At 47.3% G+C, this 117,367-nt stretch overlaps 2 protein-coding genes, 1 non-coding gene and 1 pseudogene across 21 annotated transcripts in view; 3 read left to right on the top strand and 1 right to left on the bottom strand.

Moving 5' to 3' along the window:
• The first annotated feature begins 20,090 nt into the window (after window positions 1–20,090).
• On the top strand, window positions 20,091–113,935 carry LOC139055842 (F-box/LRR-repeat protein 20-like). Of its 3 annotated transcripts, none has more exons than XM_070533389.1 (6): window positions 20,091–21,309; window positions 28,836–29,007; window positions 44,689–44,849; window positions 70,716–70,799; window positions 73,969–74,083; window positions 79,581–80,060. In XM_070533389.1, the coding sequence occupies exons 1-6, from the start codon at window positions 20,681–20,683 to the stop codon at window positions 80,058–80,060; spliced, it is 1,641 nt and encodes a 546-aa protein (XP_070389490.1). In that variant the 5' UTR covers window positions 20,091–20,680. The 3 variants fall into 3 exon arrangements, with proteins under 3 accessions (XP_070389490.1, XP_070389489.1, XP_070389491.1); XM_070533388.1 differs by having other exon boundaries at window positions 20,092–21,309; window positions 79,578–80,060; XM_070533390.1 differs by lacking the exon at window positions 79,581–80,060 and adding an exon at window positions 112,808–113,935 and having other exon boundaries at window positions 20,099–21,309.
• Window positions 74,847–74,921, top strand: TRNAS-AGA (transfer RNA serine (anticodon AGA)). The gene has a single exon. It is a non-coding gene; the product is annotated as a tRNA-Ser (tRNA).
• On the top strand, window positions 75,541–78,842 carry LOC139056431 (uncharacterized; annotated as a pseudogene).
• An 838-nt stretch (window positions 113,936–114,773) lies between the features above and the next one.
• Window positions 114,774–117,367, bottom strand: part of LOC135919500 (uncharacterized) — a 25,542-nt gene continuing 22,948 nt past the window's right edge. For 7 of the 17 annotated variants that reach the window (XM_070533393.1, XM_070533391.1, XM_070533399.1 and 4 more), the window contains 2 exons: window positions 115,824–115,989; window positions 114,774–115,358 (listed from right to left, as the gene is read on the bottom strand). In XM_070533393.1, the coding sequence (XP_070389494.1) occupies window positions 115,313–115,358; window positions 115,824–115,989 (212 nt within the window). In that variant the 3' untranslated portion in view covers window positions 114,774–115,312. The other 10 variants (XR_011511924.1, XR_011511927.1, XR_011511928.1 and 7 more) reach the window with 4 other exon arrangements.

Genomic DNA, 117,367 nt, shown 5'->3' with positions numbered 1-117,367 from the left:
AAGGGGGAAGGCAGCTGGGGAGGATCAGGTAACAGCAGATTTGTTGAAGGATGGTGGACAGATTCTTCTAGACAGGCACGTACCCAGGATTTTTTTTCGGGGGGGGCCCACCACCTCCATCATAATCATCATCATCATCAGCCTGTTTTTGTCCCCTGCAGGACGAAGGCCTCTCCCTGCGATCTCCAATTACCCCTGTCCTGCGCCAACCGATTCCAACTAGCGCCCGCGAATTTCCTAATTTCATCGCTCCACCTAGTGTTTTGTCGTCCTCGATTGCGTTTCCCTTCTCTTGGTACCCATTCTGTAACCCTAATGGTCCAACGGTTATCTAACCGGTGCATTACATGACCTGCCCAGCTACATTTTTTCCTCTTGATGTCAATTGGAATATCGTCTATACCCGTTCGCTCTCTGATCCAAACCACTCTCTTTCTCTCTTAACGTTATGCCTAGAAATCTTCGTTCGATCGCTCTTTCCGTGGTCCTTAACCTGCTTTCAAGTCTCTGCCCCATATGCACTGGCAAAATGACTGGGAAATGCACTGCCAAATGCATTGTCACTGGACATATTGCACTGGCAAAATGCACTGATTGCACACCTTACTTTTCAATAATAATGGTAAGCTTCCAGTCAGGAGCTGACAATGTCTGCCGTCAATGTCTGCCGTATGCGATCCAACCTATAGTTTTATTCTTCTGGGAATTTCCTTCTCACGATCAGGGATCCCTGTGATTAATTGACCTAGGTAAACGTACTCCTTCACAGTCTCTAGTCGCCGACTGGCGATCCTGACCTCTTGTTACTTTGCCCGGCTATTTATCATTCTTCCGGTTCGGATGCGAGCGCACGTCTTTCCTGGCGCTCCGTTTCTTTTCGACAGTTACGCGCGCTGTTCGCGTCTGACCATCTTCTGTTGCACATGCTCTTCATCGGTGTCACTTCGGCCACACGTCGAGACAAGCCTCGGAAAGGTGCGTTGCTTTCTGGCCGTTTTACGGCCGCTTTTACGCGCCAGCGGGCGGCCTTGCTAAGCCTAATGCATGGCTACGACTGCGTTGATGACCGAGCCCGGGTCATCGAAGCTACCTCCATCTGACGACCATGAACAACGCCAGGGACAATCAGCTTTGATGCCGCCTACCCAAGACTGGGGCCAGGAAGCGGCTACGCCACGTCCCGAAGGCGTTCCGGAAGCGTCTACCACAGAACGCTCTGCTGGGATGCATGAAGAACGGCATGCTACCGCTGACCAACAACATAGACGCGAACGCCAAAAACGAAAGAACAATAGGGAACCGAACGAACGCAGCCGCAGCCGCCACCGTCGTGATAGAGACCGCTCTGCAAGTCTGTCAACGACGGCCAGTGCGGTATCGAAACGAACGCGGCACGACTCTCTCACGTCATCGACCTACGAAGACGCGTCCGCCCCTTCCAGTGACGAAGACGACATGCAAACACAAGCACCACCGACATCCTCAAGCCTACAGTCTGATGGGACAACGCCACGTCAAGCAGAGACTGCATTGCACGCGTCTCAAGAACTGTTTTCTTACGCAAACTCAACTGAGAAGCTAGAGACAATTCGAGACGCCGGAGCCCTCTCCCAGGACGCGTTTGAAGATTACGGTGACGAAGGAGTGTGGAAAGTGCAACGCCGTAAGCACAACCAAACGCGGCCCGAGAAGGAAACACCGCCAGAAACTTTTGTGCTAGTCGTGAAACCACGGATAAACGTGGCGCTCACGACTGTACCAGGCAAGGACCTCCACCGCAACTTCGTGATGGCCGCACCCGCTGCCGCCAACACCAAGCCTTTGACGTACACGTTGCAACCAGCATCTAACACCATAAGATTGCTCGTTCATGACAAGAGGCAAGCAGACGGGCTTCTCAAGCTTTCACACCTAGACGTGAACCACGGACAGATACCAGTACAAGTGTATCAGGCACCCGGCCGAGACATGTGCCGAGGTGTTATATACAACGTTGACTGCAATGAAACAAAGGCTGAACTCCGGGCAGCCTTGACCTGTGAGCACCGACGTATCCTTGACGCGCGCCCAATGGGAAAGCGTGGGGCATGTCTACTGACTTTTGAAGGACGCCACCCCCCTAACAGAGTCGTGTATTACGGCCGCATCACCCGAGTTTCAATTTACGAACCTAAAAGCATCGTGTGTAATCGTTGCCATCGCTTTGGTCACAAAAAGGATGTCTGCCCGCACGAAGCGGTATGTCCTACATGCGGCAAGACACACGGAAGGTAGTACTACTGGCAATGAATGCAAACAGACGAAGCCCAGATGCCGCAACTGTGAAGAAGAAGGTCACACGGCGACTGACCCCAAGTGTCCAGCTAAACTGAAGTCCGACGCACAAATTGCTAAGAAACTCCGCTCAAGGCCCCGCTCTCGTCGTAGAAGGCACGGCGCACACCGATCGAGAAGCCGCACTAGAACTGTCCAGTGCCATGACGTCAAATTGACGCAGCAGCTACTTGAAAGTGAAAACATCTCAACGCAGCCACGTACCATAAAGGAAGCAGTGAACGAGATTGTTTCAAAGAACTATGCACAACCAACAACGGGAGGAAACGGCTGCAACCTCACCTACGCAGCAGCGCTCAAGCGAACTCAACCAAGTGGAGACAAACCGGCACACTCTTTACGCTATCCCACACCTATGCTGCCTTCACCATCGCAGCTGGTTGATACACCGAAAGACAGTGTAGAAGCTGAGATTGCAGAACTCGCACGACAGAACGTCGAACTGCGGCGGCAACTAGAAGAGAACGAAAAAAGGCATGCAGCACTGCTCGCACGTGTTCGTGCCAAGCGACAGCAGCAGCCATGCAATCCGCAGGAGCTCACTAAAACGCAAGAAACAACATCTACTACCACACAGCAGACAGACCTGGCTCTGCTGGTACAACAACTTTTGCACCCTCTCCTCCAAGCGCAGGAGAAGCACTTCCAACGACAATATGGCTGGCTCCAACAGCTCTTCGCCTCGCGTCAATAGCCACCCGGCTCCGCGTACAGCCCTCGACAGTCCCACTCCACACGTTTTACAGTGGAACTGCCGAGGGCTCGGCACTTGTGCGACAGAACTGAACCTCTTGTTTGACTGTGTCGGACGCCCCCTTGCGCTGTTACTTCAAGAAACTAATGGCACAGATCGGACACTACGACAGTTCAATGGTTATTACCAACCGTCAATAGAGCATAGAAACAGGAAACGACACCGAAACCCGCAGCACAATGGTATCGCCAGTGCAGCCGAAGAATTTGTAATACGGGGACAAGCGGCTGTCTTTGTCCGCACAGACATTCCGCAAACGCAGATTGACACTTCTCAGTACTCGACTGCCGTACAGGAGGTGGTGGCTGTCCGTTGCAAGATTGCAAAGCGAAATGCAGTGCTGGTATCGGTATACATGCGCCCTGAAGTTAGCTCCCGTACACGCGGTTCATTCACGTGGATTCACGCTTTGCGGAGACGTTACCCAAACGACGACTTCCTGATAGGCGGCGATTTCAACGCCAAGCATCCGCAGTGGGGCTATGACTATCACACGCCCCGCGGAATGGCACTCGCAGATGCCACGGAGTCAGCTGACTTAGTGCTCGCAAATGACACCGACTACCCCACCCGCGCCGCCCTGCATAGTGGACAACGTAACACGACCCCAGACCTGACGTTATCCACACCAGCCTACGTGAAAGACTGGCGATGCGATCCGGACGCCTGGGGCAGCGACCACTATCCACTGTGGATTACTTTGAACGTGGGACGAAAGCGTGTGGCCGGGCGCACTGTGCGCACGATCAGATGGGATGCCTACAGAAGAGCATTTGCGGAGCAGCCCAAGACTTCATCCGTACGGGAGCGGGCGTCACGCGCCCTGCGCAAGGCCACTACTGAGACTGAGGTGAGAGCTGATGCTCCGGCGCCGGACATACATATGCTAAACCTTTGGGATGCGCGCAAGCGAGCACAGTTGACGTACGAAGCCAATGGCCGACGACATCGCGACCGTGTGCGACTTCGACGTCGCACTGCCATCGCTAGAAGATACGCCAAGCGCCTGTATCGGGAACGTTGGAGCCAGCACTGCTCTTCATTCAACGAAAGAACTGGCCTCCACAAGGTGTGGCACACGTTCAAGGCTATGACAGGTCAACGTAAAACACGCAGCGCTATTTCCAACGTCTTGCTCAAAACTAGCCAGTCAATCAGCCAACTCCAAGATGATGCCGCGAACACGTTTTTTCCCCAACCATCGACGCCCCCGAACGTTGACATTTACCGGAAAACGCCGCCAGTGACCGATCAGGGCATCCAGGCCCCATTCTCTCTCTTCGAGCTCGAACAGGCACTTTCTTCCATCAACACGCGCAGCGCGCCAGGCTATGACGGCGTGACGTGGGCGGCTCTGAGGAATCTGGAAGAATACGCAAAAAAGCAACTTCTCGAGGAGATTAACGAAGTGTGGATCAACAGTGAAATCCCAGCAGGATGGAAGCATTCGATAGTTACACCCATACCGAAACCAAACAAACAGCCAGATGTACTGTCGAACATGCGCCCTGTATCCCTCACGCTTACTACGTGTAAGCTGGCGGAGCGAATGGCCTTGACACGCATATCTCACTTTCTAGAAACAGAGGGTCGCTTTCATCCAGCACAGACAGGGTTTAGACCAAACCTTGGCACTCATGACAGCCTCCTACTTGTGAGGGAGGGTGCACTGCGTCGAAAGACAGTCGGTCGCGCAAAGCGACACCCGAGCGTCCTGGTGGCGGTGGACCTCCGTAAAGCTTTTGACACTGTGACGCATGAGGCAATCATCGAGGCAGCAGAGAGGCACGGAATCACGGGCCGCCCCCTCAACTTTGTGCGTTCCTTCCTTCAAGATCGCACTTTTTCCATACGGGTAGACGGAGACGCCGGGAAGGTTTACCCAAACATAGTGGGAGTCCCACAAGGCTCCATACTATCACCCCTCCTCTTTAATTTGACTATGATAGGCCTGGCTGAGCGACTGGAGGCTATTTCCGAACTGGGCTTCACAATTTACGCAGATGACATCACGTTATGGACTGCATCACGACCAATTGATGAGCAGCAGGAGACCCTACAGGCGGCACTTGACGTTATTGACCACTACCTGCCACAAACTGGCATGCGGCCATCTCCAGAGAAGACAACCTATGTGGTGATCCGAGGTTCAACGCAGGACGAAGCAGCCCTCACGCTCACTCTCGCAGGCAAAACGCTGCAGCGAGCAGAAAAATCAGTGCGCGTTCTCGGTATACCTATTGACCGCAAAGGCACAGCGGATGCGTGGCTCGCAGACCTTCGTCGGACGTGGCATAACACTCTGCACCTCATAAAACGAATCTGTTTCCGCATGGGCGGTGCTGGTACCGACGTATGCCGAAAGCTTGTTAGTGCTTTGCTGACATCCCGAGCGATATATGGAGCGCGCTGTTATGACCTGCTTGCTCGGCATTGGACACAGCTAGAGGTACTCCACAGATCAGCTCTCCGTGTTATCACTGGGCTCCCAAAACACACACGTGTCGAGGAGCTACATCGCTATGCGAAGTTGCCTACCCTCCGTGCAACCATCGAAGCATCGAAGGCAGGACACGAGGAACGCCTGAAGCACACCAGACAAGGCAGGACTCTACTGGCCTACATGGGAAAGGATATATCAACTTTGCCACAACTGCCATCCGTCATCTCACCGTGGGATGACATTGCTGTCGTCGACACTACACCAACGCCCCGAAACATGGGTGCCCAACATGTGCACCGCCGAGCAGCATTTGCTGCGCGTCATGTGCAGACAGTCGCAGACGCACCGCCAAGTCATGAACAAGTGCACACTGACGCAGCTTTCGACCCACGCACCAGCGAAGGAGCAGTCGCCTACCACGTAGTGGGTTCTTGTGAGACACATTCTACCTTTACAACTGCTGATGCTGACGACCCAACGGACCTTGAACTCCGCGCAATAGTCTGGGCATTAGATAGAGTTTCAAGCACCACGCAAGCAAAACACATCGATATATACACCGACTCTCAGTATGCGCTGCACGCTTGCAAGTCGCGCCACACATCATCATCGGTAGTACTCCTCGTCAAGCAGGCCTTCAGGCGTGCGGAGGCCCACGGGGTCACTGCAACACTTCATTGGATCCCTGGTCACCAGGGCATCGAGGGAAATGAGAGAGCCCACGAGGCGGCGCGCGCCCTTCTTTCCAACCGCGTCGTCTCCCGGGATCCTTCAGAAGCCCTCACAACCAGCACAAGCAACACGACAAATGGAGCCCCGTATGACCCAGACAGAGCTCTGAGAGCGGCAGCCAACCGACGCAAGAGGGAACTCCGTGCGAGTGTGCCCTCAGACCCAGACCCCCTTCCAGCGGGTCTTCCCAGGTCGGGGCAGGTGCTGCTGCATAGGCTCCGTTCCGGCTTCGTCCTCACACCGGATGTGCTGCAGCGGTGGCGACAGTACCGGCCACGCCGGGAAAGACGCCCTCCATCTCCGTCTCCCAACTCCCTTCCATCGCAGGAACCCGGCCATCCCACAGCCTCCGCGGACCAAGAAGCGCTCCAGACGCCACACAGGTGCCCTGACTGCGACATGGCTACACGGCCATCCGCAGCCCATCTGTTTTGGGAGTGCCAGCGACACGCTCAACAGCGGGACCACCACCTGAGGGCGGTGCGAGTGTCGTCCTACGAGGAGTGGATTAGACCGGCAACTGGCTCGATGGATTCCGATAGGGCCATTCTGGACTCACTCTTGGCTTTCGCCAAGGACGCGAAGCTCCTAGGACGGCTCTGAGTACGCCTCCCCCCTCCCCTTCCTATTCCCCATTATAGGCCTTCGCGCCATCCCTTAATAAATACATTTTGTCATCATCTTCATCTTCTGCATAATAATATTCAACCCCACTGTTACACTCTCTCTGTTAAGGTCTCCAATCATTTGTTGTAACTCGTCTGCATTGTTGTTGAATAGAACAATGTTAACGGCAAACCGAAGGTTGCTGAGATATTTGCCCTCGATCTTTACTCCTAAGCCTTCCCAGTTTAATAGCTTGAATTCTTCTAGGCACGCAGAAAATAGCTTTGGAGAAATTGTGTCTCCCTGTATGACCCCTTTCTCTATAGGTATCTCCTTGCTTTTCTTGTCTAGAATTAAGGTAGCTGTAGAACCTCCGTAGATATTCTAATGCGAAGGACGAGTCAGTAAGACGAGAAACTATTTAGAGATTATATTTACAGCAACGGCTGCAGCGCTGACCGGTTAGATTGACAGCGCGAGCCCAGTTTGTTCTTCCTCCTATTTTCTGGAGTGATGGCGCCTACGCGCCTCGTTCAAACAAACAAATACTTCACGCATGTAGCAATATTTTCCAAGCTTTTTTTACGTAAGCGTTCTGTACTCCTTGATTACGTAGTGCCTCTACGATTGCTGGTATCTCTACTGAATCAAATGCCTTTTCGTAATCTATATAAGCCACATAGAGAGGCTTATTGTACTCTGCAGATTTCGCGATAACCTGATTGATGACATGGATGTGATCCATCGTAAAGTATCTCTTCCTGAAGCATCTCTCCCTGAAGCCAGCCTGTTCCCTTGGTTGACAGAATCCAGTATTAACCTTATTCTATTGGAGATTATTTTGGTAAATATTTTTATATACTGGGAGCAAGCTAATGGTCCCATAATTGTTCAATTCTTTAACGTCTCCTTTTTGTGTGGATTAGTATAATGTCTGCATTCTTCCAGTTTTCTGGGGCCCTTGCAGTCGATAGACACTTCGTATAAAGAGCCGCCAGTTTACCTAGCATTATGTCTCCTCCATATTTGATTAAATCGACTGTTATTCCACCTTATCCTCCGGCTCTTCATCGTTTCATGTCTTGCAGGGCCCTTCTGACCTCATCGCTAGTTATAGGAGAGTTTCTGTATCCTGTTCGATCATTACTGTTTCTAAGTGAACTATCGTGACTCCTCTGGGTACTGTATACAGGTCAGCTTAGAATTTTTCCGCTGCTTTTACTATATCTTCGAGATTGCTGATGATATTATCCTTATCTTTTAGTGCATACATCATGGTTTGTCCTATGCCAGGTTGCTTCTTTACTGATTTCAGGCAGCGTTCATTTTTTACGGCTTCTTCAGTCTTTCTCATGTTATAGTTTCGAATATCAGTTATTTTCGCCTTGTTGATCAGTTTTGACAGTTCCGCGAATTGCGTAACGCTGTGCGGCCGCCAGTCCCATACAACCGCGTAGAGCGCAGGACTCTGCGATTCTAGACGTACTGCGCTCACTGCGAAAGGTTAGAAAAACACCCACATAAGCACAGCAGAGAAGTGGCTACGTAAGGCGGTTCGACCGATAACTGTAGAAGCGTCATTCAAAACAAGTAATTGTTCTCCACTTCCGGCGGCGTTTTCTCTACTTCCTTCTTAAATAAAAAGATGTTGATCCATAAATATTCTCATAAACAATGGTTAACTATTTTATTATTCGCTTTTGCTTGGAGTTAGGTTGTTGCCTTGGCTCTCTCCCTTAGTAGATCGCTTAATTTCTCAACTCCTTGCGATTTTTGTTTCCAGTTGCCAATTTTGCACGAGAAGTGCTATACAGTTAGGGAAAAACAGACGAGGTAACGGGCGACAGTCATCTTGCTTATGGGTTTAAAGGTTATCGCAGGGTTTCATGATGGACGCTCTTTCACATTATTTTATTTCTCACCTTATCTAACCAATATCACGTGTATATGGTTCAGGGCATCTGCCAGCGTCGCGGCGAGCCGTAACTCAAGGAAACAATGAAACAAATGGATAAGTTAAACGAAATTTGCGTTTTCTCTGGCCGCAACTAGTTCCATGAGAGTACAGACCAGCTGAGTAACAGCCGCATCCCTCTCCTGGTCCCAGGATCAGCCTAAACAAAGAAGGTTGAACTAACAAAAGCAACAGCTATGTGCGTGACGGTTGAATAGATGGTGACAACTGAACGCATCTCGAGTTAATCGCGCGGGTGCGGAATCTATGAGAAAACTCCTTCACATTACAAGAGATGCCGATAACTACCGCCATCTAAAAGGAGGGAAAAAGGCAGCATAATGCTGACCGATGAACAGCTGCGAAGTCTCAACATTGATCTGGCGGCGCTTTAGGAAGTTGTGAGGAGTAGTGGGGAGGGGGGGGGGGGGTATGCCACTTGATCTCGGGGGGGGGGGGGGCGGGCCCCCCCGGCCCCCCCCCCCCCTGGGTACGTGCCTGCTTCTAGAGAAACTGGCCACCCTGTATACGCAATGCCTCATGACCTCGAGCGTACCGGAATCTTGGAAGAACGCTAACATAATCCTAATCCATAAGAAAGGGGACGCCAAAGACTTGAAAAATTATAGACCGATCAGCTTACTGTCCGTTGCCTACAAACTATTTACTAAGGTAATCGCAAATAGAATCAGGAACATCTTAGACTTCTGTCAAGCAAAGGACCAGGCAGGATTCCGTAAAGGCTACTCAACAATAGATCATATTCACACTATCAATCAGGTGATAGAGAAATGTGCGGAATATAACCAACCCTTATATATAGCCTATTACGAGAAAGCGTTTGATTCTGTCGAAACCTCAGCAGTCATGGAGGCATTACGGAATCAGGGTGTAGATGAGCCATATGTAAAATTACTGGAATATATCTATAGCGGCTCCACAGCCACCGTAGTCCTCCACAAAGAAAGCAACAAAATCACAATAAAGAAAGGCGTCAGGCAGGGAGATACGATCTCTCCAATGCTATTCACAGCATGTTTACAGGAGGTATTCAGAGACCTGGAGTGGGAAAATTACTGGAATATATCTATAGCGGCTCCACAGCCACTGTAGCCTCCACAAAGAAAGCAACAAAATCACAATAAAGGAAGGCGTCAGGCAGGGAGATACGATCTCTCCAATGCTATTCACAGCATGTTTACAGGAGGTATTCAGAGACCTGGAGTGGGAAGAATTGGGGATAAAAGTTGATGGAGAATACCTTAGCAACTTGCGATTCGCTGATGATGTCGCCTTGCTTAGTAACTCAGGGGACCAATTGCAATGCATGCTCACTGACCTTGAGAGGCAAAGCAGAAGAGTGGGTCTAAAAATTAATCTGCAGAAAACTAAAGTAATGTTTAACAGCCTCGGAAGAGAGCAGCAATTTACAATAGGCAGCGAGGCACTGGAAGTCGTAAGGGAATACATCTACTTAGGGCAGGTAGTGACGGCGGATCCGGATCATGAGACGGAAATAATCAGAAGAATAAGAATGGGCTGGGGTGCGTTTGGCAGGCATTCTCAGATCATGAACAGCAGGTTGCCATTATCCCTCAAGAGAAAAGTATATAATAGCTGTGTCTTACCAGTACTCACCTACGGGGCAGAAACCTGGAGGCTTACGAGAAGGTTTCTACTCAAATTGAGGACGACGCAACGAGCTATGGAAAGAAGAATGATAGGTGTAACGTTAAGAGATAAGAAAAGAGCAGATTGGGTGAGGGAACAAACGCGAGTTAATGACATCTTAGTTTATTTATTTATTTATTTATTTATTTATTTATTTATCATACCCTCAAGGTACGGTTGTACATTGCAGAGGGGAGGGGCAAAGTAAGTAAATACAGAGGCAAATCACAAAATAAGAAAGGAAGGCAAACAACATGGCAAAAAGAAACATCGTATACAAAATAATAATGGTAAAAAGAAACTTGTGAGCGTGGCAAAAATACATGGCATAACAAAATAAAGAAAGGAAAGAACATACGATATAAATATACAAGCCAAAATGTAAAAACAATGACATAAAAGCAGTTATTATAAAAACAAGTAAACGCAACAATAATTTATAACATGAAGCTTTGAAGTGTGCTTTTAAAGTTATTGGTGTCAATAATGCTTGTAAGTAATGCGGGTAAGTTATTCCAATCTTTGCTCGTTTGGGGAAGAAATGAATATGAAAAGCCGACGGTGTTGTAGTGCGGAATGTTTACCTTTTGGCGGTGGTCTAAGCGAGATGAAATGTATGGTGGGGGTTGGACAAAGATAGAACGTAAATATGTGTTATGGTAGTAGATTTTGTGGAAAAGACATAAGCGAGATATTTTTCTACGGGTTGATAACAGCGGGAGGTGAAGGAGAGCTTTCATGTTAGTGACACTCGCAGTTCTTTGGTAGTTGGTGAGAATGAAACGGGCTGATCGATTCTGTATTGCCTCTAGAGATTGTATGAAGGTGTCATGACCGGGGTCCCATACTGATGACGCGTACTCTAGTTGTGGGCGAATGTAAGTTGTGTACAGTAAGAGTTTTAGTGATGATGGTGCTTGAGAAAATTTTCGACGAAAGTATCCTAGTGTGCGAGTGGCCTTAGATGTTATGTGATCAATGTGAGTTTTCCAGGATAGATTGCTGGCAATGTGAACCCCCAAGTATCGATATGACGTTACACATTCTAGTGGGATGTTATTTAGCGTATAGGTGGGGCAGATGACGTTAGTACGAGAAATCCTCATTGACTTACACTTTCTAATGTTTAATTCCATGCGCCACGTACGACACCACTCATTTATGTTATTGAGATCCTCCTGAATTAGTAGAATATCTGAAGAATTAGTTATTTCACGATACAAGACGCAGTCATCCGCAAAAAGACAAATGTTCGAGGAAACGTGAGTGGGCAAGTCGTTAATATAAATTAGGAATAATAAAGGACCGAGCACAGACCCTTGCGGGACGCCGGAGTCAACAGGGGCTAAAGGTGAGTTAGCGTCATTAGTGGTTACAAATTGAACACGTGATGTCAGAAACGCGCGAATCCAATTAATTATGGAGGGGTCTATGTTTAGAACGCCTAATTTATGAAGAAGCAATGCATGGTTCACTTTGTCAAATGCTTTAGAGAAGTCGAGAAATATACAATCTGTTAAAAAACCAGAATCTAAATTGGCATGTAGGGCATTAGTGAAGAGGATAAGCTGAGTGTCACAAGAGAAGTTCTTACGGAATCCATGCTGCATAACTGTGAAGAAGTTGTTATTTTCAAGAAAATTAACCAGATGCGTGTATATTATATGCTCCATAACTTTGCATGGTACAGATGTAAGTGAAATAGGTCTATAGTTGAGTGGATCATGGGTTGGTCCGGTTTTGTGAATGGGGATTACTTTGCCAATTTTCCAATCGTACGGTAAGGTGCCAGAGTTGTAAGATTGTGAGTAAATGCATTCTAGTAGGATTGAACAGTATTCCGCTGTGTTTTGTAAGAATATAGTGTTAATTTCATCTACCCCACATGATGCTTTAGGTTTTAAGTTTTGTATTATGGCTTTGATACCAGTTGCATCGAAAACGATGGGATCCATGAAATGGTAGTTAGTTGATTTTATCTCAGGCATCGGATCAGGGGTCTGAGGTGATGAGAATAACTGAGTGAAGGTATCGTTAAGTACAGTAGAACACAATAGGTCAGGTACTGGGTCCCCAGAAGTTGTTAGCAATGATATTCCAGTTTTATGGTTGTTTCCTCGTATGGCTTCCCAGAAGCGTTTTGGATTAGTCTTCAATAAATTTGGAAGTGTACAATTAAGGAATGAAAATTTGGATGACCTTAGGGCTTTAATATATGAAATTGCTGCGTGTTTATATGCTAGCCAATGTGTCTGTTTTGAGGAATGTTTCGCTGTACGGAATAAACGTTTTTTCCTGTTTGATAAACGATTAAGATATGTGCTGTACCATGGTGCTTTATTGTTGGCATAGACGGATCGAAGGGGTACGTGTTTGGTGATAAGCTCACTTATTTTATTTTTGAAGATAGACCAGTTAGTTTCTACGGAGCGTTGCAGATAAAGTGGGAGGAATGTGTCTAGAAATATGCATAGTTCTCTGTTGATGGCTTGATAGTTAGCTTTTTTATAATCTCGGAACTTTTTCCGCTGTCGGTATGTTTTTTGTTGTGTTGTTGTAAGTGTAAAATGCAAGATGTCATGATCGCTCAGTCCGGGCATGTGTGTCACCGCAGAAAAGTTATCGGGCGATGACGTTAGAATGAGGTCCAGAAGTGAAGATGTGTTTTGTGCTACACGTGTTGGAAGTGTGACGATCTGCGATAAGCCGAAGTCAGAGCAAATGGAAATGAACCGATTGGCCTCGGCCGACGAAGGATTAGAAAAGGGATTGACATGTGACCAGACAATGTTAGGAAAATTAAAATCGCCTAAGAGTATGATTTTAGTTCCGGGGAAACGCATGGTAATCTTATTTAAACAATCATATAAGTCATCGCAAAAGGATGAGTCGCTTGATGCGGATCGGATCGGATCGGATCGGTTGAAATCAAGAAAAAGAAATGGGCATGGGCAGGACATGTAATGAGGAGGGAAGATAACCGATGGTCATTAAGGGTTACGGAGTGGATCCCAAGGGAAGGGAAGCGTAGCAGGGGGCGGCAGAAAGTTAGGTGGGCGGATGAGATTAAGAAGTTTGCAGGGGCGGCATGGCCACAATCAGTACATGATCGGGGTTGTTGGAGAAGTATGAGAGAGGCCTTTGACCTGCAGTGGGCGTAACCAGGCTGATGATGATGATGATGAGATTCAACTGCAGGGTGAAGTTGTTTACAAGCAAGTATCAGGTGTTCCGCCGTTTCCTCCTCCTCTCTACACGCCTCGCATACCAAATCTATCTCCTGGTATCTGGCTCGGTACGTTTTAGTCCTCAGTACACCTGTCCTGGCTTCGAACAACAATGAGCTTCCCTTAGAGTTATCGTAAATATTTTCTTTGGCTATTTCTTGCTTAAACGTCCTGTATGTCTCCAATGCCGATTTGGTTTGCATATCTGTACTCCACACACCCCTCTCTCCCTCCTTAACCTTTTTCTTGACAGATGATTCCTTACTTGAATTCCCCCGCTACTGCCCAAGTATTTGCTTGTCAATTTTCTAGTTCGCTTCCTCCACCTCGTGTCAACATTCCTCGTGTATAAGTAAATGAAAACCTTCCTAGCCCACCGAATTTCCCCCATTTTTCTCAATCGCTCCTCAAATGCTATCTTGCTACTAGCCTCTCTGCCCTCGAAAGAAGACCATGCCAGATCCCCCTGCACTCCAAGATTTGGTGTCTTGCCATGTGCTCCCAGAGCGAGCCTACGCACACCACGTTGCCTAATTTCCAACTGTTGCCGGGTCTCTGTTCTAATACATAGAACTGCATTGGCAAAAGTCAGGCCTGGTACCATTACCCCCTTCCATATCCCTCGCACTACCTCGTACCTATTGTAGTTCCACAGTGCCCTACTCTTCATAATCGCTGCACTTCTGTTACCTTTAGTCGTTAGATATTTTTCGTACTCTGTCAGATACTCAATGCCATTATTTATCCACACCTCAAGGTACTTGTATTTATCGACTATCTCCAGCGTGGCCTCCTGTATCTTATGCTCGCCGCAACTGTTATCATTAAAAATCATGACTGCTGATTTTTCTTTGCTAAACTTCAAGCCTAATCTGTCTCCTTTTGTACCACACATGTCCATTAATTCCTGCAGATCTTCTGCATTGTCAGCCATTAATACAATATCATCCGCGTACATCAGTCCTGGTAATGACTGTTCAATCAATTTTCCTTGCTTGAGAAATGATAGGTTGAAGCCGAGTCCGCTTTGCTGTATTTTGTCCTCTGAACCTTGAAGGCACAGCATAAACACCAGAGGTGACAATGGGCCCCCCTGCCTAAGCCCCCGCCGAATCATCACAGGCTCCGAAACCTGCTTTTCCCATTGTATAATCACCCGGTTACCTTTATAGATATCTTTTAAGAAATTGGTTACTCCATCTTGCACTCCTAAAGTTTCCAGAATGCCCCACAAGCCCTCTTGAAGTACACTGTCATAGGCTCCCTTGATGTCCAAAAAAGCCAGCCATAGGGGTCTGTGTTCCTTTTCAGCTATTTCAATGCACTGTGTTAGCGAGAACAGATTGTCTTCTAGCCTCCTATGCTTCCGGAACCCATTTTGTAGCTCTCCAAGTACCCCCTCGTTCTCTACCCATGCCTGCAGTCTGTCCTTTATAATCTGCATAACCACCCTGTAAACCACTGACGTCACTGTTATAGGCCGGTAGTTATTTATGTCAGCTTTGTCCCCCTTTCCCTTATATATCATTCTCATCCTACTTAGCCTCCATTCGTCAAGTACTTTACCATCCACTATAGCATTTTGCTCACCACCTCCCTCAATGCTTTCTTAGATTTCGGGCCCAATTTCTTTATTAACATAATTGGAATACCATCGGGGCCTGCCGATGTGCTACTTGGTACCCTCTTCTCCGCCCTTTCCCACTCTTTTTGTCCAAGCGAAAGCAGTGGGTTGACCGGGCTATCCCTCTCCGACGTACTGCATGTACCATTTGTCTGTTTTGTAAATTTTTCCCTCATCATGGTTCCTATATGCTCCATTGCCTCCTCTCCTTCTAACCGAGTACCTTGAGCTGTTACTATATACCTCTGCTCTAGGCTTGTCCTATTACCCAAGGAGTTCAGGTGTTGCCAGAATTTTCTAGCTGCCTGTTTAACTTTTTTATTGCTTATTTTTGACAGCCATTGGGACCCTTTTGTCTTGATTTTCTCGTTGATCAAATAAGATGCTTCCCTTTTGCATTTTATGTAGTTTACCCATTTCCTCTCTACTTCTGCTTCAGGTTCTCCCTTACTTTTGGAATACCTGTGTTCCCTGGAGGCTTCCTGACGTTTCTTTATGGCCTTCTTAACCTCTTCATCCCACCAGCTCTTCAGTTTTCGTATCCCTTGCCTTGTTTTCCTGACTCGCGCCTTACCTAGCTCACGCTCAAATAGTCTCATTAACTTTGGGTAAGTCCAATCAGTTTCAGTACACTCTGATATTTCCTCTTCAATTTGTTTGGCCGCTATTTCCACTTCGTCTTCTGAGTAAAAAATCACATCTGGCGTTTCCTCGCGCGTCGTTCGTGCTTTAGTTTCCCTCTTAAAACTCAACTTGATACGTTTGTGGTCGCTACCTATACTTCTGGAGCCCTGTTCATCTATAATCATGGCTCCTAATCTACGCACATCCTATGTGACATTAACGCATAATCTATTGTCGATTGTCGACCCCCTACCTCCCATGTTATGATCCCGTCACACTTTTCAGTCGAGTTACACACAACTAAGTTAAGCCTCTCACACATATCCAGCAGTATGTTACCTGTGGAGTCTGTGTGGCCATCCATATCTTCAACATGCGCATTCATGTCTCCTAATACAATTACTTCACATCCTTTTCCTAGCTCATTGATGTCCGCTGCTATACAGTCCAACATTTTTTTGTTTTCCTCTTTAGCATTTGATCCTGTCCAAAGGTATACAAAGCCTAGAAGTGTTTTCGCCCCTGCTACTTTTTCCTTCTAGCCATAAATGCTCCTTGCATTCCTGTTTGACCCTTTGGCAATTTGTATTTTTTATGAATGAATGCTCCAATTCCCCCACCCTTTCTGCTACCCTGCACTCTGTTGCAGTATTCCCATGCATAATCATGGTTACAAGGCGGTTGTTCCATGTCCCTAAGATGTGTCTCTACAAACCCATAAACCATTAAGTTCTCCTGCCTTAGTTGTTCTTCGATTTCCTCCCATTTTAGCCTATTTCTGCCACCTTGCATGTTAATGAACCCTATGTCTGACTTAATTTGGCTCTTGCGCTTATTCCTGTCACCTCTCCTACAGTACCGATGTTCGCGTGTTTGTGGCTCCTGCCTCGAATCGTCCACGCCTACACTGCTTCTTTCAGGGCGCTGGGTCCCCCTAAAAAAGCTGTTGCCTGGCGACCCATCCTGCCCCCTATCCTTTTGCCAGTGGCACAACTGTAGTGCATACCATCCTGCACAAAAGGCCGGAAGCCGGTTCCGTACACGTCCCTGTTGACCTCCATCACGCTGTACTCGAGTCGTCCGCTCAGACTCCTAATGACCCGATTGGCCTCAACCACCCTCCTTTCTACCTGGTAAGCCTGGCCCTGGACCTCTGGGATAGTGCATATGGGCAGGTTGCAAGTGCATAGGCGGCGCCCTGTCTTTCCGACCCCTAGCGCCATCTGACGAATAGTTGCGCGAATGTGGTAGGATAACTCACGGCGTCAGCAGCCCGCGCTGCGTGTTTGGCGTCCTGCCAAACGGTAGCGATGGCGCTAAACAGCGTGCCGATATTAATTTTAACCGGGTTTCGGGAATTACAAGATCTTCATAGCTTTTTTCGTGAAAAGAATTTAGAGAAAGCAAGTCGTCTATTTGAAGTGGGGCACGTCTACGACGTGAGGGAAGTGTTGAACTCGCACTAATCGGAAGTGACTGCTAGGTTTATTCCGCAAACGAAAAATAATGCACCAGCGAGATGCGTGAAGCTCAGCGTAAGTTACTTCGTTATCTACGGTGTGGACGCATGAAATTATAGGCGAAATTGATTCTTGAAGATCGGCGACAGCAGACAAATCCTAGCTGGGAGCTGCGATTGCCGTGCTGGCATCGCAGGGAAGTGCAAGGACGCCGCGGTAGTTTCCCTGTACATACAGGACGGCAAATATGAATCCAGAGGTATTCCAGAGGTACCAGAGGTATTCTAACGTTGCTCACCCCAAACACAGAAAAAAGGGGATGAACTTACCAGTTGTGTTAGACTACGCTGGGAAAATATTTTCGCCCAAGTTACTGGAAGTGCGATACTCTTATGTTGCGATTTTTTCAGTGCGTGCGAAGGAGGTTCCAATAAACCACGTTGTCAAAAATTTTCGTGATCTCATCTGCACCTTCGTTGATATGCTGGGCGCAGAGGGGCGTATGCCAGCTCAGCCGGCTTCAACCCCTCCTCAAATCTCTCAGCAAGCCCTAGCGCTGTTTGAATGGGAGAGGATTGGGAAAGAGTTCCACAGCTTTACTGCAGTACAGTGTGGGAACAAACCTCTTTGTTTGCTGCATATCCTAGTACGCACTGCAGGCAGTGGCGTAGCAACGGGGTGGGGGAGGGGGGGGGGGGTCCGAGGGGCCTGTGTGGGGGTGTCATATACGTCTGGAGACACACGGAAATTGTTGATAACCTCACCTTCCTCGAATAAACCCAGGGGAGGGGGGGAGGGGACAGAAGACCTACGGGCACCGGGTGCCAGACGACCTAGCTACGCCACTGACTGCAGGTGTCCCGTTGCTGCCATCATTGCTGTAAAAGCAAAGAATTCAGCGTTATAACGCACTTGACATAACGCCGGAACATAAAACAGCTTATGCCGTCTGACGAGCGCTATCCAGTGTTGACGCCGTTCTGCTTCATACGGTCGGCTTGGAAACCTGTAAAACTTTGTTCCTCGTGAGTTGGTGTACGTGCTGTTGCAGCCCACTGCTCAACAGCTCGGGTTGCACTTCGGCATTGCTCAGAAAAGGCAACAGCTACGCGCGAAACAGTCCACATACAGGCTTTCCGAACGCAAGCGGGCCGGTCGTATCCTGCCGGTTCCGCGCTCGCCGCCGCGAGGGGCGCCCTAGTAGGCGCGGGAACTACGTTCGCAACCTGCCTATGGTCACATGCACCCTCCCGGATGCCTCTCTAAGCTTACTCAGCCCAGTCTCAATGTGCCTCTCAAGGTCCTGGCTTCTCCCCTTAAGCACGTCATTGAGCCCAGAATGCATAATGACCAAGCTGTCGCTCTCCGTGCTGACCCCAACTACTTCCCGCGCCTTGGTCATTGCTTCCGCCATACCCTTGCCCGCTTGCACCTCCACCTGTACTCGCCCGTCCGCCTTCACTTTCGCCATCACGCCCTGTTCGACCCTCCCCACATTGGAGTCCCCTATCACCAGGACCCTTCTACGTGCAAACCGTTCGACTGCAGCCTGTGCCTGCTGCCCCTCCCTTTGCGCCCGCTGGCGCCCCTGTGGCTGCAGCGTCGCCTCACTCGGGGCGCGTTGTGCAGCTTCACTATAACTACGCCGTTTCACCGGCGGCGAGCTGACGACGGCTTGCTTTGGCTCCCTGCCTCCCACTTCACCTGTAGGGTCTACCCTACTTTCCGAGTTTTTGCCAACACCTTGTTGTCCTGACCCGACCTTCTCCGCTGCCCGCGTCTCCAGCGCGTCGAGCCGCCTTTCCAGTTCGGCGCTCCTTTCTTTTTCTGCCTCAAGCTCGGCCACGGTCCTTACTAACTGCGCGGCCTAGCTGGGCCGCCTCCACCTTGACAAAATTGTCAACTTTCGCCTGCAGTGCTACCTGCTTCTCCTGTTCCTCCCCCAGTTCTGCCTTAAGCTCGTCGAACTTAGCCGCCCAATTCCCTTCGAGTTTTTGGACGGCTTCCCTGACGCCCTCGCACGACCTGCTCGTGAAGCTAGACCCCTCCGCGTCTGCTAAATTCTGGAACTTAGTTTCGTCGAGGAAGCACCATCGTAGGCACTCGTCGCACTGCACTTGCTCCCCGTCCCCCGCGGCCTTCGCGTTCTTCGATTTCATCGCTAGGCCTACGTCCCGAGGCCCAACGAGGAAGTTCGCCAAATCACTCAAGCAAAGCCGACCTCGACCGCTATCCCAAACTAAAATAAAGAATTATCACTCCCTACCCCATGCAAGAACCTGAGGAGCTAGCTGAAAGAATTAACGAAGCCTATAGGTCCCTCCTACCAACTAGGTCCAACGGGGGGGCCGCCAGACCTAGACAAAGCCGGTGCGTTTGCTACTCTTACCAAGAATTCAAAATTTGCGCCCCTACTCTATGCAACAGAAAATACTTCAAAACACTAGCTAATAAAGATAAAAAGGTACTTAGCTACGAACGAAGTCGCTGAAGCCTCGACCACAGGAGCGTCCGTACCGCCGTCCGCACCGTCCGAACATAGAGGTCCGAACGCTGCATACCACTAAAGACCTTACATACCACAGCGCAGCAGCGCCAGATTTCCCTCTAGGTAATGTAGTGAGAAACTCTGTGGCGGTAGCAATACAAGCACCGGTGTAACGAGAGGAGGTGCAATCGGAAACCGAATATATGCGCAGAGTTCTTTATCATTTCTTTCTCTGTTTCGTTATTCTATGGTGCACGTCTGAAGTTCCAGTAGCTCGTGCTTCGATCTATGCCGGGAAACGCCTTTTGGAAAATTTGTAAGAATGCCGCCGTCCAAAATATCGCCGGATGCAGCATAAATCCTCAAAACCCCAGCGTAGCCTCAGAGAGGTGCGACGTCTCTTCCATAGGCTCTACTCCATGGCTGTGCACTGCACCAACGGAGCGCGCGCGCCCGCCCCGTGCCAAGTTACGCCAGAAAGCACGTGACAATTTATTTATGTCGCAGTTCTTTGATCTTTGGCGGTATTGCAACATTGTCAGTTCTTATTTAGACCCAGGGAACGACACATCTGTGCCACTGCGCGCCCGTCGTCGACCAGCAGAGTCGTGGAGTCGTCGATCAGCTGTAGCATGGCTGCAGGAAGTGACGGTCCGACGTACTGAGGGTGGCTTACCGTCGTCATGCATGTCCCTTTGGTATACGCCTCGTAAATTCTTGCCGCGATTTTCGGGAGTGATGACTAAAAGGCATTGCTGACGCAATGAACGCAGAAGTGCACAGCAGTGGTGTCAGCGGCAGTGATGTCGAATCGAAAAAATCGCCGGGCAGCTCCACCCACTTCGGCATCGAGTTCGAGGACTTGCCGTTGGAGCTTCAGCTACTGGTGTTCTCATACTTGACTCACTGCGAGCTCACTGTCGTCGCACGCGTGTCTAATTCGTTCCGCCGGCTCGCGTACGATCCATCGCTGTGGAAGCGCGTCGAAGTCGACGGTGACTGCGACGCGTCAAGCTTCGGGTCGCTCCTGGATCGAGCGCCGCTGCTCGAAGACATGACCATGCGTGCATCGCCGCACGTGCTCGAACTGGCGGCGCGCTCGTTTGCGGTACGCAGGCTGCGGCTCCTCGACGTTGGTTTCTCGGTGGGCGTGAACTGCGCTGCTGTGTCGGCGCTCGTCGATGCGTGCACGGAGCTTTCGCACCTCAACGCCGAAGGCTGCAAGGCCATGGACGACGCGGCCGTGACGGCGTTGTGCCGGCTACCCTACTTCGTGAGCCTCAACATTTCGCACTGCGGCTTGGTCACTGACGAGGCTATCGTGGCTTTGGCGCGCGGCTGCCCGCACCTGAGGTTCCTCAATGCCGACGGCATTCCCAGGATAACGGACAGGTATGCGCGGCTGCCGTTGCAAGACGACGTGCGCGCGGTCTAGCCTTACCTGCGCTGACGCACGTGATGAAAAAAGGAAAGGCATTTGGGTGCGTGCTGACGTGTTGTGCTCGGTCATAGATTCTGCATGTCACTGAGCAGTGGTAGTGCGTATGTGGGCGAAGACCATCGCATACACCAGCAGTAACTTCCTCGCACCACTAAACGTATTCTACGGCGGTCACGTCCGGCGATACTTTCTTACCCCGCCAACTTTGCACTTATTCTTTCCCGTCACACACCCGACACCCAATTGTCGCATTTGCCCTGTCCCGATAGCAGATCTCTCCCATATCATGTGGCAGTGCCCCATCAAAACTCCGCCCCCCCCCCCCCCCCCCGCACGCTCAAACCATTAATTAGTAACGAGGAGCCGTGGGAGACTGCCCTGCTCAGCTCCAATCGCACCCTACAGGACCAAGTCCTGGGGTGGGCTGAGAAGGTAGCGGAGGCCTACCCCGACTGGTAAACGGACGTCTAGTCACATAATGTGGTGTAGCCTGCTGTGACTGGAGTACATAGACCTACCTCTCTTCCCCCCGGCCCCTACCCTCTCTTAAAAGGGCAATAAAGTTCATTCATTCATCGCCTTTGCGTAACGAGTGTTCAACCAGCCAATCAGCGCATGCCTGACGGCAGCTGAAGCGATAGCACTGCCGAAAGTGATTACCATGACCTACTGGAACTCCAGACCTGCACAGATATCCAGCTTCTGTGGGAGCCGCTTGCGCCCATTCTTGTTCAACCGTTGGCCGTTGGTGTTGCTTTTATGACCTGTTTGTCTGTTACTCTACTTTTGACTTGGGCCAAGTTGCAATTAGAACGGCGGCTATTCTGTTGTAACGAATCGCTTGCATAGTTGATAATTTTTGCGAACACAGTGACAGCGATGTTACAAAGCTTTGATCAGTCATTTCGGTGCAAAAGTTAACTGCCCGAACATGAAAAATGTTAGTCCATCTAGTCCGCTGCTCCCTAAAACAGCGTAAAACAGCCGCTCCTAGTGCTTTTTCACGCAGTAACAAACCGCACAGATCTTTCACATTAAGTCACATTGTTTGTAGAGCTTGTAAAGTTCACAACAGTTTCGTTGTTTACATAATAAAGTTTGCTTCTGTGCTTTTTAGAAACTGGCAACCACCGTAACATTCGACGACAGAACGATTATCACTCCTATTAACTCCTAAACGTTGCCCATGAATATGTCGCAAGTTCAAAAAGAGAATTAGGCGTACAGTTTCACTGCATAGGTATCTTTCACACCACCGTTATGCAGGCGCCTTACCATGCAGGAAAGCTAGCTTTTGAAGTTCGGAAAGAGTTCCGTGACACAATAAAGCCTGCAGTGCAGCACTATTTAAAGCATTGCGATTGTTCTTGCGAGCTTTCAAATCGCCTAAATGTCGAGCAATATATTAAAAAATCTATGCTCACTTTTCCTTCAAACAGACTATCAATTTGTTGTACAAACCGGGCGCAGGAATTGTGAAAACGTTTACCCAATTCTCTGCCTTTCATTACGGCACATAGCAGTAAATCCTTATGTCATCTCAGACATTAGGCCATCTGCAGCCAACTCAGAAAGCTGGTTTATCGTATGAATCTTTTATGAATTTTTTTTCAGTCTCTTACTTACGGAGGCTAGGAAAGGGAGAGTTATGCCATCTAGCATGGCAGCTGCATGTGTGGCCGTTGTTTATCTTTCTTGCACCGCTCCTCCTCCTCCTCCTCTTACCTCATTATTCAAACACAAAACATTTGCAGATTGTGTTTTCTTTTTATATTTGTGATTTTCATTCATCACCAATACAAATGCTATGTGCTTCACAATATGGCTGCACGAGCGTTGTGACAGATTGCGGAAGCAGACGACAGTGAACAGGTTATAACTAGCACCACTCTATCCGTACATTCTGTCCATAGTGGCAAAATAGACCGGTGAACTAGACCAGGCGTGCTGGGCAAAGGACATCTTTGCAGGTCTGGAGTTCAGTGGGTCGTGGTGATCACTATCGCCTTAGCATGACGTAATGCTCAACCAGCCAATCAGCGCGCGCCTAACAGCGGAGGGAATAGTATTGCCAAAAGTGATTGTCGCAGAATACAAAAGGTGCTGCATATTTAGCAGTGTACGTTCGAAGAAAGATCTTGCACTCACCGCTGCACTGTTCTTGCTGAAGTTTAGCAGAAGATCGAGTGTTAGAGTCTACGTCGTTCAACGTGACACTTGCCACAGTTGGTTGCTTGGTTTTTCAGAAAAGGTGCTAACTTGCCTGCACTTATGAGGACTAGCTGCTGCTGTAATGGCACAAGCATAAGCTTGTGTTGCCACCTGCCGGCAGCTGCAGAAAGCAGCAATTTAGGGAGGGCAGTCACATGTTCCAGTAGTGGGCAACACGCAGCAAACCTCCCTGACTGGCTACAGATGCAACTTATGCTTGTGCTTATGCTTGTGCCGTCGCGGCAGCAGCTCGCATCCCCATAAGTGCAGCAAATTTGCACCTTTTTCTTAAAAACAAATCAAATCTTTGTTTCCACCATGTACGTTACAGATGGAGGACAGTGGGGAAAAAAGCTGCCAGTAGGTGGCGTGACGAGTCCGCAGCCCAAACCAGGCAATTAACTGTAGCAGCTGTTACTGAGCTTGGTGGCAAGTGTTACACTGAATAACGTGTACTCAAGCATGCAATCATTTTGCAAAATTTCAGTGCAGCTGTGCTGCTGTGCTGTGCTGCTGTGCTGTGCTGCTGTGCACTGTGCTGCAGTGCAACAGTGCAGCAGTGAGTGCAAAACCCTGCACATCAGTGCGTGCCTGACGGCCGAGGCGGTAGTATAGCTGAAAGTGATCATCGCAGAATATGTGGGACATATTCTGTGATACTATCGCCTCGGCTGTCAGGTACACACTGGTACACAGAGTAATATGGTAATAATTATATGGAATGGTAATACAGCGAAATATGCAGCACCCTGTGTATTGGCACTTAGTGATTGGCTGGTTGAGCAATACATGACACAAAGGTGATAGTATTGCAGAAAGTGATCATCACAAAATACATATGTCTCTTCAGCTGTTTTCAGCAGTCCCCATAGTGCGCAATTTCCTCGTTGTTTGATAACTCGCATTCTGGTTGACACTTCCCGAGATAATGTCATCCCCTGCACCATTTGGCCATCTTCCGGCCTCGGCAGAATGTAAAAGTGAACTGTAACTATTAGCTCTTTGTTTGTGGTGTTAACTTGCTGGCTTGCTGAATTGAAAGCAGTTTTTCACTGTGCATGTGCATATTTTGTGAGAGCAAGATTTACTCTGCTTTTGTTATTGTAGCATTGCATCTTGTTGGTGACTGATTATCTTTCCTGTGTAATGCAAAACATTACAATCGACTGCATGAAGAGCTTTTTTTCCCAAACAGTGTTGCATATAAAAATCTAATGTCAACTGAATGGCACTGCAGCAAAAATTGTTGGTTCTCATATGTTATGCTGCATAGTTCCTTACCATTCATTCATGGGCAAACTGTCTGACTGCATAGCTGTGACTTTTAATTAGTTTAAATTGTTCATTCTCTTTCTACTTTTGATCATCAAATGATTGCCCAGTAGTTAAGTAGTTGTGCAGCAATGCACAAAACTGTAGCATTGATTTCTAGTCAAAGTGACTGCAATGTAATTGGAGTGTGATGAAAAGACCCCAGCAGGACGCACCTCGCGATGACTGTCAGTGTTTATGCAATTAGCATTCACGCAATGTAGTGGCACATTGTAACCATTTCGTTGAAGATGCCTTTATCTAGAGTCTGTAGTGGTCATTCAGAGATTTGCATTACTTTTGCTGTTTCAGTTCTTTCCCTTAATACTGCCCATTGATCCTTGATGTCTCCTTAGCTTCTATATGGGCATTGCACAAACTTACACTGCGCACATTGCAGGGATGCGATTCTGTAGCAATGCCTTTTTCGATGCTATTCCTTTTCATGTTTCGTGAGAGTTGAGAGCCACACTCAGCCAGCATTGTCTATGGGATCAGCCGGCCGTGTACGGTGGATGCTTAGAATGGAATAGAATTGAGTGGAAGGCATCACTACAAAAACGCGACCGAGCTGTAGCCATAATGTATACAATTTATTAGCAAAAGTCTGAGGTGTTGATTGCCAAAATGCATGTTTAATGCACAGCCAATTAGCTAAAATATATAGTTGCACGCAGGAAGGGGAGACAACGAACACAAGTGCTTGCCCGTGTCTCCATTTCCTGTGTGTGCATATGATGTATTCTTCTCCGAGTGCTGCTGTGTTTTTGCGGCCAGGCAGGGTATCTTGCCACTTTTGTGGGCCAGTGACAGTGCAACCTATCTTGCTGTTTTCATCAGTTAATCCTGGCGATAATGCAGGCCAAAATTATGTGCCTCAGGGGCAACGAGGTATGCACCACTGGGTGGGTGCCACTGGGTTTGCTTTCCCTCTGCTGTCTTGCCCTTGTAAACATTCTGTTTTACTTATAGTAAATGTAAACACCACAGCATATAATCTCTACATAACTGTTTGTTACACAACAGTTACATTATTCATACAACAGTTCTGTACAAATCATGAATGCTTCGCATTATGTACATGTCATCTACAGTTGAGGCTACAGTTCTTGTTGTTGTTGCTAATTTCCTTCATCAGCTATGCAAGATCAAATGGCCCTACAGTTAGTCCCCCTTAAAGGGGCCCTGAAACACTTTGTGGATATAGTAAGAAATTATTGCCGATGTGTTAATGAGGTTCCTGTGTACATGCGAGCCAAATATTGTGCTGCATGCAGCAGGGAAATCACAATCCCCTGTCGAAAGCTGTAAAAATTGCTTGTTCCCTCCTTTGAACCGTTGTCATGCAGCGTAATCGCAAGCGGCTAAACCCACAACAGTTATTTACTGGTTTCGTTATTGCGAGGACATTCTCGTTAATACAGTTATCGCTCATTTTAGTTTTATTACAAATATGTTTGCGGCCTGAAAAAGACCGAAAAACCATGTCCTCTTTGCACTGCCAGTCTAGCCACAACAGTTCCTGTGCATTCTGCACGTGGCCTTCAAGATGAAAAGCGGAGCGAACATGCCGCTGTCACCACGCGGTGCCACCACAAGCCATTTTGCATTTAACCCTCGGACGGGGCTAGCAAGGCATTGCTCCCCTGAACCCCCTGTGTAGCTCCCCTGTCTAGCTTCCAGCGCGCTAGTGAAAGTGAAAGGAGACAAAGCCACTGATTACTCCAATAACTACGTCTAGCTTCACTTGTGCTTTAAGAATGAGAAAAATTTTTGCAGCAAGAGTCTCGTGAGGCAACGTAGTTTAATAGTGATCTCATTCTATGGTTAGTTAGAAAGATGTTTCAGGGCACCTTTAATTCACAGCCAGTTTTTGTAAGTGGAACTCAAATCTGTTGCCCCTGCTCCAGCCTATTGACGGACCTTTTAAAAGTATGTGCCAAATGGTCTCAATACTAGGCATCCATACTTAATTAAGGGGCTAGTCTGCATACACGCTTATGTACCACCAAGCTGGTGGTGATACACACTTTTCATTTGTAGGCACGCTACTTCACATGGTTTTGGGAGTGCTTTTGTCTTTGCTTGCCTTCCTGCCTGTCTTCAACTCGTGGGGCCGCCACTTAAAAAAAAAAAAAATTATTTATGAATACTGCTATCTTTTGTTGAGGTCATAGCAGAACGAACATTTTGTCACATAAAACAGGCATAAAATAAATACAAGGCTGGCCATTATTAAAAAGAAATAATTATACAAGCACGAAAAAATAAACCCATTAAGGACTTTTCAAATAAGTCCTTCTTACAATGTTGCTGAGCTTGTCCCTATCTGTAACTCATGTAGGTAATGGAGTAAGGGTGAGGGAATGATGTTACCGAGTTGCATAGCCTGTGGAAGATGTCAAAATACTAGAGGTATCTATGTGACACAGCCCTTTCAATAACTGAAAGAAAAATTTTACCCAGCTAGAAGCACACACAAGCACTGTGTCCACAAGCACTGTGTTGTCCACAAGCACTGTGTTGTCCACAAGCACTGTGTCATACACTTTAGTCCCACATGGGCTCTGTAAATAAATAAATTCATCTTCTCAGAAGCTTGATTATCTCAGTAGCCAGCACCTGTTTGAAGGCCATGTGTACTAGGAGCCTCACAATGAAAAATGTTCTTAGTTTATTCCAGAGAACAGAGTGGTTGAGTTGAATCTGAAGCAATGCCATATCGGCCAGAGTAGCACTCAAAAAACAATAAAACAATGATATGTTGTCTAGCTGCATAAAACTTGCTACCACATTCCTGCTCACACTTCTTCACCACTTCGGATAGCACTGCGAAATGAGATGCAATGTGTCTCTCATGTTACATATTTTGTGCTGATGTGACAATGACCGAGTCTAGCACAAACCTGAAATAGTCATAACGACTATGAAATTTCAACCTGCATTCTGTGGGAACAAATTGAAATGTCTTAACCACCAGGCCTTGCCGCCATGGGCTGTATCTTAGTACTCACTGTAGAAGGCTAAATAGACAGCTAAGTGGACAGTGGCCATCTTAAGTCTTATTACAATTGTGATGATAGCAGCAAAAGAGACAGCATCAAAGACAAAAACGATGCAGGCTTCTTTGCTGTCCAAGCAAGGTGGCGGCTGAGCAGAAAGCATGGAAACTCTACAGGAAAGTCACAGGAAAACACAGGCACTCTTTCTTATGTGCTTAATGTAAGCTACGATGTGGTTTTTTATAGCTTGACACACTCAAAGTGCAACAATATCACTAGCTTTTCATTGTTGGAGATGTCTTCCATATGGTTCCAGATGCCTGCCTTTACTTGGGCTCATACCTGTCTTCGTCAGAGTAGACAGTCTCCACTGTTGACCAGAATTGGAACACACCCTTAAACTAAGCTGATGATATATGGTTGGTAGTAGCACTCTGTTGTTGCCCATCTTCCTTGTGGTGACAATTCCGGGCACATGTTTATTTGTAATGTATTTTATGCTGTTATTTTCCCTGAGGGACCACAAACAAACAGAACCGGCAGTGATCTGTTCACTGCCCTTCCTGTATTAAGGGCTCATTCGTGCCGGTGACATTCAGAGGTTGCACGACCAAGTTGGTTGCAAAGTGACAACTCGCAAGTGTTCATAAATAGTCATTTTGGTTGAAAAGCAATCATCTGGGTCAGTAACTTGCTGCCTGATTTTTCAGTCTTGTGACTGTATTTGCAAACCTTTTGTTGATGAAGCTAGTTGGTGATGGTGGTGTCAGCAGTCATGATCATCGTCAATTGCTAGACATTTTGGTGCAGTGATGGGCAGATCGCATTTGCCTGTGTGAACATCGATCACCTCAAGCCACTTCATCGTCGCCAGTCATCATTGGTCAATCAACCTATATCAGTTGCCATTGTGAATGAGCCCTAAGGCTCGCCCTTTGCTTTGCTTGATGCAGGGCGGTGTGTGAGCTGGGCCAGCGCCTGGGACCCCAACTCATCTCGTTGGAGCTGGATGGGGAGGAGTTGACGGATGCTTCGTTTGAGGCTCTGCGCATCTGCAAACGGCTGCGCACCTTGGGTGTTAGCTATGCTGAGAACCTCTCGGACGCCAGCCTTGCCTGCATCCAGGTCAGAAGCTTTCTTTTTTTTTTTCCTTTTCCTTCATATTAAAAAAAAAAAAAGTTTGTGTGTGTGCATATCTGAGCTCCTTTAAGTATAGGGAAGAATTTTCTGGGTCAAACCACTAAAGTTTGTTCTGCATCAGTGAGGGCAAGTCGTGCTTAGCAAAGAAAATATTGACACGTGTACTTGTTTCTATTTATCGCGCGACACGTTTCGCCACCTAACAAATGTTATCGTACAGCGCAGGACGCGCCTGCATGTATCGGAAGTTTCTGGAATGTTATCGATGCTTCCATCCGCTGTCTGTGACCAAGCCTTGTGTAATCTGATCGCATGTGTGCGTGACGCGAATAATGTAGAACTTTGTAGAAGGCACGCGGGTCCCAGTGATTACTCTGGAACATTCGACGACTGATGTATAAAAGTGGACGCGCTTGACCCGCTGATCATATTTTCGACGATCGCCGACCGTGTTCGCCGCTATCGCTCTGCTATAAGTGTAGCCTGTTTTTGTGGGCACAGGTTCACCCAATAAAAGTTAGTTTGTCTTTCACAGTATTGCTACTGTGTTCTTAACGTCACCACCACGTGACATCTGGTGGAGGTGCTTTTCGTTCATGTACCGGACACATCCAAACCTGGACCGCAAAGACAACACCAACGTAGTCCTGGACCATCGAGCAAGCCGCCATCTTCAACAACTGCCCCCGGAGCACGGACTTTAGCCTGAGACGACCAGGAAGATCGCCACCAAGTCCACCCCAATGGCAGCCCCAGCATCCCCCATCATGCTGCAGCAGCCCAGGGAGCCTCTGACGTTCCGCGGTTTCAACGTTCGAGGATCCGGAAATCTGGCTTGAGACATACGAGAGGGTCACTGCTTTTAACAACTGAAACAGCGACGACAAACTGCGACATGTCTTCTTCGCATTGGAAGACGCTGCCAGGACGTGGTTCAAGAACCGAGAAGCCACCTTAACGACCTGGGGGCTGTTCCGAAGCGGCTTCCTGCAGACATTTGCAAGCATCGTACGCCGAGAACGAGCCCAAGTGGTATTAGAAACCCGGGTGCAACTACCAAATGAGACCACCGCGATTTTTACAGAAGAAATGAGCCGCCTATTCTGCCACGCCGACCTGGAAATGTCCGAGGAAAAGAACGTCCGCCTACTGATGCGTGGTGTAAAAGAGGAGCTTTACGTCGAAATGGTACGGAGCCCACAGCAGACCGTCGAGCAGTTTCTTCGTGAGGCCACCAGCATCGAGAAGACACTGGAAATGCGGAACCGGCAATTCAACCGCCGCACTAACTCGCCAAACTACGCCGGAGTTCAGTCACTGGCCACCGATGACCTGCGCGAGACTATCCGAGTGGTCGTGCGGGAGGAACTACAAAAGCTGTTCCCATCATCACAGCCTCAAGTGGCTTCGATTGCCAACGCCGCCGTACGTGAGGAGCTCCAACAACAACTCGGAGTAGCCCCTGAATTGCCGCAACCTCAGCCGCAAGAGATAACATATGCCGCTGTAGCCAGCCGTCACATTCCCCCTCCGCGCCCACGGCAGGGCCCAGTGACGACACAGTTCCGTTGTCCACCACCACCCCCGCCGCCAGCACGCCAAGCCGGCCCCTCACGCGGCATTCCAAGGAAGACTGATGTTTGGCGCGCCCCCGACCACCGTCCGCTTTGCTATCACTGCGGAGAAGCCAGGCACATATACCGCCGATGCCCATACTGGAAGGTGGGACTCCGAGGGCTCGCCGTTAACGCGCCGTGACCACAGATTGGCGAACGACCTCGCGATATCGCCGACTACCTCGCCGCCACTCAGTGGAACCCTCGACGACCGTCCCGTTCCCTGTGTCCCGCTACCTGTCGCCGCAGCGCTGACCATACACCGGCCCAGCCCGGTGCCGCTCAGCGAGCCCATATCTGGAAAACTAAAAGCAGCAACCGATGGAGGTGCAGTTGCTGTTCGTCGAACTGACTAAGATCCGCCGCCGAAGACAACGAAGAGACCATCTCGGCGACATAATAACGACACGCCGCCGTCCCGACGAAGTTGGGAAGCCAAGACTACACTGATGAAAGCCGACTTGACGATGCGACGTTCCAGCTTCAGTTCAACATGACGCAGCCGTGATCCGACGCTAAGACCTAACTGCAACGCCAGACAAAGAACCACCGACCTCGACGTGCCTATCGACAGCCACGCAGTTACCGCCTTAGTGGACACAGGCACCGATTACTCCGTAATGAGTGGACACATCGCCGCCCATTTGAAGAAAGTTGCTACTTTGAGGGCCTTCCCATTGCATGGGATGGCCCTCAAATTTGAATCGCTGGAGGACACCTCATTACATCGACTGGAATTTGCACGGCAAGAATTACCGTTCATGACCGGGCTTACGCTGCCACCTTCGTTATCCCCTAACAGTGTTCACGAGACATCATTCTCGGCATGGACTTCCTGAACCAACACGGCACAGTCATAGACCTGAAGTCAAAATCGATAACGCTGTCAGAAGATCAAGCGATATCGCTGGAGAGCCTTCGTAGTCACCACGCCTTGAGTGTGCTCGAAAATCAAGTGAGCATCCTGCCTCGCTCCAGCATTGTTATTTCGGTCGGCACCGAAACACCAGCTGACGTAAAAGGCGGCATCGAAGGCGACCAAAATCTACTGCTAGACCCCGAAATTTGCGTCGCAAGAGGGATCGCTTGACTGCATGGAGGGAAAACCAAAGTTATGCTAACCAACTTCAGCCAGGAGTTCAAGCACATCAACAAGGGCACGACGATCGCGTACATTGAGGAAATTCTGGAAAGCAGTAATGCGTTTGTCCTCTCGGATTCCGCCGTATCTACCCCAACGACCATGGTTCACGAACCAGACTACGACATTAATCCCAGTCTCCCCGTGATTAAGCAACAGCAGCTCAGAAGTCTGCTCCGACGATGCAAAGGCTGCTTTTCAACGTCATCGAAGCTTCGACAAACACCAGTCGCCAAGCATCGCATAATCACCGAGGAGTGCGCTCGACCACTCCGCCAGAGCCCTTACCGAGTTTCGCCGCGAGAACGTGAAGCTATAAGAGAACAAGTCGACAAAATGCTGCGCTACGACATCATCCAGCCATCGAAAAGCCCGTGGGGATCCCCTGTTATCCTGGTGAAGAAAAAGGACGGAACCCTACGTTTCTGCGTCGATTATCGTCATCTGAACAAGATCACGAAGAAGGACGTATACCCCCTCCCACGGATAGATGACGCATTGGATCGGCTTTGCAACGCTAAATACTTCTCGTCAATGGACCTCAAGTCTGGCTATTGGCAAAAAGAAGTCCACGAAAGAGATCGCGAAAAGACCGCCTTCATCACCCGAGACCGCTTCTACGAGTTCAACGTTATGCCATTCGGACTGTGCTCAGCGCCTGCAACGTTCCAGCGCGCGGTGGACACGGTTTTAGCAGGATTGAAGTGGCAGACCTGTCACGTTTACTTGGATGACGTCGTTGTCTTCGCCAGAAATTTCGACGATCACCTTAGGCGGCTTGCAACAGTACTAGAGGCTATCAAGTCACCAGGCCTTACTCTGAAGCCGGAAAAGTGCCGCTTCGCTTACGACAAGCTGCTGTTTCTAGGCCATGTCATCAGCAAACCTGGAGTCCGCCCCGACCCGCAGAAGACAGCTGCCATTGCAAAGTTCCCACAGCCTATCGACAAGAAGGCAGTGCGTAGATTCCTTGGCATGTGTGCCTACTACAGGCACTTCGTCAAGGAATTTTCACGGATCCCAGAGCCGCTAACGCATCTAACCAAACATAATGTTGAGTTCAAGTGGGAAACACCACAGGCCGATGCATCTCAAGAACTCAAACGACGCAAGCAGTCGCCGCGGGTACTTGCACACTTCGACGAGGACGCCGATAACGAAATCCACACTGACGCCAGTAGCCTAGGCCTCGGTGCCGTCCTAGTCCAGAGGAAAGACGGACTTGGACGGGTGTTATCTTATACTAGCTGGTCGCTGTCAAAAGCGGAAGGCAATTATTCTAAGACTGAAAAGAAATGCCTCGCCATCATATGGGCTAAAGCTAAATTCCGCCCTTACCTCTATGGCAGGCCATTCAGTCGTCAGCGACCATCACGCGTTGTGTTGGCTAGCTAACTTAAGGGACCCTTCAGGACGGCTGGCACGGTGGAGCCTCAGACTGTAAGAATATGACGTCACCAGAATATACAAGTCCAGAAGAAAACACTGACGCCGACTGCTTATCATGTGCCCCCATCAATCCCCTGCTGCAAGACAATGAGGACGACGACGCCTTCCTTGGAATAATAAACGCGGAAGGCTTCACTAAACAGCAGCGAGCAGATCCGGAGCTAAAAGGCCTCGTCGAGTATTTGGAAGGAAACACCGACATTGTCCCAAGGGCATTTAAGCCTGGGTTGTCTTCGTTCACGCTGCAAAACAACCTGCTCATGAAGAACTTCTCACCAGTCCGTGCTAGCTACCTTCTTTTTGTACCGTCAGTGCTGCGTCCAGAAGTATTGAACGCCCTACACGACGATCCAACCGCTGGGCACCTTAAATTCTCCCGGACGCTGTCGAGGATACAGGGAAGGCATTACTGGCCGCGTTTGACTGCCGACGTCGCCCGTTACGTCAAGACATGTCGCGACTGTCAGTGACGCAATACACCACTGACAAGGCCAGCAGGATTACTACAGCCGATCGAACCTCCTCGCCGACCATTCCAGCAGATTGGGATGGATTTGTTGGGGCCGTTTCCGACGTCAGCATCCGGGAATAAGTGGATCATCGGGGCGACGGACTATCTCACCCGCTTCGCCGAAACTAAAGCTCTACCAAAAGGCAGCGCAGCCGAAGTGGGGAAATTGTTTGTCGAAAACATCCTGCTGCAACATGGTGCTCCAGAAGTCCTCATCACCGACAGAGGAACGGCTTTTACAGCAGAGCTCACCCAAGCCATTCTGCAATACAGCCAGACAAGCCACAGGACAACTGCCTACCACCCGCAGACGAATGGTCTCACGGGGCGCCTGAACAAGACCCTCGCCGACATGCTAGCAATGTACTTCGACATTAAACACAAGACCTGGGATGCCGTCCTGCCGTACGTAGCATTCGCTTACAACACGGTGGTGCAAGAAACAACACAGATCACGTCGTTTAAGCTGGTTTACAGCAGGAACCCGACGACACTCGACGCCATGCTGCCGCACGTCACTGACGAGGAGAACCTTCACGTCGCTACCTATCTCCAGCGCGCCGAAGAAGCCCGACAGCTCGCCTGCCGACGGATCATGAACCAGCAGCGTACTGACAGCCGACATTACAACCTCCGACGACGCTTCGTCGAGTACCAGCCTGGCGACCGTGTTTGGGTATGGACCCCGATACGCCGACGAGGACTGAGTGAGAAACTATTGTGACGCTATTTCAGACCCTACAAAGTCATCCGGCGTATTGGCACACTGGACTATGAGGTCATGTCAGACGGCATTTCGCATTCACAGCGGCGCCGTGCACGAGCTGAAGTGGTCCACGTGGTGCGTCTTAAACCATTTTACGGACGCTGACAAGCTTTCCTTATTTTGTTGTTTTCTTTGCTACGAGTACTTTTCTTTATTACTTTCGTTTATTTGCAGCAGCGGGTCGATGCTTTTTAAAAGGGGGGTATTGACACGTGTACTTGTTTGCATTTATCGCGTGACACGTTTCTTCGCCTAACAAATGTTATCATACAGCGCAGGATGCGCCTGCATGTATCGGAAGTTTCTGGAATGTTATCGATGCTTCCATTCGCTGTCTGTGACTAAGCCTTGTGTAATCTGATCGCATGTTTGCGCGACGCGAATAATGTAGAACTTGGTAGAAGGCACATGGTTCCCAGCGATTACTCTGGAACATTCGACGACTGATGTATAAAAGCGGATGCGCTTGACCCGCTGATCAGATTATCGCCGACCGTGTTCGTCGCAATTGTGCTATAAGTGTAGCCTGTTTTTGCGTGCTCAGGGCCGCCCAATAAAAGTTAGTTTTGTCTTTCACAGTATTACTACTGTGTTCTCAATGTCACCACCACGTGACAATATTGATTACTTTCCTCATAAAGTGTTTTCCTCTCTCTGTCTCTGGCACTGCTTGTATAGACAAGACAAATTTCACATGTGGCAATGCAAGCCAGGTGCCTCGTAGTTGCAACTACCCGCATAGTGTGCGCCAACAGACGCACCACTGGTGGCGGCCTTGCTAAGTGCACTTTGGAAGGGATTCACATTTTCAGAGTAAAATGAGCAACACACGTTGCATCTGTGTGGTAGCCAAAGCTTCAAGGCACGTTGAAGAACCATCGCTGTGCGGTGGGGTGCTCAAATACCTGTAAAAAGCTTGCTGGCAACAACAGTTCTAATCATTTCCTGCGAGGCTTCATCAGCGAGAGAAATGGCAGCAATGGATTGCTACCGTGTGGCGGGAAATTTCTTATCATTTTAGTGTTTGTTGCACTCTATTGTGTTTTCATGGATAAGAGATGAAGTTGGTCACAGTCTATCCATCTTTTAATTTGGTTTGTGTGCAATGCAGAATGCAGGTTAAAGGCATTTTGCTTAGGTTCTGAATGCCGCTTGCCGCTTCTGCTGTTTGTCGCATTGTCACCGTGTTGCCCTAGCACAACTGTAGTGCATTGTGTTGTGTTCAAAGCTGCTGCTGCTTACAAGGACTGATTTCGTTGGTTTTATGCGGCTCGTTAACTTGTCGCAGCAACTGTCCTGCAGTTCATGTTTTTGAATCTATTTTGTGTGTGGCTTAGTGCATGTTGAACTGTTCTAGTTGCTTCATGCAGAACTCTTGTTGATTTGTTGTACAAGGTTTCTATCTCGGATTGTTTGTAAGGGGCCTAAATCACACTGTGTTTTATCGGAATAATTACAGGCACAGACTTCTTTTACAGCTTTATTCCTTTTGCCCTAGGACATCTTTGATATTAGGGTGGCTTGGGAAACGTATTATAAGAGAGGTAGCTCAGGATGAGGATTGCTGTTCGGTGTTGGATATGGTATATTTATTTCAGTTTCTCTGACGAATTCATGTCAGATTTGTAAAGCAATTACACTTAAAGGGTTCCTGAACCACCCCTTGGGCTTGTTGAAAAGACATTGTCCGCGCATAGCATGCGCTGCTGTGAACGTTTCAGCCACGTTTTGCAGTCATGCGCGGCACATGGAGCTCGCAGGCGGACCGCAGACACCCTTTTCTCAAACAATCTTTTCAGCAGAAGCCTTCTCCACACTCTTTTCTAGATGCTTTATTTCGTAACAGAGTGGATTCTGACACGCGGCTGCTATTGGCCAACAGCTGACGTCAATAAAGGCGAGTGCTTGGATCAGTGCGCTTCTTTCTACTGTTACTGTGTATATTTATTGACGAAGTTTAGTAAACAGGCTGAAGTAAGTGAAAATGTGCTTTCGAATTTCAATAAATACATCAATCCATAAGAAGCTAACTATCATCTGGTCATGCTCAGCCACCTGCATTGCAATTAAACTTTGGCCACCCTGCTTATAGGTGTTGTAGCTGTCGAGTCTCGCTAATTTCGACTAGTTTTGAGGAGTCAACTAGCCTCGAATCCTGCGACACTTAAGGCCAGACCACACGCACAGATGCCAGCATGCGCTCACTGCTGGCCACTCCTAGTTATACACCTTGGCAGACTTATTGAAAGCTCTCCAAAATGCGCAAGTTGGACATGGCTACCATCCCTCCGTCAAGCTGGTGAAGGACAAAGACAGTCCACACCAAGTAGCACACAAGCATGCACTCTAGCCCTGTCATTCACAAAGCAAATACTGTGCATACGCACAACATTCGCATGTAGCCAAGGTCTGCTACGTGGCACACATACCGTGGCTGCCACGGGGTGCTGCAGTGAATCCAATGGGTAAGCACACTGCAGCTCGCTGAAGACAACCGCGTTTGGCTTACATTTGGTGCGCCGTAGGCATCAAAATTGGAAATAGTGCCATGTACGTTAACATCCAAAATCAAATTTGAACTGCACGCCACAGTAACTTTCAGTAGGCGGAGCGTTGTGGACATGCCCTGCTCTGCCATAGCCTTCGCAGTTCAAGGCATTGAAGAAGGAGCGGGAGCACTGCGAAGGCCGTGTTTCATTGCTCGTAACTCCGCTTCTGCTGAACGCATTGAAGTACATTTTGCGGCAAAGTATTTATGAGATGGCCTATTTTGCCTTCAAATTCATTTACCCACATCGATAAAAAGTAGTTCAGGGCCCCTTTAATGCTGTCTGAGCAGACTTACTATGCAGATTGCCTTCTGTGTTCCACAGCTGAGTGCCATTTTGCGCATGCACTTCTTACTGCATTGAATTCTTTCTTATTATCCCTAGTGGTGTAGGTGTGCAATGCCTACACCAAGCCAAGGTAGACAGGGGCAATGCCTATATCAGACCTTGCCGCCAGCACTATCTACCTTGGCAGGCACTTCTCCACTTTTAAATATATCCTGTCGCTTCTCTCTTCCATAACATTCAGTGGAAAAAATGCTCAAATGTTGGTAACACTTTAGCTTTGCACGTTTCCAAGCCGATTTCTCAGGGAACTTCAAATTGAAAAAACTGCACTGGGAAGGGGTTTGTCGACATATGCAGCGGTATTGCTTTGGCGGTGTAGGACTCTCGCATTTTTATTCACTCATATGTATTATAGATAGGTAGACTTTTAAAAAACAAGAACAACCAAGACATTGCATTAATCAACAAAATGAAGCAGCTACTTAACACGAGCTCCACCTAGTATAACTGGGCTTTGCCTCGCTTGTTTGTGGGACGCACCTGGCATGTAACATTGTGTACGAATCTGCTCTCATAGGGAACCATGTTTTTCCTGGAGCTGTGATGGCTGGAGTAGCGATCTGGCACATCAAAAAAAGAGAAATCGTGGCTGCAAACTTCAGCCATCCTTACTGTAAAGTGTGGTCGTCTGTTACTGCATTCTGAGCATGCTTTCGAAAGTGCCCGCTATGTGGCCATCAGTGGTGCCTCTATAGGCAGCGCATAACGCATATAGCGACAAACAATAACAGCACGAATTTTAAATCATTAACATATTGTGAGAAAATGAATGTTTCAAGCAAGATTATTACAGCAACAGGCCCTGGGACAAATATCATTTGTGAAAAGCCACTGAGGGCAGATAGGTTACAAGCTACAACAACTATGAACCTTCCATCTTCCTGTCAGCAACTCCTGTAAGGGGAAAGAAAAGAGATGTGTGGGTACTTCAGTTAATCTATCCATTCAGAACATGTAAGCTGGGCTTTGCAATGACGCCAGCGCTACATAACTTCGTTAGGGCGCCCTATACAGTTCTGGAGCACTGCGTGTGCCATTCCTAAAGGTAATGTTCTCCTTACACACCTTTGATCATGGTGTGATTCCTAGCAAATGAGTATTAACTTAGGCAAAACTGTCTCTATGTAATTTACTAGGTGGTTAACTCCTCTTGTACTCTTTCAATGATTCCTATTCCTTACTACTGAAAGTAGCAGCAGTAGTACATGTAGTAGTAATACTAAAGCTAGTAAGTAGTAGTACATGTAATACGAGTATACCTTGGGCTCCTCCTCACTTGTAATGTGTCCTGGAGCAAGCATATCGAAGCAATACGCAGCAAATCAATAAAAACAAACTTGACAACCTGCAGTGCTGTGTGGCTCCTCAAGGAACTGAACTGCTAATGTAAAGAACACTAATCTAACCAATTCTTAATATACATCTGTATTGTGGAACCCTTCTCAGAAAAATGATATATTAACAAGATTGAGTCTATGCAGAAGAAAGCTGTGCATTTCATTTCCTGTTGAGATGATAGGGTCTGTGATCAGAAAGTAAGAAGTTTTAGACTTGAAAGATAGTAACCGACCTCTCTGGTCTGAACCTAGCCCCTGTGTCAACACACAGCGACAGCTTAAAGTTTCAGCACACCCTAATTAACCCATATACATTAATACACGAAGTTCATTGAACCTTTCCTGACTCATAGCTTTCACAGCCTAAACATCTTGATGTTTCAACTTCGAATCAACAGGTAGAAATGCAATTTTTCTTTCTCCTAACAACTGAATATAGGAATGCTTTACCTCTAGATGTTCATTTGTGACCATTGACCGATTTTTTTTAGTCTGCAACTAATATGAGGTGTTATCCCCCCTGTTGCAATAGCCCTAGCAGGACTGCAGCATGTAAAAATGTAATACAGTCGAACCCACTTATAACGATACCGGTTTTAACAATATATTGGTTATAACAATGAAAAGGTGCTGCACCTTTGACTTTTGTATGTTTTCCATGGTGAAATAACCCGGTTACTACAATGCCCCGATGCCGCATTATTGGTTACAACGATGAAGTCTGGCTGGTGGGTGTCTGAGCCGAAAGGTAGTGAAATGCAAAATCCTTTAAAAGAAAAAAAGAAAAGAGAAATTCGAGCCGCTACATGATGGACCGCTGCTCCAACAGCCGCTGCGCACTCATTTCTCAGCCATCTCCGCGCGGCTCTCTCCTATCACCCTTCCACCCCTCCGAACACGAAGGGGCTGCGCCCATAGCTCTATGCCACCCCACCCTCCAAAACGCAAATGGACCACACCAACTGCACTGCAAGCAGATTGCTTGCATGTTGCTTGCTGGCTCCTCATTCATTGCAATTCTGCAAACAGCTTAATCGCTGCTTTCGTTTTGGTTGGTTGTGTGGAAGTCGTTCCTGCCCACGCTGTTTCTCAATTTCGCTTGACTCACCCCTGAAATGGAAGATGGCTGATCTGCCTGCTGATCATTGGCAATGCACGACGTTGCTGTTGAAAAGAAAGCACACGGCTATGGATTTGAAAACTAAGTGCTTATAACCGATGAGACGATCGTCACGAACATGCTTTCATCAGATAGCGACGGTGACAACGGCAGCGATGACGCGGTAGGGCAGGCTGCCTCAATGTTGTTCTCACAGGAGGCCGGGCATGATTCAGTCCTTCCGGGGCTTCGTTTTCGCGAGGAACCTTCCGCTGCACTATGTGAAGCGCTTGGATGCCTTGTACAAGGATATCGGCAAGCTTCGCGTAAAGCATACATGGCTTACGGACGTAGACTTTTCTTGTGCTAGCCAGTGAGATGTACGTGGTGAGATGCTGGTGGCGATCTCTCCTCAGCATTCCTTTTGGCTTTCTCAAGCTGACAGGCTGCCGCGGCAGCCTTCTCGCAATTTTTAAAAGGTTCCTTTTGGGGCCACCAATGCGATGCCTCGGCAATGCTCAGCTAAACTTAACAGCGCAAACATCTAAGACGAGCCACAAAAAGAAAGATACGACACACACTGGCGCTGACTAACAACTTCTTTTTTCTTTTCGTCGTCGATGCATATATACACCTAGGCCACGAAAGATTATGCGCGATTATGTATATATGCATCGATATATGCATATATACGATATATGCATATATACGATATATGCATCGACGACGAAAGGAAAAAAGAAGTTGTTAGTCAGTGCCAGTGTGTGTCGTGTCTTTCTTTTCGTGGCTCGTCTTCGATGTTTGCGCTGTTACGTTTAGTTCAGAAGTATGTACACCAACTAGGCCCAAATGAAGTGTTACAGCAATGCTCAGATACGGTGGTAACACCATGAGCAATGCAGAATGTTGCAATGTCCTAAATGACATTTTCGCGAAATCTTTTTCTATTTGCTGTGTTGATACAGTGCTGCACATGCGCAAAGAAGATTGTATTTTTTTATTTTTTTTATTTTCCAATGGATCCACTTGTTGTCAATTTTGCGGGGATTTTGAAGTTAATTGAAGATTTAAAACTATCGTCTTCCTGTGGTGCCGACGAAATTAATTCTAAATTTTTTAGGAATACTGCTGTGTACTCCTCTATATTTTTGATGTACCTTTTCACCCAATCTATTGAGTGCTCAACTTTGCCCGCAGACTGGAAGGTGGGGAAGGTGGTCCCTCTGTTGAAATCAGGTAACCCGCTTTCTCCTCTTAATTGCAGACCCATTTCACTTACCAGCGTGCCTTGCAAAATCCTTGAACACGTAATATTTTCCAATCTTGTCTCATTTCTTGAATCCAACTCTTTCTTCACTTCATCTCAGCATGGGTTTCGCAAAAGCTACTCCTGTGAAACACAACTAATATCGTTTATACATAATATTTCTTCTTCTTTAGACAAAGGCCAAGTCATTGACTGTATCTTTCTAGATTTTGCAAAAGCGTTTGACGAGGTGTCTCATCGCTCATCTCATCACAGCTTCTCAAACTTAGTACTCTTAATATTAACCCTAATATTCTGAAACGGATAGAAAGTTTTCTCAACAACCATACCCAGTTTGTAACAACTAACGATTCCGCATCCCCGCACTGCGCCGTGAAGTCAGGTGTTCCCTAAGGCTCCGTCTTGGGACTGTTATTATTCCTAATTTATATAAACGACTTACCTGCCGTAGTTAATAGTTCTATTAAACTTTTTGCCGACGATTGCGTTCTATACCGTGAAATAACTAATCAGCATGATAACTTTATGCTTCAGAAAGATCTAGATAACATTTCAAGGTGGTGCTCACAATGGCTAATGTTCTTAAATCTGACTAAATGCAAAATTATGTCTGTCTCACGTCGCTCGAACTCGCCAACTCCTTTCGGCTATATTATCAATGAAACCAACCTTGAGCACGTGACTTCCTATAAATATCTTGGAATCCAGCTAAACAGTAATCTTTCGTGGCATGCGCGAAATATATCACGAACAATGCAAGCAGATCTCTTGGCTACATTCGCAGGAATTTCTCAAAAGCTCCACCCCATTTGAAGTTACTGCTCTACAAAACACTAATTAGACCGAAGCTAGAGTATGCGTCATCTGTCTGGGACCCTTGTCAAAAAACACTAGCAGATACCATTGAGTCAGTTCAGAACAGGTCAGCACGTTTCATCCTTTCTAATTATTCCCGCACATCTAGCATTTCTTTAATGAAGTCAAACCTTGGCCTTATTAACTTGCACATTCAAAGAAAAATTTCCCATCTCTGCCTTTTTCAAAAAATCTTTTACCAAAACAGCTCGCTTAAACAAGACTTAATTTCAGAGCCTTCGTACATGTCGTCGCGTCTTGATCCTCGATTTAATGTGTTCATTCCTTTCTGTCGCACAAATTTTTTCTCTGACTTATTTCTGCCGAAAACCTGTGCCGAGTGGAACCGCCTTCCCCCCTCCATCGCCTGCATCGAGGAGGCATCATCTTTCAAGACTGCAATAACTGATTATGTTTTGAATTTATCACCTTAATACTAATAATTGTTTGAGCATGTATTTTTCATTATTATTATTGTACCCACCCCCTCTGTAACACCCTTCTGGGCCTTGAGGGTACTCTAAATAAAATAAAATAAAATAAAATAATGCTCGCATATCGGTTGTCACCCGTGGCACCTCTTTGCAGCTGTTATAGCAATGCCATTCTTTAATGCCGACAGCCGCGGCTTGTTACACACAATCGGAGCACCCAGGAAGCAGTTAAACGAGTGAAACGAGTGAACACAATCACCAGCTTGGCGGAGGAAGGGGATGGGGAGGGGCACTGGCCTCCTTGCCTATATAGGTTTCTCACATCAGCTCTGCCATCCCCTTATCTTATTTTTTTCATGCAACCCAGTTATAACAATTATTGGTTATAACAATGGAATTTTCGTAGCACTTGAATATTGTTAGAAGTGTAAAAATAAAATAGGTGTGCCATTCAAATCTTTCTAGTAGTAGCACTTTTCATGCTTGCGGTAGAATGTGAACTTTGCAGAAACATTCACATTGAGTCTGTGGTGCATAAATGGAAGCACCAGGCAATCATGGCTTTCTCACCAAATCACTGTCTTGTTCGCACTAAATTTTCCGTATAGATGGCACTTAGAGGTGCATATTGTTTAACCTGTTGGGTACCAAGCTGCACTTGTCCTAGCTGTTTGCACTTGTACTACCCTTAATTTGACCCTTATGGGACTGGTAAATTTCATTGAACTGTCCAAAAGGTCAAATTAACAAACGGCAGAAAAAAGAATGAATTCGAATGTTTTTTTTATGTTTGCTGGAAGTAGTTCGTAGCCTCTTTTTGTTTCTTGCTCTAGAAGCACCACTCAACCAACACAAGACAAAGAGCGCTGACGTGCTTAAACACTGGCTCAACATGGCATGGCATGAAACAAGCAGGAACGGGTGGCTTCATGGGTAGAAGGTGTGTCATCCACTAAAAGATAAAATGAAATATAAATGCAATAGGCTTCATTCCTAGGGAAGTAGTAGCAGCACCATCTGCTGAATTTATTGTGTTTTCAAGTGTTTAGTAACTGCTGCACGCATTAGAATGTGCCAGTGGTAGAGGAATTAACTGACATGCTTTTGGGTTTGAACTAATCGAGTTTTCCTTCCATGCCAATGTATGGCTTTTTGCCAGAGCTTTCCAGTGCATTCAAATTAAAGGCCAACTGCAACGAAATTTCGCTTACGCGAAATTGGTTGTAAATGAGTAGTATACGCCACTGAACCAATCTTGACCAAGCAGAGCTGATAATTGTATATTCATTTTGTTACCAGCCTTTGAACAGTACCTAAGCAAAAAATTTATGCACCTGGTGGTGTCGCTATGTCCCAGCATGTTTCATCCAAAATTTTTTGTTGTGGCACAGGCAGCCATGGATGCCGCGTAGTTGGGCTGGCTTGTCTTGCCATGCCTGGGATAATCACAGAGACCAGTCGAAGTATGTGGTAGCCTGAGCATCGACTATGGCGTAAAGGCTTCCTGTGGCAACTGCGGTATCTATGCTACGAGATTCAATGGGTGTGCCATTGCACTCTTGGCCGTCATGCCGAGGAGATGCACGTTACACAATGCCCCACTTGTAGTGAGCGGTAATGCCATTCTTATTTCGAAGAATGGGTCAGTTTTAGTATCAAAAGTGGCTAACTTTGGTGGCTTACCATTATGCTTCCGCTCGTGTTTTAAATGTCAAATTTTGCCTGGAGGTTCCTTTATATCTGCATTATCTTCATCTAGGCTTCTTACGTGGTCTGAAATTTCATTGCAGTTAGCCTTTAGTAAAATGTCGAATAAACTAAGGTTTAATTCACAGAAGTCAGCTGCACCATCATAGATTGAGCCGTACTTGTTCAGGCCACAGCTTTTCCTGGTGTGCTTGCTATAGACGAACTGCACTCATTTAACTCGGTTAGCATCATGCATTTGAGTGTCTGCACTTGAACAAATTCTGCTATGCTTTCGATTCCTGTTGTTGTCTTGTGTTTAGCTAATTACACTTGAGTCTTGCATGTGTACTCAGGGAAAGACTATTTCGAGCAGAGGTCTCCCGCAAACATATCTGGTGAATAGAGCAGCGAAACCTCATTTATAATAGATTTTTTTTCAAATTCTGATATAATGTGTAATAATTTGTTAGAACAAAAAATAAATCGTAAATTTTGTGCACTTTTGTTGCAAAGTTCAAGTATGAATGAGCTGGTGATTTAGCTAGATGTATACCTGCTTCTCCTATTTACGCAGTGTTCATTATATTCCCTTGCTCTTATTACAGGGCCTACACGAGCTCCGTCAGCTGAAGCTTCGACGGGGGCCACGACTGACAGCACGTGCGCTTGGCCGCATGTTTGAGCACCAGAACCTGGCAAATCTCATCCGCCTCGAGTTGGACAGTCTTGCGCTGGATGACGAGGCACTTGCCCTTCTTGTCCGAGGGTGTGTGCATCCCAGCATGCCTTGCTTAGGGACCTGCCACAGCTTATTTGCACGTGAATAATGCCGCCATGAATATAACACAAGAAGTGACTTAATTTCTCGCGGGAAAAAAAAGAATATACGGTATATGTATATATATATATATATATATATATATTGTCACGAAAAGACAATTGAAGATGTACCCGGCGTCGGCGAGACAGACAGTTGTCCAAGATGGCGTACACAAAACTCAAGCTGGCGTCCTCAGCCTCTGCTTCTTCTTCTTCAGCGCCCACCTCTTGCCGAGCGCGCGTTCAAGTCACTTCTTTTTCACCTCTGGCACGTGACACCTGGTGGCATTATCCCCCCACCAAAAGAAAAGCATCGACCTGATGCTTACGAAACTACGATGCTTACTAAAAGAAAGTGGAACTGGGGAAGTCGTACGAGATCAGGTTGGCGCAGCGTTAACGCGCGAAATACAGTTTGAGGCGAACAACATGCACTATCTCTGAGTGGTGCTGTTGAAGCCGAGACGATGCGGCACCGTCAGGAATGACCTCGTACTTCACTTCACTAATGCGGCGTATCACTTTGTAGGGTCCAAAGTATCTACTCAGCAGTTTCTCAGACAACCCCTGGCGACGAGTTGGAGTCCACACCCAGACTTGGTCACCTGGCTGGTACTCGACTTGCCGATGTTGAAGGTTGTAGCGTCGCGCGTCTGCACTCTGCTGCGTCGTGATGTGTATGCGCGCGAGTTGACAAGCTTCCTCTGCGTGTTGAGTAAGTTGCTCGGCGTCGGAAGTAAGTGATGCATCGGTGTCGTGCGGGAGCATTGCGTCTAGCGAGGTCTGGACTTCGCGCCCGTAGACAAGATGGACCGGTGTGAAGCGTGTTGTTTCCTGAATGGCGGTGTTGTACGCGAATGTAACGTACGGCAGGACTTGATCCCATGTTTTATGGTGGACGTCTACATTCATAGACAGCATGTCAGCAATGGTTTTGTTTAGCCGTTCAATCAGTCCGTTGGTCTGCGGATGATAGGCAGTGGCCTTGCGATGCTGCGTGCAGCTCAACTCAAATATGTCCTCTATCAATTGGCCCGTAAAGGCAATTCCTCTGTCGGTGATGACATGTGATGGGGCACCATGTCTTAGGACTATCTGATCGATAAAGAACTGGGCAACTTCGTAGGCGGTGGCACGTTGTACAGCTTTCGTCTCGGCGTAGCGTGTTAGATAGTCTGTGGCGACTATAATCCACTTGTTTCTGCTGGCTGACAAGGGAAAGGGTCCCAGAAGATCCATACCGATTTGATCTAACGGTGGATCTAGCGCTAGGTGGTGCGATGGGTTGCAGTAACCCCCCGGGCTTCAAAGATGGCGATTTCCTGCGTTGACACTCACGGCAGCTTTGCACGTAACGCTTCACCGTGGTAGAAAGTCTGGGCCAGTAGTACGTCTGGCGTACTCTTGCAAGAGTGCGTGAAAATCCCAAGTGTCTAGACGTGGGCTCATCATGGCAGGCTAGGAGAACGTCATCACGGAGGGTGGCAGGTACGACCAATAGATACTCTTTGTCGCTGGCACTCTAGTTTTTCTTGTAGAGGACACCCTTTCGGAGGCAGAAGGTCGAGAGACTGCGAGAAAGGTGTCGTGGAATTGTAACATTCTTGCCTTCTAAGTGATCGATGAGAGGGCGTATTTCGGCGTCCTCGCGCTGTCGTGTGATCAGGTCAGATGCGGTGAGGGCCCCAAGGAATGCGCCGTCTTCGTCCATGTCCTTATCGCAAGTTTTGACGGGAGCACGCGACAACGTGTCAGCATCTTCGTGTTTCCGGCCCGATTTGTAGACGATGGTAACATCGAACTCCTGCAGACGGAGACTCCATCGAGCAAGTCACCCGGACGGGTCTCGTAGGTTGGCTAGCCAACACAAGGAATGGTGGTCTGTCACCACCTTGAAAGGGCGACCGTAGAGATAAGGCCGAAATTTCATGATGGCCCACACAACCGCTAGACACTCTCGGAAGTGGAGTAGTTAATTTCGGCGCGTGAAAGGGTGCGACTGGCGTAAGCGATCACTCGCTCGACGCCTTCCTGGTGTTGAACGAGAACAGTGCCAAGACCGATGTTGCTTGCGTCGGTATGCACCTCAGTGTCAGCGTCCTCGTCAAAGTGAGCGAGCACGGGTGATTCCTGCAGGCGCTGCCGTAACTCGATGAAAGCTGCATCCTGCTCATCCGTCCAAACGAAGGTTGTGTCTTCTCACATGAGGCGTATGAGTGGTTCGGCGATCCGGGAGAAATTTGCGATGAAGCGACGATAGTACGCACACAGACCGAGAAAGCGGTGTACTGCTTTCTTGTCACGAGGAGACGGAAAAGCAGCAACAGCGGATGTTTTGTCTGGGTCAGGCTGGACACCGTCGGCGTTCATGACATGACCGAGAAACTTCAACTCTTTGTAACCGAAGTGACACTTTTCTGGCTTTAGTGTGAGATTAGCGGAGCGGAGCGCCTCAAGTACCGCCTCTAAATGCTTCAGATGTTCTTCGAAGGTCGCCGCAAACACGACGACGTCATCTAAGAATACTAACCAACTGTGCCACTTCAGACCCGTAAGAACAGTGTCCATCATTCTCTGGAATGTGGCCGTTGCAGAACACAGGCCGAATGGAAGTACTTTAAATTCGTACAGTCCATCCGGGGTAACAAAGGCAGTTTTTTCGCGATCTCGTTCGTCAACTTCGATTTGCCAATATCCACTCTTCAAATCCATTGATGAAAAATACTTGGTTCGCCGCAGTTGATCTAACGAATCATCGATCCGCGGAAGCGGATAAACGTCTTTTTTTGTGACGTTATTCAACTTTCTATAGTCAACACAGAACCTAAGCGTTCCGTCTTTCTTTTTGACAAGGACCACCGGCGACGACCAAGGGCTTTGGGATGGTTGTATGACGTCATCGTGAAGCATTTCTTTCACTTGTGCATTAATCACGTTGCGCTCTTTCGCCGATACGCGATAAGGCAGTTGTCATATGGGACGAGAATCGTCATACGTGATTATTCGATGTCTCGTGATGGGCGTTTGGCGTACCTTAGAAGTAGATGCGAAGCACTCCTTGAACCAAAGTAGCAACTCGCGCAGCGCTTTTTGCTTTTCCTCCGAAAGGTCTGAATCGATGTCGATGTTGCTGAGCGTCTGAGCTGGGTTGTCCTTTGCCATAGACGCAAAGCATTCAGCAACGTCTGCTATGAGCTCAGCAAAAGCGATAGTAGTACGACGAAACAGGTGCCGATGTTCCTGGCTGAAGTTCATCACGAGGAGCGCAGAATGTCCACCTCGAAGCATAATGAGACTGCGGGCTGCACATACACCGCGAGTCAGCATGAGGGAGGAATTGCCCTCTGCAACAGCTTCGCCGTCACGCAGATCGTCGCATACGGCCGCTACCAGGGCATTTGCGCGTGGTGGTAAAGTTACACTGTCGGCGTAAACCCGAAGCGCATTACGTCGGCAATTGTCGCGGCTGTTCGCTGCTCTCTCTGTCGAAAAAGTCGCTGTGCGTGCCTGGAGGTCTATAATGGCACCATACTCTCGCAGAAAGTCGACGCGCAAGATGAGGTCCCGAGAACAATTGCGGAGTATAAGGCAGCTGGCTGGAAACGTGGACCCACGAATTTGTACTCTGACCGTGCACATGCCCAACGGTGTTACAGTATGCCCGCCAGCAGTACGAATTTGTGTTCCAGACCAAGGCATGATAACTTTTCTAAGTTCCGTCGCTAGTTTTCCGCACAAGATCGAGTAGTCGGCACCCGTATCCAATAACGCACTAACGTGGTGGCTGTCGAGCACAACAGGTATGTCTAGCGAGAGTCTGTCGCCGAGTTCGGCTGGTGTCATCGATGAATCGTGCTGAATAGACCGTGCTCGCGTCGATGGGAGGTCTTCGGAAGGGCGATTATCAGCGGCCTCGCCCCCGAAGGTTGCTGTTCTTAGTTTTCCCGGCGAGGGCTTGGCGATCGTCCCTGCGCTGCCATTGGAGGGCTTCTAGGAGCTGGGGAAGATCGCCTGGAGGACGACAAGCGCGACTGCCGCCGCGGGAACAGTGGCATACCCTGCTGGTTCAAGTACTCTTCAATCGCCCTAGGCCTTTCACCATATCTGGGCCTTGGTGAATTCGCGGCGAAACCTTGCAGTCCAAGGTGGGCGGTATGGGCATTCGCGGTATACATGACCGGCTTCTCCACAGTGATAGCACAGAGGCCTTCTGTCCAGGGTACGCCAGACGTCAGATTTCCTTTCGAGCAGGCGCCGATCCTCCATACGTTGGATCGGTTGCACTGATGGGAGCGGCGGGACGTATGATGCGGCGTAAGACGTGGCAGGGATGAAATGGGTTGGAGCGCGGACAGGGACTCGCCCCAAAACCTCCGCATACGACAGCCACTGCAACTGTGCTGTCACAGGCGGCGCATTGTTGCTTGCGACGGGACCTTGAATCGCTTGCTGCACTTCACTTCTCACGAGAGCAGAAATGGAACCCAGCGTGGGCTGAGGCGGGCAGCTGAGCCGTTGAAGCTCCTCACGAACCACAGAGCGGATAAGGTCTTGGAGAACGTCCCGGTTTCCAAAGGCAACCGCGTCCGTCAGTGAAGCAGCATTCGCGTGTCTGTCATACGTAGCTGAGCGCTGGTCCGAAGGTGAAGTAGCGTTCATTTGCCTTTCATAGAAAGCTGAGCGATGGTGCAGCATCTTTTCCATCTTGGTGGCTTCGGTTAAGAATTCACCAACGGTCTTCGGCGGGCTTCGAACCAGGCCAGCAAATAGCTGTTCTTTAACTCCCCGCATTAGATGGTGCAACTTCTTTTCCTCTGACATGGTAGGGTCCACCCGACGGAAGAGGCGCGTCATATCCTCTACGTACGACGTCACGCTCTCGTTCGGCAGATGAATGCGGGATTGGAGCGCCCGTTTGGCTCGTTTGCGGCGATCAGCATTTGTGTATGTCTCCAGCAAGGCACGGCGGAACTCGAGCCACGATTTCAGGAGCCCTTCTCGGTTCTCGTACCAAGTGCGAGCACCGTCCTCCAAGCTGAAGTACACGTTTCTCAGCTTCGCCGCGTCGCTCCATTCGTTTATCTCAGCAACGCGCTCAAACTGGGCTAACCAGTCTTCAACATCCTCGAAGACATCCCCGTGGAACACTTTCGGCACTCTGAGATTCTGGAGCAGGTACTGAGTTGCCGTTGTGGCCGTACCTTGCATAATGGTCGATGGAGACGTCGATGTTCCTTCCATACTGGTCCGTGGGGGCGTCGATGTTGTTGCGGAGCTGTGATCAAGCTCCGGAGGTAACCCTCGGATTCTCTTGCTGGCCCGGTGAACAGGGGTGTCCACTAGTATAGGGCTGGTACTCCTGCTACCAGGAGGAGTTTGTGGCATCGGATGAACCGTACCCCGCACCTCCATCAGTTTTTGTCACGAAAAGACAATTGACGATGTACCCGGCGTTGGCGAGACAGACAGTTGTCCAAGATGGCGTACACAAAACTCAAGCTGGCGTCCTCAGCCTCTGTTTCTTCTTCCTCAGCGTCCACCTCTTGCCGAGTGCGCGTTCAAGTCACTTCTTTTTCAGCGCTGGCGCGTGACACCTGGCGGCAATATATATATTGAAATACCACGGTTGAGACGACGCTTTATTCCAAGAAGGAAAAATGGCGCCGACGCAAAAACGAACACGAGCCGATGATTGATGATGACTTTGTACAGATGAAGATGAAGTCCGCATAAATGCTTACACTAATTTCCCCCGCGGACGGAAGCGGCCAGCCTGGCCGCACATTAGACGGTGGAACGGAGATGAAAGGGCTTCAGGCGAGAAACGTGCACGATCTCTGTTCCGCGGCAGCGTCGGTCGGTTGGGGTCTCAACAGGTGTAACGCGATAGTTCACCGGCGAGGTCTGCTCGATGACTTTGTAGGGGCCAAGATATCGAGACTCAAGCTTCTCACATAAACCGGGTGTTCGCGCAGGGGTCCATAGGAGCACATCGTCACCAGGGCGGTAGGAAACGACGCGATGAGAGGCATCGTACCGACGTTTGCGATCGTCTTGGCTGGCTGCAGTGTTCATACGGGCGCGACGACGACATTGGGCAAGACGAGACACAAACTGGTCGCAAATGAATGGTGAAGCGTTGACGGGGCCAGAGAAGAAAGAAACGTCGAGTGATGAGGTTGGGTGGCGGCCATATACTAAGAAAAACGGAGAGTATCCGGTGGTCCGTTGAACAGACGTGTTGTACGCAAATGTTACAAATGGGAGAATCGCATCCCAGTTACAATGATCAGGTTGAATATACATGGATAGCATGTCACACAGCGTGCGATGAAATCGCTCTGTTAGGCCGTTGGTTTGAGGGTGGTAGCTAGACGTTGTCTTGTGCATGGTGTTGGACGCTTGCAGAACTTGATCAAGGGTGCTTGAAAGAAATGTCTTGCCTCGGTCGCTCAAAAGAACGTGAGGCGCCCCATGACGTAAGTAGACAGACTGCAAGAAGAAGGCCGCTACTTCTGAGGCAGCTCCTGAGCGTATTGCGGCTGTTTCAGCGTACCGGGTCAAATGGTCAACAGCAGTGACAATCCATCGGTTGCCATCTGGAGTAGGTGGGAGTGGCCCGAAAAGGTCAATGCCGACGACAGAGAAGGGTTGTGCCGGACAAGGAAGTGGTTGTAGGGTCCCGACCGGAGCAGTAGTAGGTCGCTTACGGTGTTGGCAAAGCGTGCACGAGGCAACATATCTAGCTATGCTCGTGGAAAGGCCTGGCCAATAGAATCGGCTGCGTATGCGCTCGTGTGTTTTGTTGTAACCCAAGTGGCCTGACGTAGGGTCATCGTGTGAGGCCTGCAGAACTGCAGCGCGAAGAGCGCGCGGTAGAACGGGAACCCATCGATGGCCTTCCGGGTGAAAAATGTACCGGTAGAGCACGTCGTCTTCAAACTTGAACAGTTTGAGTTGTTTCCGGAGCCTGGCATTGGGTGGAGATGAAATACCACTAAGGCGATTGATGATACTTTGGCAATAGGAATCGGCGCGCTGGTGAGTGGAAAGCACTGAAAGGCGGTTTGATGAAGTCAAGGAAGAAATCGGTGTAATAGACGAAGCGTCCTCCGTGCGGCCAATTTGACAAGGTGATGTGATGTGCTCCGAGGATGGTGGTAATGGGCATCGTGAAAGAGCATCGGCATCTTGGTGCTTCCGTCCGGACTTATATATGACATTGAAATCATATGCTTGTAATCGGAGTATCCAGCGGCCAAGACGCCCGGACAAGTTTTTGATCGTCGGCAACCAACATAGGGCATGGTGGTCGGTCACAACCGTGAAATGTCGACCGTGAAGGTATGGACGAAATTTCTGAATGGACCAGACAACAGCCAAACACTCTTGTTCGGTTATAGAGTACTTCTTTTCCGCGGAAGTGAGAGTGCGGCTTGCATATGCTACAACCTTTTCACAAAATTCGTGGTCGCGCTGCAGCAGTACGGCACCAATTCCGTGACCGCTGGCGTCAGTATGCACTAATGTGGGCGCCTTGTCATCAAAATGACAAAGAACAGGTGGGGATGTTAGTGCGCGCTTGAGTTCTTGGAACGCGGCTTCACACTGATCGTTCCAATCGAAGGAACTGGGACTAGTAAGGAGCTTGTGGAGGGGCGAGGCAATGCTGGCAAAGTTCCGGATAAAACGTCGAAAGTATGAGGCGAGTCCAATGAAGCTGCGCAGTTCTTTTGCACGAATTGGACGGGGAAAGTTGAGCACCGCGGAAATTTTATCCGGATCGGGCTGGATGCCGTCTTTGCTAACGAGATGACCCAGGACTTTAATCGTTGTGCTAGCGAAACGGCACTTCCTCGTGTTTAGTTGAAGTCCGGCATTAGAAAGGCATGTGAGCACCTCATCTAAGCGTTGCAGATGGTCAGTGAAAGTCGAGGAAAACGCGACGATGTCGTCGAGGTAACAAAGACAAGTTTTCCACTTGAGGCCGCGAAGAACCGTGTCGATCATTCTTTCAAATGTGGCGGGAGCATTGCAGAGACCGAAAGGCATTACATTAAACTCATAAAGACCATCCGGAGTAGAAAAGGCGGTCTTTTCTTTGTCCGCTTCGTGCATTGGGATTTGCCAATATCCGGAGCGAAGATCAAGGCTGGAGAAATATTGCGCGCCTTGCAACGAATCAAGGGCGTCATCGATACGGGGCATGGGATATACATCCTTACGGGTGATCTTGTTTAGCGCACGGTAGTCAACACAAAATCGTACCGATCCATCCTTCTTCTGCACCAAAACGACGGGTGATGACCAAGCACTGGCGGAGGGACGTATGACGTTTCTTTTCAGCATATCGGCGACGTTCTCCTCGATGATTTTGCGTTCGGCCAAAGAGACTCGGTAGGGACGATGGCGTACAATAGTCTGGCCATCGGTGTCGATACGATGGAAGGCAACGGAAGTCTGCCCCAGTGACGAAGTATCCATATCGAAGGAGGCCTGGTGCTTCGTAAGCAATTTTAGCAACGCTTCATGTTGAGCAGCAGTAAGGTCAGGGCTTATCACGGAAGTAAGGGCAGATGAAGCAGATTTGTCCGGTTGAGGAAGAGCTTGCGAGGCAGCAAGAGGAAGCAGGGAGACTGGTTGGGTATCCACATAACAGGTCACTGCGGAGCCTTGAGGTAGGAGGATTGTCTCAGTGGTCGCATTTAAAGCGATGATTAACGCAGAGTTTTCTTTGAACCGCACCAGGCAGGAAGCGAAGACAATCCCACGGGCAAGACAGCGACCGTAAGGAGTGATGAACACGTCGCCATTGGTGATGTCCGTAGAAGAGAGACTTATGACTACTTATGACTTGCTCGTGGCCGGGAGGCAGTACAGAATCTGCAGCAGTGATAAAACGCAGTCGTGGCTCATCGGTACTCCCGCTGCAATGAACTGTCTCGCTCATATGTACTACACGTTGACGGCAAGAGATTAAAGCGGACGCTGACGAGAGAAAGTCCCAACCTAAAATTAGTTCATGAGCGCACGGGAATAAAATCGCGAACTTAATGTGATGACAGATACCATCAATGAAGACGCGTGCTGTACATTGGGCTGATGGTCGAATGATTGCTCCATTAGCCCCAATCAGGGAAGATCCAATATAAGGCGTCTTCACTTTCCGCAGACGAGAGCACAGGTCCGCACGCATAACAGATATAGTAACGCCCGTGTCAATCAGAGCTAACAAAGGCACACCCTCCACAGACACCAATAACATGTTCGAAGGACGTTCAGGAGGACTTGGAGCACTTCGCGGCGATGCAGTTTTCCCTCCAAAAACTGCACTGGTTAGTTTTCCGGTCGCTGGACATGGAGTTGGGAGACAGGTCGAAGTGGCGATACAGAACGTCGGAGCGGCGATGGAGAGCGGCGTCTCGAGGCACGGGTGTGGAGTGCGGTGTTGGAGAAGTCGGTCGGAGATGGAGAACGGCGAACGGGGGGATTATCGTCATAAGTGCGGTAAGCGCGAGGAGGTGGCTCATCGCGTTCAAAGGCCGCATAACCACGATGTTCGTCTTGCTGGCGGCGTCGGCAAAACCTGGAGATATGTCCTCGAAAGCCGCAGTAGTAGCAGATAGGCCTCGAGGAACGCCAGGCAGAGTAGTAAGGTGGGTTCGGAGCTCGGGTGACTAAAGGTGCCAGGTGATCGTGAGCAGGCGCAGGTGGCGTAATTGGAGACGGCGCGGCTGGCATTGCAGCAATCTGCGCGTAAGAAGCCGGTTGTGGGCAAGGAGAAGCGTTGGTATGCTGGGCGTTCTGCAGGGAGGCCAATTCCTCCTTAATAATACCGCGCAGGTCAGTAGAAGCAGGTGGGACGTGAGCGCTGCTGCAAGGGGTTGAGCCATGCGCTTGCAATTCCTCACGAATTATGGCTCGAATGATAGACCGGAGCTCAATACTGTTCGCCAGGGGGTTGTCGGAAAAGTCCGGTTGCAAGCGGATGGACTGCAGGGCGTCGAGGCGCTGACAGACGGAGACGACGTCCGACACCGTCGATGGGTTTTGAGCGGCGAGTGCGTTGAAGGCAGTCGATCCGATACCCTTAAGAAGGTGTCGCACGCGATCAGGTTCTGGCATGGCACTGTCGACACGGCGGCAAAGCGCGAGGATGTCCTCAATGTACGAGGTATACGATTCGCCATAATGCTGGACGCGCTCAGACAGCCTCTTTTTCGCAACTTCCGAACGAACCGTGGGTGTGCCGAAAATCCGCCGTAGCTGCTCCCTGAAAGACGACCAATCACGGAAGTCGCGCTCATGATTCAGGAACCAGGTCTTGGCTACTTGAGAAACGTAAAATGGCACGTTGTTTAACCGCGATGTCTCGTTCCAGTTGTTGTAGTCGCTGACACAATCGTAGTTGTCGAGCCAGTCTTCAACGTCCTCACCAGGCAAGCCAGAGAAGATTTCAGGGTCGCGATACCAGTTGTTGGCAGGGCTGGGAGTGGGGGTGGCTGGCACTGGAACCGAGATGGTGGATGCTGCGGTCTGGTCTTGCGACATGGCGGCCTCTTGGCGTAAGCGGCGTCCCGAACGTAGCTCCAGGAGAGATCTTGAAGTGGATTGAGGTCGAAGGGATCTTAAAGCGCCTCCACCACTTGAAATACCACGGTTGAGACGACGCTTTATTCCAAGAAGGAAAAATGGCGCCGACGCAAAAACGAACACGAGCCGATGATTGATGATGACTTTGTACAGATGAAGATGAAGTCCGCATAAATGCTTACAATATATATATATATATATATATATATACAGTAAAACCTCGTTAAACTGTAGTTGGCTGGAGCTTGGAAAAAGTATGTAAAAAACGGTAGTATTGCTTAAACGAAACAAGAGATCGCCCACTTACCTGTCAAAAACAGAACTCAGAGAGAGTGTGATGAAAGGGAAAAAAAAATTCTGTATTTATGCAATTTGCGCGACGAAAGTGTTATTTTCGTTTGATGCTGCTGCGGCCTAGCGGCAACGACAGCGGCCTCAAACTTACTGAAGCTGCGAGCCAGCTTTTCAGCCAGCCCCCACTTCTTGCAAATACTCGCATGGCAGATTCCTCGTTGGCGTTACGTATTCTCTGTGCATGCACGCAGTAGCGCCACAGAAGTCCCTGGGCGCCTTTTCTATTGAGGGATGCTGTTCTCGTTGCGATGATTGCATTCATGAGGCTGGCGTAACGCACAGTTTCTACCCCTGTCGAGCCTGAATTGCCCGTGCTGTCGCTTTCCGTGTCATCCTCATCACTGTCGCTTGTCAACACTTCGGCAACAACAGAGGCAATGATAACAAAAAGTCCTACCTCGTACCCGACATCTCTTCGCGGTCATAGTAGCGCCGCCGAGCAACTTCTTCGCATTCCAAATGCGACAACACTGTAGTCAATAGTAGATCTCTATCGTATGCCAGCGCCAACTTCGTGTCACGTTTGCTAGCACGAATGATGTCTAATTTTTCTTCTATGCTGAGTACCTGGCATCTTTTTTATTCAAGTTTCGGCATGACAAGACTCCTTGGTTGCACAATGCCACAACACTCTCTCATAGAATAAAGAATGCTCTCTGGCATGGTGCCAAAATGATGTTGATGTGGCTTCACGCTTAAACGCGCAGGGCACTTGGAGGCTGTTGTTCCGATCTCTGAGGCTTGTTGTTCTGCCGAGCCGCCCGATGGAGACGACGCACCGCCGTGTTTGGGCGGCGAAAAGTGAAAACACTACGTGTTAACCGATAAGTATGCAATAAGCTGGTACGGTTTATGTGGATACAAAACACATTATGTTAAATGGCCGCTGAGTTGGGGATTTGACTTTACTACTTTTTAAATGAAACTGCTGTTTAAGTGGGTATGGTTTAACGAGGTTTTACTGTATTATGATTGTAATGTGAAGTGATGCCGCAGAAAAGAGGAAATGATGCAGAAAATAACAGGAAACTGCCGTTGCAAAACGCACTGAAAGGACGAGTACACGCGCAATTTAGTCATTGTCACTGCTTACGTTTTTGTCACTGTCAGCAAGAATGGTGTCATACTCTGTGCCACCAAGGTTATTGGACAGGGAGCACTTCAGAAGTCCTGCAGCACACTTGAATATTGCAGAGCTGTGCCAATTAAAGTAGTAACTTAGTGCGATAAAAACCACCGAGACAAGAAAGGTGGAAAAAGACAAGTGCTACTCACAACTGTTTAATGGAAAAATAGAATCGTACATATATATTGACCTTTTCATTGGGCGAGGGGGAAAAGGCGCACGGCGAGCCTTTCCTCTTCTCTGGCTTGGGAGATCCGGCACGGCGCTGCTTGAAAGTATTGCTGTCGCGTGCTGCGGAATGATTTCGGAATGCCTTAGATCATACTTTGGGATATTTACGCCATGTCTGTTCATATAAGGTCGTCAGGGAAGCCTTTCGGTGCATCGATGACTACAATAGGCGGAAATATGTCTTGGGGGCACAAAAATGTTACATGCTTTATCAGCCGTGGTGTACGCACATTATCAGTCGTGGTGTGTGTATGTGTTGTGAACTATTTTGCTTATATTGGTTTTAATTCAACAAAGAAAACTGGTGTCTCTGTATTACCAGCATTCAAAGGTAAATCAGCTCACTGTCTGATCACTTGGCATAGGGAGTAAAACATAAAACATAAGAGTGCATGCTCGTGCACGGCCAACCTAAGGCAACCACGAAACATCTAAGCGGCAGGCGCTATCAAATATTTGGGATGCACTGGCATCGTTCTCATGCATTTCAAGTCTAGTAGGCTTGTAATTACTATATGTCTATGCTAGCCTTCCTGCATGAGGCCGATGGCGCTGCTCAACACAGTGATCACTGCGGTTGATGAACCAGCACGATACATATATAAGATGTGCGCTTCGGCATTGCCTGTTTGGCCTGCATACAGCCATAATATATGAGAGGGTTTGCATAAAAAGAATGTGATGGCTATTTTTGAGGACAAAATTTTCACAATACATGACAGTGCGTCGTAGAGAACGGAACAAACATTTAAAAAAAATTGCTTATCATCTTCTTTCTCAAAAAAGCGAGAGAAAACGGGCTAACGCCGCAATACGACCTCGCATAGTCACGCCGCACAATGTTTATAGATTTATAACCGCTGATGCCGTATGCTTGGACCATGCAGTATGTAGAACAAAGATATCTGTAATCCAGCACCTGCCACTGCTTAAGATGCTCACGCAGTTAGTTACTGGACAAGCTTAATTCGGAGTGTAAGGTATGCTGCTATTACTTGCCGAAACTATTTTATTCAGGCGCAGAAACTTCATCCATTGAACCAAGTAGTCACGCAATGTAACCTGCAGCGAACAGTTTGAACGCTTGTCAATGCATAACATCACAGCTTCTATCGTAGCAGAACGGTACCCACGTTGTTACGATCGTCACATAGTATGTTTCATGGCTCCTAAACCGCAGCTTGGAAATAGAGGATAATACTGCAATAAGGTCACATTAGTGAATGGAACATTCAGAAATACACAATTGATCTCCGAGGCCGATTGTAGGCTTAAATGTGCGCGTACACATCAAGCTACATGTTCATTCCACCTCAACGCCAGCAGAAACTCTGGCCATGGCGTCTTAAACCGCTTCAGCACGTCTCACAGAACCGTTTGCCATGTAGAAGACGCACGTCCTACTAAACAGACCGCACGACCGCGAAAACAAACGCCAGAACCTACCACCGAGCGTATACCTGCCTTGCAAAAGACCGCTTTCACCCAAGCCAGTATGGCGCTGCTCATAGGCAGCGCGACTGTGTTCACAATATGGTGGCGCCTACGAAAAAATGGTGTATACTGTTCTCACACATGTGCATACCAAGCAAAAGAGAGCAGGCACATCAAAGGCGGTTGCGCAAGAAGTCAAATTTGGCATCTAGTAATGAGATAGAAGGCTCACCTATGCACCCATCTCTGTTCTCCTTGATGAAGAAGGCCTCAAGTGCAAGCCTAGAGGAGGTGTTGCCACTCTTGCCCAGAATGGTAGTCTCCGAAAATCGAGCCTGACACCCACACGCTGTAACATGAGCCGCCATATGTGCGCACTTATCCTCCTTTTTCTCTATTTCGTGCACATGTTCCCTTAAGGAGGTCACCATCATCAGCATGTTTTATGTCCAATGTAGGTCGAAGGCCTCTCCCTGCGATCTCCAATTACCCCTGTCCTGCGCCAACCGATTCCAACTAGTGCCCGCGAATTACCTAATTTCATCGCTCCACCTAGTCTTTTGTTGTTCTCGATTGCGTTTTCCTTCTCTTGGTACCCATTCTGTAACCCTAATGGTCCAACGGTTATCTAACCGGCGCATTACATGACCTGCCCGGTTCCATTTTTTCTAGGGTGGTTGCTTTGGCTAGTTGGTAATTCATGATCAAAAATGACATACAGTGCGAAGGACAAGGACTGCGAAAGACGACAGACATAGCGCTGACTTCCAAAAATATTTTATTGCGTTTTCATATCGTGTTATATATTTACAAGAGGGGGCATGCGCAGAAGATGAAAGGCAGTCACAAGGGGTGTTCTAACAGCATGCATTCTACTAAAAACATGGTCACTCGAAAAAAATGAACATAACGATTTCTGTCCGTTAAGATACGTGACTTCATTAGGGGTCAGTGCAATAGAGGGGGCACTAACGCACGCACTACCCAGTTTTCTGATGAAATCAGCTTCTAAAATTTCCGTATCTTCAAAGAGGGACACGCAGTTGCAGTCTTGGCAGTGGATGCCCAAGTGGCCTTGAACAATGTTATGGACGTTGTTACAGTGCTCTCTTAAACGGTCGTTTAAGCACCTGCCTGTCTGTCCAACATATTTACTGCCCCAAGACAGGGCAATTTGGTAAACCACATTCGGTGCGCATGTTACAAAAAGTTTTCGGTGCCCGACAGAGCAACAACTCTGGCGTGATTTTGGCGCGTTTACACGCTTACAGAGCCTTGCCAGCTTTTCTGGGGCTGAGAAAACAACTGATTCCTGCACGCTGCCCAACCTTCTTTAGCCTATGGGAGACATCATGCATATACGGCAGCACTGCAAACCTGCGTCTTTCAGCCAGCTGGTTCCTTGACTGAGCGGGCTCATCACGTTTTGTGCACCTCAGAAGCTGTTCCGCTATGGCTGAAAAAGGCCAAAGGGTAGCCAGCCCAAGAAAGGCAATAAACCTGTGCAGCAAGACTATGTTGCATCTCGTGTGAGCAAGATTTATAGAGGCTGTTAATGAGGCATAACTTTATGATGCCTCGTTTAACGAGCTTTGAGTGTGCCGAGTTAAAGGGCAAGAGTGGCTTCCTACTTCTCAGTTCGAAGCACCAACACACGTTTGTTAGCAAGGCACAGCCTGAGATATAGAAAGCGCAAGGCAGGAGCTAAAGAAGAAAGGGGTGGAACCCGAGGCCCCCATGCAAGTAACAATGGCTAAAGGCAGCCAGAACGCAGCGGCAGACTCGCAGTCTCAAGGACATGACAGCAGTCACAGTCAGGCTCAAGTAGGCACCGACATTCGAGTGCCGTCAGATGGGCGGGCCGAAGCCGAGGGTGCTACCAGCGAGACGCAGGTGACTGATCTTGCTGAAGTGACACTGCGTAGGACGAAACGGAAGCACCGGCCCCCTGACCGCTTCACTTCTTAAGGGGGAAGAATTGTTATGAATCAGCAATGCGCCGCTGACATGTGTTTATTTTGTTAGATTCACCGGCCACACCTCTTGTGAATCGGCAGTGGCTGCGGTGATGTCACAAGATAAAGGCTACAAAAGCTACACTAACCTTTAATAAAGCATTCGTTCTTTGCCAACCGCTTCTCGAGTTACTTCAGGCGAGACACAGCTCACAGCTCAGCCGGGAAATTATAGAAGCTGATTTCATCAGAAAACTGGGTAATGTGTGTGTTAGTGCCCCCTCTATCGCACTGACCCCTAGTGAAGTCACATATCTCAACAGACAGAAATCGTAATGTTTTTTTTTTCTTTTTCAAGTGACCATGTTCTTAGTAAGAAGCCAACAAACACTGACGCCAAGGTCAACATAGGGGAAATTACTTGTGCTTAATAAATTAAATAAAGAAACGATAAATTAATGGAAATTGAAGTGGATGAAAAGACAACTTGCTGCAGGTGGGAACCGAACCCACAACCTTCGCATTTCGCGTGCAATGCTCTACCAATAGAGCTACCGCGGCGCCGTTTCCCCATCCACTTTCTTGGGTATTTATGTGTCCTAGTAGAACCCTGGGAGTGTTAGCCAGCGCCACCACTCACAGACCTTGGCGGCGGACGTGGCATGTCCTTTTTTTTTGCCGCAAACGTCACGAGAAAGTGATCTTTTCGAGGGAAGGCAATTGGTCAATAATAAACCCACATATGCTTACCTGAAGACATTAATGTTGCTGGATTCGAGACCCTCGTTATGTAATAAACGAGAAGAAGGGGGGTTAACCAAGGGGCCCGATTTTTATTAGTCATTTCATAAGAAGCCAACAAACACTGACACCAAGGACAACATAGGGGAAATTACTTGTGCTTAAGAAATGAAATAAAGAAATGATAAATTAATGGAAATTAAAGTGGATGAAAGAACAACTTGCTGCAGGTGGGAACCAAACCCACAACCTTCGCATTTCGCGTGCAATGCTCTACCAATTGAGCTACCGTGGTGCGGTTTCTCTATTATGACGAATAAAAATCGGGCCCCTTGGTTGACCCCCTTTCTTCTCGCTCATGTTCTTAGTGGAGTGACATGCTGTTAGAACACCCCTTGTGACTGCCTTTCATTTTCTGCGCATGCCCCCTCTTGCATATATAGAACACGACATGGCAATGCAATCAAATATTGTTGGAAGTCAGCGCTATGTCTGTCGTCTCTCGCAGTCCTTGTCCTTCGCGCTGTACTGTATTGTATTTTTTGTATTGTATTGTACCGCACTGTATTTTTTATTCATTTCTTGCCTCTTGATGTCAATTAGAATATTGTCTATACCCGTTTGCACTCCAATCCAAACCGCTTTCTTTCTGTCTCTTAGCATTATGCCTAGCAATCTTCGTTCTATCGGTTTTGCGCGGTCCTTAACTTGTTCTCAAGCTTCTTTGTCAGTCTCCAAGTTTCTGCCCCATATGTCAGCACTGGTAAAATGCACTGATTGTACACCTTCCTTTTCAATGATAATGGTAAGCTTTGAGTCCGGAGCTGGCAATGTCTGCCATATGCAATCCAACTCATTTTTATTCTGTGAATTTCTTTCTCATGATCCGGGTTCTCTGTGATTAATTGACCTAGGTAAACGTACTCCTTCACAGACTCTAGAGGCCAACTGGCGATCCTGAACTCTTGTTCCCTTGCCAGGTTATTTATCATTATCTTTGTCTTCTGCATATTAATCTTCAACCCCACTCTTACACTCTCTCTGTTAAGGTCCTCAATCATTTGTTGTAACTCGTCTGTATTGTTGCTGAATAGAACAATGTCATCGACAAACCGAAGGTTGCTGAGATATTCGCCGTCGATCTTTACTCTTAAGCTTTCCCAGTTTAATAGCTGAATACTTCTTCCAAGCACGCAGTGAATAGCATTGGGCAGATCGTGTCTCCCTGTCTGACCCCTTTCATTATAGGTATCTTCCTGATTTTCTTGTGTAGAATTAGGATGGGTGTAGAACCTTTGTAGATATTTTCCAACGTATTTACGTAAGCGTTTTGCACTCCTTGATTATGTAATGCCTCTATAACTGCTGGTATCTCTACCGAGTCGAATGCCTTTTCGTAATATATGAAAGCCATATAAAGAGGCTTATTATACTCTGCAGATTTCTCGATAACCTGGTTGATGACATGGATGTGATCCATTGTAGAGTATCCCTTCCTGAAGCCAGCCTGTTCTCTTGGTTGACTAAAGTCCAGTGTTGCCCATATTCTATTGGATATTATTTTGGTAAATATTTTATATAATACTGGGAGTACGCTAATGTGCATATAATTTTTCAATTCTTTGATGTCTCCCTTTTTGTGGATTAGTATAATGTTTGCATTCTTCCAGTTTTTTGGGACCCTTGCAGTCTATAGACACTTTGTATAAAGAGCCGCCAGTTTTTCAAGCATTATGTCTCCTCCATCTTTAATTAAATCAACTGTTATTTCATCTTCTCCTGCCGCTCTTCCTCGTTTCATGTCGTGCAAGGCCCTTCTGACCTCACTGCTAGTTATACGAAGAATTTCTGTACCCTGTTCATTACTGTTTCTAATTGAGGTATCCTGACTCCTCTGGGTACTGTACAGGTCAGTATAGAATTCTTCTGCTGCTTTTACTATATCTTCGAGATTGCTGATGATATTACCCTGCTTATCTTTCAGTGCATGCATCTTGGTTTGTCCTATGCCAAGTTCCTTTCTCACCAATTTCAGGCTGCATCCATTTTTTATAGCTTTTTCAGTCTTTCTCACATTATAGTTTCGAATATCCTTTATTCTCTACTTGTTGATCAGTTTTGACAGTTCTGCGAATTCTATCCTATCTCTTGAGTTGGACACTTTCATTCTTTTGTCATTTCTTTATTAGGTTCTTTGTTACTTGGTAGAGCTTGCCTACTGGTTGCCTTGGTGCCTTGCCCCCAACTTCAACTGCTGCCTCCGAAGCCTACCTAGTTACGGTTTCATTCATTAGCTCTATGTCAGTATGGCAGGGTAAATGGTACATGTTAGTTTTAACGTAATATTTTAGAAATGGCTGCAGATATTCACATCAAATTTCATGTGCTTACAAAAGATGCTGTTGGGTAGAACATGAGACACTTTGTTTGTGTCTAGATGGTTTGTCTTTACTGTGGCCCACTCCCAAAATTTCAGGTGTGTTTAATTGACGTACCTTTCCTCTGCAACCATGCTGAGGAATGTGGTGATATTTCAGTGTTATTCTAAATACCAATAGGTTATATCTGAACTAAAGAGATATAATATATACTTTGGAGTTCGTGCCCCCCAAAAGATATCTCTGCTTGCACAAAGCCACAAGGGGGGTTTCTTGCAGTGTAAATTTTTCCACTGTTATCATTCATATCATCGGAGATTTTTTTAGTTCAGAATATTTACGACTGGTTGTAGTACATGTTTACAAAGTTTCACTGGAATGAGATAAATTCTTTCTGAGAAAAGGTACAAATAATTTGAAGAATTCATAAAAAATGCAATTTGAGAAAAATGAAGTTTTATGTTCGTATATTGCTAGTGGATGCTCAAAATGCCCCAGGAGAATACATTTTACTGCTGACTGTCGTGCAGGTGTCTCCAAAAACCTTCCTAGTGTTCCTTTTTATCCGTCGTCCTTCCTTGCTCACGGCAGAGTCGTAGAATTCTGCACTGTCAACTCGCTCTTTGTCCATCCTGTCGAGGGCAATATTACAAAACGGACGTTAAACGAACGAAGGGCCTCCAGAACAGCTCCTCGTGCAGAATTACTGTCATTGTAGTAGGTTACAGCATTGTTAGTTGCTGCTTCAATGTGTTAGCACTGACAAAGTTTTCTTAGGGCAGCGGCACCAGGTGAGTTAGTTGAGCGACTCATTGGTGTTCTGTGTTCATCCATGAATGCATTTGCTCGGAAGACCGATTACCTTTGAAAGTTATCCTTCTGCTCCATTTGCTTTACGATCGTGCCATCTTCTGGGCAAGTAATATGTTTGAAACTCAAAACTGAGGCGACCATATAAGCACGAGTTTGACATAATAGTTATTTTCTACTAAGGGCAATTACGTCAAACTCTTGCTTCGAGTTAACAAATTCGACTACAAATTCGACTTCGGCCTGCTATCTGCTAGCCGCCTAGTTAGCTCAGATGGTAAAATGGCTGCCCCAGAAGGGCGGTGGTCCCCGGTTCGAGCCCCGGACCAGGACAAATTTTTCATCCACTGCGATGCTTTTCTTTCGTGGAACCCGTATGAAATTCCTTTGTGGCAATTGCCGCGATTGGGTGAATGTCTCATTTTCTTTTAATTAATGTATGATTTTTTAGTACAATTCATCTACTTACCACACACACACACGCAAAAAAAAAACACGCCATACTAAAAAGAACCGCGAACGACAGCAATAAACAAACTGGCCTCCGCCCGCCATTTTTAAACGCCAGGGCGCGCGGCACACTTCGGTGCATCATTTGAACCGCTTTGAGCAGGCGCTCGAGGTCACGTTTCCGCAGGTTTGTTCCTCGTAGTGCATTCGGTCTTTCTGTGCCCACGATCTTTTGGGGGGTTTACCCTACCATACCCCCTTAAACAGTCATTCACGCAATGCTCGGTTTGTCCAATGTACAGCTGCCCACAAGGGTGCAAGGGAATTGCGTATACAACCTCCCTGGAGCACTCAACAAATGGCTTCACATGCCTTGTGCGGCAGCCCCACCTGCTCTCACAGCAAACTCGAGAGCACAGCTTCGAAAGCTCATTGGACGTAGAAAAAAAAAAAACAGAGGAATGCCATGACAATTAGCAACCTTTTTAAGGTTGTCTGACACCTTGTGCATGTAGGGTATAACCTTTGGTCTTGCCTTCAATCGTTGGACCTCTGCTCTTGCCCTTCATGCTCCAAGCTTTACTTTTTTTGCAGAAGAGACTATACTATAGCGTTGACGACTCTCAAAGGGAAACCAGCTGCCGAAAGGCTTCCAACATGGTTTGAGAAACTAGACTGCGTTTGGTGCACGCACGATTTTCACAAAGCTGATTCCAAGCAAAGACTACCTACTGCTCACTTCACCTCCGTTGAATGTGTGGAGTCATACAGCAACAATTGCTTCAAGGCTCGCAGTTGATAGGCCCAGCGGACGTGGCATATCTGCAATGCCAGGGGTGTGTATAAGTTCATGTGTCGCTCCTGTCTTGTGCGACATCTTTTTTTTTATCTTTTGATGATAATAGGGGACAGGTTTTAAAGGTTTTTAGGTATGTTGATGGTTTTTTTAGTGCTTTTAAACAATAAGGGTGATTTTACATCTTCTGCTTTCATTTTAGAAGCTTTTAACAACCAAGGCCAATGGCTCATTTTTATGCATGAACTTCCTGATGCTACAGGCCTACCAAAAAAAAAAATTGATCTTGTAATAGCAGAGATAAAGTAAACTTTTACTTGCTATGCTAGTATCCCAGATAGCCAGATACATCCATTAGATATGCATAATATGGTGCACCTGGGACGTTCAGTACGTCCATTAGATATCCTTATTTATCCAGAAAACATTGTATGGATGTACTATAGATCATCGCAAATGCATCCAGAACATGCAAGTGGTACGTTGTGGGAATGTCAGGGCTGGATATATGCAACATCTAATAGACATCCACAACATCCTGCAGATATATTTATTACATGTAATAGATATCCACAACGTCCAATAGATATTTACCATATCTAATGGATATCCATATTGACCACACTTTCATCCACAGGATATCCATTGTACTACACATCGCTATATCTGCAACATCTAATATATATATGCACTGGATGTGCCTTGTACTATTGCTGGCTGTTTTTTTTTTTATTCGTCATGCATGCATGCACTGGGCCTCTTCAATTTGTTGTCCCACACTGTCCCAGACTGCTGCTTGAGACGCTACTACAGCCAGTGATTATTGGCGTGCACAGCTTCTCGTGCAGTCCTGGACTGTTTGTGACAACAAATCAAAGTGCCGCTGTTACTAAGAAAAACTCTGTTGTCACCACCAGCATCTTTATTGTGAAACTTCTCATTGGTATTGGTATCAACCGTTTGACAAGTAGGTAATGATGTACACAATATTTGTAGTGAAATACAATGGCAGACTGCAGCTGTCTCATGAAAATGAAGCGAACAGTAAAAATACAACATAATGCCATCTCTCAGTTTCTGAAAGGCACAATGAGCACCTAATGCACGAACCAATACAAAAATACTACATATGCATAACAGCTAAGCATAAACGTGCTAAAGGATAAATAAAATGAGACATTAAAAGCAATGCTTGCAAACGAACACTTCTCACAGCGCAGTGTTAGTTGCATTCTCTCCAGTAAAATAAAACACAAATGGCACATTATCAGACTTAATTCTCATGAACAAGAACAAAATTCACATATGGAAACGTCAAAGCACTATTTGACTAGCCTTGTATTCAGCAAAATAAAAAATAAAAACAATGTAGTGAAACATAAAGGAGAGCAACAGCTGAAGGCCCAGAAGAGCAATATATCCTATAGGAAAAACAATCTGAAAACCACCAATATGTTAGCACGATGATAAATTTTATAAGAGAAGTAGGCAACCCCTGCAGCAAAAGGGTGCCAAATTATCATCATGAAGGAGAAAAATTCGGAACACAGCTGCTGCATAAAAAAAAAATTGTTTTAACATATTGTTCTCACTCTTAGAAATGAAGACTGTTATAATGAGGAAGTCATTTTCCTCGAATAAGTAAGCATGCAGTATAAGTACAAGAATGGTATGCTCCATAAGTTGTTCGAGTAGAATAACTATACCATATTTCCATGCGAGTGAGACTACAGCCAATTCATGTGTAGATTCATGGATTGTAAGGAGTGTCAATGTAGTTGCAGTTAGTGGTTACCTGTTACCACAGCACACTTGGCATGCACTAGTCAATCAAATGCAGTGGTACGAGGCCACACCATGCTGCTGAGAGTGCTGAGCCACCTGTAGCAGTATCAACTCAGCCCTTTTTTATACTGTCTCACTGCCTTTTGTACTCAGCCTGACATCACGTAACATGATTCTATATTTGTCACATTTTTGAAAACATACAGCACTACTTAAAATGCAATCAGGTGCCACGAAAGGCCAAAGCATTCGTTCAGCTGATGCTGGAGACGAGCTGCTACATCTACATCTCTGTAGCATAATCTGGTTGGTGTTTATACGCTTGGCTCAACATAGCAGCAGTGGTTAGTTGCATTGGCCCCCGCAGCAGTACTACCAAAAAAACATGTTGCAGTGAGTGCTCATCTTAAGGTTGCCACTTCAAAGGGAACATTATTTTTGGGTGATGCTGAAGATAGTGAGGTTTAGCCTTGTAGTCGTTACCTTGACTACAAGTTAGACTGCTACCAGTTTCAAAAGAGGAAGAAAGTTTGTCAGCAGTCTAAAGGCACACAGTATGATGCTATGTGGTGCTGGAGGGCAAAACGCACTTGGAAGATAGCTCTTTTGCTGGCTGGCTTGAGCATCCTAAACCTGCGAAACAGGACAGAATCTTTACAACTATGCAAACACATCGCTTATCACTTACCCCGCATTCAGATATTCACCCTTACTTGAAGCCCATGCTTGACTGTCACTATAACGACAAGTGCGAACATGCCGAAGACACTCACCGTCTCTCCTTGGGCGCGTTCACGTCAGGCTTTATCTCGACCAAATCAAGCATGGGCTTCAAGTTAAGGCACATTGCTGAATGTGTGGGTAAGGGCCGATTTACGCTCGAGCCGCCCATCGCCGCAAGCCGCACCGCACGCGTGCGGTCGCGCGAAAGATTGCGCGTATCAAACACTTGTGCACAAATTTCGGTTTACAATGTGTAAGGTATACACTGTGTACACAATGTAAACGCTAATTTGTGCACAAGTGCTGGATACGTCCAATTTTTCGCGCGACCGCACGCGTGCGGTGCGGCTTGCGGCGATGGGCGGCTCGAGCGTAAATCGGCCCTAAGACATACAAGGTAGCTTACGACGTTTAAAGTAGCCGGTTTTCAGCTTCTCTAAATTCAGTGATTAGGTTAAAATCCCAGAGTATGAATCCACACCTATAGCATTTTTATCATGGGGGCAGATCTAAGGCATCTGCTTAAATAGTACCACTGACAAAATTTGTCCTTGCAAGCAGTAGACCACGGCAAAGCTTTATATAATGTGCAAAAATATCGACTGTTCAAGAACACGTGAAAGTACATGGCTTGTGCCTACAAATGATACAAGCACGTAATACTGCATGCTATACACAGGAGCTATGTAAACGTACAGAGAAGCAACAAAGCGTGCAAAATATTACATAGCTCTACAGACAGCCCTTATAACAAAAAACATCCAAAGCAATGCATGAACGGTGAATACCTCACAACATCGAGCACCACTGTCGAAAACGTGTGCCAGAACCACTGACACCATCGTGCCATTGTGCACAAAACCTGCGGACCGCGAGAAGCCCGTACAGTACAAGAAAGACCAGGACGAGTATGAGAAGATGAACTGAAACACGGGACAAAGGGAGACAAACAAGAACGTTGCTTCTCTATTGCCATTTGTTTCGGGCTGCAGTTCAGCTGTTCAAACTATAGTCTTAGCTATGAACCAATTGTCTCAGTTTAATACTATTCCGAAAAGAAACTCCACCGACATACCTTGAAGGGTACTGCTGAAACCGCTGGGCGTTTGCGTTGTGCATCAGCTCTTCTGGCCCATGCTAAGCACTCAGTACCGGCATAAAAGAGAAAAAAAGTACAAAAACAAACCACCGACATACCTTGAAAACCATGTGCCTGCTGATGACCGGACACCACTGCAGACATGGCAAGAATAAGAAATGAAGTGTCACAGTATCAGAGCAGCGCAACCTAAGAGTGGTTCGTTGTGAGAACGGAAAGGTTGGTGCTATCTTGCTCTCTTCTGCAGCCCTTCAGGGATCACAGCATAGAGCAGCACGGCTCAGCCATAGAGAAAACTCAGCGCCAGCACTGGAACACAAGCTCACACATTCCCACATATGCTTGCGCGCTGCCCCATTGCAATGGCTGCGCTTATGGCGAAGTATGACCGGCACGTGACTGTGAGAATAATTGATAATTGGACAGTAATGCTGCGTAAAATCTCTATAAATCATTTAACTTTTCTGACGTCTTTAAACACCATTTTTCATTTAGTGCAAAATTTGTGGCGTGCTTCCGGCTCCTTGCTTTCGAGCATGCTTTCGACGCACATGGCCTCTGAGATGTAGTGTCGGAGGCCACGCAATCAATTTCACACAAGAAGTTTGCCACAGTTTAAAAAAGTTTGGTGGTGTTCAACAAAAGTAGAGTGCCTTGATATAATTTTCATGCAGTTTTTTCTACTATATATATGAGTTCATTCCCAGACATACTGTACCTTGTTTTTTTTTTCAATTACTTTTCCAAAGTCGAAAATAAAGAAGCCAATAATTGCAAAAAAAAAAGGTGCATCTATGGACATCTATTACATGATCACTGATGATGCCGCGCGATCGTCGCACCAAACTATACAGGCTCCAACTGCGCAGCATCGTCCACGTCAAAATCATAGAAGTGTGAGTGGACAATGCGAAAGCTTTGGGGGGCCTACAATGCACATCTAAAGTGCAAATATTATGGATGTTTCATGGACATCCAAAATTTTGTGTGCTGTACGTCTGATGAACGAACAAAATGGTTGTTCATCGGACATCCAAAACTTTGATGCCATTGTACGTCCCTTAGATGCATGTGCAAGCAAAGGGTGACCATAGGACATCCCATTTTTTGCAGGATGTTTGGATCAATCCAGCACATCTATCGGATGTTTGTGGCTAACTGGGTAGGGGCTAAATCACTGACAAACCGTTGTCACGCTGGTCGCTTGACACATCTTCAAGGGCCCCTGGCACTCCAAGAAAGATGCCAATCTGGAACCCTCCACTTACCAACACTCGCATGCATTTGTGCCCATGTTGTGCTCCAGGAGCTTTAGCAGTTCATGTGTGTTACATGCAGGTGCCCGAAACTGCACACACTCGAGCTTCCTTGGTGCTGGGACATCACCGAGAATGGCCTGGCGACCATCGTGGCCAACTGCCAGTGAGTGAGGCTGCTGTCTGTCCGGCAGGTTCTCAAGCCACGTGTAGTCTTGTTCAGCTAATGTACAGCTAAAGCTGAAAGACAGCATTGCAAAAGGCACAGGGTGAAGACAAAAGTAAACGTTTGTGTGTACTGCCCAAAGATTTATCATGTTCATATGTGCAAGCAAGTGAATGATACAATGTCTTATTTATTTATTTATTTATATATATATACTTCAAAATATACTCCCCAGGCCCAAAGGCATTACAGAGAAGAGTGATAAAATAAAATTAGTGCACTAAATTCAACAAAAAACATGGTAAACAGCAGATCTTTTCCCTTTGTCCCTTTTCCCGTGTCACTTTTCCCGTGTCCCCTTTCCAGAAATGTATTTTGCGCCACAAAGTATACCTAGAAAATCTAAGCACCAACTTGCCCAAGAAGAAGTCCTTTTGCCACCGCTGTGCCTTCGGGTAACGCATCCAATTAGTGGCAAGAGTTACAACGGAGTGTGGCACAAAGATGTTGCGCGCCAGGAGGACATCACGAATAGGTGCGATGACATAGTCGCCATCAGGCACGGTTGCGATTGAGGCCAATTCGACGAACGTTAGGGCTTTTGGACGTAAGCGAACAAACGCTGTAGCGCAGAGGGTGTTCGGTCGCTCGGGGCGAACGTCTGAAAAAAGAGGAAGCTTGAGGCACAGCGTACCGGTGGAACAGTCGATGAGGGCAGAATGCATCGTCAGAAAGTTGAGCCCGAGGATTAGCTCATGAGGGCAACTGGTCAGCACGGTGAACATGACTGGAACGTGGCGGCCAGCAATTCCTATGCGAGCAGTGCATATACCCCTGATGGCAACAGTGGCGCCATTGACGACGCGTACAGCTCGAGTGATGGCAGGCGTAAGAACTTTTTTTGAGGTGACGACCTAGATTAGCGCTCATTATGGGCACTTGGGACCCAGTATCAATTAATGCCGTCAACGGAACACCATCTACGTCTACTTCAATTAGGTTCGTGTTGGTGAGGAGCGTCAACGGAGGATTTGGACAGGATGAACGTGATGCAGCACTACCTCCAAGAGTTGCATGGCCTTGTTTTCCATCCATCATTTTGGCAAAGAAAAGCTGCAAGGCTTGGGTGACGGGGAGTAATGGGGAGCGATGGCATTGAGGTGACAGCGATCACACGAAGGAGCGGCTGTCAGGGGCATCGGAAGTAGGGTACAGATGGCGAGGTGGATAATGGCGAGCGTCAGCGTATGGGTGAGGAGCAGGGAATGAGCTCCAGTACGGCAGCGTTGAAGCAGATCGGTTTGTCGTCTGGGGTTCGCCATTCAGCAGGATTGCATGGTCTAGGAGCGAAATACTGGTCATTACAGGTTGTGGACGTGGGAATGGGTGTCGAATCAGGTCGGGAGATAGAGCAGGTCGGGAGATAGAGCAGATGGTAGGGATGCCAAGGTTTGCAATTTCTTGCCACACAACTGCTTGAATAACGGAAATAGTGGGGGCCACTTGGTCAAAGGTACCGTCAAGGGGCGTGGATGAAGGGGGGCCGGACTCGCCGCTTCAATCTCACGGCGAACGATACGTGTGACATTCTCTTGAAATGGTCGTGTGGCGGTAAGAGCGGAGCAAGAGGACGTGGCAGGGGTGTTTGGGAGCCAGGAAAACTGTGGGACAACGCGGCGGCTTTTGGCTACCTCGAAGCGGCAGCATTCTTTGACGATGGCGTCGACGGTAGAGACGTCGTTATAGACGAGCAAATTGAAGCCGTCATCCACGATGCCTTTTAGGATATGGCCCGCCTTGTCAACATCGGTCATGTGCTCGTCGACTTTCCTGCAAAGCACGAGCACTTCCTGTATGTAGGAGACATACAATTTGGTCGACGACTGGACATGGGTGGCAAGCTCTTTTCGCGCAGCCTGTTAGTGACCTGACAGGTTGCCGAATAGGTCGCGAAGCCTCTCTTTGAATATGTCCCAGCTGGAGAGCTCGACCTCTTGGGTGTGAAACCAGACACGCGGCATCCCGTCTAGATAAAAGATCACATTGGCAAGCATGATGGCAGGGTCCCAGTGGTGGCTTTGGCTAACACGCTCATACATGCTGAGCCAGTCATCGATGTCAACACCATTTTGGGTGGAGAATGTCCCAGGATCACGGAGACTAGGAACTGTAACGTACGTTGTAGATGGTGCCGCAGGTGTAGGTGGTGACGGGGTGGGTCCATCGGAAGCCATGGCTGAGAAGGCAACGGTGCGGCCGCTTCGGAGCTCCGTGGCGAGGACGGGGAACGTTCCACCTCCACCACAATGTGTGGGGATGCGCGACTCTCGCGCGTCCCCTGATGTTTTTCCCGCATAGCACGTCTCCTGTAATCCGGCTTCGCCGCGTGGCCTGCGTGATGCCCGCGGTGGTGGATGTGGTTGGGGCGCAGTGCGAGAGATGGCGCGAGTGTTGCGCAGCTAACGCCGCCTCACGGCAGGGGGACTTGGGGGCGCAGGAGAGAACAGGCTGTCTCTTTCCCGGCGGGTTGGGGAACAGCGCGCGCGCGCCGACCCATGCTTCTGCGAGACCGCCTCGCGTGGCCGCCTTCGAACGCGCCACCTTCGAACGCGCCACCATTCGCGTGACCGTACACGCGAACGACCAGGCGTTGGGATCCAGCATGGGGCGAACATATTCGCTCGCTATCCGGTCGCGGTGAGTCGGACTTCCTAGATTTGTCGCGCGCCCATTGGCATGTTTTGTGGATAGCAACTCGGCTAGCTGGCATTGATCTATGAAAGGTGCAATAAATGCCCTTGTGATTGTTTGCACTACTGTGTTGTCGTTCCTTTGTCCCAAGAGCACGGAGGAGAACCCCACAAATGTTACGCGACGGACGAGTCAGTAAGACAAGCAACCATTTGCAGGTTATATTTACAACGGTTGCAGCGCTGACCAGTTAGATTCACTACACAAGCCCAGTTCGTTTTTCCTCCTCGTTTCTGGAGTGATGGTGCCCACGTGCCTCGTTCAAACAAACAAATACCACATGCATGTAGCAATATTGTTGCATATACCAAGCTTTGGCTTTGGGTAAAGGCAGCCTATTTGCCACTTGACCCTCCAGCTTGTCTACTCCATCTGGTGCTTCTTCAAAAGAGATTTGGCCACCTCGTGTTGTGTGCAGGAACCTGGTGAACCTCGTTCTGCTAGGCCTGTTCAAGATCCATGGTTTCTGCCTGGCAGAGCTGCCAGCACGCATGCCCCGGCTGCGGTACATCCACCTGGAACAGTGCAGCGAGGTAAACAGCCAGCCTTCCCACTCGTCAGGCAGGGTTTCTCTTGTGCCTACTGGCCTTGACTTTGAAATGCGAAATTGTTGTTAGCCAGGCTTGTTGGTATGACAACATAATATGGCAAAGAGCACAAAAAACAGGACAAAAGTTTAAGGGATCAGAAAACATAGACGCTCACTTCAAACTAAATTTTAATGAATAAAGGGAAAAATCACACATCCACCCATTCATAGCAATTGCTACAAAGGAAACCTATACAGGTTCCTCAAAAGAAAAGCCTTAAGGTTAAAAAAAAAATCATCCTGGTCCGTGACTCGAACCCGGGACCACCACTTTTCCGGGGCAGCCGCTCTACCATCTGAGCTAACCAGGCGGCTAGCAGATAGCAGGGCAAAGCCAAATTTGTCGACAACATGAAGCAAAGGCAAGAGTTTGACGTAGTAGTCCTGCGGAAACCCGCAAGGTGGAGAGAAGTAATGAATAAAGGGAAAATCAGGCATCCACCCGTTCGTAGCAATTGCTACAAAGGAAACCCTTACGGGTTCCTCGAAAGAAAAGCCTCCAGGTTGAAGAAAAAAAAAAATCCACCCTTCCTTTCATCCCTTCCATCCACCCTTTGTAGCAATTGCTATGAACGGGTGGATGTCTGATTTTCCCTTTATTCATTACTTCTCTCCACCTTGCAGGTTTCTGCAGAACTACTACGTCAAACTCTTGCCTTTGCTTCGTGTTGTCGACAAATTCGACTTCGCCCTGCCATCTGCTAGCTGCCTGGTTAGCTCAGATGGTAGAGCGGCTGCCCCAGAAAGGTGGTGGTCCCGGGTTCGAGTCCCGGACCAGGGCGAATTTTTCTTCAACCTTGAGGCTTTTCTTTCGAGGAACCCGTATGGGTTTCCTTTGTAGCAATTGCTACGAACGGGTGGATGTCTGATTTTCCCTTTATTCATTGCTTCTCTCCACCTTGCGGGTTTCCGCAGAACTACTACGTCAAACTAAATTTTAATGTGCAGGGGCAAGAGAGGTAGGCATGTGTGTGTGTTCTTTTAACATTTAGCTTATGTTGCAATGCCACTATTTCACCCCTGCATGATAAAACATTAGTTAGAAGAAGTCGGCACCCATGTTGTCTTCTCTCTTAATCTTTTGTTATGCTTTTGCACTATTTGCCATATTAGGCTTTGACTATATTTAGGCAAGGAGGGGGGGAGGTATGCCTTTGCGCACCATTGTTGCTGCACTGAGGCATGCTTTATTCAGATAGTCCACCCCTTTCCTCCCTTCTATGGTTGTAAGGCTATGAAAACCACCAGATCCTGCAGCTGCGGTGCCCTCTTTGCCGCTGCACTGTACCGCGGCTCTTTATTGTGCCACCGCTGTTCCATAAACCTTGTGGGGAGCACACGCGCCCATCTTCCCCCGCGCCGTCGCGTCGAGAGCCGGCATAGACAGGAGAGAGGCGCACTATGCCCTCTCCCGATTCTCCCTTGCTCTCGCTACGCGCGCGCGCCCTTCCTCCCCAACTTGCGGGCAGGTAGCTGACAGCCGAGGAGGACATTCCCCTCGCCCAGGTAAAAAGGTACAAAACAGCGCGACCGAGAGAGACCCTCTCTCTCTGAGGCCGGACCCTTAACCTGCCGGGCTGGAGTACCTGCCGCAACCCGTGAGTGACCACGTTTGCCTGACTATCCCGGACAACGAGGCCAGCCTATTTATTACTATTACAGAGAGGACGTCCCTCTGCCAGTGTTCTTTATTGCCGGTTGCAATAAACGTTCTTACAGTTGATGCCGCTGGTTGCCTTATTCGTTCGAACCCGACGTAGCTGCGATTCCTGCGCTACGGGTTGGGGAGTAACACAAAGCGACTACGTGGGGCTAGATCCGGAGCTCGCCTTCAGCCCTAGCCACACGCAGAGTGGAACCCCCACATTTAAATGTGGAGGTTCCACCGCAGTTCGAGGAAGCTACGGACCACTGGCTTGGCATATCTAGTGTGGCTAGAAGCTTTCTTCGAAGGCAACGGCATCACAAAAGAAAAGAAGAAGCGAGCATTGCTCGTAGCAGGGCTGAGCACTCACACGGTGGCCGTCGTTAGTGGATGCTGCACGCCAACAAAGGTGAACGAGCTGTCGTACAATGAAGCACTAGACATACTGCAGAAGTATTTTTCGCCCAGCCCGAATGAAATAGCCCAATCCTACAAATTTTTGTCACGCAACCAGATGCCAGGAGAGCCAGTCAAAGATTTTCTTGTAGCTATTCGGCAATTGGCAGATACCTGCAACTTCGGCACTTCACTTGACAGGATGCTCCGGGACCATATAGTTTGTGGCTTGCAAGACAACTCAGTACGTCGTCAACTGCTTTCGAAGGCATCCTTAACAAGAATTGAAGCAGAGGAAATCACCTTAGCAGTGGAAATGGCGGAAGAAAAAGTGAAGACGTTGAAGACTGCGCCTGAAGACGAAGGCGTATATATGTTAAGAAACATGTATGCACGACGGGAAAGTCGGCCACCATGCTTCAGGTGTGGAAAAACAGGGCACGAACCCAGAGCCTGCTGGTTCCGCTCGGCAAAGTGCTAGCGGTGCCAGCAGCGTGGTCATGTTCGCAAGATGCGTCCCGGACAAGCAGACAGCAGAATGAGGGAACCGTTCACGTGGCCACACCAGCAAATTAATGCCGTGCATCCGGAAGCAGGAAACTGCAACGATCAGGGATCAGAAGCTCTGTTCCTCGTTGAAACAGCAAATAATTTCGTTGGAAACATTCACGCCGTAAAGGCAATAACGTGCACTCTACTTTGGAATGGAATAGCGATCAAGATGCAGCTGGACACAGGGTCCCCGGTTTCTATCATCACTTGGCCCAACTACGTACGGCATCAAGATGCCTGGCCGAAACCGCAAGAATCGCCGCTCAAGTTGCCATGCTTCCTTGGACCACTGCCGGTGTGTGGCCAGTCACAGCTCGACGTTTTCTTGGGTTCGAAGACTACGAAAGCCACATTAGTGGTGCTGAGTTGTTCCAGGCCGAACCTGTGCGGCCGGGATGTCATGACAGCGCTGGACCTTCTTGGGGAGCCGGTGCTCAGCGCAACGCAGGAAGGTGAGAGCGCAGCCATTCGTGAAGTTGGCAATGGTGTTCAAGTCTTGTTAGAAGAATTTTCCGACATATTTTGACCTGAGTTAGGGCTTATAAAGGGACCGCCCGTCTTTTTGCCATTGCGGGATGATGCTGTTCCTCGGTTCTGTAAGGCGCGGCCGGTGCCGTACGCGTTGCGCTCAAAAGTGGAGGCCGAAATTGATCGGTTAGTTGAAAATGGAATTCTTGCCCCGGTCGCACACTCGAAGTGGGCGGCACCCGTGGTGGTGGTGGTAAAGCGTAATGGAAACATTCGCTTATGCGGCGATTTCAAAACTACTGTCAACCAAGCCTGCCATACGATCCAGTATCCTCTCCCGCGCATAGAGGACATCATGGCGATGTTAAACGGCGGTGAAGTTTTTACAACTATCGATCTCCGGGATGCCTACAATCAAATTGCATTAGACGAAGAATCGCAACTACTCACGATGGTGAATACACAGAAGGGCCTTTTTTGCTTCACACACCTTCCGCTCGGAGTAGCCTCTGTGCCAGTGCTATTTCAGCAACGCATGGAAACAATTTTGCAAGGACTGCCTGGAGTACAGGTCTATTTGGACGACGTAATCATTGCAGAAAAGCGGAATGACGCCGCCACCTTACGCCGAGTTCTGGGAAGGTTCCGCGAGTTTGGGGTGCAGCTGAATCGGGAGAAGTCAAGATTTTGTGAGAATGGGGTTGATTTTTTGGGTTACAAAATCAACGATAAGGGCGTGCATGCCAAAAGGGAAAATCTTGAGGCTATTCTGGACGTCGGCACACCCACGGGAGTGCCCGAGTTAAGGTCATTTTTGGATCTGGTCACATATTACCAAAAGTTTCTACCACAGGCAGCCACGATCCTTGCACCTCTGTACGAACTATTGCGTGCCAGGACGGAGTGGAAGTGGGGCATTGCTCAGCAGCAGGCGTTCCCAAGAGGCCAAAGCACTGATAAGTTAAGCAGAATTTCTTAACCATTACGACCCGGACAAACCGTTGGTACTAGAATGTGACGCTTCATCAGTCGGCATCGGAGCTGTCCTTTCTCACGGCACAGCTGAGGGGATGAGGCAACCCATTCGCTTCCGCTCCCACATACTCACAGATGCAGAGCGGAAGTATTCGCAGTTTGAAAAGGAAGCCCTGGCATTAGTGTTTGGAGTGGTGAAATTCCGGGCATATTTGTTGGGTAGAAAATTCACACTTCTGACTGATCACAAGCCATTAGTATTTTCAATCCAGATAAGCCGGTTCCAGCCATGACGGCCGCCCGCATACAATGGTGGGCCCTCCACTTGAGCACCTACTCCTACATCATCAAGTTCAAGGACGGCAAGGTGAATGTTCTGGCTGATGCACTCAGCCACCTGCCACGGGCAGCGCCTCCCAAGGAAGTGTCCGGAGACGAGGACGGTGCTGATGACTGTGAGCACGTACTTCTTACTGCCTGTTTGGACAGTAGAGTGCTGTCAGCCAAACAACTGGCCCGCTATACGGCCGAAGATGAGGAGTTACTTGTGGTGCGGAAGTGGGTGCAGGAAGGCTGGCCTCGGCATTTAGATGCGAAGCAAGTCACTCTGAAGCCGTACCTAGTCTGGAGGGGCGAGCTAACTGTGAGAGAAGGCCTGGTGTTCTGAGGCCACTGAGTCATCGTGCCTAAAGCAGCCAGGAACGCAGTGTTGCAGCTGATTCATGAGACATATCAAGGAATCACCGCGTTGAAGAGACTAGCTCGCTCGCTGCTTTGGTATCCCGGCATTGACAAACAGATAAAGCAGCTTGGTAAGACGTGCCACTTATGTGTTCAAGCTGCACCAATGCCTCCACACCAGGTACCAGTCCCGTGGCCGGAAACCAGGCAGCCGTGGTCTCGTCTGCACATTGATCTTGCGGGTCCCGTGGATGGCTACATGCTATTAATTGTGGTCGATTCCCACAGTAAGTGGATGGAAGCTGTGCCTTTGCGAATTTCCACAACTGGGACGACCGTAGATGCCCTGGGCTTTAGCACTTTTGGGTTGCCGCGCACAATCGTCACAGATAATGGGCGGCAGTTTGCAAGCCAGGAATTCAAAGACTTTCGGTACGGTGAATGGAATAAAGCACATGCGCACTGTACCATATCACCCTCAATCGGATGGGTTGGCGGAACGAGCGGTGCGTACCATAAAACAAAGCCTGCAGAAAAAAGGCAAGGATCAATGCAAACGCGGCTGGCCAGGATCTTGCACAACTACCGACGAACGCCGCTGTCGGGTGGAAAAACGCCGGCTATGCTGCTGATGGGGCATGAGCTGCGCTCCCGATTACATAAGTTGTTGCTGTCAGAAACCGAGAGTTACAGTTACCCTTTTGCCAATGATTTCTTGCAGAAGGATAAACCGATTTGGGTGCGAAACTACGGTTGCCTCGGAGACCCATGGACTCAAGCACGTGTCCAAACAACAGAGGGGTCTCGTATGGTGACTGCCGAGGGACCGGAGGGTGAACTAATGCAACGACACTTGGACCAAGTGCAACCGCATGTGGTGGTGCAGGACTCAGGGCAAGTGCAGCCACGTGTCTCAGCCAGAGGCGACAGAGCCGTCGACAAGACCGCTAGTGTGAATACGACGGATGAGACCACAACCCTAGAACTACGAAGGTCAACCAGTTCGAGACGTACACTGACAGGTTCTCTCCCTAAGAGAAGAGGAAACTGTTGTATCGTCATGGCACCGCACATGCCTATAAAGCTGGGCACACCTGCTGTAATCACTTTCTTTCCTTACTCTCTATTTGTCCCTTCCTTTCTTTCTTGCTTTGTGCTATATATTGCATGCGATACCCGTAATAAACGTTCTTTGCTCGGTTGATCTTGGGAGTACGTGGTTATTTCATCATGATTCGGATCCGCGGTCACTACCTGCCCTAAGTAGATGTATTCCCTTACCACTTCCAGTGCCTCGCTGCATATCATAAACTGCTGCTCTCTTCCGAGACTGTTAAACATTACTTTAGTTGTCTGCCGATTAATTTTTATACCCACCCTTCTGCTTTGCCTCTCCAGATCAGTGAGCATGCATCGCAATTGGTCCCCTGAGTTACTATGCAAGGCAATATCATCAGCAAATTGCAAGTTACTAACATATTCTCCATTAACTCTTATACCCAATTCTTCCCAATCCAGGTCTCTGAATACCTCCTGTAAACATGCTGTGAATAGCATTGGAGACATCGTATCTCCCTGCCTGACTCCTTTCTTTATTGGGATTTTGTTGCTTTCTTTATGGAGGACTAAGGTGGTTCTAGAGCCGCTATAGATATCTTTCAGTATTTTTACATACAGCTCGTCTACACCCTGATTCCGTAATGCCTCCATGACTGCTGAGGTTTCTACTGAATCAAACGCTTTCTCGTAATCAATGAAAGCTATATATAATGGTTGGTTATATTCCGCACATTTCTGTAGCACCTGATTGATAGGGTGAATATGGTCTATTATTGTGTAGCCTTTACGGAATCCTGCCTGGTCCTTTGGTTGACAGAAGTCAGGTGTTCCTGATTCTATTTGCGATTACCTTAGTAAATACTTTGTAGGCAACGGACAGTAAGTTGATCGGTCTACAATTTTTCAAGTCCTTGGCGTCCCCTTTCTTATGGATTAGGATTATGTTGGCATTCTTCCAAGATTCCGGCACACTCGAGGTCATGAGGCATTGCGTATACAGGGTGGCCAGTTTCCCTAGAACAATCTGTCCACTATCCTTCAACAAATCTGCTGTTACCTGATCCTCCCCAGCTGCCTTCCCCACTTGCATAGCTCCCAAGGCTTTCTTTACTTCTTCCGGTGTTACTTGTGGGATTTCTAATTCCTCTAGACTATTCTCTCTTCCATTATCGTTGTGGGTGCCACTGGTACTGTATAAATCTCTATAGAACTCCTCAGCCACTTTAACTATCTCATCCATATTAGTATATTGCCGGCTTTGTCTCTTAAAGCATACATCTGATTCTTGCCTATTCGTAGTTTCTTCTTCACTGCTTTTAGGCTTCCTCCGTTCCTGAGAGCATGTTCAATTCTATCCATATTATACTTCCTTATGTCAGCTGTCCTACGCTTGTTGATGAACTTGGGAAGTTCTGCCAGTTCTGTTCTAGCTGTAGGGTTAGAGGCTTTCATACATTGGCGTTTCTTAATTAGATCTTTCGCCTCCTGCGATAGCTTACTGGTATCCTGTCTAATGGAGTTACTGTCAAACCCCGTTACAACGAACACCACATTAACGAACATTTCAGATTAACGAACTTTTATGAAATCCCGTGCCGACTGCTTATAGTTTCAATGTAAAAATATTTCACTACTACAAACTTCAGAATAACGAACATTTCAGAATAACGATCGTTATTTAATTTCCGTGTCATCTTAACAACACCTCAGTACTACGAACTCATATCGCGAAATGCGATGATGATGATGAAGCAACATTCACTGCGCCCGAAATAAATCGGTGGTGCACGCAGGCACCAGACGGGGTGGTTCCCTAGTTACGGGACCCATATGTTTCCAGCAGCTCCTGGCCCCTGTCCGTCAGTGCGAGCTGAATCGGTAGGGCGGGGCTGGATAACAAGGTCTCCCATCGCTCAAGGGATTGGGGATTAGGGGTGTTGGTGGGAAGGGGAGGAGGGGGGGTCTTGAGTTTTGTGCACTCTGCCAAGACGTGCGGCAGGGCGCCCTTTTCTCTTCTGCAAAAAGGACAGAGCATATCGTATTCCGCAGGGTACATGCGGTTCATCAGTACGGGATGCGCAAGCGATCCCGCCTGCGCTCGACGCAGGATCGTCTGTTGTTGCCTGGTGAGTTTGGGGTGCGGTTCTGGCAGTCTGCACCTTTCTTCTCGGTACATCCGGGTAATGTCCCGAAAGCTGGTAACCGGGTGCGGTAGCTCTTCCGGCTCGTGCTCGGCCCGGATTGACATTTCTCGGGCATGGTAGTCGGCGATGGTGTTGCCTGCTACCTGCGAGTGAGCCGGGACCCACACGAGCTCTATGGCTCTTCCCGGAGGCTTGTGCTTGGCTAGAATGGCTCGGGTCGCGGAGGAGATTACCCCCCTGCGGAAGCTTCTGTAGGCTGTCTTTGAGTCGGTGACTACGGTGTCCACGCTCGACTGTGCGAGTGCAAGGGCTACGGCCGCTTCTTCGGCAACTGCGGGGTCTGTTGTCTTCAGGGACGCGCTGACGATCAGCTTCTCTTTTGAAGTAACCACCACGGCTGTACGGTCACTGCGAGGATTCTTAGATTTCAGTGTATCCGTCACGGCAGTCGGAGCTCTAGGGCCGATTTACGCTCAAACCGCCCATCGCCGCACGCCGCACCGCATGCATGCGGATCGTGAAAAACGGGCGGTCGTCGCGATCGGTCACAAAATTGCATTTACGCTGAAACCGCATGATGCGTTGCGGTTCGCATGCGCCCTCTGGTTGTCGAAATAGGTAACCAGCAACTGGCAACATGCATCAGCGAGTTGGCAGATGCAACAGGGCAGATGTTAGTAGATTTTTGTGAGGCTCATGATTTTGTGATAGTTAATACTGAAATTAAATGTGATGGGAAAATAACATGGGAAAGAAATAACACCCACTCGACAATCGACTACTGCCTAATGTCCCACAAGCTGTATGAACGGTTGGGATGTATGGAAATTGATGAGGAAGGTACAAAAAGCCTGGGGAGTGATCACAAACGAATCAAAATCAGTTTTGGAAGGACAGTACCACTGGTAGAAACTAAAGAAAGGAAAGGTATGAGCAAATTGAATGACAGGCAGCTACAAGAAGTGGCGAAAAACATTGAAAGCATGGTATCCAAGCAACCACAAAGGGCATGGACATACGACGAGTTAATAGGTATTTTTAAACGAGAGCTAGAGAAGGGACAGATTAGGAAACTAGGAAGTAAGCAGGGTAAATATAAACCGAAAAGCTGGTGGGACCGAGAAGTTAAAGAAGCCGTAGAGCAACGCAAAGAAGCGTGCAGAAAACACAGAGCAGCGAAGAAAAGGGGAGCCACACCAGAAGAGGTGGAGACTAAATGGGAGGAATACCTTACAATGAAAAGAGAAGCAATGGCATTAATTCAAGCCAAGATAGCAAAAGTTGGGGTACAGTGGATGTTAGAGATACGAAAAAAAGACAGGAATGCCTCTAAGAAATTTTGGGAACACATTAGGCAACAGAATAAGAAGACAGAGGTGGTTCAGCACTCACTGACCACGCCAGATGGAACAAAGGTAGAGGGAGAGGAAGCTCAGGAATATATTAGGTTAACAATAGAGGCAGCATTTGCAGAGCCAGTGGGTAACGAAATGGAGAATAATGACAACAGCAGGACAGAATTAGAGGAGGAGTACAGAAGGATGACAAGTAAGGAATGGGACAGAATTGAACACAAGGTCCCAGTGGGAACAGCGACAGGACCTGACGGCATACCTATGAAATTGATAAGCATATTAGGCCAGAAAAGTAAACTAAAATTACGACAACTTATTGAACAAATAGTAGTAGGGGGAGATGTTCCACAGGACTGGAAAACAAGCAGAATGTTATTAGTTTACAAAGGTAAGGGAAGCAAGGACAACATTAAATCCTACAGGCCAATAACTATCACATCAGTCATATACAGAGTAGCAATGCAGATGGCGAAGGAGAGAATGGAGGAATGGGCAGAACGAGAAGAGATCTTGGGAGAACTGCAGAATGGATTTAGAAGGAACAGAAGGCTAGATGATAATTTATTTGTTATAACACAGTGCATAGAGATAGCGACAGCCAGGCAGAAACCACTATGGATAGCCTTTTTAGACATTAGAGGAGCTTATGATAATGTAAACCGAGAAAAGTTATGGAGCCAGTTGAGGGAATATGGTCTAGAGAGAAAGATGATAGAGTTCCTACAACAAGTTTATACAGATAATGAGGTAGAGATAACATGGGAGGAGGAAACTACAAAGCCAGCTAAAATAAGAAGTGGTCTCAGACAGGGCTGTCCATTGTCACCTCTGCTTTTTATGATCTACATGAGCCAAATGGAAAAGAGACTAGAACAGAGCACAATAGGAACCGACATAAGCTATATGCTGGAAGGGCAGAAGGTAGTTCAAGTACTAGCCGGACTGATGTATGCAGATGATATAGTACTGCTTGCTGACACCCGAGAAGGACTACAGGAACTAATGAGCATATGTGGAGAGGAGGGAGAAAAATTGGGACTCCAATTCAGTAGAGAGAAGTCTGGGGTAATAGTATACAATGCAGAAAGGGGGGAGCCATTGGAAATACAAAGCACTAAGATTGATCATGTTCAAAAATACAAGTATTTGGGCATATGGCTAAACGAGGGCAAAAAGTACTTGGAAGAACAGGAAAAAATCATGATTGAAAAAGTGAAAAGGAACTCGGCAGTAATGAAACACAAGGCACTTTGGAACTATAATAGGTACGAGGTGGTTAGGGGCGTATGGAAAGGGGTTATGGTACCTGGCCTCACATTCGGAAATTCAGTACTGTGCATGAAATCGGAAGTTCAGGCATGCATGGAAACGAGACAGAGAAGTGTAGGCAGGTTGGCCTTAGGAGCTCACGGGAACACCCCTAATGAGGGAGTGCAGGGGGACATGGGATGGACGTCATTTGAAGGTAGAGAGGCAATAAGTAAAATAAAATTTGAACAGAGACTCTCAGCACTGGAGGAAAAAAGGTGGGCAGGAAAAGTGTACAAATATCTGTACATGAAAAGTTTGAACACAAAGTGGACACTCCGAACGAGGAAGCTGAGGAATAGATACCTACAGCCGAGGGAGGGGATCCAAAGTGGTTCTAGTGTGGGAAAGGAGGTGAAGGAGACGGAAAGAAAAATGTGGGAAGAAAGAATGCTCGGAAAGCCATCGCTATCAATGTATAGGTCACAAAAACAGGACATTAAGAGAGAGCTCTTATTTGATAACTCGCGGGGCAGCTCACTATTATTCGAGGCTAGGACGGGGGTTTTGAGGACGAAAACATACAGGGATAAATTTGAAGACGTGGACCTTCGGTGCGCAGCTTGCGGAGCAGAAATGGAGACCACTGAACATATAGTGCTGAGATGCACAGCCCTTCGCCCGACCCAGGCAGAGGGAACAGAGGCAGATATGGAAGGGGCATTAGGTTTTCCCGGGGAACGAGGGCAAATAGATGAGAAAAGAGTGGCAGTAACGAAGGGGAGGCTAGAGGATTGGTGGAGGAAGTCAAGGGATAGATAATAACATAAATCGGGGACAAAATTTTTCCTCTACTGTTTTAGATAGTTATCTTGGGGGGGGGGAGGGGAGTAAAAACTAGGTTGGGCAAAAAAAAAGAATAATAATAAAATAGGAGGGGGGGGGGGACAAAAGGCTAGGTGGCGCCAGCCGCCGCCCGTTACAAAGGGTATAGCCGCCATCCATCCATCCATCCAGCCTCGAGTGCTGGCGACCAGCAATATTTCGCATCGTGCCAAGATATTGTTATTGCGTTTGCTGTAGTATTAGTTATTTTTATATTATTTAGCTCGAGCGGTTCGAATGCGCCTGCATCCGCACTTAGGTTTGGGGACGCGACGTGTGTTGAAAGCTGGCAAACATTCGGCAGTGCGCAGAGCAACACTGTTCAAAGTCGGCAACTATCGCCAACAGCAGACGACACTAGCATATTTTTGTCGATGTAAGTTGAAGTTTCCGCATCATGGTGAGAACGCGACTCCTGCACTGTCACATTCATTGCTGCATGTGTGGCATTGACGTGGTGACCCACCTTTGGAACACTGTGCAGTCGTCTTACCTGTGCCGCCTTTTTGTTATTTGTTTACTGCTACCGCGTAATGTTGGGACAACATACGTCACTATGTGCTCGGTTGTGTACGGCGCGCTGGCGCACTTTTTATAGCTGTGCTAGCGAAAGCTTGTGTTGTGGACAAGCGACGCACCATCGCTCCTCGGCTGGACGAAGCACCAGCGCGGAGAAACGGGAAGCGACCCCATCCCGAGTGGAGTTCTGAGAATCCTCCGTCGCCCTCAGCGTCTCGGCTACTGGACAGGGACCGAGAGTTTGACCCCTCGAACAAATGCAGCTCTCGCCTGCGTCTTTGGAAGAAAAGAAACGCAGTCTGTTTTCTGCCACCAACCGATGCGCACTCCTTTCACGGATGGGACCAGACCCCGTACGTAACACTGGCGATGAGGCAGGAGTTGCGAAGCGGATCTATAAGTTTTCGAAGTTAAGGCCATGGCTGCAGGACGAATGCACGGCGCTGTCGAGCCTTTCTCGGGCAAATCATGGGAATCGTGGGTCCAGCGCCTCGACTTTTACTTCGTGGCGAGCGACGTCAGCGAAGAAGCGGGCACTTCTCACGCTTTGTGGAGCCGACACTTTCGAACACCGTGTGCGCGCTGATAGCGCCGAAGATATCCGGCAGAAGTCAACTTAAATGATTTAGTGACACTTCTTAGGCGGCACTTCGACACCAGGACATCCGCGCGTTAGAGCCGGTACGTGTTTCAAAGACCCGACCAACGGCCAGACGAGTCGATCAGCAGCTACGCTGCGGCCCTTGGAACCTTGACAGCCGACTGCAACTTCGGAGCGCTGCCTTCGGCTACAGTATCGACGACGTCACCTGACACCCAAACGACCGCTTCTGCGGCGAATCCAACTATGCCGTCCCAAGATGTGATGCTGCGACAGGTTCGTCCTCGGCGTCTGGGACGAAAATCTTTCGCCGAGACTGTTCGCAGAAAAAGCTTGACATTTCAATGCACTGTGGACTTACCTTGTCAGCGGAAAGTGCGTCAAGGCATCAGCGAGATATCAAAGGAGTGGCAAACTCGGGGGAAATTAACAGGACGTCGCAAATCAAGCCAGGGGGCAAGCATACATCAGCGCGACATTGTTATCGATGCGACGTACGGCTTGCACGACCCTGAAACATGCAAATTCAAGACAGCCGAGTGCCGTTTCTGCTCCAAGGAAGGTCATGTCGAGCATGCCTGCATCTCAAAGAAAAAAAAAAACACGGAACCACGCTCCGACAACTAGCAGCTACGGGCACACAGTGTCAAACCACCACCTGTCAGCAAATCCTGCTGCAAGCTGCACACAGATAGTACACACTGCCCCAAGTTCCTTGTGGACTTGATAGTGGAGGGAAAGCCAGTCCAGTTTGAGGTGGACACAGGTACGGCATGCTCCCTGATAAGCGAGGACACGGACTACAGAAGGCGGAAGAAAAACACTCCGTGGCTTTTATGCGAGCCGCTCGATTTGTGCTCATGGTCAGGTAAACAATTACACATCCTGGGCTCCGCACAAGTTCATGTGATGTTGAGATCAAAGGACTATCTGCTGCCATTGTTGGTTATGAAGGGCACTGGGTGCAACCTCCTAGGAAGAGATTGGTTTTTGGCACTTCAAATTCAGGTGAAGGGGATCAACCACGTTGGAGAGCCAGCACTAGAAATTACGACGAATGCATTTGACGACTGCATTTTGGAGAACAGAGCAATGATCGTGGTGGAATTGTATAGGCTCCTAGAGAAAAACACGCCCTGGAAATGGAAGAGCAAGCATCAAGTCAATTTCGAGGCACTTAAGGAGATGATTCGTGCATCTACAGTACTCACTCACTACGACGGGACGAAGCCCCTTCTTTTGTCTGTGGACGCATCGCCGTACGGCTTTGATGCCGTCCTCGCTCGGGAAGATGCTATTTGCCGAGAGGCGCCCATTGCATTCAGTTCATGAACACTGGGAAGTGCCAAAAAGAGCTACTTCCAGCTCAACAAAGAAAGTGCAGCAGTAATCTACAGCATCAGTCATTTTCATAAGTAGCTGGCCGGCATGTGACCATAACAGATCGCCAGGCATTGATTGGAATCGTGAGTGAAACAAAGCAAGCACCCCGGGTCTTTTCACCAAGGATTACGCGATGGTGCCTTAAACTAGCAAAGTACGATTACAAGTTGCTGTACAGGCCTGGCCTACTGCACCAAAATGCGGACACTCTAAGCTGACTTCCACTACCGGCACAAGTTGAACCTTATCCCCCAAGAGACGTGCTCATGTTGGCTACCATGCTCAGCTTCGAGCTTTCACCGCATCAACAAGCACGAATGACTCGAATGAGTCCTGTCCCAAGTGCTGGAGGCTGTTTCAAACGGTGAAGTTCATAAACTGCCAAAAGAGCAGTTTTCATCGTGCCGGAAACTGGAGACTGAGCTTTCAGCGCAGGAAGGGTGCCTTGTTAGAGGCTCCTGGATGGTAACTCCAAAACAAAGGCGAGAAACTACCTTCTTCAACTCGCACCTGCAAACCACCATATAATTGTGGTCATGAAGGCATGTGCACGAAGGTACTTTTGTTAGGCATGCATTTGACGCAGATATCGAACGGCTCACTAGAAACTGTGCAACTTGTTGTCAACACCAAAGGGCACCAGCCAGTGCACCAGTGCCCAAATAGGAACGCACCAGAACGCCTTGGGACACAGCTCATGCAGACTTCGTTGGTCCCATAGAAGGCAGAATGCTGGCTAATTGTTGTGGACACATACAGTAAATTGTTGGAAGTGTGCTCCATGCATAATTACACAGTCTGCCACATTGATTGAGGAACTCTGGAACCTTTTTGCAGCTTTTGGGCTCCCAAAAAAGCTTGTGACTGATAAAGGGCCATCCTTCGTTTCAGTAGAAGTTGAGAGCTTCCTAAAGAAGAATGGGGTGACCCATGTAACAAGCACACCGCACCATCCTACAACAAATGGCCAAGCAGAAAGGATGGCTTTCGAAACAAAATGAGCATTAGCCAAAAACAAGGACGGAACATTCGTGTGTAGGCTGGCCCACTTTTTCTAGAGCAACACACCACCATCTGCACATCAAAGGGTGAAATGCCAGCTGCACTTGGGTTTGGGCAAAAGCAAAAGCAAGCAAAAGCGAACAAAATCCATACCAACTGCAACAGGGATACAAAGTCGAGAGTACTCGCTGTCGGACAAGCAGTTTTCTTTCGAAACTTTGGAGGGAATCCGATCTGGACAGAGGGAACGGTTTTGGAAAAGCTAGGCCACAGATCGTGGCTCATTAAAGGCCCCAACAGGTTAGTGCGACGACAATGCGACCACATCAAGCCCGGTGTTTTGAGATACCCAACAGAAGATTTGGTGACACAGGATAAGGGCTGTACACTAACCGCAAGCAGTGTTCCGCTCCCATTTATGCTTGGGATAAAAGCAGATAACTCCACGTCATCAGAGGCCACTCTCTCAGGAATGCTGAAGCCTTCGCAATCATCGGTGACCAAACCAGAGATTGGCACTGCCCCTGAGACCGTGCCAAACACAACTGCAGAGCCATGCCTGCAGTGGGAACGACACCCTCAGGATCACCACGGCGACTCCATCTGAGAAGGGAGGAAAATGTGTACAAGCGATGCACCACCACTCCTCGGCTGGACAAGGCACCAGTGCAGACGAAACAGGAAGCGACCCCGCCCCGAGTCGAGTTCCAAGGATTCTCCATCACCCCCAGCGTCTCGGCCACTAGACAGGGACCGAGAGTTTGCCCCGTCAAACACATGCGGCTCTCATCTGCGTCTCTTGTAGAAAATAAACTCGGTCTGTTTTCTGCCACCAACCAATGTGCATTCCTTTCACGGATGGGGCCAGACCCTGTACGCAACAGCTTGGAAGAACGCGCATACACGAACACACAGGTGTATCTAAGCCAATGAGCAAGGGATCTGTCACAGCAACAGCGTAGCACGCTGAAGCGCCGCAGCATTATCTATTAACATACTCCTATACAGATGGTTCTATTATCATGGAATACAGCTGTGTTGATTGACAAGCCACTTCGTCACCGAGCACGCATGTGAATCATCAACAGTGGCTTGTTGATTTAGTTTCACTTTGCTGCTGAGGTCTCTTTAGTAGCTGTCAAGTTAATAGTGAGCCTACAATTGCTTACATGATGTAATATGGCATCGCACTTCTGAACAATGATGTAACACCGAATGAACGTACAGGAGCGCACAGAGCTAGCATTTGTTCATTCTATGTTACGTCATTATTTCAAATTGCACTGCCATGTTAAGTCATGACTAAACAACTAGCCATCAGTACGTCTTGAGCAATTGATTACAATTATGACATACATAAAAGTGATATGTACATATCACAGTTTGCTTCTTCAGCCAGAGATGCTTGTCAGATATGTTTTCAACAGAAGAATGCTTGCATGAAAACAAATATTAATTAATATTGCTGAAAAGACACCCCATATAGGCGTGAATTCACCTAATGTTTACATTTCTTGTTGGTGCTAAAAATGTCCCTGCCAATAGAAGTAGTGTTATGTCATTCATGCCTTAAGAGATGACAGAGGTTTACAGGGCACAATGCCCATGCCCATGTTTACAGAGCAATGCCCATGCATAAAGGCCTGAGTGGCCAACCTGCTGCCCATTCACTATTTATCCATACCTCTATCAGCATTTAAACAATGTACAGCCTCTGGTCAAAGTGAATACAAGCATGCTTGCTCTCTCAGCAATGGCGACAATCAAGGATGATTGCCTTGAGACCGTTTGCTGCTGTCAACATCATTTTTGCATGCATTCTCTTTTTATTTTTTTCCCTAGATAAAACAGAAGCTTGCACAGTCGGTGAGCTATAGCAAAGTAATGTTATTTGATAGCGTTGGGCATGGCCCTAATCTCATTCATGTAGTGACAACCTAGCTAGCTAATGCACAGCCACATTAAAAAGAAAGAGAAGTGCGTAGGCTAACAAACAGGTGCACAGTATGTGTACTTCACCTCAAAGCAAAGCAAGATTATCAAGCGAATATAGAGATCTAGATTAAGGGGACGCAAGCATTGAGGCCCCCTAGTACTTCGAGCCTCAACGATTGCATCCCCCTGATCTAAACCCCTCTAATAAGCTTTGCAATGAGTGCACTGATCTTGCATGCGAAATGGTTGACGTAGTAAGTCGTTTTATATTTGCCTTTCTGAATCAGTAACAGCTTAAACAAGTACATGACAATGAAATGAAATGCTGGCTCATATGGTGCACAAGACACAAGTAGGGGAGAACATTTGCCATGCCTGCTGTAACACCAATAATAATATGCAGTAGCTTGTAGGCAATGAATGCATGTTGATTGTGTCAGAGCAACTTGCACCTACAACTAATGAAAGAACAGAATGTCTGCATTGTAGACATTAGTTAATTAGCAGCATGTGTGCAGCAGCACAAGAAAGTAAGGGAATGTTTGTTGCCATGTTTTGCTTTCATAACCGACAGACAGTTTTTTGGGTGGAGCTTTATGATGAATTCATATTATGTTCTATGTAAATCTGTAATGTGGGCATGTTCTATTATCCAATCACTTCATAAGTAGTCAAATGAATGCAGGCAGCCCCATAAACACTGTGAAATGGAACGCAGAAATCTCCAGTTAAGAAGCCATAGTGACTCACTCTGTGCTGAACATAAAATAGAAAAAATGCGTAGTGGCAAATTGGGTGCACATTCTCATCTGCCATACAAATCTATATATTACAAGTAATCTTTCACTCATTCTCGTATTGCTTACAGTTGCATGAACCTTACTGCAGCATCCTCTGTGGAGTAAAATAATCTTGCCAGTCACAGCTACTTGTTCACTCTATTAACATATACTAGCCCCCAGGCTCTCCTGTATTCCTTCATGCATGCTACAATAGCATGGCTGTGCTCAATCACCTCTTTCCATTCCACTGAAATGAAGATGGCATATATTTGTTACCAAAATATGCTCTAAAGCATAACTGTTTATCATTCTTTAAGCCTCTGAGAAGTTAGGATGGATGTTCAGCCTTGCTGTTGTGCCATTTCATAGGTTCTAACCCACCGTCATATTTCTAAACAAGCAATGATGAAATTATATAATCAAGCCATACCATTAGTACAACTGAGGTATTGCTTTCCCAGGGAGTCTCACTGCCACCTCACCAATTTCGTAAATAATTAGACATGTTGACAACCTCGACATGTTGAAGTTACCTTCACAGCCTGTGTTTTAACCCGACAAATAAACCAGATTAACCAAACAGCCCTTACATCACTCTCTTATTCACTTGATATACTAACTAGCACATGGCATTATAGTCGTATTAATATCTGTTTCTATGTTTGGTGAATTGCACAAATCATTTTTGTCGCCCTTACAGCCTAGCTGATGCTGTCTTTCTTTATAACAATTAAGCAACAACCTTACTTGGTGCATTGCTGTGAAAACTATAACTAGCTTCACAGTAGCACTGCACATGTACCCTCAGACCACATCATAGACATGCTTCTGTACGTACTAGAGGCTGGCCACAATCAGCATAATTTGGAAATCTAGATGAACAGGGTGCAAATTCATGTGTATCAAATAAATGTCTGTTCCATTGAGAGGCTGTGTGTATGCGATATAGTTATCAGTTCACTATACTTATGGCAGAAGAACAGAAAACACAGAACAACAAAATCAAGTTCTCTCTGAAAAGCTGCTTTTTGCCACTATTATTAAAGCAAAGTAAGACTTCAGAAAGCACAAATATGGCTTAGAACGACAAAGCTGAGCTAGTCGGTAAGGATTCATTATGCAAAAAAGAAGTGAGGCGTGCAGACAGGAAACAAGAGTAGAGAAGTCCACTTCTCTACTCTTGTGTCCTGTCTGCACGCCTCACCTCCTTTTTACATGACAAATATGGCTTGGGCGCATCTTCGAGCATTGTGAGGTGGGCGAATGTTAATTTTTTTCAAACAGAAATTGAACAAAAATAGTAAATGTCTAATGTTGAATAGTGACACGACGACGTGAGTACTTGTAGTAGCAATATTTATTTCCATTTATTTAGTTACTACATCTTAACCAACTAGTGCGAACTAGAGCTAACTATTGGGGACAAAGGATAAGTTTTAAATGCAAGGCTACTAATGTTATATAAAAAAAATACTTGAATGGTGTATCAACAACTTTAGAGCCTCGTTGCAAAGAAGCTTTCCAAGAAATAATGGCTGCTGTATGAAGAGCTTCCAAAAATGCAAAATAAATTGTTTCCAAAAAAACATGAAAGTTGTAGAAAAAACAAACATAATGAAGGGCCAATGTTTTGCAGACACATGTAAAAGAACTTGTTGCAAGGAAAACAGCACAGACTTGTCTCATAAAAGATAAATCTGCTAGATCGAGATGGGTGGTTGGCTTTAGGCAAAAAAAAGCCTATGGGAAAGTTTTGTGCCAATACGGCTAAAAGATACATTCGTTACCGTGCTTGTCTTTGGAAGGCTGCATACGCTTGTTCACATGCAAGTACTTGTCACATATTCGTTGTTAAAAAGCTTCCAATTTATATATTGACACAAAATACTCCTCTGATCAGGGAAAAAGAATAGTATTGTCATATAGCATACGTAACATTTAGAACATCAGGCTACTATTTTTCACATTACACAAATACTCATGAAAGACAAAGCTGCAAGAAACAGCATAACACTTTGGCATAATCCGTAACTGATTATATCAACGAGTTTCCTATTTCATGAGGCAAAGTTGCATAGGGCAGATGGGATGTGATATCTATGATTCAGAGATGCGTTATTGTATCTGAGAACAAGTATTATACAACTGATCATTGTGGGAACAAAGAAATAACAGGCATTGATTACCAGTATGTCATCATGTCACTTCTATCTGAAAAGTGACTATCACATCAAGTCAAACTTGCATTGAGAATCACGTTTATGTGCCCATATATGTGGGCCCCATGAACCGTTGCTTTAAGTTATGACCAGTGTCATGTCATTCCTGTATGTAAATGTGGTTTTGCACTATACACCTATAAAACTTTTGATCAGCATCCTAGTACATTTCCTTGAATTTGCACCACAGGCTTTCTGTCGCAACACCCTCTTCGCACCCATGATAAATGTTGCAGTCAGTAAAATAGAGCTTTAGATTATTTCCTAAACTGCTTTCATTCCAGCAAGTAGATGCCGAGCAGATGCTGTGCCGCAAGTGAACATTTATGAGAGCGTTCATACTTGCTGTTTATTAAGGTGGCTGCGAGGTAAATGGAGGGAAAGTGTACAGGTGAAGCAAAGCTCTGCTGTCGCATGCATGTAAACAAAGCTTCTGGTTATGGCGGCCAACGATTATATACACATAGTGAGCAAGGGTGGTGTGATCGCAATATGGCCCGCATGACAGAAAGGGAAACACTATCACACATGTACACGTGTACAGATATGCAACAGTTGGGCAGTGGCAGAGAAGGTGTTTTGCTGTGTCGCCACATGTGCAAAAGATTGCATAAAGAGCATTTGCGTAGCTTACATTACAGCACGACACCTAGCACAAAATGAATAATTGCAATGCGTGGAGCAATGATATAACTTATAAGCTGTTTCCTAGTATCCCCTCTTCATAAAGTGTAAAATGTGCAGAGACAGCTCTGGAAACAAACGTGTACAAAGCAAGGAATCTGCTTTGATACAATACCTATATTGAGAGGCATAAGAGCATAAGCGACCGGCGATGTTTCTGCAATGTTTATTACTGCAGAGCATACGCAATTGACAGAAAAAAATCACAGACAATTACGATACTCCCTAATACGAAATTTTAGTCCAGCTCTACATGTGTTGTCATTTCACTGGCAATGACAATCGGTCTCGTGTGGCATGTTGCAAACGGAGCGAAGTGTGGCGCCACTGCCTTGCCAATCTGGAGATCGCGTGAGCCAGCGCATGGGTGATGCATGGGCGTGGTTCACAGAAGCCATCGCCAACAACCCTCCCAGACATTGCGTGCTACTCTGGCACCATCTCGTAGCTACCGTCACTGCACTTCGCTTTTATTCGCACAATTTTGCCATACACTCCTCCTTTATCTGCCTCATGGTTATGCTGCACCTTCTTATCCACTTTCCTCCTCATGCCTCTTCTCACTTGCAGATTTTTTAATCTCCCACTGCATGCTGCCTTTGCTCTCATCTTTTGCTGAAGTCGTTCGCTCAGTTTAACCGAGCGAACGAGTGGTCCTCACAGCAAGACAAAAGCTAAAGGAAATGTGCTCAAAAGTAAATGGAATGACCAGCGAAAGGAATACCCTGAATGCATGCACTATAAACCACGTTAAAGGATTGACTGAATGCACGATAGACATGGTCTACAAGATATCTTTGACAAGTGGGGCTGATTACATGCACCAAACAGGCAGGTGCGTAAATGATTGACTGCGCAACCATCTATACAACTGCAGTCTGACACAAGCACCCAGAGACCTGGCCATACATTGCGCTTCATGCCGTATCTCCCACAGGATGGGGATCTTGCTGAAATGTAGTAACCAAAGAAAAAGAAGTCATGGAAGCCTACAACATCAAGATGACCCCATGTGCCATCTATATCACTCAGCAAAGAGATTAGCTTAATGAATGATAATAGATGGCGTGGTTAGACTGGGAAGAACATCCCTGAACATGCGACTAGGCTATATGAAGGTCTCATTTTCCGAAAAATAAAACAGTTGTTAGTTTGCACTCGGGTGTCGTGCATTGTTTTTCTCTCTTAAGTCCTGTCCCTTCGTCACTTTGCTCAACAGCGTTATGTCGAACCAACTAGCCCACTGGGAAATTTTCTTTAATTATATGTAATATGCTCTGAGTGCACATCTATGCGAGTCTTGTTTGCAGTGCACATGTGAAAGACAGCACAAAAATAATGCAATATTAGAGGTGAGCAAATAAGGATTTTCAGGACCGAATAGTACAGTGCAAGAAGCAAATTGGATCGAATACTTTTCTAAAAATGAATAGCCATTATCACAATTAACATAAACTGATGTTTATATCCCTGTATTTTTGAAGCTAGCAAGTTTCTGTAATAGTATAGTACCTTACTAAGTATTGTATTTGAAAAACACAAACTGAGCCTACGAGCAAACAAGTACTTTATTCGCATGCACAGGGCTCTTCAGAGGATAAATACAAATACCTTTATTTCAACATCAGGGATGTTAGGGGTGCACCCAAAAAGCCTATGACTGGCTTGACAGAGGGGCACACCCCCGTACATAAAAACCGGCAGCAACAGAACATGGACAGAACAATAGTAATAAAAAAAGACTACAGTGCATAGGTAAACATCATATTCAATAAATATTAGTGAACATCTTGAAATAACAAATTAATAAATGAATAAATGAATAAATGATCACTGTAGAGCCTGTAAAGTGTGGCTGCCTGAGTGACCTAGCCTGCTCCTCTACGCAAGTTCTCATGTTTTATGGCTATAGCACGCCTGTCATGGTGAAAATTTACCGTACTTTTCTGCAATTTAGTGTTTATGTGGGTGCAGTTGGCATTTTGAAATGCCCGATACGTATGAAAAAAATATTCACTGTTACAAAAAGTGACCACCGAATCGAACAGGACACTATTTGATGCATAATTACAAAGTTGCAAATATTCACACATCCTTATGCAATATCAACAGCTTAAAATAATGGTTTCAACACTTACATACACACTAGATGTTCCAGCTGCCAACAGAATATCATATATTGACAAAAGGGTGTTTAACTGGGCTACTTGGTTATTCTTCGAGGATTGTAGCAGTAGAACTTAAGGAACATGGACACAGAAGGAACGACTAGACGAGTACGCAGCTGCACTGTCAACTGATTTCTTGATTGAAATTCCCACTATTATTGATTTCATCGCCATATCTCTTCTCTTATACATCTGAGGCTGTCTCAAAAAGGTGACTTCCTTTCTTGTCAAGGCCAATGACAGTGTGCTTACACATTACGCTCCTGTTTTACTTATCTCGAATGCCTCAAGAATCTCCTGAGTTAACCTATCGTCGTTCCTTTTAAGGACTTGTACTTCATGAAATTATGAGTTACGACAAGAAAAGTTTGCCAAAGTCTGGTGCCTACTGTCAGCAGCGTGCGTGTTCATGTAGTGTCTGTGTTTCTCGTCGGACGGGGTGAAGCGATGGAGCAAAACCATTCTCAGGAGAAATGAGAAAAATGTGCACGCATGAAACAAACTTACGAGCGTCTCAACAGAAAATATTTGCAAAAGAAGCCTCCAACGCAAAGATTTCTCGCCATCAACTTAGCATGAACGATCATTGTCAGCAGTGAGATAGCCGAGCGTCTAACGGTGGTGTTCGAGCATTGTGTAGCACCGTCGATTGATTGCTTTCCACCAGTGCTCACCGTGCACGCAAGCTGTAGAATGCATGCTGTGGCACAGTCACGCACAAGTTGCGTTGCCAGTGCTCGATATGGTTTCCCACAAAATAGCTTCGCGCTGCTTTTCGATTCTCGTGATATGTTGCGATTAAAAATTCCCAAGACAGTGTTAAGAGAGCGGTAAAAAAAAAGGTACGAGAAGGTAGGCACAGCAGCTTGTGAACCCACTCCTATAATACCTCTACCCGCGTCTGTTCGTAAATGTGTGCATGTTTTCTTGCGTTTGTCAATTTTTTAAAATTTCCCACATTTCTTTAAATTTGAGTTTTTCTTAGCTTTCGCGTTTGTGCGTGAATAGGTGCCTGCTACCATGCGTGTTTGCCCTCATCCCTCATCCCCCCTTAATCTTATTTCTGTCCTTTTATTTTATATTAGCATTTGTTTTTGCTAGTTTTTTTTTCGCAAAGTCTTTACACATTTTCATTAACCAATCTCATTCAAAGCACTAACTCCTGCACACTGTAGGGCTGGCCTCTTCCATCTCATTAAAACCTGTCTCACTGGTCTACCTTGTCTTCTCAATCTGCCTACTCGCTGTGTTTTCTGTCCTTGCTTCTTGTGTTGTTGCTGCAATGTGATTAACCAACTTGCTCAAAACAAATTTTGATCGCCTATGAAAACAGAAAGGTTTAGAGATACATTTTCTTAAAAGCGTCATGTGGGTTGCACAGTAACTTTGCCTCTTACTTCTGTTCATGTTTATGCATCAGTGCATGTGGCAGCTCGCCAGAAGTGCACATGAAAGGCTGCATATTGCAAAACAACACCTTGCTATGCTGTTGCATTTTTCATGCATTCAGTCTTAGTAAACAGACGGTTTCGCTGCCCATCACATATGATGGTAAAAATATTCGACATGAATAACATTGTGCAGTGGGGTATCATTTCCTGTCTGATGCTTTCATCGTTGCAAAGACATCTTCCAGTGAATGGAGCCCGGCAAAGCAGTGCACTGAGAGCTTTTGCAACTTTCACCATTTATTACTTCATATATGTCATTGTCTGAACGTGGCTGTCCATCGCTGTGCCGATGGCTTGTGAATTAAATAATTACCTCAATAAAACACATTCAACTTCACTCAGCATTTTTTAGTACAAACAATGCTAGCAGAGCTATTTAGGGTGAATAATTGTGCTAACATTGGTGTTACTTGCCCGGTCAGATAAACAAATACAACAATGGCTGCGGCATGACTGTGATTTGATGTGCAGACTGCAAATGGTGCCTTTCAAGCGTGCCCTCAACTACTGCTATTAATAGCTACATGACTGAGTATTTTGGGCCTAACTAAGCTAATGATGTTTGATAATTGTTCTCTTATTCGCATTACTTGCCTGGGCCAGACAACCAAAATAAGGAATGCCACCACATTAACGTGTGTTTGCATGCAAGCTGCCAACAGTGGCTGTCATTTTCGCGTTGATTGCTGCCGTTGCACCAACAGTGGCGACAGCTTGACTGTGCTTTGACGTGCAAACTGCTAATGGTGCCTTTCAAGCGTGCCCTCGACTACTAATATTAATAGTTACCATAATGAGTATTAGGGGCCTAACTAAGATAATGATGTTTGATAATTGTTCTCTTATTCGCATTACTTGCCTGGGCCAGGTAGCCAAAATAAACAATACCACCACATTAATGCGTGTTTGCATGCAAGCTGCCAACAGTGGCTGTCATTTTCGCGTTGATTGCTGCCGTTTCACTAACAGTGGCGACAGCTTGACTGTGCTTTGACGTGCAAACTGCTAATGGTGCCTTTCAAGCGTGCCCTCGACTACTAATATTAATAGTTACCATAATGAGTATTAGGGGCCTAACTAAGCTAATGATGTTTGATAATTGTTCTCTTGTCCACATTACTTGTCTGAGCCATATAACCAAGATAAAGAATGCGACCACATGAGTGTGCTTTTGCATGCAAACGGCTAAAAGTGGCGGACAATTTCGCGTTGATTGCTACTGTTTCACCTACAATGGCTACGACATGGCTGCGCTTTGAAGTGCAGATGCTAAAGGTGCCTTTCAAGCATGCCCTGACGACTGTTATCTCATCACAGGGCCCATAATGCTCGTAGGTGGCTGCCCAATAGAGTATTTTGGGCCTTCTGACATTGGCATTATTCATCTCAACAGGCTGGAAATAAGAGTAGGGCCAGCGAAACTGCACGCAAAGCAAATGTACTTTGGTGTGCGCATTGGTGTGGCTGTCACTTTCACGTTGACTACTGCTTTTTCGTGTGAAGCTGGACAGTGGCTGCCCGAATGAGCATTTTGGGCCGCACAGTTATTCAGGGTTAACAAGTGTATTTGCATTCTGATTTTCCAGCATTTCAGCACGTTTCCGTGCCAATACTTATATTGAGCACGATCTGTGCAGGCCGTTGCTTTTTCAGAATTGGGCTTCCATTAAAAGGAATATGTCATCAAATGAACTGCTTATTTATTTGAGAGGTCACGGGAGAATGCTTAGCTGCTGCGAACCCACCGACAATATTTTGGTAGCCTTAATAAGGGCTGTTCTTTCGTTAATAAGAAGCTGTTATGCTTCATCCAGTGGCTCAATGCCGGACAGCTCGCAGTCGGAGTCGCTTTCTTCACTGTCATCTTCACCCAGTTGGATGATGATGGGTTGGATGTGGTCACTTCCAGACGTATCAAGCCTGCATTTGCCTCCAGGTCCATGACATGGTGAAGTTTCTTCCTCCAGTCTTCCACCATTATGTGCTTAATTTTTTCCCTCAAGACGTATTAGACCGTGTATAGCTTGACGTCTCTGTTGTCCGCAGCTATGCCATTTTTTACCTTTGCCCACACGAGCTCGATAGGATTTAATTCGCAGTGGTACAGTGGGAGCCTGAGTACAATGCAGCCGGCTCTTTCAGCTGCATTGTCTACGATGTAGCTCAGGAAGCGTGGCTTTACAGATGCTACCAACTCAAGCAGCTGCTTTTTAACCACCCTTTCGCTGTGGGTGTTGTTCTTGCTTTTGAGTCACTCCTGTATTTTTTCTTTCTTCCAAGCTGTTGTCGGCTATTTCTCTTCTCGTCGGGAATGGTAAGGTGCATTGCCCAAAACAATGACGCTACCAGCAGGCAACTTCTGCAAAACGTCATTAAACCATCCCTCGAAGTGATTGCTGTCCATTTCTTCGTGGTAGTCGCTTGTTTTTATGGCCTCAGAATATATCTAAGCTGCCGTCGACGAAGCCATCCTCGCTGCCAATGTGCGTCACAATCAGGCACAGGCCTTTTCCAGAAGGTTCTTGTAGACCCGTCGACGGGCCATTTGCTCGAGCGTATAGGTGTCCACGCTTCTGCACCACGATGTCTGTCCACACGATCGACCCAGTGTGTACCGCCGTCACCCATGTCTCATCCAGGAAAAAGATCTTTCGGCCTTCTGCCCATAGCGCTCCACGTCACGAAGGTAGAGATTCCGCCATTCAGCAATGTCATCCCGGTCGATCAGCAGCGAATTGCGGCTCCTCTTCTCGTGCTTGAATTAGATCTCGACAAGCAGGCGACGCACAGTACACCGCTTCAGTGATGGGAGATCCATTGTTGCGTGTGTCGAGGTGTGTGAGGCTGGCAGGAGGTCTGGACCCCACTTCACGCAGAGTCAGAGATGAGGAGAGCTTTCTCGGTGAAGAATTCTTTATACAATGTTTACATGTTGTCGTCGTTATCAGGAGAGAGACCAACAGAGCAGCTGCAAGCTGCTTAAATAACACCCCTCAGTCCACAGATTCCCCAGACAGTCCCTAAGGACGAAACAAGGTCAAGAGAGAGAGAGGGTCTGGGTAGCCTCCGTGGTCCTAACGCCGCTCTCGGTGGCCGGCACTTTCTCAAACCGCGCTGTGGCGTCAGGCCGATCTGGCGGTCAATCAGAATGGTGCGCCAGGGAAGTTTTATGGCCCGCATAGGACAAAGGGAACCAACTGTAAGGCACAGGGTCGAAACACAGCCCTCCTTTGGAAACCGTCCCAAACACAGTGGGAGTTGTTCGTGGTGCGGGCGCTGCCGAACAAAGGCGGGAGGGGGTTGCATTGCTGCCGGCACGGGGAGGGGCCGAATAGCAGTCCGTGATCCGGTGGCCGCTTCCGTCGTGGACGCCGTGCAGTTGCGGGAAACCCGAGCCGTGCACGTAGTCGTGTACCCGAAGCAGGGACCATGCGGGGATGAATGTTGCACACCATAGCACTGGCCTTCCGTCAGACAAATCCCAGGGCAAAAACATAACACCATATACGCTTCGCGAACTCGTTAGTGATCTTCTCGACCGTCGGTATCTCGTTGCGGCGAAATAAATTCTGCACACGACCTCGGTGCACACAACGTGTCATACTTTGTGCTGCGTCTTCTTTTCTCCGCATTTTGTGGGTGCTTTCGCGAGGGCATCAACAGTTTGCCACCCGAAATATGCGAAGCTTTGACCTTCACCTTGAACACTGTGCTTTCGCTGACACGGAGCATCTTGAGTTTGTAATGGTTGCGATAAATGCATTGCTTTATGTAAGTACTTGTTCAATAGCAACTGATTCATTTCAAGCTCGGAACAAGAGTAGTAAATGTGCCGTGTACATGTAAAGAAGCGCAAAAGCCAAAGCTGCTCTTTCTACTTTTGTCACTTGCAATGAAGCTAAAGAGCAGACGACGGGCAGCGTTGTGGATGGCAAGGGGTTATTTTTCGGTCGCGATCCGCCATGTGCTGTAGCACATGAGAGCTCTACTAAACCAGTTATCAAAATACAGAAGTCTTTATTTATACCTAAAACTGCGCGTTTCAGGAGCACAATTTTTTTAGTGGAATTATTTTAGTCACGGAGGCAATCGGACATCGCGCTTTGGTCATCTGGGCGGGGCCTCCCATTTTTTCTAAAGTTGTATCCGACTATAGTCGTTCCGTCTGTGTCCGCATTCTTTAAGTTCTTCTGCTACAATCCTCGAATTCTATATTGACCATACCAGTTGTGTTGTAATCTTCATGCTTTGTTACATGCATATGGCTTGCTATCAAAAAATGCAAATTGTCAAGAATCAAAATGAAGTATCTAGTTTTCACACATTTTATGCTTATCATGCTGTGTCACTGGTGTTGGCACTAACAGTGTGTACTCAGACACTAACAAGAAACAAGCAGCTGAATTTCTTGCACGTGCAAGGCGCTCACATCTCTCAGTATAAGAATGTATACTTTGCTTAATCTAGAAATACGCCTCAGGATTTCCGCTGTTTACACTAATGTCCACATGACAAAAATGAAGAGTGCCCGAAATTTGCGTTCATGAGAACAGTGCACACGCGCGTCCACATTTCACGACAGCGCGCATGTACTCATGTAACTTTTAAGCTGTTCCTTATATTGCCCTAACCGATTACAAACACCTTCGTAGCACAGAAATAACTTGTGAAAAACACACAAGATACGTGAACGAGGCAGAAAGGGCCGGAACCAAAACTCGCCCGCAAAGCTTATGCACTGTTCACTTGAGAACATGTGCATATTGCATAATACGAACACTTATACACCTAGCACCACTGCGACACATTGCACGTACATATCACAGTACACTTACGCTTCGTAAAAGTAAGAACCCTAGCGCTCGAACGTTCTGTACGTGTTCGCGGTCACCAATGCGCATCGCAGCCCGCAAAACAGCTCAAACGAAGGTAGACACAAACAGCACATTACAAATGACTGCGATGAGGCGATAATGAAGCTCATCGCTACACATCGTGCCATCGCTTCTGAAACACAAGCCAGTACTGCACAAACTTGCAATCTTCGTATCGATGAAGCGCGCACACACACCTACGAACACCATATGCTGAGGAGGGCGATCGCAATCTTTTCATTTTGCCGCGTACCGAACTAGTGTCATGCTCAGAATGCAGGTGTGAGCGATGGTCTTCACGTTTGTAATGCACGTGCAAAAAACGGCCTAAAACACACGAAATCGGCGGCTTCATTCCTTCCGATCCTCGCGTAAACACAACACACATCCGTCTGTTTCCTCTGGCGATCGCACGGACTGAAGAGGTCAGGAAGAGTACAGCTGCTTGTTGTGTTAGACAAATAGCTTTGCAGGTGCTGAATAGCTCTTGCAGTGATCACAATAAACCACACAAAAAAACAAACTGCCGCGGCAGCCTAGCGGTCTAGGCCTCGCGTTCCGCTTCGCTTCGAACCAGCGCCATGTTTATGCGGCCGCCGCACGGAGGCGAAAGTTCACGACCACGACCTACTGAACTCCAGACCTGCACAGATCTCCCTCCTCCAGCACGCCTGGTCTAGTTCGCCCCTTTCGCCGCTAGGGAAAGAACGTACGAGCGGAGTGGCGCTAGCTATAACCTGTTCGCTGTCGTCTGCTTCTGCGATCTGTTCAGCGCTTGTCTTGCCATTTCGGCAGGCACAAAGCTCTTGTATTGGCGGTAAACAAATAAATTCACAAATATACAAAAGAAAACATATTTGCGAATGCTTTGCGTTTGAATAGTGAAACTAGAAGAGGATGAGCGGTGCAAGAAATGTAAACAACGAGCATAGGTGGCCGCTGCAATGCTAGATCAACGGCATAAATTTCCCTTTCCTAGCCTCCTTAAGAGACTGGAAAAATTGTTTAAAAGGATTCATAGGATAATCTAGCTTTCTTTAGTTGATTACAGACAGCCTAATGTCGTAGACACATTAGGATTTACTGCTGTGTGCCGTAGTGAAAGGAAGATGATCTGTAAAAGCATAGTAAAAGTATTCACTAGTAAGTCCTCCGCCCGATATGTGCAATAGGCTGACCGATTCTGTTTCAAGGGAAGGTGAGCATATCTTGTTTTTAATATCGTTGGATGTCTAGCTCAGTAGAAAGCTTGCAAAATATTAAGCGATCCCATGTGCTTTAAAACGTGCTGCAGTGCAGGCCTTAAAAATCGTGTCACGGAACTCTTTTGAAACTGTAAAGCTAGCTTTCCTGCGTGGTACGGCGGCAGCATAACGGTGGTGCTTAAGACACGTACGCAGTGAAGCTGTGGTGTAATTCACTTTTTGAGCTCACGACGCATTCACGGACAACTTTTAAGAGCTAAAATGAGTGGTAATCGTTCTGTCGTCGAAAATTACGGTGGTTTCAAGTTTCTAAAGAGCGCAGAAGCGAATTTTACAACGTGTAGAATAAAACTGTTGTGTACTGTGCGAACTCTATACACAATGTGATTTATAATAATCTGCTTGAAAAAGGCAATAGGAGCGGCTATTTAACGCTTTTTTAGAGAGCAGTGGACTACACGCTCCGACATTTTTTAGGTTCGGGCAGTCAACTTTTGGAGCCAAGTGACCGATCAAAGCCTTGTGACATCACTGTCACTGTGTTAGCAAAAATCATCAACTAGACAAGCAGTTCGTCACAACACAACAGCTGCCGTACTAATTACAACGCCGCACAGCCGCCCACCGCGTAGCAGACGAACAGGTTATAAAAGCGCCACCTACGGCCGTCGGTTGAACGAAAGTGGGCGCAAGCTGCTCCCATAGAAGCCGGATATCTGTGCAGGTCTGGAGTTCCAGTAGGTCGTGTTCACGACCGCCTCTCGTGACGTCACGTCGGCCATTACTGGCGAACCGCTCGCTTGCGGTGCGGCGTGCGGCCATGGGCGGTTTGAGCGTAAATCGGCCCTAAGCTAGCAGACGGTGCAGCGCGAAGAGCGGGCCGCCTTGCAACTTGCTTCCCGCAAAAACCTGAGATGGCGCGGAAGGAGAAAGATGCGGGCGGAGACTTTTTTTTCCTTCTCCGTTGTGGAGGCAACGATGCACCAGGTTTTGTGAGTGGAGAGGCGGGAAGCATGGGCTCGTAAAACCTGAGACGGTGCGGCAGAAGAAAAAAAAAAGTAGTAATTAACGCTGAAGTGGGCCTTTTTTTTTTTTCCTGATGCGGAGGTGACAACTCTAAACCACGGCGAAGAAGCGAAAGCAGTTTTCTTTGAGCGAGAGAGTAGAGATTCTTCGCGAGATAGAAGACGGGAAGAAACAATCCGTCGTGGCTAAAGAACATGGAGTGGCGCGGTCGACGATCGCCACGATTCTCAAAGATAAGGAGAAAATCTTTAAGCACCAGCAAGAATCTTGCTGCACGTTACGGCAGCACCCGAAGACCGCGACGAGTCCGTGTCGGCCACAGATGCGTTGGACTGCTTGCGAAAACTCCGCATATTTATAGTCAAAAGCGGCACAGCGACCGAAGGCGTGCATAAGAATGCGGACGGTCTGGAATCGTTCGTGCTGCAGAGTCTGTGCTGCACCCGTCAGAATACGATTACGGACTGTTTCAAATAAATGTGCCTTGCCTGACGATCACGTGTGCATTGTGTGAGAAACGAGTTCAAGGAGGTACCGTTTCAAAGGTAGGACGCTTGCGTTACTGAAATGCTATTGTTATGGCTAATTTTTGGGCTTTCACTATAACGACCTTTCAGAATAACGAACATTTTCCCGCGGTCCCCTGAAGTTCGTTGTACCGAGATTTCACTGTACCACCAACTTCTATTGCACACTCCTTAAACATGCCTATAAGATTGTCATTCATAGGTTCAACACTAAGGTCCTCTTCCTGAGTTAAGGCCGAATACCTGTTCTGTAGCTTGATCCAGAATTCCTCTATTTTCCCTCTTACCGCTAACTCATTGATCGGCTTCTTATGTACCAGTTTCTTTCGTTCCCTCCTCAAGTCTAGGCTAATTCGAGTGCTTACCATCCTGTGGTCACTGTAGCGCACCTTGCCAAGTACGTCCACATCTTGTATGATGCCAGGGTTAGCGCAGAGTATAAAGTCTATTTCATTTCTAGTCCCGTCATTCGGGCTCCTCCACGTCCACTTTCAGCTATCCCGCTTGTGGAAGCAGGTATTCATTATCCGCATATTATTCTGTTCTGCAAAGTCTACTAATAACTCTCCCTGCTATTCTTAGTGCCTATGCCATATTCCCCCACTGGCTTGTCTCCAGCCTGCTTCTTGCCTACCTTGGCATTGAACTTGCCCATCAGAATAGTGTAGTATTTTGTTTTGACTTTACCCATCACCGATTCCACGTCTTCATAGAAGCTTTCAACTTCCTGGCCATCATGACTGGATGTAGGGGCGTAGACCTGTGCGACCTTCAATTTGTACCTGTTATTATGTTTCACAACAAGACCTGCCACCCTCTCGTTAATGCTATAGAATTCATATTCAGCTATATTCTTATTGATCAGGAATCCGACTCCTAGTTCTCGTCTCTCCGCTAAGCCCCGGTAGCACAGTACGTGCCCACTTTTTAGCACTGTATATGCTTCTTTTGGCCTCCTAACTTCACTGAACCCTATTATATCCCGTTTACTGCCCTCTAATTCCTCCAATAGCACTGCTAGACTCGCCTCACTAGATAACGTGCTAGCGTTAAACGTTGACAGGTTCATATTCCAATGGCGGCCTGTCTGGAGCCAGTGATTCTTTGCACCCTCTGCTGCGTCGCAGGTCTGACCGCCGCCGTGGTCAGTTGCTTCTCAGCTACTGGGGACTGAGGGCCGGGGTTTGATTGTTGTATTCATATAGGAGGTTTTGGTCAAGTACTGCACCAGGGTGGCCAATCCTGCTCTGGTGGGGGAGTTTGTTACCGGTTCTGGTCACCGGGATCAGGCCGCACTCCAGGCCTGTTTATGCAATTTTATCAACACGCAGATTTCTTTTTTTTTAATCCGGTGGAAAATTGTGGTACCGGGATTTGAACCACGGTCCTCTCGCACTCGAGGTGGATGCTCTACCTCTACGTCACCGCTGCATCTTATAGTTATAGTTATAGTGTTGATTTATGCTGGCGCATGCATTTCTTTCCCTTACTGGATTGGAGACATCGTATCTCCCTGCCTGCCTGGACCAAGTGCAACCGCATGTGGTGGTGCAGGACTCAGGGCAAGTGCAGCCACGTCTCTCAGCCAGAGGCGACAGAGCCGTCGACAAGACCGCTAATGTGAATACGACGGATGAGACCACAACCCTAGAACTCCGAAGGTCATCGTTAATGGGTCTCGGTGAACCATTAACTAACTTGCCCAGCACTTGCATTCACAATAAGCCGTGTGAAAAATCGGTTGGCTGCTGTATTTGGCATTTCTGCTACGAGAATGCATATCTTGAGGCAAGTGCAAAGAACTAAGTTTGCTTCGCTATGATCAATACCGTGTTGGACCCTGCATTTTCGACATCATTATCGCAGGTGAATACTTCAACTCCATAGAAACGGCTACGCGAATTTTATGTTTATTTTGTTATATCCCATAATTCATTGTGTCTGGGTTCTTTATACAGTTAAACATTGATGTAATGAAGTAGGTAAAATCTGCAATTTACTTTGCGATATCGAAATTTCATTGTACTGAATTTGACCTTTTATGCAAATAAGTGCAGCCGGCGAGCGATTTTTCTTACATGGGAAAGGGCTGCAGAATTTTTATATCATCTGGCAATTAAAAAAAGCTAACTTGAATGAGAAAACAATTTGGATAAATTTGGGAATTGGGAATGAATGATATGGTTTCATGCCCCATCGGTGATGTCTTCACATAGGCAGTACGAATTAAGCGAAGCCAGCCACGCTTTCGCATGCACGCCGCCCTTGCGGCTGATAGCGTCGCCTGCACTAGGGCGACGCTATCATGAAAAGTGCCGGCAGTGGGGAGCAAATGCTTTGTCTACCTCTCGCTCCAATGGGTCACCAAAACTCAAGATTACACAACCTTTAATACTAAATGCATGGGAAGACAGCTTACAGGATGCCACGCCATCTCGGCACGCCCACTTTTTGCATATGTGGCAGATGTACCTCTAAAGCAAGGTGCGTGGCTGCATATGTGCTCAGCCGCACTTACAGCCATGCGCAGCCAGGGCTGAGACAGGGGCCAGAAATCGCGACGTTCGCCATCTTACCCCTCGCGTGCACTTGATCGCACGCGAGGGGTATTCTATTGAAGTTTGTTATGTCGAGGGTTAACTGTATCAAGCTTCAACTGTATTCCTTAATGCATCCTTGCAAAATGTGGTTATTTTGCAAGCAAACAATCCGATTGCAACCTTGCACTTATCCGAAGCACTTATTCATTACATGCAGGAGAACACATGCCTGGAAGAAATGTATCAATATGTAGGCACCCCAACGAAAAAAGAAGGTAGTTTGAATATTTCCCATCTCGCGCTGCAGTCAAGCCCCACTTATAACGATATCGCAGTATCACTTGAAGTTCGTGAGGTGCAACCACAATCACTGCAGCCCCAGCCAGATGCGATGACCTACCCTGCCGTCGCCCGCCGTCAAGATCCCCCTCCGCGACCGTGTAACGGTCCCTGTAACGGCCTGCAACACTGCAATTCCGTCATCCACCACCGCCGCCACCAGCACATCCACCCATTGCACAGCGCACCTACGTGAGGAAAATGGACATTTGGCGACCGCCCATGTCATGAGCCTGCCATGTGTACCACCGATGCCCATACCATGACTTGTGACTGAGAGCGTTCGCCGTCAACGCGCCGCATCCGCAGCTTGGAGAGTGCCCTCGTGACATAGCCGACTACCTCACCGCCATTCAGTGGAGTTCTCGACGACCGCCCTGTTCGTCCTCACGAGGACCTGTCGCCACAACGCCAACCATACACTAGCCCAGCCCGGGGCTGGTCTGCGAGCTTATATCTGAAAACTAAAAGCAGGTGCTGCACCTCCATCAGTTGCTGCTTTTAGTTTTCTGGATATGGGCTTGCATACATAAGAGTGATAAATCAATGAAAGTGGTCACACAACGAGATGATGTTACTGAAGTGATGATGATGGTAAAACAACTGCTTGATGACAGTGGTATGATGACAGTGTGACAAGCATGGCAACAACAGCGTGACGAGAGTCGAATGTGGAAATTAAAATGACAACCATGGAGCAACCACGATAGCATCACAACGGCATCACAACAAACCTGTGATGATGACTATGATGGCAATGCTACAACAATGATGGCATGACAACTGTGTGAGGACAGTGGCGGTATTATGACATTTGGACGACACTATTGAAGTGATGATGATGGAAAAGTGACAACATGATGACAATGGTATGATGATGACTGTGCGACAACGATGGCATGGCGACGACCATATGATGAGAGTCGGACGACAATGGAACGACCACGATGGCATCACAATGACTGTATACAAGAAACCTGTCATAATGACTGTGTAATGACGACATGATGATGGCATGACAACGATGCTAGAACAATGGAGTGACGACAACTGAATTGCAAAACCTGAAAACAGTGGAAATGCTGAGAAATGCTTGGGAATGCAATCCCACATTAATTTTTTTCGGAGTTTCAGCAGCTCCGCCCGCCAGTCCGAGAGCTGCCAGAATTGCGTGCTTTTTTTCACAGACTGGAATTCATGAACTGCTCACGGGCTCTTGGAGCTGTTAGCAGAGGTTTTTGCTCAGGCCAGTGAAAGCAGCTAGCAGACAATGGCTGTCTGAAAAAGATGCACACAGAGCCTGCTGCCATGTTGTGAAAGCTGTCGTTTGCTTCTGAGTACTTAGCGCTTTCCAGACGGCAAATATAGTGCACTCAGCTATCGTGTCTATTAAATCATTGATGCTTTCTGTGCCATTATGGGAGGTTTTCATAAGCCATGTAATTGCTGCCGCATGTCTTCATGTGTTTTAAATAGACAAGCATAGCAATCAGGTTCAATGCTGGCTTTTCTTGATGCTTTTTGCAAGATCTCTCATGCTCAGTGCTGTGTGTAGTAAACAGGTAGAATTCTCTTTTCAGGTGAGTGAAGCTTGCGTGTGTGGCTATTTCTCGTCTGTAGCTGGGGTGGTATACAGTCGGACCTTACCAAGTTGCTGTTCACGGGTTTATTTCACCATTGTAGGTGTGAGCATTTGCTTTTTGATATGCACAATTAGTGGAGGGTGACATTTTGCGATGAAGCACACACACACACACACTCTGTACGACATGCATGTCACATTTAGTGGCATAATCGGCCCTTTCGAAGATGGGTCTCACGAGCTGCAATTGCACTTTCTTAGCTTAGTGAGTTGCTTTCACAGCTAATGGGCATGATATTCACGGGAGTTTTTGGCAAGAACGGCAATGCGGTACAATCGGAATTTTATTTGTGTTTGTGTAGAAATTTAGGTTCAATTTCCCACTTGTTTGGTTATAAGTGGCGTGAAAAGAGAGAGAGCGATGTTAATTGCACTTTGTGAATATATTCTATGCCGTCAGGCTACGATATTCCACTATGCAAACTTTGTGGTTGCGTCAGCAACGTGGCTTCTAAGATTGCCGTATCTCGGAGGCCACGCTAATGAACTTGCTAAGTGGTGTGCTGGGTACAAGCAGAAACAGCTGCCAGGATATTGACTTATAGTCACGGTACTTTCGAGTGAAACCTCGGACCACTTCAGGCAGTCCCCGACAGCGGGTCACGTATCTGTGACGTACCCTTCTGTCAGAGCAAGTTGCAGCGGAAGCTGCGGGCGGTTTGCGGACATTCTGGGACTGCACAATGAAAGGGGCCCACTGTGTCTCCTAGTGGCACACTAGTGTGCGCGAGCACTGAGAATCCTTTTCGCGCTTGCCGTGCACCCAGTGGCACATACCCAAGTTGGTGAGAGGTTCATTGAAGAGCGGCACATACAAAGCGCATTTGTGATGGAGCCTGCTTCAGGCTGCTGTCCTTGAGGAACCATTGTGGGGTTGGATTGGGCTCAGCATCGAAGAAATTTAAGGGATCTTTTTCATCATTGTAGAGCAGCACCCACTTACTGATACACACCCTGTGACCCAAGTTGGCATCAAAGAAATTCATGAAGACCAGTACAGACGAAGCGTGTGGCAAAGTGGCTCACATTTTAATGCATTGTCATTCTTTGGGTACTTCATGGACTTTCCGTGGGCTATCAAACTGTTTCTATGTATGTCTGTTTGTCTCTAATCATTTTCCTGCCTACCTGGGTCACTGGGTAGTGCATGGTCAAATGCGTGGCACATCGGGCTGCTGTGTTGAGGGAACATAGTTCAAAACCAACCGTCAGACCAACTCCTGTCACTGAGTGTGTGGCAATGTGTACACACACGCTGCTCTTCAGTGAACCTCTTTCACGCCGCCGTGGGTGACTGCAGACGTATGACTAGATAGTCAACGAAACTTTTTGAAGTCGACTTGGAGCGCTGGGTTTGTGTCGCTTTGTAAACAGCAAATGGCTCTCATTGCAACACTCGGGTGCTGCTGCAGCCAGGTGGCGCCTAAGACACTCTGTGGTTGTGCGACAGTTGCCTAGGCTACAGAGAAGCCTCTGCTCTGGCAACTTGTCGACAGCATCTGCTCCACACTTTCCTCTTCTGCATTTTTTCCCCTGTGTTATTCTATCTGCTTCATGCAAAGACTGTCTGGAAAGGCCAGTTCCATGCGATAATCTTTCAAGGTTCGCAAATTTTAAAACATTCGAACATCCTGGTTGCATGTTTTGCTTGTTGGATACACACGGGTACTTGGTCTACATGTTTTGCATGTGTGCAGGCTTTTAAAATTATTGTTTTGATTAGGGTGCAGATATTCACGACTCTGGCAACCTACATTATAAGTGGTCTGCGCTTATATGTTGTCCTGTCAATAAACCAAACCACTTTGAAGTCAACGCCTGTATACTTTTTGCCTCTTCTGCCAAGTTAAACAAAATCATTGGCCCAGGACCAGCTAGACCAAGGGATAACTTTATTTGGGGAGAGCACTGCAAAATGTGTTTGTCCTTTTTAGTCTGTGCAGACAACTTTCTGTAGCACAGAAGAGAAAGCTGTGAGGGTGGAACTTCTGCACATGTGTTACCACACCCGCTGTAGTGTGGCAGCACTTTTGATTTCTCTGAACAGACTGATGCAGTATAGCTTCGCATTTGCCCAGACATGGAAGAGTAAAGCAGAAATATAAATCAAATTTAACACGCAGTGGTGTGGTTTGTTTTATTTTGCTGTCGGGAATAAGGTACTTATGCTTTATGCTCCACGGCCTAAACTAGTGCAGTTTAAAATGTGGAACATTTTTAAGAAGTGCTCTTGCTTGTGCGTGCTTTACCTCCATAGCTTTCCCTTCACTGCAACAGAAAGTTGTCTGTGAGTATAGCATGTATGTCCTAACTCCAGGTTGTACACCTGTTCTTTCCCCTAATGCCAAAATTTTTCTTGCCAGGTGGTGGATTTATTATTAGAGTCGCTGGCACGGCGGCTCCCACAACTCAAGGTGTACAACTACTATGGAGAGTTGGTGGTCCCCTTTGAGCACTCACCATCGCAGTCCTCGGCAGGATCGTCGCCGTGTGTGGAACGGCATGCTGGTCTCTCCTCGCCTTCAGAAAACAAGCAGTCTCAAAGCTAAAGACAGTTGTGTTTCCAGTTGTTGGCAGTAACACGCACGCTCAGACATGTAAAAGGCTACATAGGGCAGTAATGATGACTTATCATAGTATAACATGAACTGATGAAAAGCCTTATCACCATTTGTGCCCTTCTGGCCCCATTTTCAACTGGGCTCCTGACTGGTTAGCATCCTTATCTTTCTTTTATCTCTGTCTCTCTCTTTCTCTGGCCCCATCTCGTGGTACAAACCACAGTGTTAGAATTAGCTTTAGGTAGACTGACGATGCATTGGAAGCAGTGCATATTCGGGACCACTTTCCTTTCTTGCTGAAAGGTGGTGGCACATGGGTCAGGGCTCGCCTGGCTATGCCCAGGGGCTTATGCGATCCGGTTCCTGAGCATGTTTAAAGCGATTGAAATTGCCTGTGAAGAAAGTGTGGTTGTGTCATATCATGCGCCTAAGTTAAAGATCAATTCTTTGAAGTGTTTTATGCGTAAGGGTTCAGCATGCAGCATTAAAAAAGTTAGTGATGTTACACTTTGTGAATGCGGGTTACACACAAGCATACACTTGCGTGTAACCCTGCGAACATGCACAGCGAGCACCGCAGCATCGAAGCACCAACAGAAAGGGCACAAATGCGGTGATTCTCTTCTCCACCTCCAGGCGCCTTCGTCCTCTGGTGCTCTCTTCCCTCACGGTGATAAACATCATTTCACTGATTTCACAGACGGGGGCATCTACACTTGCGCGTAAAAGCTCGTGGTCACCACACTTGGCCTTGGTGATGCGCTTATCTGGGTAACGGACCGGCAGCCGAGCACATGGCCGCATTCCGTTCGCACTAGTATATCTATGTATGTGTCGGGTGTATTATATTTACTCTTTATCTGTTCTCGCAAGATCACTTCTATGTATTTTATGGTCAGCATTGTATAAAGAGCGAACATGTGCCACTGATGCATAATGTACGGGATGTACTTCCACTCCTTAATGAAAACAAACAGGTATTTGCATGAATATGATGCACGTCTTGTGCAGCAGCAAAGATAGCATGCGCAGAAACATTTGAAACGCGTACATCGACCACCTATGATAAGTCCCCAAATTAAAGCTTCAACATATATCAGAAGGTAGCACAGGTGTCGTATTGTGTTTACATTGACTTTGCAGCCGAGGTTAACTGACTGAACAGAATATTTGCCATGCACTGCTAATGTATTTGCTAATCCTGTGCACATCTGCGAGAAGCAGAGTGCTTTGCACCCTGCTCATGCACCCGAGTTAAAGGCAAATGCAGTCAAGTGGGTGACGCTTGCGACGGATAGCTATGAAGCTGTTTTCTGAAGCAGGTGATGTGCTTCTGTGTTTTTAATTAAATGAATAGCAACAAATGCATAATGATACATTGACATCTTTTTTTCACAGCATCGACATCACCTATGCAACGCACATTTTTGCCTTAAACAAGCAGTTATAGCTTGAGGATTAATTACACCACCGTCTCCCCTGTGGAAAACTATATTGTATTGGGATGCCAAATTGCAACTATCCACAAGCCATCCAAGCATGAGTTCCGCACGATCAGCAGGTACTTTCTTAGTGGACAGAACTGCGTGCACCTCTGTTTTGTGGGAAGACCGATAACAGTCTGCCCCCTTCCTTTTAGCCTTCCACTGTGCTTCAATGTTGTGTAAGATTCGTCGGACGATCCTACCGCTGTCAAGCAGATGTAGGAGTCGTCGGACTACCTCGCCGCTGCCACCATTTGAAGGAGTTGAAGGTCGTAGAGAGGAACTCGGTGAACAGGATTTATTTACATATTTTACATTTTAAGCAAGATACATTGGCAGTCTAGCGCAACTCCCATATGGAGCCCGCAAAACTAACATACAGCAAACAGCATTCGAGCACACAGCTCACTTCTACATTTCGAGCATGACAACGAGCACTCAGCTCCCGACGACGAGCACGACACGAGCACACTCTAGCAGCCACCAAATGCTGCTTATAAGCTCTCCGCTTGACATCATAGTTCAACGTCATCATTCGGCGTCCACTTTTCGAGGTCCACGTGGTCGGAGTCCCAGTGGATGGAAACGTTCGTGTTGCACACACACACAGGTTTCAGTGCCGCACAGCTCTCAGTGCCCCACAGCTCTCGGTGTTGACATCAGAGGGCTTTGTGGAACTCTGCTCCGTACCACATGCCCGAGCTGACCCCGCGCCACGTGGCTGCCGGTCATCCGCAGTTCTTGGAAGGGCGCCCCGTCTGGTGGGCTTGGAACACGTGCAGCGGGCTGAAAGCTGGCACGTTGCCACCCCGTACGGCCATTCCTAACAGTTGCTGGTAACTTGATGTGGCCAAGATAGTCTACAAAACCTAGAATCATAGAACAGTTCATCAATATCAATAAAAAGCTTCACAACAGTGAAATATTTTCAAGCAAGGAAGCATAACTTACTCATATGTTTCTAAAGTAATAGCAGCAGAACCTGCATTTCAGAACCTGCTTACGTTTCATCATGTGTTGACCACCGAAATAAAGTAGCCATCCCTTAGCGCCGCACTAATGTCTTCTTACATTATTTCCTTCCGAAGATAAATAGAGAGTGGAATCACCTTCCCCCTCCATCGCTGCCACTGAGAACCAAGCGTTCTTCAAGTCTGCAGTTACTGAACACTTTCTGGTGTAGCTGCAACCTAATGTATTTTCCTTTGAACCCCTGTTATTGTTTTGTATTTATACAGCACCTACCCCCTCTGTAACGCTCTCTGGGTCCTGAGGGTATAAACTAATAAATAAAATTAAAAAATTACGTAAGTGCAATATAAGCCAGAACTGACATCCCTTCAGGAAACCATGGAAATGCATCGCCGAAAGCAGCTGCAACGCAGCGTGCCACTTGCACTGCATGCTTGCTGCAGGTGCCTCCTTCCAGAGTGGGCAGTTCCAGAAGGCACACGGGCCCTGTTGTGTCTTCGCTGGGTGCTGGTATGTCCATGAGCTGCCCTGCCATAAAAATGTACAGTTGATTTTCACAGGTGCAATGCATGACGCCACATAATATATGAAACTAGTGCCGAGGCATAAATGCAAGAAACAAAACACTCTCTTGTACTGTCTATGATTTGCATGATGTCATCTTAACCGTCACGTGCTGCTATTTCAACAAGGCACACCTTTTTTCTTTCTTCAGTGCTTTTCTTCAATACCTTCAACATTTCCGCTGCCTGTTGATACTTTCACATTGGCAGTTCTGCAACAAGTGTCGCAATATTTAGGAGAATTGTCATAGCTCATCTATGCTTCTGACACTCTGACATGACCTTTCTTGTAACTAGATGAGAGACCACGTTAGCTTGGCCTGCAACAGTTGGACCTGTGGCAGAGAGTCGACAAGACTGACTGTAAAAGCTTCTTTTTCATCTTGTTGGTGTTGAGTTGTCAAAGAATATTGGTAAACCAAGCTCTTTACGGTAAAAGAATGTGTGTCTACATGGCAGGCACATAGCTTTGGATAGACTACATGAGCAGCTTTCCTCAGACACTTTGAGATGAGCATACTGTTCTAAGGAATTCATTTCATTTGCCTTTTTCAGTTCCTTGGAGACTAGCAAATGCATATGGTGTCAAGATGTTGCAGCATTCTTCTTCACAACTTGTTAAGTTTCTCACCACTGGGGCCTTCAGCAAGGCTTCCATTGCTCTGTGATCCCGTTCAAGACGCAGACTGTTCACGACAGTAAGCAGGTCAGAAAACATCTTGTGGAGAGGTGCATATCGCTTGACAACTTGCATTATCTTCCGATTCATGGCTTCAACACGGTTATTTGTGGAATTTCCAAAGGTTGTGGCTTGATGTTTCAAGCCTTCCACCCATTCATTGCATATCCATGCCAATATTTATTAAAATATTGAAGAACCTTGGCACAACCAGTATTCTGCAAGCTTTTATAGGTCTCTTGGTATTTATTTTTCAGTTTGAGAGTAGCACCATTTCTGCAATAATTCCAGAGTCTGCATCCTCATCCGACTAGTGACAGCCATCTTCTCTATGGTCACCTTCTTTTTAAATGTTCGCAGGACATGAAATAAGCATATATTGCTCACTGCACAGGGAAACAGTCTTCAACGCCTTTCTTTCTACAAGATCTTTGTCAGTCATGATAAGTCTAGTGTCTGTGGTTGACCTGTTGTTCACATTAAACCTTGAAAACAATGCTTGTAATGTAGCCTCGTCCTCACCTGCACACAATATCAATGCCACTATTTCGCTCTCACCATTGGAGTCCTCCACAACGACAACATACAATGGCATCCGTTTATCATTAGTCTTGTGAATGGCATCAACGAAAACAATCTCTGGAAAGTTCTCGTATGCCTTTTT

The sequence above is a fragment of the Dermacentor albipictus genome, chromosome 2 (genome assembly GCF_038994185.2).
Source record: "Dermacentor albipictus isolate Rhodes 1998 colony chromosome 2, USDA_Dalb.pri_finalv2, whole genome shotgun sequence".
NCBI classification, from domain to species: Eukaryota; Metazoa; Arthropoda; class Arachnida; order Ixodida; family Ixodidae; genus Dermacentor; species Dermacentor albipictus.
The sequence above is the reverse complement of the archived record's forward strand: the minus strand, read 5'-3'. Positions and strand labels throughout refer to the sequence as shown.

Coding starts and splice junctions, on each gene's coding strand:
- LOC139055842 (XM_070533388.1), top strand. CDS start 20,681: ATGAACGCAGAAGTGCACAGCAGTGGTGTCAGCGGCAGTGATGTCGAA. Junction 21,310..28,835: donor ATTCCCAGGATAACGGACAG/GTATGCGCGGCT, acceptor TGCTTGATGCAG/GGCGGTGTGTGAGCTGGGCC. Junction 44,850..70,715: donor CTTGCCCTTCTTGTCCGAGG/GTGTGTGCATCC, acceptor TGTTACATGCAG/GTGCCCGAAACTGCACACAC.